This window comes from Numenius arquata, chromosome 1 (genome assembly GCF_964106895.1).
Source record: "Numenius arquata chromosome 1, bNumArq3.hap1.1, whole genome shotgun sequence".
Lineage (NCBI taxonomy): Eukaryota > Metazoa > Chordata > Aves > Charadriiformes > Scolopacidae > Numenius > Numenius arquata.
In genome coordinates this window covers 73851589-73975804 of record NC_133576.1, presented here as the reverse complement: position 1 = coordinate 73975804, position 124216 = coordinate 73851589, and the positions used below count along the sequence as shown (strand labels likewise).

Genomic DNA, 124216 nt, shown 5'->3' with positions numbered 1-124216 from the left:
GGTCAGGACGGGCCGGGCGGCCGCCAGCGGCCATAACGCCCCCCCGGGACCGGCGCGGGCGGGCCGGGGAAGGCCGCGGAACTCCCACCGGCAGCGCTCACCTCTCTCGGGGAAGGCGCGGCGGCCTGCACGGAGGCGACGTACCGCTCCACCTCGGGCTTCGTACGCCTCATCATGGCGCCGCGGCAGGGCAGCGCGGGGGGGCCGCGCCCGGCCTCCCTCCAGGCGGAACACCTTTCCTCGCCGGCCTTCACCCGGCGCCTGCGAAGGGGGAGGAAAGAGGAAGGGAAAGGAAGAAGGAGGAGGAGGAGGCGGCGGCGGTGGTGGTGGCAGCAGCGCGTTACGCAAGTTCCCGCGCAACCGTACAGGGCCGCCACCAACGGCCGCGGGGGAGGGCGGGGTCGCGCTCCGCGCGTGCGCCAGCTCTGCGCATGCGCCACCGAGAGGCGGGGGGATGTTGGGGGGCGGGGAGTAGCGGGAGCGTGCAGCCGCCGCTGAGGGGGGCAGGGGTGGTGTCGGTAGCGGCGGTCGCCGCGTCGCGGCCTAATGCCGGTGTCGGAGCGGCGGAGGTCTCTCTCCTTCCCCGGTTGAGGGGGTCGAGCCGGTGAGGCGGTGGTAGATCCTTTCCTTGTGCCCCTCTTTCCCCGCCGCTGTGAGGCCGTTGGCCGGAGGCAGCCGCAGGTGAGAGGGGCCGGGGTACAGTCACCCGGCCGGGCTGCCCTGTCTCTGCGTCCCCCTGAATTTTGAGGGGCAACTGATCTTTCCGCCGTTGTTACTCGACCAGCTTCCCTTCGTTCGTGGGCCTTAGCTGCCGCAGGAAATCTTCACGCCTGTGGAGCCGAGCTTTAGTATTGCTTCCCCTGAAACTGTATCTTATGGCTGACCGCAACTATCCATTTAAATTTAATCCTTAACCGTGGGCCTTACCGCTGAGATCCAGTGCTGTAGAAAATGGGTTCCCAAATATTCTGGCAGTATGGTGAGAAACTTTATTTTCCAGGCACTGTGAATAGCGTAAGTACACTCTTTATTATCATCCTCAAGCGTAGCTGGGGACGTGGATCAGATGATGAGAGCAGCATCCCTCAAGACAGGAGAAATTTGCAAGTTGCAGTTGTCAGGGTTTGGTGGCACTGAGCACCGAGGGTGGCACCCCCTGGGTGTAATTCCCAGGTGGCAACCTCAGATTCTGCCCCCTTCTCCCCCCACCTCTGCCCATTCAGGCACTTTGGTCAAAATGAGGCGACTGGGCTCTGTCTCTGGAGAAGTGTCATTAAAAATTCGTCCTATTCTCAATCTGAAGCAACCCATTGACAGCCATATGATTTCTACTACACCTAAAAAATACTGACGTTACCAACGCTCTTACCATCTTTGCCAGAAAAATAAAAACACATAACCCAACTTAGAATCATAGAATTGTCCTTGTTCCTGTAAGGAGACCAGCAGCATCCATGTAACAGCCAGACTGAAAGAATTAATGCTCTCTTATTATTTGCTCTATTAATGGTGATTTACTTATACATTGGATTTAATTCCGTAAGAAGAAAGAGGATCTTTTTTCTCTGTACTTTTTTGAACGGTGTGCCTATGTCTGGGGTTACCAGATAATTTATCAGCACCTGCCAGGCTAAGTAATGAAAGTCTTGCTGTAAGTGCAGAGGAGAATGCTAAGAGTTGGCTCAGTGGAGGAAATTTTTGCTCTTCAGCTGATGGGGAGGCATGGGAAATTGCCTTTGTACAGACAAGGTCTGGTACCTTGACACTGGTACCATCTCTCACTGATCCACCTACCCTTTGGAATAGAGCACAGGGCTTGCCACTGCCACCAGCAGAAAGGCTTTAGGCTCGGCTTCTTCCCCCTACAGCTACATCCACTGGGATTTCTGAAATGCTCCTGACTGTTAGTTTAAGCAGGGACTTCAAAAGGAATCTCTTGCCCATGCGTGATTGATCCCACACAGCAGAAAGGGGCAAAGCTTCTGAGGCATCCATTCCCACATCCCAGGCTCACAGCCACCTTTGGCTGTGTGTAGGGCTCTGCCTCTTTCAGGGAAGTGTGTCCAGCTATGCAAAATATTTGTAAAACTGACAGGCCAGGAAATGAGCTTCAATGCCAGACCTGTAATTGTCCAGGCTGCCTAATGGCTAGCTTGCTCCATGACTCTGGTTTGCCACTCTTTTAATTAATCCTCTTCATAACAATGTCCAGGGGTATTATTTCAATGCCGGTTCACTGCAAACACAGCTCCCAAGAGAGCAGTGTGGATTTGGGGAACCTGCCACTTGAGATAGGACTCCAATAATAAAAAAAAAATTCACCGTGAGGGTGACTAAGCAATGGAACATACTGCCCGCAAGGGTCTCTGAAATCTCCTTCTGTGGAGATATTCACAGCTTGGCTGAACAAGACCTACAGTACTGATCCAGCTTTGAAGTGAGACCTGCTTTGAGCAGATGGTTGGGCTAGCTGACCACTAGTGGTCTTTTCCAACCAACATTGTTCCATGATGTGTCAGGCTTTGAACCCTCAGGTACCCTCAGATGCTCTCAGCGCTACATCACGAGGTCTGAGATACACACGTTCACGTTCATGAAACAGAATCCGCTGCCTTGGCGAACTGTAGGACAGCGTTCACCATGGGGAACTTGGAAACAGGAATAAAAGCATCCCATGTCAGGCCCACAGGGCTATCACAGAGTCGAGAGGGGACCGGTGGCTGCACAGCGCAAAGGAGGCCATTGTTTTGTGGATGCAAGCAATGTGGACGTGAGCCAAGTCTTGCGGTTTAGCGTCAGGGTTAGGGACCCTTCCCGACTCTTTGAGCAGTAAGGCTGTGCATACATAGACTGAAGGAAAGGACATACAGTCAGTGAGAAACCTAGAACAAGAAGTGTTACAAGAAGGTACAATTTCAAGGGAGCATTCCTGAGTATGGTCTACTGAATCCATGGCGCGGTCCAAAATCCCAACAGTGCTAGCATGCTAGTTGTGTAAACTTTTTTGGGGGACATTTTAAACTTTTCTAGTCTTTAACAGAGTCAGGACTGCATTCAGTTACTAAACTGTTACGGCATTCAGTGACTACATAGGATAAAATAGTTAAAAAATACCTTACTTAGCACTAGACTGGAAGTTTAGGGTGACCGTTTCGTTACAGTGAAATGAGGAGAGGAAAAACTGATAGGAAGGTGTAGGTTTTAAACTCAGACAAAGTATTTTCTTTAGGAAGATATAGCAACTGTGCCAATTCAAAAAAGATCCAGAAGAATCAAGCTGGTCTTTATGAAACATACTCTGGTTTCTTTCATGAACCTAAGAACTGCAGTGGGATATTTAGGAAAGGCGTATGTCTCCTTTAAATCGGGACAATAAGGAAGTATTTACATACAGTCACAGGTAAAAGCATAAGGAAACAAGATAGCTTAGTTGTTTTCCCACCCGGCGAAGAATTCACTTAAGAGAGGTGATACAAGGTTTAATACCATAGCCTTTATTGATGACACTGGAAAGCAGATGTTTTAAAGCAACTAATCTTTCATAAACAGGAAAGAAAATTTTACTTCCTATGAGGTAATTACATAAAATCCGTTTAAGTCACTAATATAAAAAAAACAAAAACAAAACCAAAAATGTTTGCGTACTTCGTAATGTAGTACCATCAAGAAGCCCTAAGTAGCTGTATTTTCTATAAGAAAGGGAAAAAACAGATTCACATGGTCAAAGTCAATAGTATAAAACAATTAAGTGAAGGTTACAAGGAATTCTGATGATTTGTGAGCTCAGTTCTTGAGGATGGCTAAAGAAATAGATCCCAGCAGGATCAAACCTTGTATATTTACACTCATAGGTGTAAAAGTAATATTGCCAGTTAATTGAAATACGCATTTTCAGTGTTGTTCTGAAAATTAAGGAAGTCTAGAAGCTGTTTTAAGCTCAAATGTTCACATTTGAAATAAAATACTTTTCACATGCTGTATAATTAAGGCAAAGTTATGTTATCTTTTGAAAATACCTTGTATATAGTTTCTGCATAAAAATATGAAATAAAAAATAAAACTATATATATATATTTAATGGAACACTGTTATGTATGGTCCAGCAGAATAAGGCACAAAAAGTAAATAGAATGCAAAAGCATATATAAAAGTTAATGTGTTATTTTGAGTGGAATATAGCAAAATTCAAGTAGTTCTGAGTATGCTCATTTCTTGCAATAGGAATATACATTTTATATAGGTATTTCATGCTAAGCCTGATGTATAAAGCTTCATCATGTAAGCATAATCTATCAGAAGCAGGCCATTTGCACAGTGACTGTATTTAGAAATCTGATACTTTTCAAACCATCTGAAACAAGGCTCCTTTAATGAGATGGCTTGGCCTGAAATCCAAGCGTGAATTTTTCCATGAGGCAAAGTATGTTGGTTTCTTGCCTAAGTCACATGACTTGGGCAAGTTTTGTGTGCATGCTTAATTTGAAGGTTTATATTTTCATTAATATAAATGACAATACATGCCCCTAAGGTTGGACACATTTGCACAGTTTGTTTTTACAGGTATTCATTCACAAGCAAATTTTCTGTCTCTATAAATTTCCGCAGAGATTGCTGTGCAGAATGGGCCGCTTGCATCAGCTCAACTGCATTATCAGGGTCAGAAACCTTTCAGGTGAGCTAGTATTTAATTTATTTTGGAAGTATGGTCTGTTTATCAACAAATAAGCGTACATGTACATGTACAGAGAGCAGAGAATCTTAAGATATTTCGATTTGATCCCCTTCTGGCATACTCATCATTTGTTGTCTGATTGCAACCTCAAATCAGTCCCCCTCCCCAAGTAATATATATAAGATTTTCACAAGGGAAGCAGAGAGCAGGTGAAGTCTTTACTTCCTTCCCAAAGTTTCAGCTAGTTTCTTCAGTCTTTTCTTCAGCTCTAGAGGAAACTTCTCATAACACTTTTTGCAGACAGGCTTCATATCAAACTCAACAAATTTATTCCTAAAACGACAAAATGAAAAACAGATGAAGTTTTAGCAGCAGGGGAAGCGAAAAAAATTTTTAAAAATATCCTATTAAAAGTGCACAGGCAAAAAATTAGAACTGCAATTTACACATATATATGGAGTTACTTTCACAAGGTTATACATTGTAGACAGTAATTATGATACCCTGTTGAGTGAGTTACGCCGTTTTTACCCAAATGTCCATTTTTAATAACCGTGTCATTTAAAAAGCCTTTCAAACCTAATTGTAGAGCTAAACAGACTAAACATAACATAACGGAATAACAAGTTAATATTTCAAGTTTGCAGTTGTGTGAAAAATATTTTAGGTTTGACTGCCATAAATTCATGCAAAAACTTAAAATAAAAGCATCCTTAGCACTGACCAAAGAAGAAAGGAGCAGAGGTGGTGGTGAGAAGGAAAAAAAGTTTACAAACAGATTGGCTTTTTCTTTTTCTGCTTCTCTTTGTCCTTTGCTTCACGTTCCCGCTTGGCAAGTCGTCGCTTAAATTCATCTGGCATTTTCTCGTAACAGTGTTTGCAGACAGGTTTTAGATCAATTTCAACAAACTTATCCCTTTAGAGTTAAACACAGAGAAAATAAAGGACAGAAAAGGAGAAGAGTTAAGAAGACTAACTGAAGGAAGACCTGAACAGACAGCTGAAAGAGATGTAAATTAGTAAGTGGAGCAAGAGGAAGAAAGATGCATATACTTTCTTAGTGCTCCTTGTATGTTTTTCATACCGTAACAGTTGCAGAATAGCAACATTTACACTTTATATAACCACACCATCAGACAACCACTGATATGTTTTGAAGGCATCACACTTATTGATAAACTTACTTGAGTGTTAACTTAGTGTTGCAAGTTGAACAAGCGAAACAGTTCACACACCATGCCTTATTCAGAGCAGACACAACTAGGATAGGAAAAAAAAAGAAATTGTTAGCATTACAGAAAATTAAAAAAAAAAAAAAAAAGGTATTATAACAATTTTAAGCTTCCACATTCTTGAGGCATGAAAAACAGTCATTTGATTCTTCTGTCAAGTATTAAGGACCGTAACAATAACGTGGCACAGCTAGGAAGGCAGACCTGAGTGTAGCATAGCAGGATTGTGAAGCATGGATAAAGCTGTCTCTGAGGGCACATACAGCTCTGTGTTCACCAGCAAGACCAGTTTAGCCTATTTCTGCCTCCTGTTGCCTGCTTCCACCTCATCTCACAGCATGCTGACCTCTGGCAACTGTTTTATGAGGCTGGGTTTCCAACCTAATCAGGAATCCAGCAAGGAAGTGCTTATGTTTTCATTTGGTTTCATTTCCCAGCTCCTGGTCAGACCACAGTGCCACCAACAGTAGGACCTGCCTGGCTGAAAAAATAACCTGAAGCCAACAGTCAGGACACAGGTAAATAAGCACTACTAAGGTGAAAAAAATTATGGACTTGTGGGATAAATTACTTAATCAGGACAAATTTGGATATATTTTTATTCTTTGCTTTGGAGAGAAAGTAACTATTTTCTCTTTGTTCTGTATCTCAATCCCTTTGCTGTTGTTCCTGTCTTTCAATGTACCTTTCCACTTTTCCCTGCCAAAATCTGCTTTTCTTCTTAATCTAAGTTAGAAGACGCAGGACAGTGGTTTTCTCATAAAACACAGCATTTTGTCAACAACAAACAGAACCAGAGCATTGTGACGCCGAGGTGGTTTTTTTCCTGCACCACGGGGCAAGCACATCCACAGAAGCATATTTGTTCCACTGCTTGCTAAAACAATAATAGTCAGGTGAAAGTCTTCGCTCCCAAGCAACCTCTGTAACAGTCATAGACACCCTCTTGAAAAACTGCTGCCACAGATGGTTGTTTCACCAGAGAGAGAACAATACTGGATACTTATAATTTGTGACAGCAGTGGCAAATTTGTGTGCAGAAATGAAAGCAGAAATGTAAAATAATTGAAGATGTACGTTGAAAATAAAAAAATTACTGCATTACACCACATTCTCTTCAGTTCAGAGACCGAAACGCACAATATGCGTGTCAGATTATGTGGTGTAACATTAGAAACATACAGAAATGTAGTTATCAGACATGGCTGAATTTATTCATTCACCTCACAATCCAGTTCTGCTCATTCTAGTAGGATTTTAATGAAAAGGAGAACACTGTTTCCTCCAAGGTGTTCTGGATTGTCGTTCTGCAGGTATAGTCCAGTCCAGAAAATGTGGGGAAAGCACATCTCTGGAATGTACGTCCCACCCTATATTTACATGACTGTAAACTACTTTATGTCTCTTTTTACATGCTAGAGGTTTCCTCCCACTTTGCTAATGGCTTTGGCTTACGTGAGGCTAACACGTAATATTACAGTATTTACTTCAAGCACATAACAATGTTGGATTATTTCAGGTAGAATAATTTGCTTTTTTGGCATTTTAGCATAGCTGGTTGTCCAAAAAAAACCCTTGAAAACACTTCCTCCCCAAAAAAAAAAAAAAAATCCCGAACTTAAAACACTTGCATCCAGTTCTGCCTTTATAGGACACATCTTTCCAAACACAGTCTTTCCTGGTTTTGTGACATTATCATCAACCTAGATTTTCAAAAGACAGGTGCCTGTGACAGACAGGTAGGTATCTCTAGGAACCAAACTGAAATAATGGAAACTAGGCACTTTAAAAAAATCCCTTAGAGTGCCCACCTACATCTTGCAGCATCTAAATACTTTTTCAAATTTGGTTCATGATCTCTAAATTTGTTGAGGAGATGCCTGTGCGGTCATCCTCGCCCTTGCCTGGGTTCTTTTTTGAAGCTGGTGGGGCAGGAAGCCACCTCTGTGCATCTCCCAGCATCCCTGGCCTTTGCATGTTATTAAAGGGTTTCCAGTTGACCACAGTTCTCTGCAGTCACTGGGTGGTCTTCCACACCATCATGAAACACCATTTGGTCTCTGACTAATGAGCTCTAACCCAATTTCTGATCAAGACAATGGCGGTTTTTGCTTTAATGAGAACAATCAAGAATTCCACAGGGAGCTGCTTTCCCCTTAGCTCCACTTTTAAAGAGAACTTCTATCAGAAAGGAACATTAAGGGAACAGTTAGAAAAGTGCTTACCATCTCCTTCAATCACACGGTTGCAATGGAAACAAACATCACCGAATAGCTGAAGACAAAAGAGAAGTAATGAGTTTTTAATATAATGATTTTATCGAGGGAAGCTTCTCTAACAAAATAACTATATTTCAGCTGATGAGCACAATAGCTTTCCTATTTATTTCAGTAAAATGAAAAGAATGCTGGCAAGTCTGGTTTGGTTTTCCAAGTACATTTTGCATCATCTCATCACAAAAAGTCTTTACAATATTAAAGGTGAAAACATTTGTTTACATCTGTTTGATCCTCTGTAAATACAATTTTGTTTTATTTTAACATTTCTCTAATCCTGAACATTTGAAATACAGCAGCCGGTGTCACACGATCATCATTACTAATCAGCCAATTTAACATTTGGACTTAACATGCATGACTAGAACAACATACTGCTGTTTCTGGAAAAAAACTGTAAATAAATGTTATTTTTATTTAAAAAAGAAAAAAAAAAAGGAAATTCAGGCCAAAAATTATTCATTCTATTTCCAAGCTTAACATTTGTCCACAATGTAACAATTAAGAAGTTCTCAAAATTATTTTTTCTAACTGCAGTAGTTAACCTAGTAAAAGACATTCACTCGACATACAGCTCATGTCTGGTATATGTACTTGCTCCATGATGGCTGCAACACTATTACTACTAATGTCACGGCATTTACTGTCTACAAGTATGCCAGCAACATTTCAATCATCTGCCCTTCATCACTGACAAATTCAGAATCCATCTGTAATTAACAGATGCCTTACATCTCCCAGATGTAACCCATGGTCTTGTATTTATACAAGCAAAGAGGTGGACATGACACAATGCAGATGGCTTTCAAATAAAAAGGTTTATACGTGGCGGTGCTGGACTACACAATCAAGGGAGTCTGGCAAGAGATGGTACCACGGTATATAACTCCTAAATAGAATCACAGAATTGTCTAGGTTGGAAGGGACTTTTCAGATCATCGAGTCCAAACATCAAACCAACACTGACAAAAGCCATCGCTAAACCATATCACTAAGCACCATGTCTACCCATCTCTTAAATACCACCAGGGACGGCGATTCCACCACTTCCCTGGGCAGCCTGTTCCAATGCTTGACAACCTTTTCGGTGAAGAAATTTTTCCTAAAATCGAATCTGAACCTCCCCTGGCACAACTTGAGGCCATTTCCTCTTGTCCTATCGCCTGTGACTAGGGAGAAGATACCGACCCCCACCTCTCTGCAACCTCCTTTCAGGAAGTTGTAGAGAGCAATAAGGTCTCCCTTCAGCCTCATTTTCTCCAGGCTGAACAGCCCCAGCTCCCTCAGGGGCTCTCATTATACAAATGCAAGCGGTCACTAGGTGGTGTCCTCTGACAAATGTAGTTTTCGCAGTCTTTAGCAACCTAATGAATGAGCCGGGTGATGCAGCCTATGTTAACACACAGTCATCTCAGGGTAGCAGCTGTAGGGAAAACCACACAACTCACTAGGGCCTCGTCTCAAACCGCAGCTACTGAGTGGCAAGTCTTCTTTAGCTTCTTGGGAAAGACTGGGTGTCATTAGCTGCTCTGACCTCACAGACATGTAAAAGCTCGTAACAGCTCTACTTAAGTACGACTAAGCTTGAAGAACAACTCGATACTGATTGTCCCGGCTAGCCTTTGTGAAATACCTGCAGTTTTCTTTCTCAGTACCAGACCGATGTATAGAGAAACCCATATAAATTAACTGCAACGTAACATCAACTAATTGGCATTATACCCACAGGTGCCCAGAAGAGCACAGAAGAATGTCCAGAGTTTTCCTTCTCTAATAAAACCAATTCATTAACTTACCAATTAATGCCATTTTAAAAAAATATGCGACCTTACCTGATTGTAGTGGGTTTCACAATATGCCAAGCCTTTTCTCTCATAATGACGATGACCCAGGAATGGCTTTTCACATTTTGCACAAACAAAATGCTACAAAGAAAATGACATACATTTTTTTGGTTTATTGGGAAGTAATGGTATTTTTTTTTCTGGAAAGAAAACCAGCCGAGGCCAGTACTGAACATGACTGAAGTCTAGTGAGCTAGCTGGGCCATCTTGAAAATGAGAATTAAAACTTTGTACATTTTAGACCACAGAAAAAAGGCTCCTTTTAATGTATTCAACACTTCAATCCAAAGTCACCCCCCCAAAAAAAATCAAGCAAAGGGATTCTTATATGTTATCAGTGAACAAAATTAAGAGATTTTAAATAATGTGCACCAACATTATGTTCTTGTGAAGAAAGTATTTGCTGGAGGAGATTTTCAGAACATAAAAAGGAATAGACTGTTCATCTTCCTAATTCAAATGGAAGATGTGGAACTAAATCTTTTACATGGCCTTGAAATACCAACTCTCACATAAAGTGCTTTAGAGATATTTACATGACAGGTGACTATGGAAGACATAAGGGTATTATGGTGCTCCGTAACACTGTGGTTGCTACAGAATTTACCGCCTTTCCACATGTACTGCTTTGCACACTGACATTTTCTTTTGTAAGGACCTCACAGCGCTTCCTTTGATTACTGGTTTTAGTTTCACAGTCAAAGCTCTCTGTCAGGTAGGAAATAACTCCTATTTTCCAGCAGAAGACCAGCCACAAGAAGGCTGAAGATGGGATTAGGAGAAGGCATTTACTAACCATTACTCCATATTTTGCTAATCCTTTCATTGAAATTGATCAGCAAAATCCCAGATAATGTTTATGTTTGTAAAAGACAATATATATCATCTGATGTTTACCTCCACGTGCCATTGTTTGCCCATAGCATTCACCACACGGCCTTCAATTGGTCTTCTACATGCCCCACAGATGGGGACCCCCATTTTGTCATGGCAGGGTAAGCAGTATAATTCTCCCTTCAACTCACGAGCCTCAGCAGTAAGCTCCTTCCTGTTCAAAAGTTAATGAATTGAGAGCATGAATAAAGGCACTGCACCATGTCAACTCTGGAATTTCTGAAAAGAAAAAAAATATAATTTTTAGCATTTGTTTTAGAAATTGTATTTGTGCTACAGTAATGCAGCAGCAGCAAATATGACATAGTTCAACATAGTTGTAGACTGATGAAGTCCACAATAAACTGAGAACAGGCTGCTAAGCGAGATACACTAAATCTCTGAAAACAGCTACTGAGCTATTGTCATTCTACATTCTGGTTACATAGCACAAATACATGTGTACAAGCTGTAGACACGTTTGGTTTGTATTCTGGTACTCATCACCAGTTTCTTTTAGATTTACATAACTGTAACTGAAAGTAAAATGTAGTCCTCTGCATCTAGCTACATCTTCCCTGTTGTATTAGACTTCAGAGAAAGAAAACTACGGACCCACAGGAGCTAGTTACATTTATTCATTGCCAATTGCAGAATCTCATATACTCTACTTTTTAGTAATTTGCATGGTTAGAATACTGAGAACAGCTAAGCTTTAAATGGGACTGTAACTCACTAATGCTCTCAACAGCCTGCCGCTGACACACCACCACGCTGTTATTCAAATCAGCCTTTGCCATGACACTGAAATGATAGATTCCTTTGCATCAGAAATAAACAACTAATAATCCGGGCTATATTCTGCAATTCCCCCCTGATCTCTGCATCAGTGCAGGATGTGGAAATGTAGAGCTTCATGTACTGCAGTTGCAGAAGCTGATAAAATGAGGTTGGGGGAAGCTTCTAAGAAAAAGACAGGCCTTAGGAGGAGAGCACAAAGTCTGCATGCCTCTCAACTAAAAAGAAACAACATAGGCAAGACGGTTACTCAAGCAGCCAAAGAAGACTGCTTTTCTTCCTCTTGGAGCAGAATAACAAGCTCTCATTTCACTGCGACAGAAACTATTATCTGTGTCTGTTCCTCACATTTTGTACGGTACCACCTTGTCCTCCAGAGTCCAACCTTTCCTTACTCGCCTACAGGTCAGCTGTTGTTTGAACTAAAGACCCAACGCCACCATCCCAAAAGCAGTAACACACATCTGGCCGCAAGGCACCCAAACCCCACCCCTCTTGTCGCTTGTACAGGACAGGTTTTCACTTTAAGATGTAAATCAATGAAGCAAATAAACCCAGCATTTTCCTGTTTTCTTTTGCAGAACTCAAGTTACCCGCAGTTTGCACAGTTGAAGTGATCAGGGTGATAAGGATCATTTTTGAATATGAGAGGCTGCTCGTCAATAATGGCGTGACACTTCTGGCAAATGTACTTTCCCAGGCCTCTGGCTTTTTCCCGGTTGTGGCAAGGACGGCAGAGATGTCTGAAACAGCACAAAAAAGAGAGGTAAGTAGTGGTACCACGTACTTCAGTGCAAAATATAAACAAAAAAATCTATTAGAATCTCATTTCAATCAGCCCTTTTTGGAGGGAAAACAGTCTTTAAAACAATTTCCTTGTTAGGCAAACCAAGTTCAGGGAAGTGAGGGCTATCATTTTATTTTCTGTCTCCACAGGGATATAATTTCTTCAGCTCGTTTGAATTTAAGATGTGTTGAAACACAGAAAACAAAGTTTATGACAGATTCTCATAGCTGAATGGTTTACTCTCAAGATCTAAAAAATTTAGATTGGAAGCTGTATGACCATACAGGTTCTAATTCTGTAAATAACTGTGTATATCGTATTATATACATGAAGCCAATGGCCATGGAAGCCACTTGTAAAACATCCTTGTGATCACAGCTGGTAAAAATATCCTATTCTGTGAAGTGTCCCACTGAACATAAAGCTATTATTAATAAATAAGGTGCTAAACTAGACAAAAATTCAAAACCCAAGTTTGAAAAAGAAAGTAAAAACTGATATTAAAAAATAAAAACAATGCTTATGTATCTGAATGGTTTCTCTCTTATTATGTATCACAATGGCCCAAAAATGTTACTAGGTAGAAAACATGTTTGCTGAGAAATCTGTTGTTGAAGTAGGTAAACCATTAATATTTTAAGTGTATATTATAAGATACTCAGTTTTGTGATGCACTCTTAGACCTTTTCCCTACAGAAGATGCTTCAATTGCTCCACCTCAGCTGGAAAGCTTCAGGAAGCAAAACCTCTCAGTGCTCCCTCTTAGTTCATTTTATACATGATCAGTAAACAGAAGGAAGGGTGAAGATCTACCTGCCGGCATTCTTGACAAATCCAATATCAGCCAGTACTTGTTGGCAGATATCACAGCAGAAGCACTCTGGGTGCCAGCTATTGTTCATAGCTTTAATAACACGACCAATAATGAACTCACCTGTAAGAAACACAACACCAGGATGTAAAAAACCATGCTAGACAAAGTTAAAAGCAACCCACAATCAAATTTCTACAACGGCATCATCCACTTCCTCCCCTCCAAACCTGGTAGGATACATTGCTTTCAGTATCACAGTTCTTGCTCTAAACTCTAGAATTTGGGTTTTTGGGGTTTTTTTTTTGCCATGGGTCAGAAGAAAACATCCATGCTGATGGAGGATCTTCTGTTCTTTACATACAAGCCCTTCTACACACACACTCCACCACCTCTCTGCAGTCATCCTTTTTCAGTCCCTCCTCCTTTACTTATCTGTTCTCAAGCTGTTAAGAAATATATGGAGTTCTTTATGTAATACAGCTTTCTCATGTCCTAATCATTTTTTTCCTTCTCTTATTTTAGAAGATGACAATTTTAACTTGTCATGTACATAGTACTGGTTCCTACTCCACTAGGACCAAGCCTTGAAGGGGCTCTACACTCAAAGCACAACAGAACTGAGCTTGGGTGGCTGTGGACCTCCTGCAGAAAAGAAGAAAACACGGAGTCAAAACACAAAGCCGCAGTGAAGCTGCAGAACAGTCAATCTAACACACATGACTTCTGGCCTACCACCAAGAGTCCTGTCCTGCGAAACATTAAAAAAATAGTGTGAGAACTACTGTTTTGCATACATGGTGTGACTGTACTGCACAGGCAGTGGAGCCATGTCCACCACAGACGTGATTTAGTCACTCTCTATGCAGACGTTGTAGCCAAGGCCCCTGAGCCATGCAAAGGCTCTGCCTAAAATGTGTTGGGAGCTCAGCTTCCCAGTGCCGTGGGAGGCTGAATCCTGGCTTTGGAGAAGGTACAACTCAAACAGCTGCCAAAAGCCAGCAATTGGGCAGGTAACGGATGTGGATGATCCAGCATGCGACTCTGTGGCGCTCCCATGAAGTTGCAGCTTTTCAAGAACAAAACCCAATGGACTCCAGAAATGTCAGGTATGCTCGAGGCCTCATCACTGACAACAGCCCCATCAATTTTGGCTGTGCTTACTAAATCCAAGCAGTGGCAAAGTCCAGCTCTGCATAGGACCTCGGGGAGGTTTTAAGGGAGCTGGTGCTACAAGGAGCCAGGGCAGGAGCAGTGGGAGCTCTGTTGGCTGAGCAAGAGAAACCCTGGAGATAGGCAGTATAGCTCCTTAGAAATCACCACTGACCCTTTCCTCCTCCTCCTGAGTTTGTTCACATCCACAGCTTTAAATGCAAAGGTCCATAACATCTGCTTCCCTCTCCCTTGGAGTTCAACCCCTCCTTCTACATGGGGAAAGCCTCACTGAGGTAAGTGAAAGCCGCAGCACCTTGTCAAGGTGCCACATAAACACAAAAGCTTCCAGGCCAGTTTAAGCACTAGTCAAGTAATGACTTCCCAGCCCTGCCTGAGCACAATGCGTCACACACAGTGGTAAAAAAACCCATGCAAATGATTACAGCGCAGCAAACATGCAAGCATTTACATCAAGAGTGGCAAATGTGGCACTTGGTGTTACATAGGGTTGACATCAGACACTGAAGCCTTAAAGGTATTTGTTTCAAAAATACAAAGGGAGACCAACTGGCCCATCAGTTGATTATAACACTACATGATAAAGACTGTCCCCGCTTCTTTGGAGTAGGACAGCATGGGTGGGTTACAGTAGTCAAAGCAGATGACAAAGACTTGTTGTAGGGTTTCAGATGCAGGAGCACATGCATGTAGATGTATATAACCAGGAGTCATGAATGGTCTGTTTATTGGCTCAACAGCTAAACTACTCACTCTAATAATGCACAATTTCTTTTTTTTAGAAAAAAAAAATCCCATTCTTTGATGAACTTTAGGGAAGGCAGCCCCCCAAATTCTCTGAAGTCTAGTACATTCTGGAAGTTCAGATGCTCAGCTGCACCGGGCCACTATCTATTGTGTATCTATCAGAGAAGATACACAAAGGTTGCACATCTTCCCCGGTGATGTTCCCATTTGAGATCAGCGTGAAGTGTTTCACCTCGATGTAAAACTTACCACATTGATGGCAGCAAGGGGCAAAAAGCATCTGAAAATCATGTTCGCAGTACTTCCTCCCTTCAAACTGCAAACGGAAAAAAATCTGAGCGTTAGAGGGATGAGGAGCATGCCCTTAACGTAAATGCAATAACTTACCTGTTTGTTTCCAGATGCAATTAGGTAGTAAAACATGAGGGGCTGCACAGAAAACCAGACCATGTGCTAGGCGTTAAATGCACCCACCTTAATTCAGCTACTAGTTAGTATGTAGCGTTAATAGCACACCATTCCTCTAATGCCGCTGAGGGTGTAAGGCGTTTTTCGCCACCCATTTACATCACAAGAGACATCTGAATTTTTACAGACTGCTGACACTCTGATGCAACTGAGCAACTTCTGGGCAGGAAATTAGCTTACAAAAACCTTTCCTGGAGGGAAGCATTTTCCCTGAACCCATTTGATCTCTTCCCCACTCTACATTTCCTGCAGGAATGGCGCAGCATATCGGAGGAAGCAAGTACGGGGGAGGAAGAACACCCAGGGACAGAAATATTTGCAATTTATGGAGCAATACAGCCCAAACGTGGCTGTATAGCAGCAAATAAGACTTTGCTTTCATAATGCCTGTTTCATAGAATCATAGAATCATTTAGGTTGGAAAAGACCCTTAAGCTCATCTAGTCCAGATTTTAAGGATCAAAGTTCACTACATTGACTAGATGAAATAGGGAAGCAATCTTAAGGGATTTGGATTTGGATCTGAATTTTCTCACAGCTTAGAGAAGTTCAGCTGCAGTTCAAGCTCACATAGAAAAAAAAACACATATGGCAACAAAAAAGTTCTACAGCACTGCATTAGCAACTTAGCTGGAGAATATGTAAAAACATGCAGGCAAGTATGTCCTGAAATGAAGGGAAATGTTTAGATACCTTCAGGCACATCTTTACTAGACACACACGCCAACTAGCATGTCAAAACCAGACAGACAATAATAGGAATGTTATGAAATGTTTGGATTTGAATGTCTCAGTTTAAAACACTGGAAAAAGGGGGACAGCAGGAAACCCCACTCCCTTTTTACTGGGTCTAACACAAACAGAGCAAATAGCATAAAATAACTACCCACAAATAAAGTTTTGGTGCACAGACAGAAAATACAGCAAAGTCCTTCAAGATAGCCTGTTTTATACTATGAAATTGCAAGGATCAAATACAATGTAAGTAGAGTAATTATTTGTGCAACATACAGAGTCAGTGGCAGGATAGGGATCTAATGAAACACTCTAGAAGTCACTGGATACTTGAGATCAGAAACTTAATTCCTGTGCCCAACCTGAATTACACCTACTAGGAACAGAAAGACATGTGCTTGATACAAACTCTTCCGGAAGTTTCTGCTAGCAATTTATCAAGTCTTTTTCCAGTGTAATACTCTAAAACAGATGACTTTCTAAATTGGAGATTTATTTATTAAATTGCGATACAGAGGGCTATTACTGTCTCAAAGAGTAATGGAAATTACTGGTTCATTGAGAATTGTGCTTGCTTCCTGCTGGATAAAATCCTTTTTAAACTGAAAAAAATCCAAAAGCTTCCTGTTTTGTGTAAACAGGAGGTCCAATGGGAGATACTTAGGTTTGCTTGGATTTCAGAACCGGCACATGCTCTAACATCTAACAGATCTGGGCAGACCGAACAGGTTTTCTTCTCCTCTTGTTCGCGTCAGGCAGGCAGGTTGGTTACCATTCAGTCTTGTTTATATTTTCAACCTTCTCAGCTAATTTGTGCTGCCTTTTGTGGACGACCCAGCAGCTTATCTGTCAGAGAAAGCCTTGGGCTTCTATACCAAATTCCATAGCACGTATTTTAAAAGCAAGGTCATTTGACTGTTGTATGCTGGAGGTCCATGAGTTAAATGACTCTGCACAGAACATTTCACCACGACATAACCTCCAGCTGATCTCTATGGTTTTAGCTGACCTAGTGGAAAGACACGCTCAAAAACTGAGTCTTTAAAGACCCCCTCCTCTAAGGTGGTTTCTGGTAATGCCCATTTTAAGAAAACACTCCAGGTGCAACTGGAATAGAAACAAATCTGACAAGCACATTGCAGCTGCATCTTCCTTTCATCTTCCTATAGGTTATTACAAACATCTTAGAAAAACCCCAAAACTGAAAAGAACTCCCATCTCATTCAAGAGACAAAAGTCACGTGCCATTCCATTTTATTTTATGATATAATAATAATAACAACAACAACAACAGCAGCAACAACAATAATAATAGCAATACAGATTCCCCAATTATAGCTCTTGTGAGTACTCCATAAGGATTTTGCTGTATTTCTTCTATTGTGGGATGCACCTTTCTAAGCCCTTCCATCTCCCTCACCCCAGCACAATGCAGACAGAGCAGGCTGGGCTTCTTCTGAAAGCACCCAGCAAGAGGCTCTTAACTTAAAGCTGGACCAGGAGTAGGAGTCATCTCTCCTAACCTCCCCTGTCTGAAGGTTAGGTGCCTGCACTCCCCAGTGGCAGAGACAGGCAACCTCTAGCATCAAGAAGCCATTCCTGGACCCAAGAGGGTGGGTGGTTGGAGGAAATGCTCGCTGACTGATTACAGTGGGGCCAACCTGTCCCTGTGGGCACACTGCTGCCAAAGCTCTCCAATTAAGCCAGCTGTTCTGCTGCTATTAGTACAGGACTGTGGTCTTCTACCTGTTCTAGGACTCTGCAACAGCAACTCTAGGGAATATACAGCTTCCAGGTAGTGGAGTAAAAGCAGACCAGAATTGCTATCTATCACTTCAAGTCTGATGGCAAAGCAGAAACTCTGAAACTCTGCCAGCATGTGCTTGTGCTAATTTCTGTTTAGGCTGAGTGCATAAGAAAACATGCTAAACTGACGATACCGGGCAAACTGGAACACAAATAAACCCCAGCAGGTCCCACGCAACATTAGGCACCCAGCTCTTGCTTACATCCTTATGCAACAGGACCAACACCGGCTGGTTACCAATCCATATTATCATTTCTAACACAGGCTTAGGAGGACATCAACAAAATTCCTGCTACACTGTGAACTCCCAGCTGCAGATGGGCACTGCTTCAGCGTGGCACTGCTTGTGCATGCATGTGGCTCGGCTCCAATGCCAAACCACGGGGACCTGTGCTGATGGGGGTCCCTGCAAGCAGCCTGGAGACACATCCCGTGGGGCAGGAGACCTGTACTGGCATTTCTTCCTGTGTAGCCCGACTAGTTCAGCCCCTACTCATGGAACAGAGCGTGAAAGCTTATCATGGCAGCGTTTGACAGAAAACGTGATAAGCAGCTTAATGACTAACTAGGGGAACTCGGCAAGGCTTGCGATAGGCAGAGGAAGAATATTTGACTTCCCGATTGCTAAGAGCCAGCTGGAAAGCATTTCCAAGAAACACTAGCTTAGCTAAACCAGGCACAGAATAAATACAAAGTCACGTTGAGTGACCAACAATGCCTGTGTTTACCCACAGGGAACCTGCTCAGAAAAACACGTTACCTGGCCACACCTCCAAACACATCCATCTTCTCAAAGAGTGCATTAAGCCAGTCAGAGGAAGGTATCCTTTCTGCTGGTCTTCTCCAGTCACTATTTCTTGACAGTGACCTTGACTTGATTATCTCAAGTCCTCAGAGCACTGTCAGCCACGTTCTGAGGATCGGCTACCTGACCCCATCCTCTGCCTGCTTAGGGCTGTCCCTCCCTCTCCCCCAAACGCTGTCACCGGGTATGTTCCCCACACTGATGCCAAGGTGCTGAATGAAAGAAGAGCAAGCTGTGGCCTTGTCAGCCCTTCTCCCTGAGCAGCACCACCAGGAAACATGCTGGGGTTTCCACTGCAACCGTTTCACTGACCACTTCAGCGCTAAGTGAGAGCCATTCTGGCAGCACAGGATGTGCACGGACACCCTGAAGGGCACAGAGACAGAAGAGAATGCCCTGCCGCAGGTTTCCCAGCTGAAACAGCCCCAAAGGCATGAGGGCTGGGACAGCACGGATATCCACCAATATCCTCTCCAGTCACTAGAAGATGCCCAGGACAGGCCAGTATAGACGGGGGAGGAAGGCTGGGTAAGATTTATGAGCCATCACCTGGAGGCTGTCAAAGGGCTTAACCAGACCAAAAAGTACCTCTCTTCAATAACAGCAGACAGACTTGGTGGTGTAGAGAAGAAACTGAAAGACCTTGTGGTGGACACTAGAAAGGCACTAGACACTAAAGGCAGAAGGGTGATGTGAATTCAAGCCACACAAATATTCACATATTTATTTAATCCTCATCACATTATTTTACCTCTGTAACAGCTGTGGCAAAATGTCTATTCTTAACTGAAACTTTCCATTTTCTATGTAACATTTCTCAAGAACAAAATGTCTACCCAGCCTGAAAAAAAAAACGCTAGCAACATTAACCAAAACTGTGTTTAGTTCATGAGGCTATTTTCATTCCCAGGACAATCTATCGACACTCACTTCTGACTTACTGTCTTTAACAGGGAGCATTGCTTTGCAGTAAGAGCGTGCTCAAAGACCAATTCAAGTATGAACGTTAACAAGGTAGCAGTAGAAAACAAAATGCCTACATGCAATATATCTGAACACCACCAGGCCTCTGCCAAGGACATTCAGATATGGCCCTCGTGAGCAACAGAGACATTGTAATATTCTTGGATTAGGTGAAAACATAAGACTTTCTTTCCATTGTGGTCCTCCTCCATCCTCTAGGAGATACAGGCTGCCTAGAGCAGGATTTCTCAAGCTTTTATCTCAAACAAAGAACTATTCAGCTTTCTGAAAGATGTCCCTGGATTGTCCTACTGAAAAGAGAAAGGCTGAATTCAGAAAAAGGCTGAATAAGTACTCATTATGTAGATAAAATACATTTTATTGTTTTAAGACAATTTTATTAACACAGTTACAAATATTATAGTTTTAAAACATTTGTATCACCTTATATTTGCCTCGGGTCTTAACATGTCAGGACTCCTCAACATGCCTGCATCAGGCAGCAGCTCAGCATATACTAACAATTGTAATGTAATGTACAAGTATCTAGAGGGTGTTTTGTTTTGTTGTCTTTTTAATTATTACTGCCTTGCAGCTCACCTTTTGATGTCTTATGGAACACTAGTGGCTCATTTACCACAATTTGTGCAACACTATCCCTACAGCACTGAAAAGCCTTTTGATCCTCAGACAAGGTGAGAGACAGCAAACCCCAGGAATCCCCTTTGCCAATCTCTCTTCCAATCCACACTCCTTGCTCAGCCTTTCCTCGTGACCATGGTTCTGTAAAATGAGAAATACTACCGTGGAAGACAAACTGTTGTGCTCTTGCCACAAGGATGGCAAACTGTATGTGAGATTGTGCTTTTAACACACTGTTTACCTTCCTTTTCAGGCCACCACTGTGATGAGTAGGACTAGGGAAGTGATTGCCCCCCTGTACTTGGCACTGGTGAGGCCCCACCTTGAATACTGTGTCCGGTTTCGGGCCCCTCACTACAAAAAAGACATTGAGGTGCTGAAGCAGGTCCAGAGAAGGGCAACGAAGCTGGTAAGGGGTCTGGAGAACAATTCGTATGAGGAGCAGCTGAGGGAGCTGGGATTGTTTAGCTTGGAGAAAAGGAGGGGAGACCTTATCACTCTCTCCAACTACCTGAAACGAGGTTGTAGAGAGGTGGGGGTCGGTCTCTTCTCCCAAGTAAGAAGCAATAGGACAAGAGGAAATGGCCTCAAGTTACGCCAGAGGAGGTTTAGATTGGATATTAAAAACAGCTTTTACACTGAAAGGGTTATTAAGCATTGGAATGGGCTGCCCAGGAAAGTGGTTGAGTCACCATCACTGGCGGTATTTAAAAGACAGGTAGACATAGTGCTCAGAGATATAGTTTAGTGATGGCTTTTGTCAGTGTTAGGTTGATGGTTGGACTTGATGATCTGAAAGGTCCCTTCCAATCAAGGCAATTCTATGATTCTATAAATCCTGTAACTGCTACTGTAAATACGTTGGAATACAAGCTACTTGAGCAGAACCTTATTTCTCAGCCAATGATTCCCTATCTCGCATCTTCTACCCTTCCTTATACCAGTCACTTCATATTTTATGAGCTAGTATAAAGCTTTCACTAAAGACACTTTGTGCCTGAGATAGCTGAGGGGTTTGGCATGTCCGCACACCCCAGTCTCAGCATGTTGACTTACAGGTCACCTCTACAAGCAACTTTTCACATGCCGTGCTGGCCTCACTCAACTCAGCAATAAGCCTCCTATGGACTGCAGGATGCTGGGATTTCCTTCCATAGGACTGCTCTCCTCTAAGTATGCTTTTTCTGTATTTCTGGTATCATATAGAGATTCGTCTCGACAGATTTCAGGGGGAAAAGTCTGCACTGAGAGAGAAATCTCCAGCAGTTCTTTCCTCAGCTCTGATTAACATGAGACTACACATTTAAATAAGGTTATACACACTGCTCTCCTCCAAACTGGCAGAGGAACATTTCTGCGTTTTTCTCTCTCTACTTGGTATATCTTTCCGGACACTTATTCTTACCGCAGAACTTTCTAAGCTACTGATCTGCCTGTAGTTCCTTCTTCTATGAGGAGGAGGGCACAAGGCAAAGGCTTGGGGCGGGGGGGCGAGATGAGGGCTTACCTCGTAGAAGAGCCCTTCGGGGAACTGCTGAAAGCACTGGGCACAGACGAAGCACTGCTCATGGTACAGCTCACCGTTGCTGTTGACAATTTTCTCAGCAGGGGCAAAGCCACCTCTGCAGCGCTCACAGATGGCATTTGCAAGCGCGTTCGCCATGTTACTGTCATAGAAAAAAAAGAAGCAGAAAGAAAATTAGCCCAAATAGGCAACACCACTGGTTGTGTGTCACTTCTTTTTTCCCAAAAGCCAACTGCATCAGCCTAATGTTAGGCAACTCAACACAAGCTTTTCAGTGGACTAAATAACTTGTGGCATCCCCTCAGAAATAAAACCGCCTTTTCCCTCTGCTTCCAAACACTTTACAAACAAAATCCCCACAATGCACTCTAATAACTATTAATTCAAAAAAACCAAACAGAAACATCATTATTACAGATACATTTACGGGCTTTTTATGATAAGAAAAGGCAGGCAATTCAAGAAGTACTATCACAATGACAAAAAAATACATTAGAATTACAGAAAACAGGGGCAAATATTAACAACAGTTGAGGACTGGCATCACATGGGAAAATATAAATGGTAATTTCAAAATAGTTCCTAATTCTAAAATATATACAACAGCATTGGTTCAAAAGCTCTAGCTAAGCAATGTGGAAGAGTGTACGGTATCTAATCTAGCAGACAGTCCTGAAAACCAGAGCAGGCAAACAATTATTCCTTACATACGCTTCACATAGCTTGAAGTAATTTTACAAAACTAGTTAGAAGTCATGGGATTTTTGGTTGGTTTGTTAGGGTTCATCTCAGAGAGATCAGCTCACGGTGTGCCAGTGTCGGTCCAGGACCAAGGGGGAGGGGTGGGAATGCTCTGGCTATCCCACTGCAATCCACAAGCAGGCCAAGACAAGCTGGTGACCCCATGCCAGGAACGCAAAAATTACTCAAACTGCAACCTTGGTTGCTTCTCAAAGGCTCATGACCATAAAATGACAGCGCAGTAGCTGCAAAATGTCAGAGGAATTAGCTACTTCCCTAGGATCGTGTCTACATCTGCAACAGACAGTACAGCTGTGTTTCAGTTAATGAAACACTCCTGTGACAGAAAAGGGCTCACTTGATTTTTCCTTTGCAAGCATTTTTTTACTCATATCTAAACTCTCAAAGCTATGCCTTTCAGGATCACCTTTCTGCCCTGACACAGAGAGCAAATAGGGGGCAATAGTCTACTTTCATTACAATCTGATCACAGCTGACAAAACCACTGACTCAAACTTCTGTCTGGAAGCTTATTAAACAACTGACATTATTTTAAGCACATGTGCATGCATACACACATTTTGCTACAGAAAAGAGATATCATGCTGTGCCCTCAGTCCTCTGCAAGACACCAAGCCCTTCCCACCACGGGGTAAGGCCTCTTGGTTCCCACCAGGTTCAATAGGGGCTGAATTCCTTCCTCTCACAGCATCCGAGGGAACAAGCAAACATCTCGCACGTGGTTCAAAAAGGAATGCGCTTTATCTATTTCTTACACTGTCTCACAGAAGACCCCTACACAAGGTCACATCTGACCAGTTATTATTAGCTGGCGATTTTTTTTTATTATTTTTCTTCTCTCTCTCTCGAGATCTTTGCAGAAGAGGAAAACAGTAACTGCTACCCAAATATTCATGACAAATGGGCAAGTTTCACTATGGAGATCAGACAGAGAATGGTCTATCTCATACTATCCCAACAGACAAGCCTACAGACAAACTGCAGTGATCATACATATAAACAGTGGTTAAGTATAAAGCTCTCTGATGGCCTTCATGGATTGTGTATGCTTTCTGGGGGGGGGGGGGGGAGGCGGGAAACCCTCAGACACTTCACCCATCCTCCTTATCACAGTGAAGAAAAACCACAACGGAAACCGGGATCTTTCATCACCACCTCAACAGTTCTGAAGTACTAAAGATGTTAAACACTAAAAAATTATTTAATGTTAAGTGCTGTCAGACACACAGTATAATCCAAGCAAAAACATGAAACAAAGTGCAAAACCAAATGAACGCATAAGGCTTTCCTCCTTAGTGTGCAAACATACTTCACTTAGATCTGAAACACATCATGTATGAAAAAACAGCAATGTACATAGTACTTCTACATTAGTGAAGCAGTTTATCCGTTTGGCAGAAATAACAGGCAAACAACTTAAAGTCAGAGAGACTACTTGACAAATTCCAACCCCGTTTCAACTGCTGATAAAAATTTCTGATGCAATTAATGATGAAGTTTAAAGCAATTGCTCAAATTTTAGCTGACGATTACAACTGGCAAAGTATCAAGCAGAACAGTGGCAAAGGTTGCATTAGAGAATGGCTTGTACAGCCTGCCTGGAGCTCAGATAATAAAATAAATATGTACAATATGCCAATAATGTCACCGTAGTTACACCCCGAAGCCGAACAGAACAAACTTACAATTTTGCATAAAAGTCACAAAACTCTTTGTAGAGTTTTATGTCACTGTGCCTACGTTGCAATTTTGACACCGGTTTCTCGCCTTCATTTCCTGCGGAGTTGTGGGCATCAGGAGCGACCTTGTGTGCAACCTCTTCATCCTCTGGGATGGGGTAAGGGTGAGCTCTGCGATGGAAATCCATCTCCCTCTCTAACTGCTTTCCCGGGTGGATATATCCTACGCTTATACTGCAAAGAAGCTGTAGGCAAAGTCTGCAAAACAATATGCTGGACTTCCCCTTGTTCCCAGCAAAGTGATTTACTTTCACAGCTCCGTGTCATGTAGCCGGAGCTACTCAGCACCCTGCTAGAGCTTCAAGTTAAAAGTTCAGCGGCGGGGCGGTGAGTCCGTCACGCTGTGATTTACTGATGCTGGCTGCGAGCGGCGGAGGAGCACATTCCCCTGCCAGGCCCTCATGCAAACTCGGATGCTGGAAAGGGGCTTCGCTGCCGGCTGCTGCTAGAAGCCGCCCCAGGAGAGCAGAGTGATGTGTGAGTTACCTATCTGAGCAAATATGTTCACCACCAAACTTGTCCGCTGGGGGGGGTGGGGGCTGAAGGAGGGTTCCAATAATATTTTATCGTGAGCAAACTAGCAGTGGAAAGGATGAAGAGAAGACTTCTGTCATGAGGTAAATGTTGCTTTAATGCTACAGTATATTAATTACATTGTAAAAATGGCCTTTAATGTTCCACTTGTGTCTTCCAAGTCACAGGTGCTGAATTTATCTATAGGCATCTTCTTGTCAGCACTTCTGAGAGGGGTTAGGTACAGATGGATAGTTTGGTTTCTGTTGTGCTTCACAGGCCATTAACTGAACTGCCAGTTACTCTATAATGGGCAATATACGAAGGAGGAAAAATGAAGCTTGATTTCCAGTGATGTGCTGAGTTTAGAACAATTATCTAATGTGAGAACACTTACTGAGGTAATTTACTGGGGATATTAGGGAGCTGAGAGAGCAAGGCCAGGAAGAAAGAATAAAATTAATCATTCCTTCACCACAGAACGCCTTCCCAATGCTGCAATTATTTCATGGTTATATTCTATTTAAAAAAGCCTGTTGTGCACCACTTACTGGGGAAGGCAGGGTCGATTAGCTGCAGATCTGCAGTTAACAATTACACTCCTGCAAGCTCTCCCTGCCGGGAGCCCAGCGCTTGCGGCAGACGTGGGCTACTCGGCTTCCAGCGACTCGTAACTGCAGACAAAGCAGGGTTTTGGGAAGCTGTCCCCAGTAACTATCTCTTGCGTTGAACTGACTAAGCCTTGCTAGCAATCGACTGAACTGCAAAACCACATGAACTTTGCGCTGGTGACACATGGCGTCTCGGTATCTGAAGAATCTGCTAGTCTGTGAGGGAGCATGAGAAGGCAGAGGAGGACAGGAAGACGATGACTAGAGGGAACAAGTAGAGAAATTAGGACTAAAAAATGACAAAGGATATGACAGAAAGTTCAGTGGAGGCTACTACTTCTTAATATGCCTTCGCCCTCCTAGGACCTACTGCAGTGGGTCTGGTTTATGCCGGTTTTGGGCCAAATCATAGAATCATTCAGGTTGGAATCTTTCATCATGAGTTGGGATGGCTTGCTCGGTAGGCGTACAGCAGCACACACGCCACTCTTCGTGCAGGCCTGGGCTCGTACGCCTTCCCACAGCCTGGCCAACTACATGTCTGCTGCTGCACAGCAAAACCAAACCAGCCAAATTTCTGGGATGGGTTTGGTCAGGTTTCCTTCACCTCCCTCTCGGCAGGAAGCAACCTCTGGGCAAGCTATTCTCCTGCACAATAGTACATCATGGTAGGTGGGACCCAGGCAGCATGACCCTGTTAATTTACCCATCCGTAGGTGTGATTATCCATCTTGCACCAGAGCTACCGGGAGTCACAAGCTGCAACAGGTTAAGGAGCCTGCACCCTCACCACCCTCACCACTAACACAACTTGGCTGGAGCTCAAGACCTATTTTTATCTGTCATGGAGCAACCTCCAGATCAAGCAATGCTCATGTTGTAGCCTGAGGTCACGATGATCTTGCTAGAACGCTGTTGCAGGAAACAGCGCTGGAAGAAAAGGTTTCTGAATCTGCTGGAGCACCAGTGATGAAACCGAGTGCTGTTTGCTAACGGAGATGCAGGCACGGTGACGCTGGCTCTTCCTTCTCTGTCCTGCTTCCCAAGATCTCCTGCACAGGTCAATACTGAGCTTCTGTGGGTATGAAACACTCTGGGGAGACTGACTGCAACAGACTAACCCATGCTGATTCATCCAGGATCAGTACAGGTGCACCAAACCGCTAAGATAAGAAACAGCAAGCCAGTCTGCCTCTTCCCCTTATCACTGATGTCTCCTCAGTTGTTTTCTTGTATTTTGTCCCAGATCACAGGCAATTCTCTTGGGAGGCTACTGCTGCGAATCAGAGCGCCTTTAAGTGTTTCTTTCTCGTGGACTACTTCAGTCCTTGCTGTAACCCAAAATCCAGAGTCTACGAAGGTAGCTGGAAACCATCTCTGGCTGCCTTGTGTCTTCTGTGGCCAACAGGAAAATATCCACCCATGTGCTTGATTTTTTGGCTTGCTACTGCGCAGTCTTTTGCATGGGTGTAGCAAAGCAAGTAGTACAGCAAGTCACTGCAATAAGATGTCCATCCAAAAAGCCTACTTTTGGATGCCTGCTTTTTGGATCTTCCTAACTTTTTTGAAGAAGCAGTCCTACAAGGTAATAGGACTCTACATGTGCAATAAGTAGAAACTGACTGGTTTTATTGCCTATTGCCATTGCTGCTGGTGGCATTACTCCCAATTTGTTTTCCATTAAGCAATAAAGGAGCTTGTCAGGAGTTTAAAAATGGCCTTTCTGGTACTGAAGCAAAACATAGTTTCTTCTGTGAAGGCTTGGTAATCCACAAATCCAGAGCAGCTGGCTGTCTTTCTCTTTTCTGTCATTTTGCTGGAGGCATGCTGCCAAGATCTGAAATATGTTGTTAAAAATACATGGCATTTTCATTAGGGAATTCTAGGTTACTCTGAGGTGAAGCCATCCACAGGGAGCGAGAAGCATGTAGGGAGCTGTTGATTTGCAGCAGCAGCTTCCCAAGGGCATTCCTTGGGATTGGGGACAAAAACTACCAGCCTGTTGTTAAGGAAGCAGTGATAAGAAGGAGAGAAAAGGGAGAAGTTAAATACTCAACTGAAAAAGGTATGTAGCAAGGAAGAAGACAGAGAGGCTCCTCCTGGCACACTGAGGGTCTTATCAGAAGCCAAAGCTGATGGTGGGGAAGGTGCTAATGGAAAGGGCAGAAGAGGGGAGGGGAAGTGTCCTAGTGCAGCTATGGAAAACAACAGCAAAAATAGCTGCCATTGCTTTATCATCCCTGATGGACAACTGCCTCCCCGCTCACATGCTGCTTTCTCTGGAGAGCTTTCAAACCCGGCTGCCCATGCCGGTGGCTGCCAGAGGCAGACGGGGACTCTTACAGAGAAGGCTCGGTGGCTGGCCAGCCCCACTGAGCTTTTCGCTCCATGCCACAAATAGACATGCTGAGCAGTCACGGCTCCAAACAAGGTGCTTGGCAAAAGCAGCTGCTGCTTGGCAACCTACTCATGCCACCGTGAAATATCACTGCGTCACCAGTGCTGCCGGGAGGCCACGTGCCCCATCGGGTTATGCAGGGAGGGGAGGAGAAGAGGGGAAAAAGTAATCATAGTGCATCCTTCCCCTCCCCGCATAGGTAAGGGTGATTTAATTTTAATTGTATTTAACGCAGATGCTATGCAAGGGTGCTCACATGCAAAATACTGAACAACTAGAACAGAAGCTTTGCTGCAAAATATGAGTGAACTTGCAGTGCCCTGCACTGATTTCTACACCAACCTTTTAAAGCGCTAACTGACCTTTTGCATCTTTTTTATTGAAGTTAAAAACACTCTTGGGTTCTGATTGCTGCAGTTGTTTCTCTCTTAAGCAATAAAATACTTTGCGTATTAAGCTGGTCTCCTAAGGCAATTTGAAAGAAGGTATAAATCTTTTCCATAATAAAGATGCACATTACGGTAGGATTTTCACATATGCCCAGCACTGCTCTAACTTCTGTCTCTGTTAAAAAGGATGAAAAACCATCTTGAAACCACTGCAATAAAAACCAGGTGAATTCTGAGTGCTCCTAAAAGTTTCATCCTTTAGTCTTCGCCACAAAAAGCATGATTAAGCTTATGTGGTGGGAGTTTAAACAGGGCAAACAAAAAGGCAACTCCAGCTGTTTCATATACTTCAGTATATATTCATTCTAGTATAAACATGTCCAAAAAATGCTTTGGTCTCCACAAACAGAGAAGGTTCACATTCCATCTCTCCATAATGAAATCTCTCCATAAGGAAATGAATATAACTGGAATAAACAGGTAAGCAGCACCTTCCCACACAACTTTTTATCAGCACAGTGAAAAATCAGCCTCTGACAGAATTCATAGAAAGGGAGAGCAATATCTAACTAGAGCACTGAAAAGTATTTTAAGTAATATTTAAAAAAACTATTGTAGTTTCCTCCTGCTGGTTACAAACATTACCAAATGAAGCCATACTTTGTGTAAAACAAGAAATTACTTCTTCTGTAAATAGATATTTGATCCTCTCTACAACAGCCATCTCTTCCTCCCCCACTACTGTTTTTTGAATCCTATACAGACAGGAAAAACAAAACAACAAAAAGACATGGTATCACATAGGAGAAGCTCAGAAGAGCTGCAGTGAATTTGTGTTACATGAGATATAGCATGCTATTGGTTATTCTTCACATGTGCACCCTGTGTAGTTGACTGCATATATACTTCACAATGGTAAATATACTGTACCCAACCTCTTCCAACTCGAGCTCTTCCAACGCAATACATTTTAAAGATGCATTTGCACTAAAGTATTTCATATAATAGCATTTATATTCCCATTTCTAATGTAGGTATATTTAAAAAGGTCAGCCACTCAATACTAGGAGCTGCACATGTACTGTCTTTGAGACACTCGCTCTGAAAAGAACCATCTTTTCAAGATCCATGAGCCAACATCAAGCCCACCAAGCTCAAAATTGTCCTTCTGTTTGGACGCATGTATGATGAACTTCACAATACCAAAGTTGTTCAGTTCTAAAATATGAAAGTGTTTGGGCAGAGTAATATTTATACTGGTGGAAATCAAACCACTGGAAAGTCAAGGGATTCACAATAGTGTGATCAGGCAATTGCAAGCAAATTACAACTAGGTCAACATGTTTTCCTCATCCATTGCTTAAGGAACAGATTTAAAGTTCAAATATGAAAAAATGTGTGAGGTTGATCTTTCCGCTTTCTGACATTTCAGGAAATTAGCATCCTGGTCTGTATCAGGAACAGTGAGGCGAGCAGGACTAGGGAAGTGATTGCCCCCCTGTACTTGCCACTGGTGAGGCCCCACCTCAAGTACTGTGTCCAGTTTTGGGCCCCTCACTACAAAAAAGACATTAAGGTGCTGGAGCGGGTCCAGAGAAGGGCAATGAAGCTGGTGAGGGGTCTGGAGAACAAGTCTGGTGAGGAGCGGCTGAGGGAGCTGGGATTGTTCAGCCTAGAGAAAAGGAGGCTGAGTGGAAACCTTAACACTCTCTCCAACTACCTGAAAGGAGGGTGTAGAGAGGTGGGGGTCAGTCTCTTCTCCCAAGTCACAGGTGATAGGACAAAAGGAAATGGCCTCAAGTTGAGCCAGGGCAGGTTTAGGTTGGATATTAGGAAAAACTTTTACACTGAATGGATTATTAGAGCACTGGGATGGGCTGCCCAGGGGAAGTGGTTGAGTCACCATCCCCAGGGTAAAAGACATGTAGATGTGGTGCTTAGGGACATGGCTTGGTGGTTGACTTGGCAGTGATAGGTTTACAGGGTTGGACTTGATGATCGTGAATGTCTTTTCCAACCTAAATGATTCTATGATTCTAAATGCTGCACTACCGTATTTCTCTTCAGAGTAACAATTTCCTAGCACCAATATTCAGTTCATGACATCTGTCACTGAAACCCACCAAAAATCCCTCATCAAATCCTTAGTCGAAAGGCAAATGCCAGCCTTTGCTTCTGCCTTAGCCATTTGCCAGTGTAGCTGGAACCAATGTTTTCACAAGCCGAACACCATGACTTGAGTGGCTCATCCAGGAGCTATAATTAACACCATGACTCAACGTAACACCCTGGCTACCGGGAGAGACTTTGAGTATGTCCACACAGTTCCTTGTACGGCAGAGATAACTGCAACATCAGGCTTCCCAGCTCACAGAGACATCCTTATTCCAGTAACATCTCCACTAGAGACAGATACCACACTGAGGACTGACCTTCAGCTTTACTAACCAGCATGTCACTTCCACACCCATCTCCTCTTGAATATTACTATTAACCTACACCTTCAGCATCATAACCTCTCAAACCATTTTTCACCTTCATTAAGTTGTTTTTTCTATTCTATATGAGAACGTGCAAAGTTTTTCATTGCCTGAATTCATTTGTTTTGGGCAGAAGTAGAATGTGGTAAAGAAAACACCTCCTCAGCTGTTCTGTTCTCTCATACACATATTAAATTGTAATTATTAGTCACTCCAGGTTTTGGTTTCACATTTTTCTCTCCCCACATTCACTGCAGCATCACCAAGCTTTAAAACCAGCAGAGGCTGGCAGACAGCTCAGCCATCTGCAGTTAACGTTGCAGAATTAAATAATGGCCCTAATACTCAAGAGCTGAAAGAGAATAACCACAAGCAATTTATGTTCCTAAGAGTCAAGCATGAGTAATGTATCAACAAATAAAGCTAATACAAAATAGCACTGCTTTCATACTTCATTATGACAGTCTTAACATTTTGGATAATGCAAACTGAAGGTCTTCATCATGTATTTCGTATTTATTAGCTATTCAATACTAGCAGATCTGTCAAGTAAGCACGAATGAATTTCAGTGGCACCTAGTGCAAAGCAAGACTTACACGTGTTTTCCAAACCAAAGGCTTTGGTAACTATTGCAAGTTTTCTCTAATGGTTTCCACCCCAACAAGTGACTAATCCTGAATGAGTACAGCAGGAGTGAATGGTTATAATATGTATTATAAGACTTATGAGAGAAGATGTAGAAGTTCGCCCTCACAACAGCATAATCCTGGGATTATTTGAAGGAGTGCACGGGGCAGAGAGCCTGGGTTATTTGCTTGACAGAATAGAAGCAAAGGGAAAAGGGAAGACGAAGGGGTTTTGGTGCTTTGGATCAGAGCGATGCCAAACCTCCTTCCCCTTTGCTATGTATCACGGAGAAGTGGGTATAATTTGAGGATTAGCTTTTGAAAGGAATGAAGTTTAAAACTAAGCAATTACTGGTACACTTCAGGCAAAAGTCATGGCCTTCAACCTGGTAACTCATGGAGCTATCCTATCCCAAAGCTGCACTGCTGCTACGTCCTTCTAAAAAAAAATTAAAATAAAACAAAACTAATTAAAATAAAATAAAATAAAATAACATATATATAAGAAGCAATTTTTTTAGTATATCAGAAATATAGTGTATGCTTTGGTTTCTGAAGTCAGCGAGGAGGGATGTACAAAACAGTAACTGAAAAGCCAAACATCAAGCGAGGCAAACAGCTTTCGATGCAAACTTTCCGTTCCGGAACAAGAAGGGGACTAGCCAGGGCAGTTTTGAGTCATGACTCTGAGTGGGTAACATTTTTCCAATAGCTGCATAGAAACAGAGTTCAAAAGGTAGACTCAATTTGGGATCAAGAATTTTATGGTCTATGAAGAGCGTGGCACGCAGAGATTTAACATGCTGGAAAAGACAAACGCCATTTCACATCCGTTTCACCTTTGTCTGTTTATTCCTTGCTGGAACACCTTGAATCTTTTGCATTTTTCATTTAAAAAGGCACAGCTGAGAAATGCTGCCAGGTATTGCTAGCTGCATCTGCCAATATGTTACTTCCTTTGAGGCTAATAGCTAATAGTTTTTAATTAATTTTCTTCTAGTTCCATCATGGCCATTAGAGGAGATAGAAAAAGCAGAAAAAACACAGAGAGTTATGTCACAAAAGTCAGAAAACATACCTCTCGTTGGAAAAAGACTCCAAAAGATCACGAAGCTTCATCTTGTTGATATATAAAGAGATATCACAGGGTGACTAAAAATTCTGCTGAAAAAGCTATGCAGTATCACCCAAAACAACTGCTCACAGAGTGTTATATTTGAAACCATCATTTCAGAATGCTACCAGGAACTACCTAAAATCAGAAGTTTCTATAAAGTTGGCACATACAAAGAAGAAAACTGAACAATGCCTAAAGCTGCTGTGACAAATCAAATACACAAGAAAACTCAAAAGCATCGCTCATGTTCAGGAAATGCCCTGAGATTCCTGGGTGCAAGGCGAGACCAGAGGAGTTAACTGAAGGGAAAAACACTGGATGTCACAAACTCTGTAGGAAACTCCTGAGGCACAGCTGGTGGCAAGCTGGGATTACTATCAAGGGAAATCCCATAAAAGGCCCGCTCTTTCCTTACACCTCCCTCCACAGGCATCAGCTTTTGGCCACCGTCAGAGGCAACGTACTTGGCAAGCCAGAGCTGTTCCTGTGTCTGGAGAGCATCATGTAAAAGCCTTATGGTCCTCTCGAGGACACCATGTCTGTTAGCTTTGCACTTCCTCAAACAGCTCAGGGACCACAGGAAAACAAACAAACAAACAAACAAACCAGAAAGGGAACCCAAACTTACAACTTTTAAGCTTGTTCTCCCCAGTATCTGCAAACTGGTAATTTTTATTAAGTGGTGACATTGACATAATTTTGTGGAGACCAGTGACAAGTGGCGTTCCTCAGGGGTTGGTACTGGGACTAGTGCTGTTTAACATCTTTATCAGTGACTTCGATACCAGTGACAGTGGGATCAAGCACACCCTCAGCAAGTCTGCCGACAACACCAAGCTGTGTGGTGTGGTCAACACACTGGAGGGATGGGATGCCATCCAGAGGAACCAGAACAGGCTTGAGAGGTGGGCCCATACAAACCTCATGAAGTTCAACTAGGCCAAGTGCAAGGTCCTGCACATCAGTTGGGGCGACCCCAAGCACAAATACAGGCTGGGTGATGAATGGCTGGAGAGCAGCCCTGAGGAGAAGGACTTGGAGGTGTTGGTGGATGAGAAGCTCAACATGTGCACTTGCAGCCCAGAAAGCCAACCGCATCCTGGGCTGCATCAAAAGAAATGTGGTGAGCAGGGCGAGGGAGGTGATTCTGCCCCTCTACTCCAATCTCATGACACCCCACCTGGAGTGCTGCATCCAGCTCTGGGACCCCCAGCATAAGAAGGACATTGACCAGTTGGAGCAAGTCCAGAGGAGGGCCACGAAGATGATCAGAGGGCTGGAGCACCTCTCCTATGAAGACAGGCTGAGAGAGCTGGGGTTGTTCAGCCTGGAGAAGGCTCTGGGGAGACCTTATAGCAGCCTAAGTACTAAGCAGTACTTAAAGGGGGCCTTACAGCAAAGATGGGGAAGGACTCTTTATCAGGGAGTGGAGTGATAGGGCGAGGGGTAACAGTTTTAAGCTGAAAAGAGGGGAGATTTAGATTAGATGTTAGGAAGAAATTTTTTACTGTCAGGGACAGTAAAAAGAGACACTGGAACAGGTTACCTAGAGAAGCTGTGGATGCCCAGTCCCTGAAGGTGTTCAAGACCAGGCTGGATGGGGCTTTGAGCAACCTGGTCTAGTGGGAGGTGTCCCTGCCCATGGCAGGGGGGTTGGAACTAGATGATCTTTAAGGTCCCTTCCAACCCACGCAGTTCTAAATGATAATTTAGTCTTTCTCTCCTCTGCAGAATACTTCTGTGTGTAAATTTGCTACAGTGTGACAGACTGCATTGAAAGGAGAACTTAATTATAAGAATAATGAGCAATCACAGTGCATTTTCTGTAGAGAACATCTCTGATGAGGTGCTATCAAAACACATGAAAATAAAAAGCAAAAAAAAGAAACCTACAACTTATCTTTAGCCAGCTAATCTTGTAAGAAAGAGCAATGAAAATCCTAATTGCTATAATCATTGAAGCTTTGAAGCTTACCAATTTACTGAAATAATAGATTATTACAATGAGACAAGTGTAAGAGGAACAGTAGTAATTGCCTGGGGCTCCTGTTACGCAAGCAGCTACCTCCGGTCATTTGAAGTCATGGGAGGTGATAGTCAGGGTGAGCAAGTCAAACAAAATCACTTAAGAGCTATTATGCAATGCAGGAGACAAGGGGCGGAGAGAGAAGGCATGAAAAATAAAAGGGCGTATTCCTCCTGTTATTTTAACCCCTACAGCAATGGAAAGTACAGCACAAACAAAAAGTACAAGCCTCTAGTCATTTGGATACCTCAAACTAAGGCTCAACACAAATTCTAAGTATTGCAATATTAAAATATAACCATTAAGCATATTTTTGCTGGCTGGAAGTTACTATAATTAATAATAATAATAATTCACTGTTACGTCTACATGGACAAATCCTCTCTTCAATTAGAGTACTTAGCAGATGAGCCAAAGTGTTTTTAATCAAGAGTTCCCAAGCATCTGATTCAAATGAGTATTTCTAGGTCCCAACTCTCTACTATTCCAGCAGAGTTTCTAACCGCAACAAATGAAGAAGTGTAATTTTTTTTGTGGCTTAACATTTATTTTCAAGCTCTTCCTGGTTTAATAAATTAGTCTCTTTTTTTTTACCGATGTACTGAATAAATACTGCTTTACCTGCTGGCAATGGCACTGTGAGCAAGCAAAACATCTACTCACAGAAAGCAGCTACATAAATATTATCATTTGTGATGCTATTAAGAAATGTTACCAGTGGAAATCAAATTTAAGAATGCTTCCAGGTGCAGACAGATCTTTTTTTCCTGCCTCCCCCTGCCCTCAGTACCCTGAGGCATCTCAAAGCCCGACAGGGTCCCTGGTTCCCCAGACAGTCCCTGATCAGCATCTTCTTCTCTCCCTCCTAGGAAGAGCTGGAGATCTTCAGGGAGGACGTGTGGCTGGAAACAGCTGCACACCTTGGGTGGCTGCTACACGTGGGTTTTTGATGGCAGGCTGAGGGGATTTGTGACCTCGCACAACTCCCAAATGCTGTGTCTCATAATGAAAGAGAGACACTCAGCCCTACCACGTTGCCGGTGTTTTGGGGATTTTATTCATTTGGTTCTTTTTATACTCACCAACGAGCTTTGCTGTGCTGTGCCCCAAGGCTCAGTGGGACGTAAGAATGTGCTTATGTCTCCTATTTCATCTGCGAGGGAGTCTTTGTGCATGAAATTTTGGGGCACATCCACATGCCTTCCAGCCTGGAGTCAGTGTGCAGAAGCAGGTGGGAGCCTGAACGGACCCAGCAGAAGATTGCCTGCACCTACTCACCCAAATGTACCCATCAGCTTCAGCAGCAGACTGAAGCTTGCCAATGATTATTTGTTGCAAATACTGAAACTTACTGTTTGGTAAGAACTTGAGATTAAGCTCTTCAGAAGTTGTTTACATTTTTAATTGCATTTGAACCCATATGAACTTAAAAAGCTATGGATAACACTTTGATCAAATTCACTCTAAGTGTATTTGTCAAAAAAAAAAAAAAAAAAAGACAAATGCCCCTGCTTTTCCCAGTACTTTGTATTGAGCTTTGGAAACTAATAGCATCAGTTTTTTTAGAGGAATCATTCTATTTTTACAAATGCCATGGGATGAGAAGGGGAAAGAGCAAAAATAGCAAGCATACTACTACTGTTAAGTGACTCCTAATGATTAATCGTAAATGTATGCATACAATTTCCTTTGCATCTGAAAAAGCAAGAAAGAATACCTCAACATACAGTCAGAATTTTTTACATGCCATTTCTAAAGACAGAGCAAGACAAGATTTATCTGAGATGTCATTTTTTTTCCCAGTAAATCAATATAGCTGGAAAAGAACAAGTTTCCCCCTCCACTCTGAAAAGCGAGTTTCTCAGGTTGCATTTAGTTCAATGACTGTTGCATCTGTTGCAGACAGGAGAGATGAAGGTGCCAAGCAGCCCCCTGCACTTTGAACTCTGCACCTGGACAGCATCCTGTGCAGTTAAGGTCTATGCACTGGTGAGCCTCGCTCAAGCAAGGGAAGAGAGGACTGCATCCAGTGTCCCCACCTCAGCGGATGTGTAAACCAAGCATATTCTTGTACTGGGCATGTTCAAGAAAAGGATGAGCTATCCAGACCACCTTTTATGCAGGGCGGGCTGGCTCCAGCTCCCTATAAGGTCAGTAAAGCACCAGTAACATCTATCAAAAAGCTCCCAGAGAGGTTTGTGAAATGATACACAGAGGGGGAGAGGCAGAAAGAGAAGCCGAATTTCCCATCCTCATCAATGTGCCATGCTGCCAAGACAAGGGCTGGGACTCCTTTCACCTCACTGCAGCTGATGGGATAACCCAGGCATGGGTTACGCCAGGAGGAGGTGGGGTGAAAGGGATGAGAGAGGCTCCCTGGGAGGGCAACTCACTCATCATAGGATACGTATCTAAAACAAGGGAATGGATCCTACCCTCCCGTCCCAGTCCCCATCTCAGTTGAGCTTAGGGCTTGCTATTTATGGCTATGGGTGGCCTCCCTTTAAATGCCCTCACTCTCCTCAACTGGATGGACTTCGGCGGCCTCCTCAGCCCTCTCAGGTCCTCGTCACTGCACGTGGGACAGCTCAGCTGCTCAACCCCCACACTGTACCACCTGCAACACAGAGGTGGCTGAAGCAGATTTTGAGCTGGAGATGAGCACCAGGCTGTAAACTGCAGCAGAGCAGTGGCTGCAATACAAGGCATCAAACCCTGCCTGCAGCAGGATGAGGAATCACAAGACTGGGTGGGCAAAATGAGCAAAACCATGCACTAAAGTAAGCTCTGCTGCTTGCGAATCGGGCCCTGCTAATAGCCACAGCTGCGTGAGATGAGTTCCCCACAAGACAACCTGGCACCTACTTGCTAGAGCAAGAGGTGTTTGGAGAGACTCTGTCAAATTTTAACATTTATATAGGAGCTTCTACTGTAAACAGAAATCTAACAAGCTGAGACACCTAATGGAAAGAGCCAAACGCTATTCCTACAGTCTTTCCTGCGAAAGACTGAGTGAAATGCATGTAGAGACTGACTCACCATAAACTGAATAGCAGATGTGAAAGACAATGATGGGGGTCAAACCTCTGGGTGAAGCGACATCAGTGAACGCAGATGCAGAAGCTAAAACTCGCCTTCCTGTTGTGGAGCTCAGAGTCCCACGACACATGACGTATCATGACGCTATGTCAACATCGGAAATAATTTTTATACTGTAAAGATAATTTCTTCAAGTAATTTTGGAAAAGAAAATACATGTGATATAATATATGATAAACATATGCTCTGTACACATTTAGGAGTTCCAGTACACTGCTTCACAGTGCCCTAATTATTAGCAATTTCAGGTGGTTTAGGTACAAATGACACTGACGTTCCCAGGAAAGGGCAAAGGCAGACTTTGGGCACCAAGGGCCCCCTCCCAGCCCCACGAGCTGCTTTGCAGGGCTAGCACTGCCAAAACTGGTCTGTATCTCCACCGCAGTTTGCGGGCACACAAGCCCCCATCCCATCCTACCGAGCAGCGTCCGGCTCCTGCTGCGATGGCTGGACCCAGGAGCCGCAATTAGAGTGGTGCTTGCCCGAGCAGAGCGGAGGCAGCCCAGGACACCCTGCGGCCAAGGCGAAGGGGTGTGAAGGGCTGTCCGCTGAGTTACTCACTGCTGCTTCGGGCCTTACCCCAGCCTGGATCCCAGGCAACTGCTACCGAAGGAGACACAGACCTCAAAAACGGCAGGAAAAAGAAATGCCATACTGGAGTAAGATGCACAAGGCTCTAAAACGAAAACTGGCAGATATCATGTATGACTTTAACAAAGGGCATTTTTCATTTTTATTTTTTTAAATACAGACATTCTCACAGGATACCCTGAGGACATTGGCATCTTGAGTACATTTTGGCCCAGGATTAGAAAAATACGGCACTTGAACCAAGAAAGCAGCTTTTAGTGAACTGTTCCTCGAGGGCTGATATTATTTAACACATGTGGATTAATATGTATGTAAAACGAAATGCAAAGGCACTAGAACAAAGAACCAGAGAGAGAAACTATGGGAGGGCATTGTAAAGCCATGGAGGATGGCAAGCTATATTTAGCAGACATGAAAGAAACCTCTTGTCTTTCTTGTGGACTCTAGATACTCTGAAAGTATTTGCTAAGGACAGGCATCTAAGTGTCACTGGGGAGAGCACATAAAAAAGCTAGAAGTTTCCAGTTTTAGAAAACTAAAGAACTTTTTCTCTCTGATTGCTCTTTGCCCTGTTGTTGTATCATTATTTTATATTTACAATGCCATAGCCTTTTGGCATGGAGAATGCAGTAAAAATGACAAATAAGGCTGCTTGGCAACACACTGAAATATCACAAAACGGGTTAGGAAGGAGCAAGGTTTAGTTTGAATAAGAACCAGCTTAAGCTATTAGCAAATATAAGAGAAACTCTGTCTGTAGGTACGGGTTGTCCCCCTGCTCTAGCAGCAGCATCTGACCATGCTCTACTCACCTTCTTGTATCACCAATACCCTGCTCTGAGCTGATTCCTAAGTCCCCGATTTGCTATTTCCTCTGCTCACATTTTATTTCCTAAGACCCATCCCTGTTTCGCATATTTCTCAACTTTAACAGGAAGAGGCTCACGAAAGGATCAAAACACCTAGACTTACACTGGTACAGACAACCCCTTCCCCCCACCCAGCCCACAAAAGGGCCTCCTTCCCATCTTGGATGTGCATATAAATAAGAGAAACAACAACACAACCGTAGAGAGCTAGCACTCATTTTTATGGATATGCTTTAAAAAGCAGCTTTCTCTTCCCTAACAAGATCCATTCTTCCTCATTGCTAGTTTTGTATAAAAGCAAGTAAACACAAAAAAAAGTCAAGAATCTCTGCACATCTCTACTAAGTCTGATTATTCTTCCATCTATAGTCATTTGAATATAATAGATAATGCTAATGCTATCAGAAATCCATCTAGGAAATCAATTCAGAATTAATGCTATAAATAAGATACGAAGCACACATATCAGACCCGCAAGTTAACATATTCCTAGAACTGATCCGATATTTCTGATATCTCATGGAAAATAATTTCAGTAGGTTACAATCATACATTTTGCCACAAAATTTTTTAATTAAGGTGCTTAGTTATAACAAAAGGATAAAACTCCCAAATCTGAATACCGGTCATTCGGAAATGGCTAACTCAGGTAATGAAAGCGCAGTAACAAAAATCCTTGCAATTGCACAGCACTCCAATCCGAGGCACAACCACCACCACCAAAAAGTAATCTAAAAATACAACCAGAGAACAGGCATGAGGAGATAGGAAGTACTTCCTCTCCACTGAGGGTTTTGTTAGCATTTACACAAGGATCCTTTTCTGAGGAGCTTGAAGCGGGAACAGATTGCTTTCACACCGAGCATACTTAGTAAAAAAACCCAATTTTTGCAATTTTACTTTTTTTTGTGTGTGTCTGCGCTTACTCAGGTTACAAAGAATTGTTTAATCTCCCTGCTCCAAACAAGAGGCTTTTTTAAAATTCACTGTTACTCTTAGGCAGATTCTATGATTCTATGATTCTTAAAAAGGCACGTAGCATCAAGAAGATAACCGAGAACATTAAATGGCTTTCTGACTTTCGGTCACCCTTCCTGGGTAAGGTCAGGCTACATGACCCTGCCGCATTCTTTTGTCTAAAGCCCTTTCCACAACAAAGAACCCCCCCTAAAGAAAGTCAGAGCCCAGAAGCCGCAAGGAAACCAGCCCTGCGGAGGGGCTGCCCCCAGATCCCCCCGAGAAGCGGCACAATCCATAGTGCCTGGGTGACCCAAAACTGACTTCAAACCAGCTGTCAGGCTGCGGAGAGTTATTTACTTGCAAGTACTGTCTGTCAGAAGGGATCCAGAAGCAACCCACCGGCTAACATTTGCCTTTCCCAGAGCCGGGGAAGGGAGTCACACCATCACCAAAACCCACAAGGTCACCATACGGCCCCAGTTATCCCTCCTTTGGGGTTTTTTCCTTAGTGCTTTGGGACTGCTTCTCCATGCATGTGTTTGGCAATGACTTTCCAGAGCCCTGTTTGTGGTTTGTCTGCTGAAACCACCAAAGCAAGCAGGCTGCCGGGAGCCCTGGCGGTACCCGTCCATTCGCACTCACCTCAGCTTCTCTTCGTGCGACCCCGGCAGTCCCACGCTATCAGGGCGATCCCGTCTCCTCCTGTACAGACCCGAGTGTGACAACTCTTTCAGCTGCAAGGCCGTCATATTTCTCTACCTGGAGGGTTTTTTTTTTAAGGGGGAAGGGGAAGGCGGGGGGGGGGGGGGGGGATGATGTTTTGGCTTTGGGTTGGGTTTCTCTTTTTCCCCCCCTTGCCTCTTCCAGATGTTGCTGCCAAGATGCCTGGAGAGAAGAGGCTGGGCGGCGTGTCGGCACACCTGCGCCCGCCCGAGCGACCAACCTCTGCAGGCAGGGCAGGCAGGCGGCCGCTGCTCGGCTTCCTGTTTCTCATAGGTACACACCCTCCCGAAGGGCACCGCCACATTTCCTTTATCACTCTGGGTCACACCTAAAGGGATGTCTGTGACAAGCCCACCGGCTTTCCCTCCGCCTTTCTGCAAACTCCCGCTGCCCCGACAGGAGCGACTCGGTGGCGGCGTGAGCTCGCCCAGTGCCTGCTGCAAACAGCTAAAAATCTCCAGGGCTGCAAAGGGGGCTGTTAACTCTTTCCCGCTACCATTTAGGACAAAAAGAAAGACATCGGCGCTATGAAAAAATTCAGACTTACTCACGAATGTGAGCAAACCCCGACAGGAAGATGAATGCAGCAGAGTAACTTCAGTTAAAATGCTCTTTTGGAAACGGTGTTTGTCAGAAATCTCCGTTTTCCACGCATCTTGAGAATCAGAAGAAAACCGCGATGTTTTTGCCTTCCTCCTCTCAGCTATCAAAACATAACCACTGTAACTATTTGTCACATTTTGCAGTGATGGAGTGTCCTGTGTAATTGTAAAACAGGAATGAAAGTGCTGAAGGTTTCCTGTAAGACAGGAAGGTGACTAGCAGGGATCTGCAAGCTCCGCGTCTCATCTCACTTAGTAATTTTTTTCAGTAATAAAACTCTTCATTTCAACTCAAAAGGAGGCTTCCAAAAAAGCTTACCACTTTTGGAAATCTTTTTGCAACTTCTTTGACATTATCCTTGGCACATATAAACAAAAAACTTAATTCAGAGTTTTTACTTCTGTGTTGAAAGTTTGGGGGAGGGGTGTGCTTTTTAAATGAAGTTGCATTTAATAAAAGACACGAAATCTAACAATTTGCAAGGACTGTTTTGACTAGGATAGGAAACGAGTTCTTTGTGGTATGAATTTCACAGTTCATTATTGAAGTGTTTATTTTGCGGAGGAATACATACAAGAGAGCATTTGTGAATGCCTGAAGCAGAGAAAAGCGTAACATATGTTAACACTGGTTATGTCACTTGACAGTAGTTTTGTCAGCATTACCAGACTGGAGACAAGCACAGTATTTTATATAATACTATCAATGTGCTTCAGCCGGGAATGTCATCAACATATAATATAAAACATTGCATAATGGAAAAATAACAGAAATTATTTTGGAAAAGGAATCACATAACATGCCAAATAGATAATGGTTGGAGAAATTCAAAGTGATTTATATGATGTTAGAAGGTTGCACACACTGAAACATCAACAAGCGCTATACATCAAAGCTCCCGTCCTCAGAAAATAAGAGAGAGAACGGTCACGATATTTGCCTAAACACGCTGCATTCCAGTTTCAAACTAAGTATTTTAAATTGTTTCTCAATACACAGTAGGATAAGCTTAAACATAATTAAATGCCAATTCCCTGCAGTCAGTCAATCAGCGATTCAATGAAAAGTTAATGCCATTACAAGCGGAGGTTAAGGACGGGCAGACGACAGATGTCCATGGCACGCACAGCAGATTTTATACATTACCAACAGTTTTTACTGTGCTTTAAATATCAATGTACCAATGGTTTATCTTTGTCCAAACAATCCGTTTTAGATAATAATAGTAATGTAAAGAGCGAAGACCGAGTAGATTTTTTGCTGTGAAAAAATGTAAATTAATGAAATTGAACTATTACCTACAAAATTGTTCATAAATTTTTATTCACTACAGTAGCAGTCTCTTCAGTGTATGCTGAATACCGTTGTATTAATCATGACACAAGTCTATCAAAAATTAAAGGAGAACTCTTCACCCACTTTGCCGCGAGTTGCATTAGTATGAACTACATAGCATTAAAATTCATGTTTATCTGCACGAACAGCCGCTGTGCTTGCACAGCCTATGAGGCAACAGCTTTTACTAAAATGTACTTGGAAACCACAGCTGCACCAAACTGGTATTATGAAAATTTAAAACCAACGCCACCAGACAGAACATGTAAATTTAAGGAATACAAGAAGTCCAGACACAAAAATGCATTGTTTGTTGTCAAGATCAAATCCACCTCAATGTAAAGGTGCTCAGTTTTTTAAAAGTAGACTTGGGAGTCAGCTCCACAGCATCAATTTTTCACTGGTTTCTTCAGCAAACTCCAGCAGAGGTCTAAGCTGAGTTAGAAAAGACTTTCTTGGAGGACTTGAGGACAAGCTTAAAAGTTTTCTACATGAAGAAATCCAAACTGGACTCCTTTTCTGCCCTGTGGGATCCTCCACCAATCCTCAAGAGAGACGAGCTTTTTTCAAACCTGAAATTACTCAAACAGTCAAACCTTAAGTTCTGAGTATCAAATACATGTTGTAGGGGCATTCTTTGGAGAGAAGTTGGAGAATGCAAAGGATATTTCTCCAATAACCCATTTAAAGGTTGCCAGAAAGCAGCTCAGATGAACCTCGCTTTGCAGGAAGAAGAACTTCCCCAGCGAGTGCCTCCTGCTCCCCACACCCCCTTTTCACCTTCCAGCCCCTATCTGCTGTTTATAATTCCTTTTTCAAGAGATTACATTCTTCTCGCGTGGGACGGGGCCGCTTGAACCTTTCACATTCCGTCAGAATTTTTGAGGACGGGCCAAGTTACCACGGCTTTTCTTATTACCGGTAACACGCAGCCTTCTCTTATGTCCCATACTTTGAAGGTTCCCTCTTCATTTTCCGGTGCGTGCCTCTTCACTCACGCAACTGACCATCCTCCCACCCCCAGAGAAAGCTGACATTGCTACTGCAAGCTCATGGATAAGCATGGTATTATGAGTATTTTATTAGAGAAAAATATTCACTTATGTCTAAGCAGCAAAAGGTGCCACCTAGACAGGAACTATGCAGTCCTTCATTCATCCCAAGCGATAAATAACTTTTTAGTATGTGGGACAAGGCTCATGCTTGAGTTTTCACTGCAGCCCTACAAAGCATTTATCTTGATACACCAGGCCTCTCTGCGAAAGTACTGTTGTTCTGGTGACTGTAGGCGTTCAGCAGGAATTTGCAATTTAGAAATCTTTTAAGACAGGTAGGTTATGTCTGGTTACTTTTCACTGTATTCAAAGGGATGTAATCCATGACGCTGGAAAACACATCGTTGAATTTAAAAATAATGAAAACCACCAAGTACTTAAAATTCAGTAAATTTCTTCATGGGTCTGTATTTATAGAGAATTCATGTTAACTATAGAAACCAGAAAAGACAAAGTTTTAGTTCTCTCATTCCACACAGAGAAGCCTTTATCGATGTGATTGATCTTTTTTCCACTCCAGTAGCACATTCTTGTGTTTGTTTTTTTTTTAAACTTCAAAGAACCCACCAAATTTCAATTAGATTTAGCTGAAGATTTTCAAAGCAATAGGAAAAGCTGTTTTCAGGGCAGCATAAATGGTCAAAAAAGCAATCATAAGAGTGTTATAAGAACAGTATAGGAGTGCTCATAGCGTGCACACAGTTAAAAAGTGGCTGCAGTGGAGGAGCATTTTCTCCATCCCCCATCGCTCGCCCAGCTTATCACTGGGATGAGTTTCCAGAGGAATGTGTCCAAGAGGGTTGGTTTTCCACCATTTCTTGCAAGGTCTGGAAGAAAAACACTCTTTAAAGCCAAGGAAAAGGCTTGTACATCAGCGGGAATGTACAGGACTCGCTGGAGCAAGTGAAGGAAGGTGGAAATAACCCGTCTAGTAGTTTTTCAAGAACCCCTGAAGCGCCCAACGGATGTGCTGACCGCAAATGAAGCTTTACACCTCTTTGAATTACAGGCTGCTGAGGCAAGTCCCCACAGACGGGTGTGGGTGTCAAGGAATAGCGAACTGCACCTTGGGTCCCTGCTAGGGCAGGAGGTGACAAAAGGAAATGAGCAGAGAGAAATCAAGCCACAAATCTAAGGACACGAACCTTGAAAAAAAAAAAAAAAAAATCCAAAGCTTCACGGGAGCCTAAATTGTTGATTCAAGGAGTTAAATAATTAACTAATTACATGTTTCTCTCCTTACCTAATGTGACTCCAACATCTGTTTTGATGTTTCTTGCCTTGTTCCACTCAGTGATCAATCAGTCCTGAAGCATGCATATTTAATCAGTGGATTAGGCTAAGTACTGAGGCACCTGAACTATCCACATGGATGCTGCAAAGCAGTGCTATGGATTTATGTCTGTGCTCCAGCTGACCAAGCACTTTTGCAGCAATTTAACAGTAGTTACTGCGTTTTTTTAAACCTATTCTAAGGATGCCCATCCCTGCCATACAATGTAAACTGAAAAAACCTACATGACGATGTGCTCAACACCCTTCTGAGCAGCAACATACTCAACCCACCATGTGATTTGAGGGAGCAGAGGGAAGGCAGGGGGGCTGCTGCAGTGAGCATGGGAGTCCCTCCTTGCCCTGGCGGTACCAAAGGCATCTCCACCTCCACCGCAGGTGACCTGCGAGGTTTCGCTGAGGCAAGGCAGAGGTCTCTGCTCTCATTCCAACTATTCTATTCCAATAATAATAACAAAATATAAAAGCAATCATGGGAAAATCTTCTGTCTACCCAAATGCGGAGCAATGCTTTTTCGCTGCCTCCTCTGAGCTCTCTGCACACACTGCCCCATGAATCCCTAAAATTCCGAAAAAAAAACCTAAACAAAAAAACCCCACCAAACCACAAAAGGCACTTTTTTTCTCCAGCAAGTGGAATCCTACTTTGGCTGAGCTTTACAATACCTCCCTCTACCGGGAAAATGCTGCCTTATTTCTCAGTGCCAGTGTTTCTCTCCACAGCCAGAGGGCGGTATGGGTTAACTCACATATGCTTTAATAAGTCAGACCGGGGCCAAGCTGAGAGCAGAGAGGAATGACAGACCAGCCCCTGAAGATGCAGTTTAGCATTATAGCTAGAAATTTATGCTGTTAATCAGTGCAGGATCAATGCATGAGTAGGTGTGCAAAGAAGAAACCATGTCACACCACACCATGAATCAGTTTTGCCCTGCTATTTGTGTATAAGCCTCTTTAAAAAAAGAGTGATAAACAAATTGGCAAGCAGTTGAAGCTTTAAGATGGGTGCAATTACTCATATGGATCCTGAACTCCATGGGATAAACATCTTAAAAAAGAGAAAAGAAAAAAAAAAAACCATACCAAAAAGATTGGGGAAGGGAGGGTTTAAAGCAGGCAAATTCAGAGTTTAGATTAATCTTCATAGCCTAGAATGTAGAAAAACACAAGCAATTCCTGATCTGCATTTCTAGATATGGGACCTTCCCTTCAGCATAATTTTTACTGTCTTGGAATTAAAAGCCTCTTCCCAAAAGAGATTTTCAAACCCAGTCAGAAATACACTTTTTACATTTAAGCACTTTGTTTATGAGGCATGAAGATCCTAAGTCTGAAAAAGAAGACTGAAAAGTCTTATCATTAAACAAGTTCACTTCTACTTGTACCTTACTACTGTAGATATATCCAGAATGTTTACTTTACTGTAATGGGATAAAATGTCTTTGGAAATGGGGATAAAAACCCCCTGGTGCCAGCTGGCTTACTGGGCTGTTAAAAGTTCCCCAGTAGATGCTACAAAAGACTGAGGAAGCCTCCAAGAAAAAAACAAAGAAGCAGAACCTGAAAATAGGTGGTAAGTGAAGGAAACTGCCCAGAGAGCTGCTGCCCCAGATGATACCCTGGAGCATTACCTGCTCTGACGGCTGGGTTTGTGCCCCAAAAGCCAGCGAGCCCTTCCAGGGCTACAGAAAGGCCAAATAAGCCATTACAGACGGGCAACTGCTGAGACCTGGTTTTGCTGGAGAATTAGTGGGGAATCTCAAAACAGGCCCCAGACTGACTTTGCCCCTTCACTGAAGGAATGGGAGTATTAGGAAGTCTACATTTTTCTCCAGAACACTACTGATCAGAGTTAAATAAATGCGAACAAAACTGCAGCAGCCTATAAACTGCTTCCTCTGTTGACTGCCCAGCAATTATTCTCCTGGCCCCTTTGTCTTCCAGCTCACAAACAATTTTCAAATGACTAACGCTACATTACAAGTAGAGAAAGAAAAGCCTCTCATGAAGGTTTTGTGTTCTTTACACTGAAATGAAATTAAACTGCCAAGGACAGAAAATGGCACACTCCCCTTGTGAAGGATGGAAGGGGTGCCGGTGACCCTGAAAACATGCACGTGCTTGAAGGCCCCACCACCTCATGGCACACAACCAAATAAGACCACCAAAGCAGCAGGTGATGCTACTTTATGGCTGCAAGTGCTGGGGTTTTAGAAGGACAACCCACACCTAGACTCCCCGGAGGGTATCAGAGCCTTTGAATGCTGCTGGTTGTAAGAACAATGAGCTGAATGGCAAGGAATGGTCAATTTAGCAGCCCAGAAGAAACAATGATCTTGGCTGTACATCTGTGAACATACCATACAGCCACCTCACGCAGTCCCTACTGGCCAAAAAACAAGGCAGGGGAAACACATTACAAAGGAAAGTGGGGGAGGCAGAGGGCACAGAAAAAGCACTTGAGATAGCACAGGAGGCTAGATATACTGAAGAGTGGTCCTATACTCTGACCAGCATTTCCAAGAAAGGTAGAAAGCAGTAGTTTCCTAGAGATAATCACCTTCAAAAGGTCAGAGACTAGCAGTATGATGGTTTCTAGTGTAAGAATTAATGTACTCTCTAAAGTGGAATATACAAAGTAGCTCATCTGTCTAGAAAAATAAAGCTGAATACATGTAAATACTTAAGAAACACAGGCAAGGTAAAATTTTCAGCCACTAAAAAAAAAAAATCTTAATTTTTAAGTTTATAAATTTTCGTTTCAAAGTTATTAAAACCTGTCATCCATATCCACGTAGAAAAATCCATACTGAGAAAGAAATTCACAGTGTGGAAGAAATGAAACTAATTCATCCTGAAAACTCAGAATAATGTAAAACAGAAACACACACATACCCCTCCCCTTAACAGTGCAAAAATTACTTTTGGATTCTGCACAAAAAATAAAAATACTATCTCATATGGATTTTTCGTATTATTTTAAAGCACATGAAAAACACACTTAAGATTCTTAAATTAGAGCAAAAGCCTTAAAACCAAAAGGTACAGCTGCTCTACCATAAAAGGTTTGCTTTGCTGGAAAAGCGACTGACTTCTGAACATAAAGACTCCCTCAAATCGTTCCAGAACTGGTAGAATTTCTGTAACAGGTGGGACAAAACTATTCTTTCCACTGGAATTACACTTTCAGGTTCAATTACTCCATCGCAGTGTTCTCTTCCTCAGCCACTGTCAATTATCACATTGCTCAAAAAACCCTGTCAGTGACGGGCTATCTTCAAACTGACCACGAATCCTGTGGTCAGACACACAAAACAGTGTCCCTAAAAACACTCCAGATGAGCAATGGATAAAAAACTACTGGGAATACCAGGACACCACTACACATTTCCAAGAACGATGAAGGACTTTGCTCAAAGCTCTGTTACCAATGACACTTGCTTTTAGTCGTAATAAATCCCACCAAGCAAAACTATTATCCAGCCTCCTCCTAACTCCATTTATCACTGTTCCCCTGCATGGCTCCTGCTCGTAAGAATTTCCCCACAGAGGACTAAAAGACCATACGATTCGTTGCCAGGTTGTCAGCTTGGAAAGCGGGGTAACATGCACTCAGGCAGATGTGACAGCCAAACCCTCAGCCCAAGCGACCGGGTGCATACTCACTGGCAGGGTGTAGTCTCGCTGGCAGCAGGTTCACAATGAGCAGCCTTTCCCATATATAGCTTTACATTGAATACTCACTGTTCGCATGTTTTCCCTGTGGTTATTACTGGTAGTTGTGATAATTTTTTTTTTTTTTTTTTCAAAAAAAAAGGTGACTTAGCAAACCACTTCCTTCTTTCACTCTGTAGAAATTCGACGCTGTAAAGAGGACAAATCCAGCAAAGTTCACAGTTTGGCTCCACAAATTGTGTCATGCCAATTCTCCATCCCAAAACCACCAAGGAGAGAGAAGGAAGCACATCCTCCACACTACAGGAAGAGATTTTAGATATACTACTGATATTTTTAAAATTACAGAAGTACAAAAACCTGGAGAGGGAATAGCTGACAACTGTAGATCCACTTCTCACGATCATTAAGGTGTTTTCATCTTACAAATTTTCTGATATTCCAGGGACTGAAGATGATTGTGGCAACTTCAGTCCCTCCAGAGCTATACTTTAACTTGTGTCTTTTTACACTGTTATTCTGGGGCCAAAGAGAGAAGGAACAAGCAACAACTCTGTGCGCATAACCCCAGACATCTCAATCAGGTCCCTACTCATCCCAGGTCCCTACCCGTGAAGAGCAACCCCTGGAGTCACCAGTGAGCAGCGACCAGCTGTGCAGGGCACCTCTGCAGACCCTCTCTCCCCACCCTCCCACCTGCTGAGAAAGCATGGAATACCCTCTGATTTTCTTCTTTTCTGAGGCAAAGGTAGCCGGTTTCACTCTCCATCTCCCGGAAGACCACTGATGTCTCTGCCAACCTCAGTACAGGGCAAGGACTAACAGGGAACAGACAATAACCACCACCCCCTAGAGCAGGCTGGGGTGATCACCCTGCCTGACCAAACTAGAGTTGAGCTGCATCTCTCTTGCGTGGACAGAGGCCCAAACTCTGTCTTCCTAAAGCAATCTGAATCCCTTGCATGCCTCTTCAAAGGCCCAAGGCAATCCTTTGCAGGTTAAAGCAGCAACATCCTCAAGACCAACAATGTTCCCCCACCACTTGCTACACAATCATAGATGTATCAAGCAGAGCCTAAGACCTTGCTCACCACCAGTGATGGGGATAGAGAAACGGTGCAAATCTGCCCATCAGCATTTTCCACTGTATACTCTTAAGAACATGACTTTTGGCCTGCTATGGGTTACAGAGAAAAAATTATGAAGATGCAGTTTTCATATACTGTGCAATCCATTTAGAGGTTAACTTTCTTCCACTGAAGTAGTAGCCTGGACAGAGCCAAACAATTTTTAAAGGTTTAGTATTTTCTAATCACAAATATCTAACCCTTCTAACATTATTTTACCACTCATTGACAATAATGGTTACAAAGTATGGTTGTAGAGTTTATAAAGGAATTAAGGAAAGTGGGTATTTTGTCCTTGGTCACTCAGATATTTATTAATTTGTCTGTTTATGGACAGACATAACTTAAAACCAAATACATCATGTGAGAACATGACTACTTGCCCTCCAAGCTCCCAAGCTGTGAAACTGAATAGAGCCAGGCCCAGATCTACAGCAGCATTTAATGAAGAAACTGACGTGCTGCTTTCAGACATGGCATTTGTGCTGGCATTTGATGCTGACCCTCAAGGCAACACAGAAATCTTCTCTATTCAGAAATTTAAAACTGTACTTAGTGCACCCTTGTGAGTTTATCTGCAATATTCAGGACATCTTGGTGAAGTCTGGTGCACAATACCTTGCCTTCTTACAAGATTTTTGGCAGACAATGCATATGCATCTCGATAATCCTTCTTACCTGCTTTAACCATATGCATCAAATCATGCTACGCTGTACCAACAGAGCCTCGTTTTGCTTTGCCTTCTCCACCATGTCTCTCTATGTCCTGCTTCTTGCTCCTTCTATTTCTGTCTTCAGGCCACTTAACATTATCGCTAACCCTTTTTTGTGGACAAATTAACAATGTAAGTTATCTTTTCAAGCTGCTGTTTCCCATACCGCCACATAGTGCTTCCTCATTTGAACTTCTTATCTCTTCCTGAGAAGGCCCTTCAAGTACAAAAACAGCAGCAAAGTTGTATTAAACTTATCACTGGAACAGTTACTAACCTAGGAGAAAGAACACACTACAGCTTTGTCTCTCAAAATATGTGGCAAATGTCAAGGTGAGAGCAGTTTATTCTCAAGGATGGAAAAATCACAATAAATCCATTGCCGTACAGAATGAAGAGAGGCCTCGCTTGGTATTGCAATGCGTGTTATTTCATATATTGCTCATACGCCAGCAGTTCCACTTTTATATGAAGGAAGGACAGTTTGTTGATTCATGATGACTGTAAAAGCTGCAAGACTTCAAGGAGAATCCCAATAAGCATCTGTTAAAAGGGAACTAGGAAAACAAGCATTAACTCTTCAATTAACACTTTTTAAAGCCTGAGTCATTTATTAACTATGTTTTTCAGTTTTGTTCACTTCGCAGTAGCTGGCCCTATTGTATCACCAACCGATTTTCTGAAAGAGTTGTGCTAGAAGAAAACTTGTGAACAAAATTATGGCCAAGGAGAGCAGGAGAAGGTCAGTCCCAAAGAGACCATGCTTGTAAGCACTACCAGATCACTGCGGTCTGTGGTCGCCCAGACTGGGCGTTAGGGGAAGTGAAGGGAACAGCTCTAGACAAAGTCACACAGTCCAACCAAACCCATCAGCTCGGTCATGGCACCTGGGCTTCCAGCACCAGCAGAAGATGGGATCAGCAGCTGTGGCTCTGCAGTGGTGATGAAGCTCCCAAGGCAGAGGAGAAGAGGCTGGACCTGAGCTAGGCATGAAATTAGACCAGGATTGTCAAGCAAAGGTTGACTATAGGAGGGAACCATTGCTCCAGACCCACATTTCCCATAATATTTTGATTTGCTCCTCTAACAGGCCACCATGAACCAGAGCAGCAGCATATGGGTGGAGACAGATCCTCGGGGCTGCTCCAGGATGCTCAACACTCTGCAGCTCCTGGCCAGGTCTGTGCCCTTCTCCCTGCTTCAGGCAGCTTGGGTAACCCTCCCCAAGGAGACCTCTGAGGTGCCCGCATTGCCGGGAGCTGGCAGAGAAGCCAGACAGTCACACCCTGCAGCTGTCTGCCCCACCACTCTCTGAGATCACCCTTCTCAGAGCAAAATAAGCAGAAGGAAACACGTACTCATCCTTCAGCCGTTCCAGTTTGCTGAGGGTGTACACACTGGGTGACTGAGCTAACGGAGGAGCTCACCGAAAGGGCAAAGTCTAGTTCCTTCTCTCTCTTTCCACTGCTCTTCCTTCCCCCCCAACCACACTCCTTCCTCCCCTCACCACTGCCCCAGCTGCAAGGAGCTGCACCCTCCTTTAGGCCATCTCTTGCTCTCACCAGAGCCCTCTCCCAGCTGGCGCAGCCTGCCAGACCAGCAGAAGACTGGTTTTCAGGGGGTGGGTTAGGGGATGCAGCCCGTGCCGAGCAAGATGCAAGAAGCACCTCTCCATTTCAGCAAAAAGTGAATTTCATTTCAGCAAGTGTTAGAATCATAGAATGGTTCATGTTGGAAGGGACCTTAAAGATCATCTAGTTCCAACTCCCCTGCCATGGGCAGGGACACCTCCCACTAGACCAGGTTGCTCAAAGCCCCATCCAGCCTGGCTTTGAACACTTCCAAGGATGGGGCATCCATAACTTCCCTGGGCAACATGTTCCAGGGCCTCATTGCCCTCAAAGGAAAGAATTCCTTCCTGATATCTAATCTAAATCTCCCCTCTTTCAGTTTAAAACTGTTACCCCTTGTCCTACCACTCCACTCCCTGACAGAGTCCCTCCCCATCTCTCCTGTAGGCCCCCTTTAAGTGCTGGAAGGCTGCTATAAGGTCGCCTCAGAGCCTTCTCTTCTCCAGGCTGAACAACCCCAACTCTTTGCCTGTCCTCATAGCAGAGGTGCTCCAGCCCTCTGATCATCTTCATGGCCCATCCAATCATCTTTGTGGCCCAGCGTGGGTGTCCTGTGCTGGGACAAGAGGCACAGGACCGGCAGGCACGTCCCCTCCAGCCATGCTTGCAGCAGGAGGTGACATGGCCGGCTGGGGAACAGGAGGAAGCCACAGGCCCTGAAATGGAAGGGAACTTTGGGAAAACTGCACTTTTCACCTTCTTGGGACCTTGTGATCCCTGCCCTCTCAAGGCTTGCAACCATCTCTCTGAACTAATCAGAATCAGCAAAGCACTTGTAATTAGGAGATGGCTTCTATACATTTCAGAAGTCACCTGAGTGTGAGCTGCGTGCTTCCCCCTGCAGACACTGAGTTAATTTAACCCCTTGACTCACGCTGTGGCGCAGAGACCGGCCACCGGCCTGAGCCACCACTTCTCACCTCCCTCACTTCCCTTCTTCACACCGAACGCTGCCAAACAGCTTTTGCTGCCGCCGCCCTCAAAGCGCTGTCCGTCCGACGGCCCGACAGCACCCACCCGCCGAGGGAGCTCCTCGCCCGCCCCGCCACGGGCCGGGGAGCCGGCCTCGCCTCGTCCCGGCCCCCTCCCGCCGGCAGGTGGAGTCAGAGAGCCGCCATTTTCCCCCCCTTCACAACACCCCTGCCCAAATGGAGGAGCGGCTGCCGCCCGCCGGGCCGAGGCCTGCCCGCCGCTCTCCCCACAAATCCCCACAAGTTGTGCAGGCGCTGCCTGTTTAACAGAAGTAAAAGAGGGGTGGAAAAGCCCCTGGGGTTTTCCTTGTTGTCATGCCTTTCAGTGTCATCAAAGCAGCTAACCCCAGGTCACCAAAGGCTAATGGCGAATTCACTGACATCCACACTGGACCTCTGAACCAGCCTGACCCGGGCTCAGGCAAGAAGTCAAAATTGCAGCCATTCAAATAAGGAAGAAATTTTTTAGGCTGAGGGTGGTGAAACACTGGCACAGGTTGCCCAGAGAGGTGGTAATTGCCCCATCCCTGGAAACATTCAAGGTCAGGTTGGACCAGGCTCTGAGTGACCTGATCTAGCTGAAGATGTCCCTGCCCATGGCAGGGGGGTTGGACCAGGTGACCTTTAAAGGTCCCTTCCAACCCAAACTATTATATAAGTCTATGATTCTATGAAATGGCACCAATTAAAAACATCTCCTGCTCTCAAACGACAAGAGAGTTTCAGTCAGTCATTTCGCTCCTCTTGAACTCGCTGCAACACTTAAACACAACTTTTGAAACAGTGTTCTTGCTACACCTGAGACAGGCCTGCAGCCATGCTCTGGGATGAACTGCGCTTCTTGGCTGAGGGCCCCTCGCTAAGTGATGGGAAACACCAGCTCCATGGCCAGACCCACTCTCCTCGCCCAGTGCCCTCTCCTGGGCCCAGTGGCACCCACAGGCAGAGCAGAGCAGGAGCAGACGGTGGGGACTCGAATGCCAGGCAGAAGCAGACAGCAGAGCTACTGCCCTGTGGGACTGGAGTCGCAGCAGCTGAGTGGAGGAAGTATTTGATGTCGGGAGTTGTCAAAAGCTTCCTCTCTAACATGCTTAGGAATAACAGCAGAAGGGCTTGACCTTTCTGCCAGTGTGCTCCTGGAAGAAGTGAAGGTGGCGTTTTGCAGTTAAAAAACGGGCCTCGAAGATGATCAGAGGGCTGGAGCACCTCTCCTACGAGGACAGGCTAAGAGAGTTGGGCTTGTTCAGCCTGGACAAGAGCAGGCTCCAGGGAGACCTTATAGCAGCCTTCCAGAACCTAAGGGGCCCTACAGGAGAGGGACTCTTTGTCAGGGACTGTAGCAATAGGAGGAGAAGTAACAGTTTTAAACTGAAAGAGGGTAGATATAGATTAGATATTAGGAAGAAATTCTTTCCTGTGAGGGTAGTGAGACGCTGGAACAGGTTGCCCAGGGAAGCTGTGGATGCCCCATCCCTGGAAGTGTTCGAGGCCAGGCTGGATGGGGCTTTGAGCAACCTGGTCTAGTGGGAGGTGTCCCTGCCCATGGCAGGGAGGTTGGAACTAGATGATCCTTGAGGTCCCTTCCAACTCTAACCATTCTGTGATTCTATAATTCTATGAATTTACTCCCAAAACAGTAAACACTACTCACCACTTACTTTTTGAATCCTCAGGGCATTAATTGTCATTAATACTTTGAATCTGCCCATGGTCCTGGTTACTGTTGTAATTTCATCTGCAGAGTCCAAAGCTGCATCAACCAGATTCTAACCCCAGGACTCTCATGGCCAGAAAGGGAAGAAATCATCCCTGCTGTTCTCCCCAGCCTCCTCCTCTGCAGTTCCCATGAGGGGGAAGAACAAACAGGAGGGCTACATATTGCCCAGCATGGCTGGATGGTTCCTTGCAGTCTGCATCCTGACACGTGGAGAGATGTGCATACCCTGTCACATGCAGACAGCACAGCCATGTGTGGGCACTTCTCAGCCCAAACTGATGCACACTTATCAACGATATGCCAGGACAGGCGTCCCATTTTGGAACCTCTGACTTCACCCACCTACCCCACTGTACCCATCTCCTTGTTGGCAGAAAAGCACATGGAAAGAGGAAATGCTGTTTTGAAGAGAAAAGCGATCCTAATTCCCCTGCTATCATATTCCTTCTCTTTCACTTACAGAGACTGCAGACATCATTAACTCACAACCAAAATAGATTTGCCATCCATGAATGCAACTCCGCTGCTAGATTTCAGTAAAGCAGCACCTACCAGATAGCAGCTGCTGCACTCTTTCCAGTCTTCTTCAAGTACTTTGGCTTTAACGAGGCCTCTCTGTTATCCTTCTTGGGCAGGACAACGGCTCTCAGGCTTTTTCAGTAATGAATACACAGTCTCTTCAAAAAAATCTAGGTCGACCCTCCTTTATATTTTACATACAACGTTTCCAAAACAACAGCTGTTTTTCTCTGCAAGCACATGATAAGACATGCTAGGTCTTTTCAGTATGTCCTCCAAATAGCCCAGCCCACGGCCATTTGAATTCTCCTTCATGAGTACTATTCTTAGCACTTCTTTTTGTGAAATTTCAGCTTCTTCACTGTGGACCCTCTCTCCAGCCTGCCAAGATCATTTTGAATTCATCTCTTGTGCCCACCAAGGTTCCTCCAAGTTAAGGACACCTGCCAACTTCATAAGCCAACTTCCAGCTCCCATCCAGGTCACTGATCAAGTTATTGAATGCAAGTGGGAAAGGAGGAACTCCTGCAAGGGGCTGTCAGAAAGGTCCTGGTAGGGGGAGGTCCTGCTGGTGGCTCGGTATCAAAACAAGAATTCCTGCCCAAATGCTTCTTTTCAAGCAGCTAAACACCTCCCTTATGTCAATTTCACCGAGACGATTATTTTCAAACTGCCATGCACTTCTCTACTAAATAAGGCCAACAGCAGTGAAACCTAGCACTGAATCCAAACTAACGCATCTTGCAAAGGAAGATGAAGGAATGGGAGGAGGTAGCAGCAGCACTTCTATGAATGGTCCAGGACAGACACAAACCAGTGGCAATAGCAGATGGGTGGATACACCGAGGAAGAGAAGCCTTGCACTCCAGCAAAGTTAATCACCATGGCTCTAACTCTAGAGCCTCTTTCTCTTGTTTGCTTATGCGAAACAGCATCAGCAGATACACCTCATTTATTCCCTTGTTTATTCAGATAAGGCATGCTCATCTGTCAGGATTGGAAAATTGGCTGCTTTGAAACGATCTGTTCTTAGAAATCCACTTGGCTTTTTTAATGCTGTACTACTCAGTAAGTGCTTCTATATTGACTGTTAGTTGCATTCATGCTTTGCTTGGGATCAAAGCTGGGCTGACTGAGCTTTAATTCTCCAGCAGCCTATTTTTGCCACAATTTTCAAATATAAATACTGCATTCACTCTTCTGCACGTCTTCTGGGGCCTCTTACATGAGGTCTGAAAAAGCACCCCTAATGAGCACAGCAGCAGCCTCTGAACCATTCAGCACTACTGCTGGCATCATGCGCACAGTTAATACTCTGCCAAAATATTACAGAAATTGTATCACACTATGTTTGACATTAATGTTAAGAAAAGCATTCTTCCTCACCATTATTACTGCATATTATTATCTTTAAGAATTAAACAGGAACAGTGACAGCCAGGGAAAAATAAACATCATGCAAACTGGAAGGTTATGCCTGTGGAATGGTACAAATGGACCAAAAGATAAATCTCCTGTGAGAAACTATTTACACATTTCAGCCTGGTTCTGACTCCATTCACCACCAGGATTTCATTAATGGTCTCCCCTGTCCCCAGGGTTATGTGAAAGGGGAAATGAGATAACGCCCAACCCGACATTCTTACAGCAGGCCAGGCCTTTGAACAGCACCCAGCAGCCGCACTCTGACTAACACCATCGGTAGCCGCTTTCCTCCAAAACTCGCTGGCAGCGGACCAGGGATCTCCCTCCCAGGCACGCTGCCGCAGACCCAGGGCCAGCTGGCTGCCGCTGGCCACCCTACCTCCCTCTGAGCCCCTGCCTCCCTCCGAGCCCTGCTGTGAGCCAGAGCTCACTCCTCCGAGTCAAGAAACACTTCCACTTCCAATAGGACCCCCCCGTCTCACCCAGCAGGAGTAAGAGATATAAGTTACTCCTTTCCTTCTCTCCTCCCAGTGATATCAAATAACCTTGGATTGCTTGCCAGTGTCTCACCAGGGCACTGCAAGGGCTTACCCCGCTCCACAGCCTTTGCAAGATGATGGTGGAGGTTCAGCTTGTGAAGAAATCCAGCACACCTAGGGCATCAGGGGGCATTTACTTTGTCTTTAGATCTCACAGCCACCTTGGGATTCTCTGGCTGAAGGGTTAGCAGAGGTAAGGCCTGTTGAGACTTGCCCACTCGGTCAGGGATGGACCATGGAGCAGAAGAGAGAGGTGGGGCATGAACACCTCCCACAACCTGAATGAAAACTCAGACAGACCTGCTCACTGCAAAGACTGGATTTCTTTCAAGAGCGATTTGCTTGATGCCCAGATTAAGAAGCTGCACAGAATTACGTTATTTGTGGCAATCTTCCATGCAGCTATCAACTTCTGGGCTGCTGACCGATTGTAGCATGAAAAAAAAAAATCAGTAAAAAGGTTCATATTTAACAACACCAAGGGAATAAATTTAGGCTGCAGCATGGGGAAAAACAAGTTATTACATATCAGACCAGTGAAGATGAGCTCAGTGAAACAGCTTAATTGTTTGGTGGGGAAAATACAGTGAGTCACCCTTTAAGATTTTGAGTGTTCTCAACATAATCTCTCACAAGACTGTGAAGTACTTTGAAGACTCAGAAAGATACTGCAGGCTCTGATTCAAATATCCCATCTACGACTAAGTGTTTTGATCATTTGACTTCATTGACATTATCAGCTGGGTCCCCGGTTTGAATAAATCTGTGTTTCAACACAAAACTGCCTTGAAGTTTTCTTTGACATACTGGTTGGCATATCTTCATACTGCACAAGCAACAGACATTATTACCACATATGTGTAGCACTGACAATTTCTGTGCTTACCATTCACCCTCCTACCTCACCCCCCACGCTACTTTCCTCTCCTGCCCTTCTCCCACCCTCTTTTGGGAGACAGAGAAAATGAAGAGTGTAAAGACATATAAGAATTCATTGTCTCCAAGTAGAGGGACTTTCTAACCTGGAAATACATGGAACAGTATATGGAATACATGGAATACATTGCTTTCTGAAGGCCATCATAGCCTGAAGTACTTTTATTCACAGGACAGCCCTTTCTAGCTCATATGTCTGACTTTGCATGTCAGTGCAGTAACCCTCAAGAACTCCTCCAGCCTTTCAGGTCAACATCACTGGGGTCATGCATCTGCAGAAACCACCCCAGCATCTCATCCAGCTCCCCTTCCATCACCCAGGTGAATTGCCAGGCCCTGCCCTCCTTCCTCATCACCCTCCTCCTCTCACCCACTGGCTTATCCAGGGACTTGTTTTCCTTATCAGTGCTTTTACAGTAGCGCAGTGGGAAGGTGCAGAAAGGGAGAGGCAGGAATGAGCGTTGAATGTTTAAGCCGGTAAGAAGCAAAAGGATATCCTTCAGAAGATAAACCCCCAAAAAACTTATCTGTAATCATTCACCATTAAAGTCTTGTGTTTGACCTTACAAGCATAAAGCTTTGATGTAATTGCTACTGGCAATCACTGAGAGTGCTAGTTTGCAGAAAGTCGGTACACATATTGCACATATTTTAAAGCTCTTGCAATTTATTCCGCTTTATGTGATAGCAGCTATGCAGTAACTTTCCAAGTTGGCACTATCATTTGACTCTTTTATTTTTCCCCTGAAAAATAGGGCTCCCTTACAGCAAAGCAGGGCAGTCGTATCTGCAGGATAACCTAAGGTAGTAGTCCATTCTGCCGGCTGTAACAAAAGCAATCATTAAGGGGAAACAAACCCACTTTCATTATAAATCAAGTTTAATCACCCTACTGCTTAGCCCTGAATAATAAAATGAATGTATTTAGTAAATCAGTATCAACACTTTTTTTTTTTTTTGCAATTCCACCAGTGGAATATTAAACACTCTGCAAACCTAAATTGTATTCCTCTGACAGTTTTACCTGATTTCACTTCTTTTAGGTAGGAAGAAGGGGGTGTGAAGGCAGGGAGCCATTCCCCAGCTGACTAACCTCTTTACATACCACAGCTCTCCGCTGGCTGCTTCCCTCTACTGGGTACTGACTCTAGTGTTTAAGGTCCTTAAACTATTTTCCCTGGAGCACTCCTGTAGAATGGGGTGGTGAGGTGGGGCTCAGCTGGCTGCCCCACTTATCAAAGGTGAAGGAGCCGGAGAGGGTGCAGTGCAGGAGACCAAACCCGCTCCGGGCTTGCATCCTCACCTCAGACCCCTTGGAGTCTAGCAGAAAGGCTGTCTAGTTAAAAAGAAAGGAAAAAAAATACATAGTAGTTTAACTTAAGCAAAAGGGAAGGACTTCAGAGTTCTCAAGTTCATGAGCAAAGCGCTCATGAGTGGCGTGGTCCCACCTCAGCTGGATTTTCAGCCTGTCTGCCAGCTGGGCTGGGGGGACTCTGGCAACTGGGGACACAGATAGACAAGGGGCTGTCCATCTGTCTGTCCATCCCACTCCTTTTCCCTATTCATTTGCCCAAGTGTTTACACCAGGCAGTGCCAAGAGAAGCGAATCACTTGGGTGCCCAGGTGGGGGCCATTAGCATGAACCCAGGTGAGCAGGATCCCTGGTGGAGGCCATCCTCCAAAGTGCCTTGGCAGGCTCCCACTTTTTCATTTTTGGAGAGGGTGGGAAAGCACTGCTCCAAGAGCAAAGGTGCGGCAGGATGGGAGGAATCTGGGCTGGGAGGCACAGTGGGGCGAACTGGGAGGGATGCTGCCTGAGTCACCTCGCCTCCGAGTTTGCTGCTCCCCGCCAGCCCTGCAAATTTTGGCACCATGCTCTCTCCCCACTCCACTGCCTGGCTGTGCCCCTTCACCTTTCCATCCCTTAACCAGCCTCGATAAATGGAGCGTCAGATACTAGGCGTTTCACTTTAGGAGAAGAAAACAGCTCTTTTGCCTGCACTGGGAAAACCAATCAGCTCCCATTCAAATCAAAAGGAAAAGATCATGTGGATGCATTTCAATTAATTGCATTGGAGAGGCCCCTTCATTCACATCTTCTCTTGGAGAAGGGGTGGTTTTCAGCTGAGTTACCTAGGGGAGTCATTTCATTACACAGTATCTATAAACTGGGAGGAGGCTGTATTTGCAGAGGCCTCAATTTAGCTGAGTCATAATCAGGGGGCAAATAAGGGGAAAAAAGAAATAACTGTTTTTCCGTCTGCTAGAGCAGTGGTCTACAAACTATTCTAATCACATACATCTTAACAGTAAAAACTTTTGAGCGTGCACCCCCAATATATGTATATATATGTATGTGTATATTTATCCAGTTATAAATCATGTGCATGTACTACTGAAGTCCCAATATTTTCTTCCTGCACCCCAATGCATCATCCTGTGCAAGTAACATGGTGACAGTGGCCGCTTCGTGCCAGAAGCAGGACACATATGGACAACCAGTAGACAACTGCTGAAACCCAAGTGCTCAACCTGATGCCAGCTGAAGAGATTTACAGAAAAATGATAAAGCAGATAGGAAATGAAGACTAGAGCAGGGTAGCAGGAGATCGTACTTTTGCGTCCCCTCTGTTCCCTTTTTTGTTTCACCTAGTCTTCTCCTAAATGCTTGCCCAAGCAAAGTTGTCCCCAGACAGCCCCTCCACAGCCTGCTCTCACTGGCAGGGATTAAAATGAGGATCACATCAAGTTCTACCCTTCTGCAGTTGTACCTCCTCAGGAAGCCACCACAGGCAAAATGCTGCTTGTGGGCTCTGCTGGGGAACGGTTCATGGCAAAAATGAAGGGCACGTGAAGAGCAAAAGAGCAAGTGCGTGAAGAGCAAGTTCATGCATGAAGACTGCAGTGATTTAAGAGCCGTTTCAAATTGACTTGGATAAACTGGGATAGCCATCCTTGCTTGGATTTAAAGGAGAAGATTTTTTAGGTTTAACTTTAAGGATGATCCCATGCACAGCTCATCACTGATTTAACAGGGATACACATACATCAACCATCATCTGCCCCCTGGTACCAGCCCATCTTGCAGGCTCTTATGCCAGTACCACCATCAAATACTCCAGGGCAACTTTCAGGTAGCATGCATCTCAGGAAGGAAAAAGAAACAAAAAGAAACATAACCAAAAGAAAAACAGCATAAGGCTTCTTTGGAGTAAGAGGGTGTGGTATTTCTCAGAAATTTTTTCCCTTAAAAGTAATTTTTAAAGCCTCTCTGGCCACACACCCTCCACAAAAGAATGTGAACAAGGAGCATTCACAGAGATCCCAGAAGTGATCTAAATATGGGCCACATAGGAAGTGTGTTATGTATATAAATGATAACGTTCAGATAAAGAATTACTGTCACGGCATACCCTTAAAAAGCAGTTAAAAACTGAGATCTAAAATCACTCCTAATCTGCAGTGGTTTTTTGGCATGTCATTTGTGCTTCCTCTGACAACAGGCACTTCCATTTCTACTTCCATTTACTTCTAACTGCTATAAAAATAGCAAGTCATGAGGTTCAGTTCATCAAGGTTCAGCATATAAATAAATATAAATTTAACATCGGGTGTGAGGAAAGCTACAGGTCAATTTTGTGTGTGGAAAATAGGGCAAATGTAGAAGAATAAGGGCAGTACCAGAACTCGTATTAGAATTACATGTTTATTTTTTTCCCTTGATTCATTCTCTTATGGTAAGTTACACATTTGTAATAATGATAGGAATAGATGAGGAAAACATAAACCCTAGAAGGAAATGTGCTTTAAACTATGACTTCTATAAACTACTAAAACTTACGAAGAACTTACTTGAAAATACTGCTGCCACACAGCTCAAAAAAAAATCTGATGTACTTCTTTCAGAATAACCATCACCACCCTAATTAATACATAAGAGGTAGCAGAAGAAACCAAAATCCCAAGATGTACCTAACAAAAAGTAAACAATAATTCTGTGTACTAGATATTCCAATAATAGAAAGAAGTTATTTCCAAAATTTACTTTCTTGCTTTCTAAGTAATATACAGTTGCAAGGATGCCAAGTTATTATGAACACAGCCCATAAGAGAATTCATTCAAGACAGCATAAAAGTGCCAGCCCAAAGGATCTTTATTTTACTACCATTTTTAGATTGTGGCAATGCCAATAACACACAATTATCAATCTTGAGGTATGAAAAGAGTACCAAATTAATTTTTAAAAAGGTACTTTTCTTGTCTAGCAGACACCTTTTTTTGGTAGGTCTGATCTGCTACTGAAAAATAAGGCATCAGTCCAAAGTAAAGAGTAAGCCTAGGGGAAAACAAATAAAGGTCTTTGAATAATACCCAAAAATTTTTCCACTAGTTCTTTTGACAGAAAGAAAAAGAGGAAGAAAAGCATTTTCATCTGAAACAACACATGGAAAAACAATTTGGGTTCCCTCAGCTTAAGGGAAAAAAAAAAGGCAAAGGAAGTTTTTATTAAAAAAAAAACCAACACAAAACTGCACTTGGCAGCAGGGAGCTCATCTCAGCCATGGGAGTCCACCTCCCCGCAGCATCTCCTGCATGCCCCACTCCCTGCCATGGGTGCGAGGGGATTACAGTTCTGCCGTGCTGTGACCTGTGAGCAGGGGCAAAAAAGCACAGGCTTTTTGTCAGCTTTTGTTCCCACGTGACTGTGAACATTAAAATCAAGAGGAGACAGTCGGCCAGGCTGGGGCCAATGAAACTCAATACTTAATGATGGCATCTGCAACAGCTAGAAATTTAAGAGACACATTTTTGACTACTTTTTGTTTATGTAAGAGCTTCAAAATGTACTGGGCGGTTACAGAAATGTGAAAAGACACTTCCCATTCTAAATGCTTAAAATTAAAAAAAAAAAAAAGATGGCTGAAAATGAGAATTCAGTAAAAGATGTGATGGGAATGTACTCTTTATTTATTTCAAATCTTATCTTCCATGCTAGGCTCCTGGCTGCACTTCTGCTGCTTAAACCTCTTGCAGTCATTGCAGATGAAACAGTTCAGATGGGATTTGGAGAAGCCTGTGCCAGAAGCCTCCTGCCCCTCCTGCAGGAGCGACTGTAGGCACGTTTTCCAGCAGAACCACCCTGGGAAGAGACGCTGGCAGGAAGCGGGGGACAAAGGTGGCAACGAGCAGGGACAGCTCGGGTAGAAAAAGCTGGTGCAGTAAGGGAGGACTTCAGACAACCGAGGGTGGGAGGGAGGGAAAGGCAATTGCCAACCACAGCCTGTAATAGGAAACAATGAAGTTTCATCCTGGAAAGCCCAACATTCCACCAAGTCCCAATATGTTCCAGATTTATTAGTGGTTAGCAGTAAATGCTTGAAAAGAAAGCACAGGAATTCCAGTAAATGGATTCAAGACAGTAATACAGCCAGAAAAGATGATATACACCAGTATTATATGAAATATATTATGTGAAATGGAAGTGAGACCAAGGGGTGCACCTTCAGAAAGATGGTTGGGGAAATATATCTGAACTTCTGCTGAAATGATTGAGAATGGCTTCAGATGCTCAGCAGTTCCAAAAAATGGGACTCGTAACCTAGTGCCTTCTCTTCTTGGAATCATTACAGAAAAGCAGCTTTTAAATTATCCAGACTTAAATTATCTTAAACTATCCTCTACCTAAAACTTGAAATTAAATCCGATTTCCACAAAGAACACACTCAAAGCGGCCCAAAGTTCCTTTAAATTCTGGACTCTCCATGTCCTGACTTTCAGTCTACAGATGCCGCAGGATATTAAAAATAAAAATAAAAGAGCAATCAGCCCTCAGCTTTAATCACCAGTGCCAGGAACCATGGAAGAGCAATTAGATGCTGGAAGTAAGAGGCAAAAGGGAAGAAAGACAAATGAAGATAAAACTTTCCTTGTGCTCAGATCAGCCTCAGGATTTCCAGCCTATTTGTTTCAGCTCTGGAGACCTTCATTAATACGTTACTTGTACTTGAATAAAGTACAAAAGAAATCAATTCTTTTAATAAAATCTTAAGGAATTATATGGGCCAACCATGCCAAATAGCACATACCTACCCAAAGGGAGGGATGAATATCACTGTGGGGACTGTGCTACTCTACTGTCACCCTCCCAATGGGGAGCCAGAGGAGAACATCACACCTTTGGGTTCAGAGCAACATCGGGGGGAAGAGGTTGCTTTATCCAATATTAGTATATGCTTAGACTGCTGAAAGGCACCTCCCAAATACAGAATAATCAGTCCAATCAACCTATAACTGAGGGTGTAAAAACAAAGGGTTTTGTAAAACAGACACTACTAAGGAACAACAGAGACTGTTTTCTCCCCTAAGGCAGGAGATGGATGCCAGTTCAAAAGCACCTCATTGCTGACGTTCTTACGAGCAAGACGTTTGGCAAACTAAAGGCTTCCTTTGTTTGCTGCTTATGTGTGTTTGCTTTTAAGTTCTTTTTCCCAAACAAACAACAAAAAAAAAAAAAATCTGTATACCATTCCTGGCCCTGCTTTCTGAACTTAGCAGGCTGCATCTCCTTGAAACCACAGTTCAGAGACACAGTTTAGTCATAGTCCATTTCACAGCTCCTCAGGTGGGATCAAACATGCTGCAGTAGCATGGTGCTGAGTACCAGTCCACTATAAACTCTCCTGCCCAGATCAGATATTTTTCAAAAATATTGGCAGGTGACCTGTCCTGGTATAAAACCTACTGACATGAAGTTATCACCAGTCTTCCCACAGCTGGCATAAACTGTGTGTTGTGTGCTCTGCCCAATTAAACAGAGATATTATTAGTGCCTGTGCCTGACCACGTTTGTCCCACCGAGCAACATCGTACACAGGTGTAACCCCAGCCCTAAGCTACACTTAACTTACACAGAATGTGCGTCCCTGAACATTACCAGCAGTTTCTTGCTTTCCAAAACTGGGATGGGAATCAAAGTTGCTTATAGCATAAATTAAAATCAGCCAATATTTTTAACTGGAATAAAGCACATCTAAAAATGCTATTCTGTACTCTTATGGCAACATTTCAAATGTCAAGACCATGCACAACATGCCCTTTAAATTTGAAAGTCTGGATTCCCACCTGGATGACCCGTCAGAGGGCATCACCATTATAAGTCCCCCTCAGAAAAAGATTTAGAAGACAGATAACTTGTAATATGCGTGAAGCAAGGCATTTTTTCTAATTACTGGGCAAAAAATAAGATTTTAAACCTCTCAAATAGAGACCACCTTTTTGTGGTTAGTTGTCTTTCACTCTTCCGGAGTGCTTGGGGAGAGGCTGAGCGAGATCTGTCATCCCCGCAGTGAGAAGCTCCTGGATTTCCACCCAACCCTCTGACCAGCGACACAGGCAAAACAACAACCAGCATACGGACTCGAAGCTGGTCAACTCACTCTTCAGAAGATCCTCTGCTCCCACACCTAAACCTTGCTGCCACCACCACCACACCTGCAAGGCTGGACTGCAAGAGCAGCCCTGAGGAAGCCAAAGGAGTCAAGCATCTATTTAATATCATACTTGGTTGCCACTGTTACTGCCAGGGTGGCAAATTTTCCGTTCTAACCTTGCCTTCCAACTATCCCCTTCAGAAGTTGGCTTTTCCACATGTATTTATAAAGGAGATAATAACAGGCATCTCTGAGCAGCCCAATCTGATGCTCAGCATTCAGCAGAAATCACCAGCCTTACATACATTAATTAGGAACAGAAACCAAACCCAACACACACACAGATTATGGTTTCAGCAACTTAATGGATAAATCATTATAATTGTCCAGAATCAAATCTGTTTCATGGGAGAGGGGGGGAATCGTTGATACCAAATGAACAGAAATCCTGTTTTTACCATTAAATCCCAATGTGCTGTTCCTAATGTCACTGAAAACTCCTGGTATAATGCCGACTAACACAAGAAACATTGAGCAAGCAGTACAAATAAACCAGGCACCTTAGAAACCACAGTGACTTAGACATTGTAAGTTTTATCTTTTCTTTCCTTCCTTCTTTACCCTCTTTGCTACTGAAGTGCCTCACCACAGACATTCTAAAGCCCTGCTGCTTGTGGGATGCACCGTGATTAAAATCCCCTTTGCCAAGCTGATGTATAAATGCCGTCTTCCCTGCTGCTGTTTTACTCACATACATCATTCACCAGGCAGCAGTGCTATAAGATGCAGCGCCCCTCCCCTGCTCTCCCTTTCTTGAAGGGGAGTTCGGGCTTTGTCTAATTCACTACTGCAAAACACTACCAGTCCATGGCACAGGCAGCCACTCCTCAGACTGGACCCACATGTGCCCAGGACATCACCTGGACCTCACCTCTGCTAGAGGCAGAGTCTGGCTCGCAGGCAGGTCACCAGGACCCCACAGCCCGCAGTCCCACAGGCTCCCACCCCACTCCCACCCACTTGCAGTAGCCACTCCACTGCCAACCCAGACCTCAGCTCCCTTTCACAAACACAACACACTCACTGTAAAATTCACTCCCCAGAGCTCATCCGAGGATCCACGAAGGCTCCCATGAACAAGCACTTCCTTCTTGCTTACCCATCCGTAACCATTTCGTTTGCACCGAAGCTGAAAGAATGGCACGCAGGTCATCAGCCAAGTGGCTACTGGGCTAAAAATGTAAATTAAATTATACCAGTTAGCACCACACTGGGTTAATATACAACTTCTTCATACTCCGCTGCAGAAGACTGAAACCGAATTGTCACTTGGGTGCCGACCTTCTGAGCCAGCAGACCTGCACTGACTCGCTTTTCATAGCCTGCAGGTCCGGACTTTCGTTTTCTTTCTCACATTTACATTTGCCTGACAGTTTGCCAAAGTATGCGAACCCAATTACAGCAATGAAAGGGCGTTGCCAAGATCTGTTGAAAAATGCCGTAAATAAAACTATAGGGCCATATAGTACAACAATCACTTTTTAATTAAATTCAGATCTTTTGTACGAAAAAAAAAAAGCTGAAACAGCTTTGGTTACGAGTTATAAGCAAGACATAAATTATGCAAAATATACTTTACCAGGTATAAAATCCAAGCTATGATGTCTTCAACTGAAGACATTTATCTGTGGGCACAGGGATGTGACACTGGGCAGAGATGCTATACCCATTTATCTAACAAGCAGCTGTTCTTCCTTAAATATGAGAAACAATAGATTAGAAAAATATCCTCCCGAGTTTGGACTGTTACGAGACCGACCTTGCTGTACCTCCCAGACAAAACTAACTCGAAACAGCAATAGTTTCATCTCTGTATCTGAGACATAGAAGCAAGCTTTCAAAACCGACAGAATTATTTCCCAAGAATTAGCAGGTATTCTGTCTTATTTGGCCACTGATGTTCCACCTATGAACCCCTGAGTCTAAACTAAGCCCCAGTAAACAGAACAACAGAATTTCAGTTGGCTTCAAGAAGAATTGGGAAAGACTTGCTGTAATCCATCAGCACTGAATCAGTTAATCATGCTAACCTCTAGCATTTGCATGTGTTATCAGAAATGTTAAACAACGAGTGATCAAACATACAAATTGAGGTATTTCTGTGTTCCTAACAACATGCAGAAGATAATCAAATATTACCTTAAACTGGAGCAGAATTCTCTATTTACATGCACGCAGTCTTGTGGAATTGTCACAAAGCTCTGCTAATCTATTTTTTTTAAGTTAATGATACATTCCCTGCAGATTTGAAAGGAACTTGATTCTGAATAAGGGAAAATCACCTGTATTTCTGATGGGTAATCATTTCAACTTCTATTATAGAAGTTGGCAGAAAGATAAATCAGGACAATCATTTTATAATCAAATTTTTTTTTTCTTTTTAGGGACTTGATTTTCTCCATTAGGAACTCCGTTTCTGTCTAGGCTACAAAACTCTTATCTGACTGAAAAGCTATTAACATGACAACAGCAACAGCAAGTGGGATGTCACAGTAAAACCCTAGGGCTTGTTCACATATGGTTTTGTACTGGGACAAATTGATACCTGTTCCCAACAAGCATGCCCCAAATCTTCCAGATATAGAAGTCAGGGAAGACAAACCCAACAGTTTTAGACTTAAAAATAAAAAAGAAATAGAAAGGGATGGTGGGGAAGGAAAGGGGAGAATATTCTTAAAACCTGTTCCTTGGCTATTTCCATATCACTGCCAAGCAGTAAAAAGGGAAGTAACCCCCCCATTTTAAAATACCTCTGCAAAAGCTGCTCGATTTAAAAAATGCAAAAGGCAGCTGGTGGTCTACCCCCTCTCCCTCTTGACATGGCAATACAGACAAACCCTTTTTGCATCCCGCTCCTCCAATTTTGAGAGGTGGGCACATTTCTTCCCCTGTAGAAGACAATTCCATATTCTCAGAAAACGCTCCTGTATTCCTGGGAAAAAAAAAATGTGCAGCAATTTAATCTTCATCCTCCCTGGGTTGCTGGCCTCACCTCCCAGAAGATACAGCCAAAGGGGTGATGCAGACAGCGACTCTGCAGACAGAGATGAAGAGAAGCAAGCGGTAGCACGTTGGCCAGCTGGCTAGAAATGACCACAGTTTGGCTCTTCCTAACTAATAAATAAACAAACAGTTCCTGACTTCAGCTGCAGTTTCCTCTCTTCTCCCCTCCCCGCACACAAGTTATTAGTGCAATCGGTTCAAAGCATGGCCTCATGCCCACGTGCTGAAGAGGAAGAGAAAGCCACTGCTGTGGTTCAGGTTGATGAAGCATTGAAGACGTCCTCTGTGAAAGCACGTATTTGTTAGCACAGAAAATGCATATTTACATTTGCAAAGCAACACGGTACACCAGAGCTGTTCGGAAACTAAACATCCCAGCAAGCTACGATAAGGTGATATAAGATGATAAGGTACATCATAAGAAAAAAATAAAATTCTTCTGGTGTTGAGAAAAGACGGAGGGGGTGGCATCACCATGAGGTTGCCAGGAGGGTTCCCACAGCCACGTCACCGTGCAGGCTGCCAACCGCTGACGTGTGTTTGGATGACCCCAGACACTGCCACTGTTTCTCCCAACTCCTTTTACTAATACAGAGCAAATTTTGCATTTCAGTGCATGAAGCCCATCAGGATAGGCCTGGCAGGAGGGTCTGGAGATGCCAGCTGTAACTTTTATTGCTCACCGAGTGGCCACTTTGCACGCCTCCCTCAGCTGCACCATGCCATGCCACCGGCTTCTCTTTGGGTACGGGCAGCACCATCCTGCCAAGGGGCAACTGCGACTTTCCAGCATCCAGGGAGAAAAATACCAGCAATGACATTTTGTGAAGGCAACAGGCAGCACCAAAGCATTCCTTACCACAGTGCTTTTGAAGCTGTACCATCACCCACTGAGGTTTTAAAATGTTAGCAACACATGTTGATGCATTTCTTGCCTTCGGAAGGAAGGCTTCAGTAGAGGCATCCTGTGTTTGTTTATATACCTGACCAGGCAATTGCCAGTAATATTTTGGAGACAACATCCGATTGCAACACCTGCTTGTACACAATGAACAGAGTAATGGAATAAGTTACAGCAGAATCACTTTTAAAAAAAAAAAAAAAAAATCTACATTTTCTCTTGCCACTCTTTTACTTGTTTGTTTGGTTTAAATGCTTCAGGTGCTGTGACAGGTATCCCTCAAGAAAGCTTATAAAGAGAATACAGTAGCAGAAATGCAGTTTAACACTCGCGCGAGCCATGGACAACAAGGGTGAACCCAGGTGACTGGGTTCACCCAAGGGTGAACAAGGGTAACTGGTGCCGCGCGACATGCCAGCCCCATCCACTTGAGCTCTTGGCTCCAGGGAAACGACAATTGAAACTTGTATCTTGACCCAAGTGAACTCAGGAATTTAACTCAAGTACTCTGTGTGATTGGGACTATATTGTCTTCAGACTAAATAAATTAATCCAATTATTTTTACTTAGATACATCTCACTGTTTATGAATTTCTGAAAAACAGGTATGTCCTTTCTGTAAATGCTTAATGTTCACTTTAAGATAAGAATATTTGAGCCAAATATTACGAGCTCCTTGTCCCCACTGATACCTTTTAATATCATGAGGAAAACAGCAAATGAAACAAAGTATTCAGTAAATGCGATTCTGTTAACATCCTTGCAACATTTCCACTCTAATGAAAATTCACACTACAATCTGAAATATTAGATATTGATGTCACAGACACTTTTGGGGGGCTTTTTGAACTTTATATCAACACAAACTTTAGATGAACTTTAGACACTTCTGTAGAATGCAGAATAATGCATTTTTAGTGTGATGAACTAAGAATTTCCTTTTAACTATTTCAGGTAGACCCTGCCTCTCTCTTGCATTCCCAAGACCAACCACAAGACCATTCTTATTTAACCCATGAACACAGAGTGGATAACTCAGTTTTTCCAAGTCTGATCTGGAACTAAAGCCCTGCTCATTCTGCACACAATTCCATGAAGAGGAATTAATGATGCGTTAGAAAATCTGGATTCAGCAGTTTTTTATTATATTCTCCCTCCACTGCAGCAGGGAGAACTGGTAAATATCTGTAATGTTAACCAAACAAGGAGCATTACTCAACATAGAGAGAAAAACCCTCCACTTAACATTAGTACCATCAACATTCATCATGCCTACATGGGTGAGACACCAGAAGACAGCTTTCTGTGGGGTGGTTCTTTCTCTGGCAGGATGGAGTCTTTCTCCCCCCAGAAGACCTCCCAACGCCACGTTGCCACCACCCAACTCATCCAAGTGATGAGTTGCGATGGCCACAGCAGCTCTGCTGGGCACGCAGGGACTGACAATCCAGCATCTGCCCCACCACTTCCCTTCTGCAAACTCCGGCGCTTATTTTCGCATGTGCATGGAAGTAACACTGCTCATTTTAAACTGTGTATTTATGGACTTAACAGAAAATCCATTATGTAAAGTAAGCCACGACACAGCTACATATTATCAAAATCCATCCGGTAAAAACAACTAAACTAATTTTACCTGAGACGACACAAAACACTCATTTCGTAATTCTGCCTACCTTGGGAATCTGTCCATGCTGAAACTGCTCTGAAAAGACATCGATACCATACAACAGCACTAAACTCCTTTAATGCCTCTTTTAAATACAGGTTCACAAAGCTATTTATAAATGAATAAATAGCCGAAGGTGAGCAAAAAGCTTTCTCATGAAACCTGAGCAATAACACAATATTACTGTTCCTGGATCCTCTGCCATTTTATCATGTTCTAGTAATTTTCCCAAGAGTAATGTCAAGGATCCTCTTAACTGTACTGTTTACCCATCTCTACATAGTAAACACAAAAATACTGATTTTTACATTTGTCACTCAGATTCAACTGGACACAAGAAATCCAAATTATTTCTCCTTGCAGTGTATCAGCTAAGGAATCGCAAGCACAAAGAGCTTCACCCACCTCAAAATGATGCAGCATCATTAAAACATGACACTTAAAATAGCACTTCATTTTCTCTGTACTCCTCAAAACAAAGCACTGGTCCAGCAGTAGGATTAATGCAGGCTGGGGAAGGGATGGGTCTGAAGAGCAGCGTCTGCTGGGTGAGGTTTGCCTCAGATATGAGGCCGCACCAAGGAGCATCCTACCTTCCCTTAAAAAGAGTGCTGAGATCTGTAGTGACCCAGCCAGAGCCAGGCACATCGAACAACCGTCTCACCAGCAACCCTTGAACTCTCTCCAGGTCCCACTGGAGATGTCAGAGTGATCATTCTCATCCTGCTTGCGACAAAAAGGAAAATGCGGCTTTCAGTCCTAAGCCAAAGTTTGGAAACTTTGACATTTGGACTTACACTGTACGTAGCCACTGGCAATTATTTTATCCGTCCTCCCTTGCTTCATCTGACTGCAGAGCTATGGCACAACTCATCCCCCTGCTGCCCCGGCTGCACTCCAAAGCTAAACTCAGCTGGGCAACCGGACGGCTTTGTGCCACCGCCTGAAGACACCCGGTGGGGTTGAGTGACAGCATTTCACGGGGGGACATCACATGAATGGGATGCCTGGGGAGAAGGGCAGCCTTTTCTCTTTGAAAAAAAAAGAGAAATTGTAACTGCTGGAGATTTCAACAGAGGGGGATTCATCCCAGGGCTGCCAGCCCATCAGTTTCCCCCAGAGACTGTCCTGCCTCTATGGGTTTCTTTTATATTTTTTGTTAAAATGTGAACCTGAAACAGCTCTTCAGTGTTTGAATGAGCAGGAAATCAGCCAAAAGAATAAGCCTCACCGGCCTTTAGATTATTTCAAACAATTGACAATAAGCTGCTATTCTTTGATATAATTATAGAAATCACGCTTCTTTGATGCACGATGGAAAAACGAGCATGCTCAAGTGGCAAAAGGAAGTAGATTTTTTTTCTGGGAGATAAGTACTTTTCTAAACAACACCTACCCTGAAGATCATATTTATACAACTATTTCAACAAGCAAGACTTTTGAAAGTCCACTGTGATCCACTCATGAGAAAAAGATCAAAGATACTAACAGGAAGCCCAGGATGCAATCAAAATATTTGATCAGTGAGAGGTTTCTTATCTGAGCCATAAACTTAAGGGCGTTTCAGTGGAAGCCGCAGGAGGAGAAGCTGCCATGAACACCTGGAGGCGGATGGAGCCCCATAGGGGAATCTTCCCCTTGTGCCCCGCCAGCATCCCACCATCCCTCCCTGGATGGGATGCCACCAGTGCCTGCTGTCCCGGGTTTCCCATCATTTTTGGTACAGCTACCTTAAACAACCAAGGATAGAAATTTAATTCATTCTCCTAAATCCCATCACCTCCCCCGCTAAAGTTAAATATTTGGCCTTTGGTTAAACTAGATGGATTTTTTTTTCCCTTTTAAAATGAAGTCTCACGATCCCCGTGTGACCTGGGTGGGAGGACACAGGGAGGCAGTGAGACCCTGCCATGTACGGAGAGCACTGCCAGAGCCCACCCAGTGTCAGCTCACTGAACAGCAGAGACGGATATAATGAGCTTTTAATTACTTCCTTTTTTTTTTCCAAAGAACAACAAAAGTGCTACTGGGATTTTCCAATTTTCCTCCTCACACTTATTTTCTTTTTTTAAATATACTTGACAAACATTGAAGAGCTACGTATTTGGATGCAACTCACGTTAAACAACTGCTTTGATAGTTAAACTTTTGAAAGAAATAGCAAATTCTCACTTTCTTTAAAGGATTTACTTTTACTTGTTTGCATATTCCCTAGGTTATCAGATCAAGTCCCTCAGCTTCTCTGACAGCAATATACATATCCTTGTAACCAGAGAAGTATGGGAAACTCTGGAAACTTCCCACTGTGTACAAACATTTAAAGCTCAGATACCCTAACACAAAACAAGTACCTCTCTGAAACAAACATCTCCAGATGTTATAACATATTTTTATATATAGACAGAGATATATATAAGATGTGACTCAGACATGGAAAGCCAAAAGAATGTTCTCATTTCCTGAGGCTGGCTAACAAAAAGGAAAAAAATGTGAATGAAGGAACAAAGATTTCGGAAGTCAGCTTTTTCTTAACAGCAGCAGCTTTAAAATGATCCACTTTGATTCCCTTCTCATATTATCAGAATACTGCTTCTATCTTGCAACTGCATATACTTACAAAAGGAAAAAAACTTTGTTTTCTGGGACGTTTAAAAGTGCTATAGAAATGTTGCACTTGAGAGGTTCCTGCCCTTCTCCTTTCAGCCCCACAACTCCCATTAAGCCCCTTCTCCCACAGCAGCTTTCCTTGTCTCCCAATACAGGGCCTGAGAAGAACAAGCAAGCAGCCATGTGCGCTAGGGCTGGCCCACAGTTGGATCTCCATGCAGTGGGACTCAGCCCGCAAGACCTCACAGGCACAGCTCTTGCTCCATTTTTTTTTCTCAACAGCACAAGCAGGTATAAAAAGCATCCAGTTCCTCTAGTACCTGAAAGCAATGGGTGAAGCAAGTCTCTGGGCACCTTCAGATGATGAAGTCGTGTCATGCCAGGTAGATTTAAACAGGCATCGAAGTGTCGCTGTTCTTTCTCCGTGCCCTTTCTGACCATAACTTGTGCGTCACGAGGACGGCGCATGGGGTCTCCTTCCTCCAAGCCCTCTGGAAGGTGAATTTCTGCAAACTAGTTCTGTGACAACCATGATAAAACCACTGCCAGGGTGGTGTCCCTTCAGGCAGGGCTGTAGGAGGAGACAACAAGATGCAGAAAGAACATACTCAAGTGTGCTTTCAACAGCAGCAAGCACAAATACGCAGGTGTTTCTCCTTGAATGACCTGTGGGCACGTGATCCCTCTTCCAGTGCAACGGAGCATGGATGTGCCCCTTCCTGACACCACACCCAGGAGGGCCGCAAGTTGGCCCCAGCCTCAATCGAGACCACCAGTGAACACAGCTCCTTCCTCCTTTAGATCCAAACACCTCCTCACAGAACCCCACTTTTAACGCCGCTCTCCGAGGCCACGGCTACACAACCCAGGCACAAATCCGCACTCCTGCTGAAATGTGTATTTCCACCTTTCCCACGTCCCTTCCCCCTGCCCCGACATCACCACCACTCACACGATCAAGGAATTGATCCAGATCAAGACAAACTCAGTTTTAAATCTATATATCTACCAATCTCTCTCGCCGTGGGTTTTCAGCTGGCTCAGGTCCCCGGTGATGGCACAAGAGATGTTGGGGGACAGGAGCGTGTGGGTCACCCTGGTCAGCTGCAGCGCAACCGCATGCTTAATTAAAACGTCTCTGTAATTGCCGCCTGTGGGAAGAGCAGCTGCCCTGGCATGGCCCAGACATGGTCTGTCCTGCTTCGTGACACTGGCCAGAGCTGGGTCTGGGAGAGGACTGTTGCTGAGTGAATCTCAGTCTATTTACCAGCAGACCCTGGCAAAAATAAATGACTTAATCCAGCACAAATGTTGGTCTCTCTGCCACAAAACACAAATCTGTCCTGCTGCCAACGCAGTTCAGAAGCGCATGGTGTTCAAACCGAAATACGCGCCCATTTGCAAACGCTTCCTCACAACAGAGGATCCACCAAAACCAGAGGGTTTTTGCAAACGGAGGCTGCTGTGCTGATTCAGCCCCCAATCTGCAGGGGCCGCCTTCCCCCGACAGTGCCGGCTGGCAGCCTGTGCCGCCCTGCCTGCCAAGCTGTATTTTTAATCCCCAAATTGGAGGCAGAGAGCATGCCAGGAGACACGGAGGGAGGACTCAGGGATGCTGTGGCTGACAGCTGGTCCCTCGTCCCCACCACGCAGCACCCAGCCCCAGCGGGGATGGCCAAGCCCCCGCAAAGAGTCCTTGCAAAGCCTCGAGGCTGCCTTTCCCGCTCCCAGGGTGGATGTGAAACTATTTCTCTGCATGGTTTTCTCTCCCCACATCAATCCCACAGCTGTTGCACATCAGCGTGGGGTCTGGATGGGAGCCACGCTGCCATGTTGCTGCCTCCCAAATATTTGCTGGCGTTACTGCATGGCTTTGCTGTGGTCTTTCCCAGTGCCCCCAACTACACTAAAACAATATATTAATACAGAAAACCCTCATAATTCTCAGCGCAGCAGCTTCCCCATGCTGCTCAGGCCACCCAGGAAACATTCATAAAATCATTACATTGCCTTAGTTTCTCAGATTACCCACACCGACTCCGCATCCGTGATGTGAACAATAAACCCCAACTCTACTGGGTTTTAATTCTACTGTTCCCACCAGTTTAGGTTTTACTCAAATAAAAGCCCATCCACCAGTCTGTTCTCAGTTCCTCAAACTATTTAATGCAAGCAGTGGTTGAAACAACCCTAAATGCACCAAGTGACTTAAGACTCACCTTCTTATCAAATTCTGTAGAAGTGGCAGGTGGGGTTTTTTAATGAGTTAAAAAGTGATAGAAAAAAAGATCAGAGCTGGAATTCAAGGACTCATATATAATATAAGGAAAAGCAATTAATATGAAAAACACAGAGCATAAAACCTCATCCTAGGTGCTGGCCTTGTTGTAACACTATTTTTCATGCACCCTAGGATACTCCAGACTCCATGCCATTTTTGCATAGGAACATGGTTTCATACTGCTGATGAAAGGTCCACTTGGCCCGTAAACAGTTTGTCACTGGGCACACAACCAGCTTCCAACCCCTGGACCTCACCCATGGTCTCCAGGCGCTGAGACAAATTCATCAAACTGTTTCACGTAAGGGTCATCGAGGTACACAAAACCAGCCAAGGAAATGACAGTATCTTTTTTTTTTTTTTTTTGCCTTCTATCTGCTTAAAAAACATAAGTAAGCATTTTCTATAAAGACTTAGACACTTCAGGAAGGGGAACGCTGACGTAATTGCAAAGGAGTGTCCTAACATGAAGAAAAGTATTAACCCCAGGGCACAGTCCCCTTCTACGTCTTCTCTAGTTGTCAAATTGAACTAGGACCTTCCCACCCCTTTTCCACCCTTTCTGCCTCAACACCAGCCCTCCTGTACAAGCTGTAAGGGAGACGTGCACTGTAACACACATCACTAAAAGAACAAGCGCAGCAGACCGCGTACGCGGCTGCTGGATTCACGCTATGGACAGCTTACAGAAGGGAAGGCTTTGGCTATCAAAACGTCACTGTCAGTTTGATTTTCCCTTTCACCAGCACCTGCCATCACGGAAAGATCTGACGTAACTTCCCCACAATCTATCAAGCTGCTTTTAGCACAGCTAATAGTTAAAGAGTCTCTGTACTGAAAATTAATAGGAGACTGCATTCCGCTATAGAGTGAAAAACATTTAAACCGGGCTTTGGAGGAGAACAAAACACAGATGAATCAGGATGTCTAACCTAACACACTTAGCACAAAGCCACAATTGCAGGAGCTGAAAAGCCTGCCTTAAGTGCTTCAACAATAAATATTTCATTGCAACTTGAAAAAGAATTTGTTAACTATTTGTCAACTATGCAAACCATCCTCCGTATATTGTGGGCCACTAACAGCAGTAACTGTATGGAGCTAGTGCTAAGAAAAAGACCTGTGCATCACAACTGCAGCATCACATTTACCTTCTGATTTACGGAGTCCTCTATCAAAGCCAGTAACACTATAAAGCGCCCAAATTTTTGAGCTCCACAGTCTACAGCAGAACAAGAGCTGTAAACCCAGTGAGCCTATGCTAGTTTTTCAAAGGTAGTTACGTATGAGTAAAGAGGAGCTTGCTTTGTTCAGTATTTTACTGCATGCTGGCCTGTCTTTATTGCTACAAAGAAAAACTTAGTTTGTGCTAGGAAACTACAAAAGCTTAAGATAATAACGGTTCTGAACTGCAAGCTAATGTTTTTCTCTGAACCGCATGAGAAACTCATTCCAACGATAACAAATCAAGATGAGTTTAGCACAAACAGCTGGAAAAGCTGCCCACAGCCTCCTCTACTCCCCAAAAAAATGCCCAAATTACACACTCTCACCCCAAACATCGAAACCCAAACCGCTATCCAGCATCATCCCAGCTACAGGGGGGTCTGCACATCCCTCCCCGCCCAAACCCCTCTCCTCTGCGGCAGAGTCTGATCTCCCGACCCGATGCCGAGCGTGATGGCTGTGCCTTGGGAAACAGGCGTTCAGGTTACCAGCGCCAGCCTGCAAGTTCCTTTCTTTGCAAAACAAAAGCCACAGCAGCAACTGGAGTGCAAAAAGCCTCCATAAAGTGCAGAAAGAGAAAAAACAAACCCTCATGAAAGTGAAAAAGAAGAGTATTTCAGAGGACAGTAACAAACCCTGTGCGCATACCTGCTGATCAGATGTCTGCTCCTCTTCCACGTACCAAATCTGGAGAGAGACCTCAAATCACTCTTTCCTTTTTTGTTTTCTTCCCCAAAACTTAGATTATTTTAACTCCCTAAATCAGAGCAAAAAGTAGAGGCTCAAAATACCTTAGGAGTTTCAGCCCATGGAAGCTTTTGTACAAAGCACCTTGTATTTTGTTAAAAAGTGGTTTTGAATTAAACGTTTGCACTTCTAGTGTTTTTTTTCCCCTGAAGAATCAAAGAAAAATGCATCAATCTTTAACCTCCTCCCCTCGCATTTTACCAAACTGAAATGTATCTTACACAAACCTTGCCCTTTTGTTTTATTTTACCTCAATGGACTGGAATCACCTAAAGAAACTGCCCTCGGCCACAAGTCCTGCAACCGTCTCCCCGGAAGGAGGTGACCCCCGCAGCCTCTCCCCACCGTGCTGCCCTGCTGGCGGGAGCTGCCTTCCCATCCCGGCTGGCAGCTCCCTCCGCTCCCTCGAGCCACGGCTCCTGTGAGAATCAACTGCACAGCACCTTCACCTCCTTAACCACAGCACAGCCCCATGTCCTCAATACAACGATTCACCCCACCAAACAGAGAGAAGTGAAGCACAGAGGGGACCAAGGGGCCCCACATCCAGCCCTTGCTGGACCAGCAGTTTGTATTCAGAGCCCATCAGCAGCCCGTTGACTCTCAACTGTGGGAGGAGTTGCTCAGTGGGGAGGCGGCAGGGCTCATCCCCGCTGCCGCAGAAGGATGCTCCAGCCGTAGCCCAGGATGGGCACTCTGCTGCTGCTGCTCCCTGGATGTGCTGGCCACCCATGGGATGCACTACGTGCGTTCTGCAATGAAGAAGGTACCCCCCAGACAGCACTAGCTGAGGTGGGCTTCCACCAGAGCACTCTGCTACTTTGTCTCTACAAGTTTCTGCAAGCATAGGCTCTAGCCTGAGTTTGTCCCAAAATTTCTCGCCGTGCCAGGGGTGTAGCCTAGTTCATACATATCCTGGGAAGCATGTAGCAGCAGGGCAGCTGGCCCGCTCCTTGACAACTTCAGCAGAACAGATGCCAAGTATGTAACTGTGCTGTTTACCCAGAGAGGCAGGCTCCACACCGGAGCCGAAGCACCTGTGCGGGGCTGAACCAGGGGCAGATCCTTGCAGTCGCAAGAGACTGACGCTCACAGCACAAATACTGACAACTCAGCCACTTTCGGGAAGGCAGAAAGCAAGCCGGGCCAGAAGCACCCATCGCATGCTAAGAAAGCGAGCGGCTTTTGCGACAACTGAAGAAAAAAGTTACCTTAATACACATGGACATCTGAATCACGTTACCTTCTTTTTCTCAGTACGTGGTGGCCCAGCAGCTGGAGCTAAAGCTGGTCAAGGCCAGCCAGACCCTGGCACTTCCCCTCCGAGCATCAGGATGCTGACCCTGGGAATGGTGCTGGCTCCGTAGCCCACCCCAACACAGGCTGCCACCGCGGTAGCCCTGACTTGGCTTGACTTTGCTGCTGCTGCCACCACAGCTTTTCTCCAAAGGCGTGGTGCGGAGCTGCAGGAATTCGCAGCAGAAACCGGGCGCAGGAAAGACAGGCAGTCTTTAGCCACGCTAAAGTCTGTGTGTGCCAGCAGCTGTCCTGACCCCGCAGCCCAAGCCAGGTATAAAATCGCTCTTCTCCCTTCCCTCAACCCTCAAGGTTTCAACATACTAGCACAACACTTGCCAAGCGCTTTAATTTGGGGCATTTCTTCCCAAGAAACAACCACAACGCGTGAGGCTTTGGAAGGCGGGGGGGATGAGCGGAACGGCCTTTGCTTTCCGCAACCCATCCCCATTAACCTTTCCCTAAGATACGACTGCTCACTAGTTGTGGGAGATGCATAAAACTACGGGCATCTCGCCACATAAACACCTGAAGTTACTGAGCACCACGCTTTTAAAACAAGAACCTCCCTCGGGAAGGGGACGCTTTTCGATGCAAAGGGCATTAAACCGTCCTCACGCGCCGCCGTTCGAAACGGGTTAGACTGGAGCTTTTCCTGCATTATTCCCAGTTTGCCGTAACGAGGACGCGCAGGCCACCCCCACCGCTCTCTGCGGGACCCTCACCCCCCATGGGGGGTGTCACAAGGCAGAAGGGACTTCTGCCCTGCCCGCTGACCCCGGGACGGGCAAAGTTTCCCCACCCACCCACCCCGCCAAGGAGACGCTTCCCGGGGCGAGACGGGGGGCACACACCTGCGAACCCCCGGCCTCCTCGGGGGAGGCCCCATCCCCTACACCCCCAGCCCACCTATGGGACCGTCCCAGCCCCTTTCCCACCCGCCGGAGCCCGGGGGGGCCGCCACCTCCATCCGCTCTGCAAGGCCCCGCCGTGGGGAGCAAGGGTGGGGGAGCGCCTTTCACGGGGGACCGGGGGGGTCGAGGGGGGGGGGGGGATTCAAGCAAGCGGGCAGCAGCCGGTGACAGCGGCCCGGCCGCGCCGTGACAAAGCGCCGCCCTCGGGCAGCCGCCCGCCGCGGGAGGCGGGACGGGGCGGGCGAACCCCTACCTGTTACAGCTCATCCCCGCCGCCGCCGCCGCCGCCGTCACCCCCAGCATCCTGCCGCCGCCGGCCGCTGCCGGGAGGAGCCAGGCCGGGCGGCGGTAATGGCGCTGGGCGGCCGCTCCGCCCGCGACCCCCCCCGCCGCCGCCGCTGGGGGGCGCCCTCCTCGCGCGCTGCCTCCGCGAGCCGCATGCAGGCCCCGCCCCGGGCAGCGCGGGCAGCCACCACCCCCCTCCCCCCCGCCCCCCTCACCTCCCCGTTTCCCGCGCTTGACCGGCTCCCCGGGCTCCATGCTCGCCCTCCCCCCCCCCCCCCCCCCGCCGCCCAAAGCCCGGTAAAGGTGGGCGAGTTCCCGCCAAACGCCGAGGACGCGGGTCCCGCAGGGAAGCGAAGTCCGTGGAGAACCCACGGAATGGGGGTTATTTGCGCCTTTTATGGGGAAACTCACACGGCCGGAGCCGGGGTGCGTGTGGGGGTTCGCAGGCGGGGAGCCCCGCAGAGTTACGGGGAGCCCCGCAGAGTTACGGGGAGTAGGGGCTGGAGAGCACCCATTGCCGGCTCGGGGTTTGGTTTGTTTTTTTTTTTTTCCATTTTCAATCAACGTATTTAAAAATTTAACAGAACTCATGAGGAACGGTGCTGGGAAGAGGCCAGCCCCTCGCTCAGGTTCAGCTGACTTTATTTTTTATTTTTTTTATTTTTTAGAAAATACTTAGAAATAAGTAACCTTCAGCAGCAGAGCTGCCCAACCTTGAAGGCAGAGGCGCTGCTTTACTTGGAGAGACGCAGCCTCAGTCCCAACTGTACAAGTTTCATCAGGGATGAATGAAAAGAGCATTATGGAAAAGGCAGGATTATTAAGCAATCTCTCTCGCCACCCCGTTGCCGGTCTGGATATCGGAACAAGGAAGTGGCGTGATGAAATGAAAAATGCAAATATTTGACTGCCGGGATTAAGGAGATCTCGATACGGCTCCAAGAAGACAATACGCTCAGGGAATACGTTAACCCAGTGGAAAAAAAAAAAAATCAGCGTAGGCAGGTACAAGTGAATACACATCAGAAAGTAATTCAAACTGCGTGTGCATGGAGTACATCTACTTCAGTAGCCATTAGGACCAGGAAAAGAATGTAACCTTTCAGGAATATAATTCTCAAAAGGTATTTGATCGATACGCCCCCAAGCACGGTTCTGGACAGACCTACAGCTGTAGAAACAGAGACACCAGACTGTTGGCTTTTTCTCTGTTTTTTTGTTTGCTCCTTGGCACAGTTTGGTTTTGCTTGCCAAATTTTACGAATCCAAACATAGCAAAATTTTAGCATCACAGGGAACATATTTCAGTACAATGAGGGAAATAAAGGATATGCCTAAAAGAGGGAAGGGATGGGATGGCAGAAGAGGGGGAGATGATCCCTCCCCTCTACTCAGCACTGGTGGGGCCACACCTGGAGTGCTGGGTCCAGTTCTGGGCTCCCCAGTAAAAGACAGACACGGCCATGCTGGAGAGAGTCAAACAAATGGCCGCAAAGATGACAATGGGGCTGGAGAATCTCTGCTATGAGGACAGTCCAAGAGAGCTGGGACTGTTCAGCCTGGAGAAGAGAAGGCTCAAGGGGATCTTATCAATTAATATAAATACCCGAAAAGGGAGGGTCTGAAGAAGATGAAGCCAGGCTCTTTTCACCAGTTACCAGGCCAGAGGCAGTGGGCACAACCTGAAACACAGGAGGTTCCCTTTGAACATCAGGGAACACTTTTTCCCTGTGAGGGTGACCCAGTACTGGCACGGGTTGCCCAGTGAGGCTGTGGAGTCTCAAAAGCCATGTGGACATGGTCCTGGGCAACTGGCTGCAGGTGGCCCTGCTTGAGCAGGGAGGTTGGACAAGGTGACCTCCAGAGGTGCCCGCCAACCTCAACCAGTCTGTGATTTTGTTAAAACAATGAAACAAAACGAAACAGACACACACCCCCCAAAAAAAATTTAAAAAATAAAGATACCCAAAACACCCACTCCTTTTAATGAGTCTGTCAGCAGAGCTTCCTTATATCATCTAAGTTCTCATTCTGTGCCAGCTGAAGGTAACAGTACCCTTTTGTTTATCTCTAATCAACTTTGGGCCGTCTGCCATTGCTTGTAGGCAGCCTCATGAATGCCTTTAATTAACCTCAGTTTGTCTGCAAGGATTTGGGGGTCTCTCCTGTTGCCTGTTCTTCCTGGGGAGCTGTACCAGGCAGTTGCCCCTGGCTTCTGAGCCCGGCCAAAGAGCTGCACCTCCAACCACCACAGCTGGGGACAAGGGGAGGTGGCTGGGCAGAGGTGCGACTACCAGGGCAGCAAACTCCTAAAACAGTAAACTCTGGAAATAATTAACAGGCAGGGCCTGCCAGCCAGCACAGCCCTTACGGTCCTTCCTTTTGAAAGCACGTTAATAGATTTAATGGCAAGTGAATTGCACCGTGTGCAGTTTTCCAGCGCTTTTAGAGATGACATCCCCGGAGTTTAGCGAGCGATATAATCTCAAAAGTAGCAGAGGCGTTCGCAGAGAGCGGCCGAGCCTCCCCCAAACATGTACGTGTGCCAAATGCTAAGTAGTAGCAGCTTTTGGAAGCGCCGCGCCAGGGAAAGCCAGGAATTGGGTTTCACGGACTGCTTCCCTAGGCTCTCTGCGCTTCACAGCAAGTTTGAGCCTTGGCTTTGGGGTCTGCTTTAAGTTTTTGTTGTGTCTTGCCCTACAACAGAAATAACAATTCTTAATTGTTACTAATTCTCCATTACATAGTATTAGAGCGTGCTGGCACTCTAATTAACTTGTAAAATTCAGTCCAGAATACTTTGGCAAACAACTTAGTAGGATCCACAAACACACACTACGAACTCAAAAGGGAAAAAAAAAAAAAAAAAAAAAAAAGGCGATTCCTTCCAGTCCAGGATAATGAAAAGCTATGACCATTTTCTTCTGATGCAGTTTTTAAAAAAATACGGTAATCTGTCTACTTATTTCTGCTTACAAACCCATCACAAAGTTAAACATGCTATGGCTAATGTACTTGGCATCAGGAGGAAAAGTGCCATTATCTCCAGCAGACAAGTGAGGAAACAGAGACAGAGAAATTGAAATCAAATTCCCAAAGGAAGCATGCGGCAAAGCAGGGATTTTGGACTCCATCTCTCCAGACCAGCACATTAATCACAAAATTAGTGTCTCTTTTATTATTTCCTCCCCCACCCCGCTAGACTAGAGTAAAAAGCAGTTTTAAGTAAACATGTGCTTTTGATGTTCTGTTTCCATGGCACCTCCATCGTTGTTGAAATGCCAACATATAGTACCGCGGCTGGCAGTGGTGGAAGTGACAGCACAGGACCTTTACCTATTCAGAGCTACACACATTGCCAGCTCTGCTGACACCAAACAGGACCATTTATTGTAAGCTTGGGGAAGAAGTGAGAAAGGAAAGGTTATGGGGGAAAGAGGTGAGAACAAGGCTGCTTGGTGAAAGCATTTGACCACCTGTCTCTGATCACCTATGGCAGCATCTTTACACCGACTTCTTTTTCATTTCCAGAAAAAAAAGTGGTTTACAGTTTTGCCATAGTGATACAAAGAGACTTCAGTAAGTATCTGTCACCTATTGTATTGTAGGTATCTGCTCTAGCTTCTGCTTTCTCCCAGAACTTCATGCAATTACAGATAGCATATTCTTCCTCACGTTGTTACCGACTTTGTGTGCCTGCCTGTAAACACAGCAGCCCTGTGGCTCTTTACCTTAATGCAATCAACGGATTTCATCTGTAAACTGTCGGTGTTCTTACTGTCATACCTCCAAAGCTATGAAGTTAAAGCAGCAGCAAAGCCATCTCTGACCATTTAAGTATGAATGATTTTTGAACACAGGGTGTTCAAAGGATTCCTAGCAAAATCTTTAATAAACTCAAGTAATAAATTATTTAGGTTGCCCATTCTTGCTCAGCATTAATAAATTTTCAAAACTCAGTTGTAGAAACAAATACGTTTTCACCACTATTTGATCTCCATAAAAATCCTTGCTATTTTTTAAAAAAGTCAATACTCAGAATGCTAAGACTTACTTCAGTGATCATTCTGACATCCTTATAAAAGCAAAGTCAAATTTCTGCTTCATGCATTTTTAGACATGTCTAGCATATTTGGCTTCACCTTTTCCTAGGAGATGGAAGGAGATAGTGCAAGAACAGGGATATAACTTTTTATAGATCAATCTCAAAACCCTGCAAAATCAATTGTTAAAATTCCATATTTAGCAGCGTAAATTTCTGCTTCATGACAAGGTCAGTAATTGGTCGGACACACTAACAGCTAAAGAAAAAGCTTATGGCAGCACCACAGAACAGGTGCTTTAAAAAGTAACTTAACGACTTTTGGCGATCACGGTATTATTGTCACATTTTTATTTAAGCTTGTGTGCCACTTGCATATAACAGAGGAATATGAAGATTTGTCCACAGCAATGTTTATTGTTAGTGATACTTTAAAAAGAGTTTGGGACATCTATTTCAAACTGAAAGCTTAGTCTACATCAATAGAGAAAGCTATAAAAAGAGTTAATTTAATAAATAGTCATCCTTTCTGTTTATCAGACTATTCTCATTATGCTCTGCCTATCATAAAAAAATTAACCCCTCCCTGAGCCACCTCAAATTCCTCACCCTCCCATCAGAAACAATTTTTCAAAGCGATCACTGTTCAGCTGCAGGAAGCAGGGAACAAACCTGCCAGGAAGCACTGCTGACAAACCCTGTCCTTCCTTCCTACATGTGGACCATATTTTAGCCAAAGCATCCCTAAGAGTATCACCACTGGATTAAAAAAAAAAACAACAACAAAAACAAAAACAAAAAGAAAAAAAAACACAAAACAAAACAAGCCATTGCTTAATAACAACAATTTGATGCAACCAGTTAGAATTACCTGGTTATTATTTTGTATGGTTATTTGCTTGGAAGTCTTTGCTAATGCCAGTATTCTGAGGTCCTCCGAAGAAAGGAAGTGTCAAGCAGCAGAGATAACTAGATAACTAGATCTAGTTTGGGATAACTAGATGGAGGGAAACAAGTCCCAACCCAAAGTAACTTAAGTCTGTTCTATTTTAAGCTTTTTGTCACTGCAATTTCCATCCTCCGCAGAATGTTACGAAACCTATCATTCGCTTTTCTGCATTTTCTGAAAATCCTCCTCCTGCAAGAAAAGTATAATAAATCCACTATCCCCCACCGCTCTGCAAACAACTGGTTTAACCAGCTTCCGAGAGAAAGGCTGGTGGGGACCTGGGGCAGGGAGAGAGAGCCACCACAGCAGCAACAGGAGCTGCTTTAAGTTTTTGTTGCCTCCAGCTGCTTCTCTCCACTCTTCCTGGGGCTCTAGCCCTCTGCAGTGGAGTGACTATCCATCTGTACCTCTGCAAAGGTTGGCAGCTTCACCTGGATTCCCGCAGCTACAGGTTTCAGCAAGTGCTGTGACTACTCGCGAGAGGAACATCAGCTGGTCTGTAGAAATATTTGGATGCTAAAAGCTAAAATGACTACTTAAGTAAAAGCCTTTTTCTGGAGTTCTGTAATGGTGTCTATGGTTTTTGTTTTTGAGAAGTTCTGCGTGCTGCAAAGGGCAAGAGATCCAAGAACTAATACGTACCTCCACTTTGGAAATGGTCTGAGTGTTCTCAGAACAAGCTTCGATTTTCAAGCAATAAAGCTTCCAGATGAAACAATAAAAAACTGCTTAAAGCCTATACTTCTATACAGCTGCTATCCAATATCTATCAATTTAAAACACTTTCAAAGGCCATTGCAAGAGGACTGGGACTGTGCCCATACCCAAAATAGCACATCGGTTTTTAGACTGATCACCTTTACCTTGGCTTCTTAAGACGCCCACAGGCATTCAACTGACAGCACAAGTAATAAATGAATCGCTATTACCAAAGCAGATTTAATGGTTAGAGCAGTAACTGATGCACATTTCCCCACTTTGTTTTACTATCCTCAGTCTTCATTATTCAGTCCAGCCACGATCCTCAGGGTGAGCCCGAGGAACACAGGACAGGAAGGAAGCTCTTGAGCCCAAGAGGCACCTTCTCATCCTTGCAAGACAATATGAACAATTTTCAATCAAATTCAGTTTGAAAAGTAGTGAATTATTTCTCTTCCCCTAAGCATATATACATTTATGTGAAAGCTGTTAGAAGTTGACTTCAAGTGTCAGGCTTCCTGACTGTTTTATATCCATTTGTTATGTCAACTTCTTTTTGCACCTTATGATCCCCTCCCCAACCACACATTTGTATAATAAGCATAAGCCTAACAAAAAAAAAATTAAAAAAAAAATGTATGGCAAGAAGATAAAACACACCAAGCTCTCACTTAAACAAACCAACCACCTCTTCATCCATAGAGCGTCTAATCTTCGCACAAGGACAGCCATGCGGGTACAGAAAAACTATCACAGGGAATCAGGAAAGAGGTCGTTACGTCCACTTCAAAGTTGAGCGCTATTCAGAAGGGTGCTGGTTTATAAGGCGGCTAGTACTTAAAATAAATATACCAGATGCAACCTTGCCAACAAACACATCAATACCTTCTGCATCTCTCCTCCTCCATGACAGCGTCAGATGGCTGGTGACAGTCTAGTAAAACATTTGAAGTAATTTAAATGAGCCTTTTTTTGAAAACCTGATTATTTTGTTTCCTTAAAACCCACCATACACCCCCCCCCCCCCAAACAAGATTCTTTCCCCTCTTCGATTCTGTGTTCCAAAGTAAAGCCGGCGGCTACTATACCAGATCCACAAAATCTTTACTTTAGTATTGTATGTTTGCTATCTTCATTTCCAAACTACAGATGCCTAAAAGATTCATCTCCACACCGCCATTTATCAGTTCTGTGCTCTGAAACTCCAGAGAGAATGTTTTTACCAGTAGCACAAACTGTAAAGATTCCAGTTATGTATTACCTTGCATCTGGGTAGCATTTTCTCAGATAAGAACAGGCATTCAGGGAAAAAGAAAGGCACTCCGTTGAATAAAGGTGAATTTTATTGAAGTGATGGCCACATGAAAAGGCCATGAAAGACATATTTCCAACCAAAACATTTCTCTATTCAGACCAGCAATTCTGAAATTACTACAATAAATATATTTTTACCTCTTTGTACATTTGGTTTCTCAGCTTGTGGGTGGTAACTGTTATTTGCAAGGCTCCTAAGGGAGATATTTTCACAGTACCAGTAAGAATAAAACTATCAGGTGGTCAAGGAACCATTGGTGCAACAGGTGAAGCCAAGACAAAAGCCAAATGAAGCATAGGTGGTTAAGCTGCCTTCAAAGCCACTTAGTACAAACTAAGGAGAGTTTTAAATATTCCTCCCCAATTCCAGGATATGTTGTCTGTTATCAAAGCAAAAGGATGGAGAGTGATAGCCAAATGAAGATTTAAATTTAGAAAATAATCTAACAATGTATTCTCTCAATTGTACTTTGGGGAAGGAGGGTCACAAAAGAAAAAAGCAACTCTACTCTCCCATGTACCACTTCTAACATGCGTTCTCTTTGGCCATCCTGAACCCCAGATCCAACTGGCCACACCTGCACTACAAGTGCAGACAAGTTCTGGTCTTCCCATCTTTCAAATGGAGCACATTTCACTTGCACAGATGAGTTGTCCCTTCCGGGTAAAGGGAACAAGAAAGGCATAAACCCATTTCTAAGTCAGCATAGGTTGCACGCACAGGCCTGAGAACTCTGAATCACTCCCATTTTTTATTTTTAATTAACATATACTCTGCAGTTACAGTTATAGTTACAGTAGAGCCTCTTTTAATTTTTTTTAATTATTATTATATTTTTATTATGCCTCCTTAGATTTGGGCTCAAGGCAGCCAGATAGAAGAGTAAAATTTGGTCCTAAGCTTGTAAACTCTTTGGGCAAAGCTTACATTTTCTGGGAAAACATCCTAACAAATGGCACTGTAAAGAAAACAAACAAATGAACCAGAAAGCAAAGTCAGCAGAGTGCTCTTCCAAAAAAGAACACCACAGTTTATCAAGAAGCAACAGTACTAGTTAAAACTTTAAATTGCTTTTTGAAAGCAAACGACAGCTACAATGCTGTGCATTACAAATGCAAATATATGACATAAAGAGTTTTCTATGCAAAGTAATCCTGCTTCTAGTCCACATTCTTCTATGCCATTTACTGCAAGTGTGTATTAAACTTTGATATATTTGCTTACAGACAGTTTATTGCCATAAAGGTAAGTTCTGGCAATCTTAGCAACAGAACACAGTTTAGTAGCAGTTATTAAAATATTTTTACATTAATTAAGATCTTAATCTTCCATTGTAAAAAAAAAAAATATATATATATATAGTAATGCAAGTTGTCCACTACATTCATAAGTACAATACTTGAGTTTTACTAAAAACAGTGAGCATGCAACTCAGACTTGAAAGAAGTCAATAAGCAACTGGTATTTAATAGAGACAGTGATATACGTTACTTGCATACCTTCATTCACAGTTTACAATGTTAAATAATCTATGGTTCCAAAACATGTGCATTTTAAAAGGAACTTGTCACAGCTCTTTAGCGACAGCTGAGCAGACATCATGCAGAAGAGACTAAATCAGGTCAGCTGAAAACCGAGTTTGAACTAAGACAAAGTCGTACCCTTCCACTCATGTGCTTCCATTGTTAAAAATCACAGCAGGAGAATGACTTGCATTTATTTTTATGCATATTTCAAATCTCTCCTGTCACTCTGTTTTAGCATTCTTTTGAGTGACATTAACCAAACCCATCTGTGAATAAGGAGTTAGAATTCAGCATCCAGGATCTGGAGCAAATCACGAAGGCTGAAGATACGGCAATTGTTTCAAAAGCAAATGCAAGAAAGCCTAAATGTAGCCTCATGGTTGCTATCTACATTTCCAAGCTACAAATGCCTAAAAGACTCGTCTCCACACTACCATTTATCAGTTCTGTGATCTGAAAGTCCAGAGAGAATGTTTTCATCGGTAGCACAAACCGTAAAGATTCCAGTTAAAACACATATTGGAGAGGAGAAGGGAAAGGGGAAAAAACCCAACAAACCCAACCACCACCAACAGAAAAAAAAAAAAAAAAAAAAAAAAAGGTGCTTAAGGCTGTGGAAAGGAATTAAAGTATTTAAATAACACCTGTTGGCTTTGTTGATTGTGTACTGAAATATATACAAGCAGCAAAAAATTAAACCAAGATCACAGTTACTGAACAGTTTATTCTCAACATGTGCTGCCTTTCCGCCGTTCTTATGTCCAGATTAATTTTAGCCCCAAATAAGACAATATTAAAGGAGTGAGCATCACTTCCTCAGGCCTCAACTAAGGTAGATAGGGAGAGAATACTATTTAGTATTGGCATGTACATCAGGGAATGATTCTCTGTAAAACAGCACAAAGAGCATGAAAATACGAGTTAAAGAGACGGAAAGACTCTGCTTGAAAGTAAGCAGAGTTTAAAAACATGTTTGCATTTTAATAACTTACAAATAAATTAAGATGGTGAAAGGCAGCACAGACTATAAAGGAAAAAAGACTGAGGCTAAAAAAAGGTGCTGTGTTGATAATAGAAGTAGTAATTCTATGTCAAAGTTTTATTTTACTTGAAGAAAATCAAACATTCTGTTGAATAACCTGGAACAGAGATTATTTCATCTGTGCAAAAGATTGGTGCAAATGACATGTGCAAACACAGAGAAGTGAGAGAAGGGTATGACATCTTCAATCATTAGAACATTTAAAAGATGCACCTATTGGCAAAAGCTCTGTCCTTTTCCCTCAGAAGTTACTGTTAGGAGTCTGACCTACGGACTCACATTCTTCCTTTAGTGTCTTCAATACGACTAAGTCAGTATGAGTAGTCTTTTCATCAAAGTACAGGCCTCGCTACAGTAATGAAACATTTCTTCCTGGTTTTGGACACAAGCTTCCAACGTCAGGATAAAAAGCCATAGCTTAAGCCCTTTCTCCCAAAGTTTCTGCTCACTTATGACCTCTGATTCTTGGAGTACTGTCTCAAGATTTCCACAGATGCCACTAATCTCTAATACAGTACCATGCCCTGGATATGCCAAGCATTCTATTTCATATAGTTTTAGGCGCTCTCTACATTTTCTGGACCATTGCCTTCATATTTTTTGCAAAAATAATAATAATAAAAAAATATAACCAAGGCTAAAAATTGAGTCAAGTCAAAGCAGAAAATGCCATTTCTGTTTCTTAATGATCTTACATTTTGTAAGCATCACTAGAGAGAAAATAACTCCATTTTAATTTCTTCAATGTGCAGGGAATAACACTAACCATACAGATTAGCGAGCTGACAAAAATATGTGAAAGAAACTGTAAACACTTCAACAGTCTAAAGTCTAGTTAGTCCAGTTACTATATTAGATCAAGTTTTTAAATCAGTAACAAAAGAACCATCACAGGTTTGTCAAATTCTGTTTCCAAGCAATTTGCAATTAATTTGTCACTTATATTTCTGATCATCAGCTTTAACATTTACAAGATGAACAGTTCACTGCTGCCAAAGCATAATATAGGACAGTCTCTCAGAGCTACTGAGGGCTTCTTTCTTAGAAGAGCCTAAAAAGCTGAAAGTAACACACAAAAATAAAAACCTGTCATTCAGTGCTACAACAGCAATAGATTGTTCTTCTACATTAAGATTTGTCTTTTTACAGCTGTGGAATGTGTTTAAAGAGTCAGCATTTCCACTGTCTCATCGAAGTCCCGACCAGCTGTGGAGGTACGAAGCCCACCCAGAGGGCCGGGAGGTACTCTCTTCCTCACCTGAAGGAGAAAGAAAAACATAGTTTAAACTAAGTTTGTTACATTAGACATTGCATCATTTGGTTACATGACCTGTTGCCACACCCCATCTCTGTCCTTTTACAAATGCTGTCCTCGTAAACTTGTTGAGGAGGTAACACTCAATATTCACCCTTGGGCCGCCATCGATGTATTCGTGGATTTTATCACCAAGCCCACTTTGCTTTCGGTACTTTAAGGATTTTTAAAGAGGCCATTTATCACCTTTCTCCAGAGAAATCCAAATTGGTGTTCACTAGAATGCCACAACAACATCAAAATGCTATGGACTTAATTTACATCTCAACTTTCCAAATGCAAAGCCTAGCGTGGAAAATAGTACTTTGCCACTCTTTGCATTCATGTGATTTTGTTCACAACTTTTAAGAGCTTATATATACACACAGTACTTACTCTTTATATTAATTTTAAAATAAAGTATAGGTCAGTTGCTCATGAAGTACAAGCAGCTGCAGGTTGTTATTGATGAGTGACAATACCTTGAAAAGTGTTTCTAAGGGGACAAACACTCAAAGAGTATTTGAAGCAGAGACAGAACACTATTATTCAATCAGCTCTTGAGTTAATTTCTTGCAAAGACTTAACTCTTTTTCTTTCCTTCTCTAGTTCCTTTATTTCTGAAACAAAAAGCATGTTTTCTTGAAGAGATTTTAAAAGTTAATGTACTGCAACTAATATTAAAGTCTGCAGTACTGCCTTGAGAAGACCACTTTATCTTTTCAGAACATCTGCCAAGAAAGTAATTAACTTAAAGTAACCTCTATTTTAAGGTTGTTTTGACAGAAATCTTTAACTCTACTCAAAACATAAACACATTATGTTTTTACAACTTACTATCATCTTCCTAAATGCGTATGTTTAAGGTAAAATATAATTTCTTCTGAATTTTATTTACATTTTTGAGTATTTGTTTTGTTTTCTGAAAACTGAATAGTAACCTCCCAACAGAGCAAAACGGCTTTAGTGCTAGCTCACCGGCATTATGCTGCTAAGCTTTGTTTCTCCTCAAAGGTCTACGTAAAAGAAAGCACAGAACTTCAGTTGCCTTTATTTCCACTTTTCCTTTTTTTGCAACAGAGTTTTGACCACCACCTACCTTGGGCAATTGCAACTAGCTTCCCCTTCTCTTCAGGGCTGAGCTGCAACATGGTGTCTATTACTGGGAGCAGCCTTTGTTTTTCGCTTCCTGATTTTAGAAATATGAACTGCAATAGAACATTCTTCAAGTATTCTAGATTAGCCACAGACTTTTCTCTCTCTTGATTTCTTTCCAACCTTCGTATTTCATTCTTAAGAAGCTGCAGGTGAGGGGAAAAAATATGCAATATTGTTTGCTTCATATAATGAGCAATTGAACAAAGGTCTTTTGAAGAGCTAAAATCGAATTATGCAGCTTGCTTCAATAAGAACAATGTGTGCATAGCAACACATCCTGGACTAAAATCCAGTGAAACTTGAACATTGATAAAGCTGTCCAGAAATAGTGTTTATTAATGCTATTATTATATATATAATATATAGCATATAACATATATACTATTATTATAATGATCTGTGCAGTAGTCAAAAGGAGTAAGAATTGAACAGTTAAATAAGCAGCGCGGATCCAAGTTTTAACTATATTATCATTCATTAAGAAACATTTACTAAAAGAAACCTTAGCATGTTTAGAGAATATGTTAACTTCAAAAATGTTTTAAGAAAACTCGGGAAGTTACAACCAAATTAAACCAAACTCTTTTAGTACATGTATCTCTAAACAAGTATCTTCTTTTAACTTAAGAGCAGTAAAAGGGGTTACAGAAAGAGAAACCAGACAATACTTCCCTTGGGATTTACTGCTTTTATTTAAGTGAAAACAGTAAAGGCACTTTACTAAACATTAAACTTCCAGACTCTTGAGGTTTTCTTTTGTAGCAGCTTTTACTCTCCCCTCAGACTCCAACTAGAAACCATAAGGAATAAACCAAAACCACTGTAGTCAACTCTGGAAGTGCTAATTAGTCCTGTGGAGTAAAAAACCTTCCAGAATAAAGTTTTGCACCACCAAATTTTTATACACTGGGATTTTCTGAAATATATTGGTGTTAAAGAGTTGGTCTAAGAAACAGACCATAGAAATTAGAGCTGTCCCCATATATCCTGGATGTCTGCTAACCTTTATTTGTTCCATGAGGATTGCATTGGTTGCTTCTGATTCCCGAAGTAATTCATTCAAGTGATCAGCACTCTTTGCTGTTGTGTTTAGTTTCTGAATCAGTTCATCCTTAGTGAGTTCTGTTTGCCACTGGGATGGTTCTGCAATTAATTGGAAAAGAAAACAGAGAAGGAAAAGCACTTAGATCTACTGTACACTAACCTAACATTAGGACTTGATTAAAGTAGTTTCTTAGAAACAAAATCCCTGCAAAGTCAGACTGCAAAAATTAACAAGCATCATTGCTGCTGCTGCATGCTTGTTGTGTGATCTATTTTTGTATATGTAAGTATATTAGAAGGGGATTGGTAAATCAGTTATAAGTACGTCAAGATACATGGTTTTAATTTACCCCTTGTTTCCTACCCATAGATGGAGATTTTCAACAGTTCTCCACAAAGGGTTCAGTAGACTTTTCAAACATGATTAGATGCTACCATTTATTTTTCTACTTTTTGGGGGGACTCTTAGAACATTGTTCTTCATGCTAGCTTTTGTTTCCCTAAGAAAAAACCTGTGAATCAATATCCATTCTAATAATCCACATTAAGATGAACATACATTTTATCACTTTATTAATGAGAGTTAAATCAGCACTTAATTGTTTCTAGTAGAGACTAGTCCAGAATACAAAGAGCTCCGTAACTATTCATTGACTTGCTCATCCTGTCTTTTCCCTACAGAAAGTCACAAATACAACATCTTTAAATCACTAAAACCTGTAGCAATGTTTCATTGTTAGTCCTTAACTCAAGGACAAAACTCCTACAGAAATTCAGGATAGTGTAAACTCAGTGACTCTTAAGTAGACTTGTGTCTTGTGCTTAAAAGAATGCAAACACAATGTTCTCAGATATTTTGAGGGCACAAACTTCTACAACTTATATAGGCAAGTGCTTCAAAAAGCCACGTGTTCCACCTACCAAGTTTTGCTTCCGGGGAGTTCAGAAGTTGTTCCAAGGATGGTATGTAGGTGCTGGCTGAAGAGACAGATTCTGTGTCCGTTGTTTCCATACCTTCTCCCTCTTCCCTCGCTATAGCATGCACATCGAGAACAGGAAGGTCAGTGTTTCGTCGTTCTCTTAAGTTCTTCGTTGCTGGATTTGAAACAGCTGGACCTGAAAGATACTTACTGATGTTTGTCATCAGAATGAAATTGGTAGAGCTATTTCACAGGTGTGACCGTTTCAGAATGGAATGCAGTACATAAAATAGTCTTCAAAAAGCAGGGGAGGAAAGGTGGAGGAAAGAGAGCCAGATACACACACATAACATTTATAATAGAAAATACAGCCTTTCACTTCCAAATGACCATTCCAATCACAGCCTGTTTCTAAATCCAAGCTTGATTGGCAATTTTTATTTCAGTGACTATGAAACCTTCGTTCAACTCTCCCCAAAGATGTCTCGTAGCTATGAGAAGAGTGTCAAATGTTTTTCATGCAAAACAGAATTAGCTTTTCTTTCAACCAGGCCCGCAGGAGGTGTAAATCGTTCTGTTCTAATACTGCATGCACTATCCTGCTGCTTCAGTAACATATGGGAAGAGTAACTTCTTAAACCATTACTGCTGTTTGGCAAACATCCAATTACACCCTAATTAGTAACTTTACAGATATAAAAATAGCACTTGAGCTTGAACCCAGGAAAATCTTAAATTAGAAAAAGGATCACATAGCAAGTATACCAATAAAATTCTTAAAATAGCTTTCCGTACACTTTTCTTTACTCCTCATACTGGAGGCAGAGGCCCAGTATGATCCAAAATCTGAGACAAACTAATAGGAAGAGCACTGAATATTTACAAATTAATTTCCCTCCATCTGTCCACCAATGCAGGTACTGCAGAAGAGATAAACAGTGATGCAGATTCTAGAATGTAACAGAACAGTTCCAGTTGGGACATAAAATGATCATCTAGTTCCCAACTGCCTGACGAAAAGTGTTCCTTACTTGGTATCAGTGGATTGATATGGCATGCTGCAAATTCTCCAGAAAAAGTTTCTGTTGTATTACAGAACCACACACCGTAAGCATGTTTTAGATTCAGACTCAGGTACACAAATTTGTATCCAACCCAAGAAAACCTGGTGTTACAACTGAAAATCACCTTTAGTGCTTGGTTCATTCCTGAGTTGGAAGAGCTGAGCTTCTACTCTGGACAGTTGCTGCTGAAGTGTCTCTACTGTCTTCCTGTGCTCTTCTTGCAGGTTCCTGACCTGATCTCTGAAATTGTTCCGGAGAGCTTCATTCTGGGCTGTCAGCTGACTTAAAGCCTGGGCATGCTCTGTTTTCATGACCATGTTCTCAGATTGTATTGTGCAAAGCCTGAAAACAGAGGATACACAAAATGTAAGAAACAAACAGCAAACAGTCATTTTTACATTTCAATATTTTTGAAGTACTTTTCAATTTTCATGTACATGACTATCTTAGAATGACCGTGCAACTTTTTTCCATTTAAATTCCTCTTTTTAGAGGGAAAATCTAAGACTGAGAAAGTTAGACTTATTCCCTATCATATGAATGCACTGAGCTATTATAAACTCTTGATTTCTACTTCAGAACACAAAATCCAGACATCTTTGGGAAAAAATAAAAGCATTAGAGCCACTGGGGTCTAAACATTCTTAAATTCCAGAGTTGCAACATGTCGTACAGGGCCTTATACATCACTTGCCTTATACTCTAGTTCCTTCAACATTTATTTACCAAACACTTATGCAGCACTTCCAAAAACATAAGTTTTCAAGAAGGTAAGTTTAATTTAATTTTTTTAAGCTTCAACTTCCAGTGCAAAAGAGGGCAGAAGACTGCAGTTGTTAGTAAGAAAAATGTCAGTAACGCATCAATTGTACTTGGCTTGGAGGTACTCCAGAAGCAAGACAAAACTGTCACAAGCAACAAGTGCATGTATGGAAAGACTAAGCATAGGACTTGCCCTTATAAGCATACAAAAAAATACAGCCAGAGTAGCAAGGAGCTAGTCTCTCTGGGTACAAAGGGAACCTATACTGTGATATGGGTTGTTTCCAGAAAAATGCACAACGACAATTTAGTTAATTACAATGAATCATCACGTGGCTATCAGGAACAGATAAAACAGAACAAAAATAGAGACAAGAAGTCAACAGTTCCTAATACTAAGCTGTAATTTCTAATGAATATTTCACATGAACTTCATTGTACCCTAAATAGGCTCTTTCCTTGTCTTCTCTTTTTGAAGAGCTCAAGTATTAGGTACTTATGTGATTTTTCAAGAAGTGATATAGATTAAACAGATTGAATTTGAAAATACTGAAAATATATCGAAATTTGTTTGAAAATATTCAAAATATATTTTGAAAGAAATAGCAGATTAAGGTTGTGGCAAGCATAGACTTAAAAAGCAGTACTTTCTGCAAAAAAGGTGGGTGCAGGACTCGATATTTTGTCAGTGAAATTGTTTGCTCTGCATTTCACTACCTTATTTTCTAATAGGAAACATCCCTAAAAATTTAGTTGAGCAGTTCAACACATACTTAGTGCTGAGTACTGGATTTAAAAACAGTCAACTTGCTTAAAAAAATGTTAATTTTTAGATCTGATACTTAACAGGCTTGCAGAAGTCTCGAATTCCCTGATCAGCTACTACTTCATTTTCATTGTTGAAACTTCTGAAGGCTGATGAAAAATAGTGAACAATCCTTCTGAAAATTCCTTTACCTTTCTCAAGAGTTGTGCCCTTTCTTTGGAAGTATAGTTACAGGCCACTACGCGCCCAGCCCTTAAAGGTCACCCAAAATAAATATCTATATTCATCAGCAGACCATACTTTTCACGGAGTTCTGCTTCTTTTGCAACAGTCTCTTGCAGCATCTTATTGTGCCTTTCCAGCAGGGTGTCGTGTTCAGACTGCAATGCCTGGAGTTCAGACGCATTCATCTGTGAATTATGCTGAGCATCTTGCAGCTTAACTTTAAGTTGATCTATCACCATTTCCAACTGCTCTCTACAGGGGAACAAAGAAATAAACAACATACATTTTAGAAGAATTATAATTTCAGAACCTATAATATACCTACAACATTTTGGATAGGCGATCTAAACTGCTTATTTATTAATTAAATCAATATATCACCATGACCAAAAAGAAAATAAATCTTAAAATGTGACTTTAACAGAAAAAATTAGGAAAGTTCTGACAGTGTTTCAATATAGGTACAAATACGTTTATCACATCTCATCTGAACTGCTGTGAACTTAACTATTGGGGTAGAAAATGCAACGCTACCACTTTCTACTTCAAGCTGGTTTGGAGGAACAAGACAGAAGGAGAATAATATGTGGGAAGCAGATGGGAGAAACAACTCCTTAAAAGTGGTGGAAGTTTTTTTTTTTTTTTTGCTTATTAAATGCACATCAGTTCAATGACAGTGAATAGAGGTGACAAATGGTTGGAGGAGATTTTGAGTGAAGGACTAGAAAGCAACATCAGTCCATAAAAACAGATGAACTGAAAGTCAGAAATAAATCAAAATCAGATATACCAGGAGGAAAAAGTCTCACATTCTCCTTTTATGCTTTCTGTATTTATATATGCAGACAACTCCATTATCTCATGAACTGTATATTTCATTAACCCTTAGAGTTGATAGTTACCAAAAAATTATTTACAAGTGTTGTCATCTGTTAGTTGCTTGATTACTTGTCCACTTTGTTTCTAAAGTGGCCCTCTTTCACAGAAACCTAACAATACCAGAACTTCTTAAAATTCTGCGAAAGGGAGAGACAAAGAAGTGCAGCTCTTGCAGTTTGCTTGCTTCAAAGAAAAGGGGTAGATGTATCTAAAAAACCGCACACAAACCATGAAACAAGAGTCCTCTAACAAAGTACAAGTCTCCCTCTGGTGGACTTTCAGCAGCAATTGCATGTACTCTGTGTCAGATCTGTGTCAGAAATGACATCTCACAGATAAATGTCTGGTCTGTCACCAAGGACAGCTATCAATAATTTATGAAAATAACTCAGAGAAACTGATCTCCTTTTGAAGTGCATTCAGACATTTTCTGAAGTGAATCTGAATTTACCTGGCTTACACCTATACTTAAATGATTTTCAGGGAACTTTTGGCAGTATAACACTTTTCTTTTTCTTCAAGTCTTTCCTCATATAACAGCTAGATAAGACAACAATATTTAAATTAAACCATTCCTTCCTGAAAAAGTTCAAAGTGAGCTCAGCTGAACAGTACCAATCTGCTCTTTTCTTCTTAGTTGGAAATGGTACTTCGCTGCAATACTTTATGTCAGAGAAAATGACGTATCAAGTTTACACAGAACATGCTGGGTAATTTCTGCTCATGAGAATCACAAGAATCTTCCTAACACTTTACTTCTCCCTCTGACTGTAACAACAGATAATCAACACAAATGTTAAAAAAGACAAATCAAGGAATTGGAAACTAACATAGTACCACCATGGTAGAAATTTATCTTTCTTCTGTTCAAATAGGCAGAGCCACAGCTAGATTACAGATCAGATAAAATTTATAGAAATAAATAGTTGTATTTGTTTTATTTAAAAGCCAAAGTAACTGGGGAAGCAAACTGCCTCCTTTCTGATATTTTCCTTACTGGAGCAAAGAGTTAAATAGTGGAGCTCCCTTGTTTGTCAGCAATTAGCACAGGCAAGCTCAAATACTCGGGTATCAGTATTTTTCTTGTATGCATATAAAAATGTTAGTTTTACCTTTCTTGTTTGGCTCCCTCAGATTCAGTCTGAGAAGAAGATTTATTCTTTTGCTGTTTTAGAACATTATGGACACGAACTTTGTAGCTCTCAAATTCAGAAGTAACAGATGCTTGTTCAGCCTGTAACAAAAAAAAAACATTAATGAAGCTACGCTATTAACTATTCCTCCCTTATTTCTCTAAAATGAAATGCATCTTATATTGAAAAAAAAAAATCTATGAACCACCTGTTGCATTTTCTTCTTTTAAATGGGTAATTAAAATAGTGACTACCATAATAGATCATGTTTCTTTAGAGTTTAATTGAATATCATAAAACATGAAACTTATAAAGAGACATTGATCTTCAACACACCAGTATTCAAGAAAAGAAAGAATACTTGCAAATTCGCAAATTGCATTCAGAGATTCACAAGCAAAGGGTTCTATCAAACAGCTGTAAATGAAAGAAAAGGCGAAGGATAAAAAAGGGCAATTCTGTTTTCCTTTTATACTACCCATGTGACAAAAATCTGGTATGCCTTAAAGTTATGCGTAATTTTGAGGATCTAAGTCAGGCTTGTAATAATAGCAACACATAGCACAAGATATAATACTCCAGTTGACTGTAAGAATGTTTGGTCTCCCTTCTCTTTTAAATTTGGCTGATGCATGAGTTCCTGTGAAATACAGAAAATTACCTCACAATATAGTAGCTTCATCCTTGCCTGTACACTATACAGCAAAGATTATTCCCATTCTTCAAGTACTCATGTTGTATTCCTCTAAGAAAACACAGATGAAGATTTCATTCTTGGATCTTAGGAGAAGCTCATAGATTCATTAGTCATCCTTGAGACGACTAAAATGCTCCTGTCTCCCAGAGAGGATTTTGGAATGTTTCTCTTCAGCTGAACTGGTGACTAAAATTCCACAATGATTAGCCACTGCTCCAGGTTTTCTGGAGTCTGTAAGATCTGTGGGCATTTTCTTTAAATTAATCCTTCTCTTTTCTTCCTGTCAAACTATGTAAATGAGACTAGTCGTAAGTCTTCAGGTACACAGCCTTAACTGTCAGCACGACTTTTGCCTTCTAACCCAGTATCTGCTTTAGTGTCCACCTTTCCTTCAGGCAGAATTTTCCTTTGTTAATAACCTTGTATTAATGTCTATTTTCTAGAAGTAGAGCACCTACAGAGGAAGGCTAATCTTCCAACAGCTTCAAGCCATGCCATCACGGAAGAGCTACACCCGTACTGGTTTCACAACATCAAGGAGCAAGCCACCATGGATAGGTACTGTAACCCCCCAGTTATGAAGACTGCATTTGTAAAACCATGACCCGTATCTACCAGTACAACTCAGGCAAGCCTCCTCTAGCAGCAACCACAAACTTTGTCCATTTCAGTTCACTTATTTAAAATGTAGGGGTTTTTTTTTTGAGAGGCTGTGTACAACTGTTAGTTATTTGCAGGAAGCACACCTATCATATAAAAGCTGCCATAGTGTGGTGCAGTAATTTCCATAAAGATAGTCTGAATATAACAGTCATACTATATTCTGAATCTGTCTGTCTCCAATGCAAACATTAGATTCCAGGAACATCTAACACACTGTAATATGGACAAAAAAAACCAAATAAAAACCTCGGCAATAGTGCCAGTTTCACATGTAGCTCAGCTGCCAATTAAGAAGCTGCTCATATAGGAGCATATTAAAAGGTGCTTGCAAATATATTTTTCACAGTCGGGTTTTTTTAGTGGTATCTATGTGTTATCTGTTTTTGTAGGAGCAAGTTATATTCCTTTTCTCTTTGTTCTTCCCTCCTTTTCTTTAAAGACTTCTTTTTTCCCCCTTCAGTGTATACTTGCTGATCATCTCAAATGAACTCTGACTCCCCACTACCACCACAAGGTTTTCCCTACTGGAAATATAAGAGCGCAGTCCGGATGTTCCACCACAAGTGATACAAGACAACGAGGACAGAGTCTGGCTTGTCATCTACACCACTCAAATACATTAAGCACTGGGATAATTTCCAGTTCTTGACGGACAAAAAGATAAGAGTGAAAGACCCACAAACAGAACCAGACAGAGTGCAGTAAATCTCCTCTCAAAAGTCTGACATTACTTCTTCCACTAGAGTACCTGGGCTGCTCTGCACTCTTCTTGCAAGGTTGCAATTTTTTGCTGGTAAGCACTCAACGTACGCTGGTGTTGCTCCAAAGAAGTTCGCAGGTGTTCCTGAACTTTATGCTTTTCTGATGTTAGTACAGCCACTTGAATCTGAAAAAGTCAGTTGAAAACTTCACTGTGACAAAATTTTTACTTCCCTCTCCAAGGGGATGTGCCACAGAGCACATAGGATTCTACTATAGTAATTTCTGCACAGAACTGGTGAAAATAAAATTAAAATCCAATAAAAAATAGACATCAGTTACAACATAATTAAAAAAACGTGTTTTTTAAAAGACAGAATTGAAGAGAAAATTACAGTGGTAAGGCAGCAGCATTTAAGAAAGCCAACCCCTCTCCCTTCCCCCTCCCTGCTGCCTTTCAATCCATTCAATTTCTATTCTGTCCAACCAACAACATTCATACAGACGAACAACACTTGAGATTTCTGATGATGCTGATGCTTTTGTTTCTAAACTGAGCAACTACCATTTTTATAGAAATTGCTATAAAACATATCCCAGTTACAAGCTTCAAATTACGCAGTCCTCTTCCGGTGGAAAGGGAAAGGAAAGAGCAGCAAGAAAGGGTAAAGCTGTTTAATCAACACTATAAGGGAAATATTCAGGTAAGGAGCAAACAGACAAAACTCATTTAAGAAAAAGAACAAGTACCTAAATAAAAATAACACCTTTTCATTCTTAAGCCTATATTCCATCTACCCAGTACAAATCACATCCTTATTACTTAAATAAGAAACCTTATATTAAAAAAGAAGTGAGGTTTCTTACCTTATAGGCTTCCACTTGTTGTTGACTGGCTTCCAGTTCCCCTTTTAATGATGCCTGCAACATCAGATGGTCATTTTCCTGCATGATAAAATTATCTGGTTATTAAAGAACCCCAAATCTCAGCAACTTAAAAGTTCAGCTATCATCTGATCCGTTTAAGTCAGGTTAAAAATGGAATATACAGTCAGTCATCGACATCTGGACTTACAGCTTGTTTTGAATCAGCCAGTTCTTTTTTCGTTTTCACCAGGAGTTGTTTTATCTTGGCATTTCTTTCCTCATCCTGTTGCATAGTTGACTGAAGTGACTCTAATGCAGAAGACAGCAGTTATACACGAAGGAAACTTCCCTTCTATATTTCTTTAAAAGTATTGGAAAATATTTAAGCAAATTCTGATAGACTTCTTCAGAGCTGCAAACAAGTAGTTTGCAGTCAGTTTAGTATCCGACCCCTAGGTATCACAAAGATCTTCTAATAAATGAAACTGTTTTAAGACTTACACTTAAGGATAAGAAGAAATGAATTTTTTAACCCATGCTAACTAAGAAGTTTTATGAGTGCGGTAGGACAGACTGGAACCCCCTGTCAGTCAGTGACTTTCAGAACTTATGATTAACTTAATCAGGTAAGAAACACAGTTTATCAGGCAGGTAATTTGTTTTTTATATGTTGAACACAAGATCAAATCGCTGATAACCTAGTAAAGTTTCCTTAATGGAAAAGTAATTTTGACTATGTAACTAATTAGTATTCCTTGCAAATCTTAGTCTCACTCATTGACTTGAGTTTTTTGTGAATTGTATTTTTTATCCTTACTAACTATACCATAGAGACTCCTGCTCTTTATAGTTTACTCACTTATTTCTTCCTGTAGGGTCTCTTGCTTCTGTTTCTGAATCCCCGTCTCTTGTTCGAGATCTTCTATTCTGCTGTCTTTATCAGTAATCTTCTGATTAAGTTCTTTTACTAGCCTTTCATAATCAGCTATTTCCATATCCATCAGTGTACTCTTTTGAGCATCCTGTAAGTTACACACAATCAAGTTTCAGCTTACAATCTGCCCTAGCTACTAACAATCTTTTTTAAAAAAATTATATTAAAAATCTATATTGCCCAGCTAACAAAAACTTTATTACTATCCATATCCACAAGCAACACACATTCATCAGGTTTCCATATCCTCAGTAAATTATCTGTTTTCAAACAAGAGCCATAGACTTTGAAAAACCTGTTGCTAGTTTTAAAAGTTTTACCAGTATGTATTTTGCAGATATTAGTTTCTGTCATCTTCAGTCCTTACAATAAGGGCAGCTTCTGAATCGTGCACCATACAAGTGCTCCAGACATCTGAATTCTACTCCTATTTCTACTCATGACAGATCACATAACCCAAGCTAAAACAAACAAACAAAAAATAAAAAAATAAAAAAAACACAAAACCAAAAGTACACATCAGCTCTCCAAACATAAAACCAGGGGTAAAAACCCTCATGTTTTCCCTTTTGCAGACCTTGAGCTTTAAAAAAGGAACAGAAAGGGAGGCATTCAACACAGCAAATAAGCCAAAATTTTTGGTAGTCTGTTAAGCACTAACATGAATGGTAACTCTACCTTTCTGGCCAGGTCCAGTTCTTGCATAGTTTTCTGCAGATGTTTCTTTTCTTTCTGAAGTTGCATCTGAAGCTCCTCCATTTCTCGGAGAGCACCACTATGTTCCTGAAATTTAAATACCTCTCAATTTTGCAGTCCAATTTCAAACTAGATGTCAGCATCTATTTACACTTAGACACACACATTTTGGTTGTACAAAGATAACATTCTTTCTTTTTAGGAAATCACTGGGAAACAAAGAAAACCCTAGAAGATTATGAAGTGTTTTTCACATTCTGTAACAACCCCCAGTTTACTCTAAGTGACAGTCTCACAAAGTTCCTTCAATAAGACAGAGTCAGTAACAAGAAGGGACTGTTTTTTATAGAACAAGTTCCATACAATTTACAAAGGTCTAGCAGAAGTCACATCCAGTGAAAATAACGCTTCAGCCCATTTGCCATCTCTACCTTTGTTTTCTGTTCTTTTAGAAGCTTTTCAGCTTCTAGTTCTTTGTCAGCCTTTGCCTTGGCTCTTTGTATCTCCAGTATCTGAGCTTCCAGCAGCTTCGCATTATGTTGCAGTGTTTCAACACGAGCCAAGAGGTCTTCATTAGCAGATTGTAACTGATCATGCTGAAATGATCATAGTGGAAAGAAAAAAGCAAGCTGAATTTGCATGTGACTGACAGATAAGATATTGTCTATATTTAAAAAAACAAACACTGATTTCTATCCAACTCCCTTACAAACAGCACTCCTACAGATAAACCTTGTCCACCTAATTGCTTTTAACCAGATTAAGAAATAGGCCAAATTAAAGTCACTAGCACAATTTGGTTACAATTGAAATTACAAGAAACCGAAAAAACCCATCCCAACATTTATGCCTTTCTCCCACAATAATAGGCAAGGTTCACGTACTTATTGCCTCACTTCACATACAGCTGCTGTATTTATAAATAAATGCTATTCCTAGAAAAGATTTAACTGCAGCACCACCAAGCCTTCAATGACACAGTATCAGTACATAGTAAGAACTCCTCCTGTACCTGGGCTATTTTTGCAATGATTTTAACAGATTCAATTTTGGCACCTTCAATGTTTTATCTCAGTCTCTATTATGCAGATTAAGAATAAAGTATAAATGAAAGAATTACCTAAGTGAAAGAAGTGCCAATTACCTAAACAGTGCTTTTTTTATTTACAAAATATTTTGTAACGAAATTAAAAAAATTCAATGTCTGCATAATCAGCAGAATATATGCTACTGTCTGTCATTTCTTCCTCTGCTTTTCACTAACAGCTTCCATTTATAAGGAAATGATGACCTAGGTGGATCTTCAGTGTAATCATGTATGGAGCCTGGGAGTTCAAATCCTAAATCTCAAACCCATTTCAGTTAGCTTTGCAAAAAAGTGTCTCACAGCTGTTTTAATTACCATCTTCGACCAAATGCCACTACAGTACTCCACAATGCATCCTGAAGTCTCATCTTTGTGAAAGACGCAAAAACCATAATTAATTTAGTATGACTAAGCGCTGTTCATTAAATAACATATTATGTACTTCTTGAGAAGTGTAGGTGTGAAATCAGAGAAAATAGGGCAATTTTGAGACTTTGTTTTTATATCTGGTACATGCAGCAGAGTTTAACGTCTGACCTAAGCCAGAGTAGATCGTTTGCTCTTTTCTGTGAATTGACTTGGGGTAAATTAAACCCTTTCTATTGAAAAAAACAGACATTCTAGACATATTTACCTTTGTCACAGCCCAGGTAAGTCACTATCCAAAACACACTTCAGTTATGAAACTATATATAGTAACAATCACATGAATAAAACTTACACTTGATAAGTAAAATAATTTTTACTGTAATTATCAATAGATCAAACACACATACTGAACTGACCTGCTGGGATGACATCTGTAGCTGTCTTGTAAGGTCATCTATCTGACGTTCAAGATTACTTGCTCTGCTTTTTTCAGAATCCAGCTGTTCTCCTTGCTTATCGTATTCCATCAAAAGATTCTTAACACATACAAACACAAAATTATAATTTTTTACAATACACATTGCACAAGCATTTTCTATACTTCAGATGTTTACTTACCTTCCTAATACTTCAGCATATGAATTGTCTCACTGCAACATCGGAAATATCAGAATAAAATTAAAGCTATCCTTCCCTTACAGGCTCTGGGAGAAACCCTTTTCAGTTCATGCAATTCTGGAATAATTCAGGTTGGAAGAGACTTCAGTAGGTCTACATTCAACCTCCTGCTTAAAGCAGGGTCAACAGTTGATCAGACCAGGTTGCTCAGAGCATTGTCCAGTCCTGGCTTTTCAAGGTCCTGCCTCCAAGGATGGAGATGACACTACACCTCCAGGCAACCTCTTCCAAAGCTCAACCATCCTCATAGGGTAAAAATGTTTATTCATGTATCCAGTTGGAATCTCACATTTCAGTTTAGGACTACTGTCTATCATCTTGCACCACCATTAATAACCTGACTATTGCCTTGACAACGTCTTTGTAGGTACTGGAAGGCAGCTATTAGGTCCCTTTGAAGCCTTCTCCAGGCTGAGTAATTTCTCAGTCTTGCATATTGTGTATTCCAGTCCCTGGACCATCCTAGTCACCCTCCACTGTAATCACTTCAGGTTACCAATCTCTTTCTTGTATTTGGGGGGGAGGAGGAGGGACAAGAATGACTGCAATACTCCCAAGGATGTCATAGAATTATAGAATCATTTAGGTTAGAAAAGACCCTTAAGACCATCAAGTCCAAGTGTAAACCTAACACTGCCAAGTCCACCAATAAACTATGTGCCTAAGTGCCACATCTCCACGTCACCTTCTGGGATGATGACTCAACCACTTCCCTGGGCAGCCTCTTCCAATGCTAGACAACCCCTTCAGTGAAGACATTTTTCCAAATATCCAATCTAAACCTCCCCTGGTGCAATTTGAGGCCTTTTCTTCTCGTTCTATCACCTGTTACTTGGGAGAAGAGACTGACCCCCACTTCGCTACAACCTCCTTTCAGGCAGTTGTAGAGAGTGACAAGGTCTCCCCTCAGCTTCCTTTTCTCCAAGCTAAACAACCCCAGTTCCCTCAGTTGTTCCTCACAGGACTTGTTCACCTCAGCAACACAAAGTTTGTCTCGGCAACACAGTGTTTGATATGCATGATGCTAGATCTAGAAGATTTAAAAATACCATCCACTAGAAATGAATTGCCTTATTTTCTTCTGACAGCAGCTGCACAGTTCTGCTACTAGAACCTTACACTTCTTGATTTGGGTGCTAAACAGGACTAACACAATTTTGTTTGCCGAACATACTTGTGCAAGCAAATAGCAACATGTATCCAGGCTAGGCTTCAAAAGCAAAGCACTTTCTGACAGATAACTTGTTTTTTGTAAATATGGTATTATTCTTACCTTATAGCTTTCAGCTCCTTGAATGACATCTTTCATTGAAGCAGACAATTGATCTTTTTCTGATCGAACCAACTCCAGTTCCTCCTTCAGTGCCTGCATCTTATTAAAAGGAAGTGTGTGTCATTAAAACAGTACCCCACATGCAGAATATTCTTCATATTAAGAAGCAGTCAGGGTACCTCTTTTCGGCTGGCATCTAATTCTTTCTTTGCTTTCACAGCGACAACCTTTATTTTATTTAGCTTCTCTCCTCTTTCTTCAGATTCTTTCTCCAGTCTTTCTAAAATAAATAAGTAAGAAAGTTAAAAAAACACTCCTCTCTTCTCCCCCAAGAAATGAAATTAAATTCAATTAGAACACAAATACCACCATGACTTAAAACAAAAACAAAATATAAAGCAGGGAGAAATGTACAACTGTTTCATTCAGTTTAGCATTTAAATTTAATTTGAAGCTAAAACATCCAGCTGCACAGACAACTTAGGGACAATCTTTCCCTGTTTCAGAGGCTTCCATCACAGTTAACACTAAGAGACACATTCCTGGCTACTTCTACATACAGTTGTAACAATTCAGAACCATTTTCCTTTCTAACGTGTTGAGATAATTACAACAAGGCAACAGTTGTTTTGGCAAAGTATTGCTTTCCTCTCCTCCTGGCAGCCTTAGGGATTCTTATTCACACAACTACTTCCCATTTTTTAAAAAAAAAAAAAAAAAAGATGAAATCCACTACATTTGAAGCCAAATGTACACAGGAAGAAAAAACCTTAAGAAATATCAAATGATAACTCACTTATGATCTCTAACAATATTTTTAAATCCCTAATGGAAGGAATATTGTAGGAAGTTGCATTGATATCTACTTCCCTGCATTCCTCGGCTTGTAGGAAATACAGGACAATTATGCAGAGAAAGAAAAACTAACAATCCGAAACCCTCAAACTGTTTACATAAAAAAAGAACAGTGAGAAAGATACCAATTTTTTCTTGAAGCTCTGCTACTGAAGGCTGTTGATCAGTTTTCTCAGTCACTGTCTCCATTAAATTCTGTATTATAAACAAAGATATAAGAAGCATTACAAAAATTTCTTTGTGATACCTGTTTTTCCCCTAACAAGCCACCAGAAGTTTCAGCTACAGCTGCAATGTGTCTACATTTTTACTACCAAGAAAGTCTTTATGTGCAATTTCATATCAGCTTGGTAACTGAAAAGCATACTTATGTTTAAAGGAAAACATTCCAACCTTTTAACAGCTGCTTTCCATCCTGTCCAAGGACAAAAAAAATGGGAGATCATTAATTCTGCAGCTGTCAGTTTTACATAACCATCAATTCCCAGGACCTGAAGTTAGGAGTAGCTAATGCAGATCAAGCAGGAGTTTGGTTTGAGATGGAGCCACAGAAAGTTAGAGGTGAAATATTAGGAGGTCAGTTAGTCCATCTAGTTAAATGATCACTTTGAGGGGTATTGATAGGAAGCGAGGTTCAAGTACAGCAACTTTTGTCAAAATAGGATTATGATTGGTTTTGTTTCATTGTTTTTTCCTGGGGGAAAGGAGAGGGGTTTGAGGTGCTAGGAAACTCAGAAACATGTGCTTTCTAGAAAGGAAACTCACTTTCAGGCCAAGGAAAAAAAAGAAGAGAGAATTGAAAGTATTTTTTGAACCTTAATTCTGAAGACTTTAGAGGTTTAGTCTGTATACTTCAATAACAAAATATAACCTTTAGAGAACTCAGTTCGTCTTTCACATTTCTAAGTTCAGTTTCCTTTTGTTCCAGAATGAAATTTAAGTCGTCTTGTTTTTCTGATCCTTTTTGCTGTTCTTGCATTTGACTTTCATAAAAAGCAAGTTTTTGAGTGATCTCTTCAATATTAGTTAAAGCATCTTGATTTTCAATCCTTGATTTTTCACTGGCATTCTTCAGCTCCTGGATATCACGTTGAAGTGCTTCTTTTTCAGACAATGCTCCTTCCAATTCTTCTCTCAAAAGAGCCTTTTCTTTTTCAAAATCCTCAATCAGGGATCTATGTTCTGTATATTGAGCCGCAGTTTCTTCCTCTAGTCTCTCAACTTCCCGTTGCAAATGACGAACTTTCTCCTCGTTCTGTAAAGCAAGACATTGCTCTTCTTTCATTTTCGCCAAACATTCATTTGCAATTTGTAACAAGTTAAGAGAATCATATTCCTCATTAGAATCTGAAATTTTGGACCCCACTTGCTCAAGAAAGTGGTACAGCTGAGCTCTTACAAGGGATCTGTGCCCTTGTTCGCTTTCAAGTAATGTTGATATGTGGTCTTTTTCTGCAGTCATCATTTGTAGTTTCTTTTCTAGGTTTTCAGACTGCTCTTTCAACACCAACCAACCCTCTTTTTCAGCTGTAATCTTTTCCAGCTCTTCACTTAATTTGCCTTTTTCCTGAATGATTTTCTTATTTTCCTCATGAAGAGCACATGCTTCAGATGAAAGGTTCTCTTTTTCACGCATCAGAGATTCAATCTGGTTTTCCAGTTGTTCTAGCGTTTGAGCATTTTCACTCTTCCTAGTTAAAGCTTCGTTCAGTCTCTCTGTTAATTCCTCCATTTTTTTCTTCAGGTCACTATTGTACTGGTTAGCAACATCTAGTTCTTGCTGAAGTTCCTGAACTTTTCCGTGTTCTTGCTTGCACTTTTCTTGAAGGGTTTCTCTTTCTTCACCCAAACATTTTACTTCATTTAAAATATCCTTGTTTTGATCAGTAAGAGCAATGATCTTCTCTTCCAGTTCTTTCACAGCAGTCTCTTTTTGGTCAATGGAACTTGTTATTGTATTATTCTCTTCCTGAAGAGTAACAATTTTACATTTAAGTTCTTCTATCTCTAGCTGATTAGATGACAATTTTTTTGTTTCTTCCTGGAGGCGATTCACAGTTTCAAGAAGAAGATCCTTTTCATTAAAAGCAGCTCGGAGTTTCTGCTGCAGTTCACTGACATCAGATGCTTGCTGTTGTCTCATTGATTCAAACTCCTGGCTGATCTTTCCAGCAGATTCCCCTAGCTCAGTTTGTAGAGTTTCCATTGTTTCTCTCAGGCTATCGTAACTGGACACTGCTTCATCTTTCTCCTGAGTTACCTTTTCAAGTTGTTCTCTAAGTTCCTGCATTTCAAAAACTAATGCCATTTTTTCTTTTTCAGAACCAGATAATAAAGTTTCGTTTAGTTCAGAAATTTCTCTCTTATGTTGTTCTATCAGAGTTTGAATCTCTAACTTATGCCCTTTTACAGCGGTTTCACAGTGCTGTCTTGCTGCTTGAAGCTCCAACTTTAGTTTTTCGATTACACAACAGTAATCTTCTTTAGTAAGCTGCAATTCATTTATCTTAAAGTCCAAGTCTTCACGCTCATGGAAGTACTCATCCTTTATGTGATGGATTTCCTCTTCCAGTTTTAGTTTAACATTACTCATGTAAGTTAACTCATCTTTTAGTATACTATGTTGGGACTGGAGCTCTGCTAAACTGTACTCCAGGTGCCTAATCTTTTCTTCCATTTTCACTTCTACACAGGGTTCTTGTGTATGTACAACATCTATCTTGTTTTCTACATTTTCAGTTAATACTTCTCTCGGCTGCTTCAAGTCACGTTCACGCTGCTCAGTATGAGCACACATTTCATCCTTCGCATTTTTATCTTTTATTAACCTCTCCTCTGCCAAATCATGCTGTAACTGACTTATCAGATTTTGCTTTTCTTCATTTTCTTTAGATGATATTTCAATACGATGCATCAACTCTGACACCTCTTCCTGATGAGCAGTTTTTAATTTTTTAAGCTCTTCATTCAGATTTTTGATTTCATCATGGTAACACTGAGAGTTGCTTTTAATAGTTTCTTGCAGATTTGTCACTTCTTTGTTTTTGTCTTCATTCACAGTTTCCAACTGCTTGCTCAGACCCAAAATTTGCTCCTCATAAGTAGATTTAATCCTTTGGACATCATCTTGTAATCTTTTAACTTCTTTTTGACTATTGCTATGACATTGAATCTGTTCCATCAGCCCCATTTGTTTCTTCACTTGTTCCTCTAATTCCATTTTCAGCTTTGTTAATTCCTCATTGTGTTTGCATTGTGCATTTGCTAATTCACTCTTCAGAGATTTTATTTCTTTCACAGAGTCAACACTTGATTGCTCCAGTTGCTTCTGCAATTCTTCTGTCTTAGCCACTGCAGCCTAAACAAACAAGAAAGTTATTAAATACTATTAATTAAAAGACAGATTTTCCAAATACCCTGTTTACAATAATGAATTAGAAGATTTAGGGGTCCTTAGTTTTAAAAATTGCTATAGTTTTTAAGTATCTGCACTGACTCTGCATTAGACTTTTTGAACAGCTGTGGATCTAGCTGGTGCATATAAGAATTTTATATTTATTGTCAATCCTATAAGAACTGTAAATTAGAGGGTCCAGAGAAAATACGCTTTAACATATAAAGCCTTTAGATTTATTTTTTTTTTTTTAAGGTAAAACAGAACACAGGTAAGTGAAGAAAAAGATTCAAATGAAAGTGAAAAACACAACAAGCATAACTAGAAAATAAAGATAAACATAATTCTGAAAAATTTTAGTAATGTTCTATTGCTTATTTCAGTACCTCTGCTTCTTGCTTTCTTTGAGTATTTTCTTTTTTCAGAGCTACACATTGCTGCTGACTTTCAGCTTTTTCCAGAAGTACAACATCCAGTCTTTCTGTGAGAGCCTAATTTAAAGGGAGAAATATCACTGAAACAAGGATTTCTTAACAATGGAAGCCTAAACAATTTTTGCAGACCATAGGACCTCACATGTTAGTCATGACTTTTTTTTTCCAATGAAATAGATCGGTCTGATTTTGAAAGTCACTTTCAGCCCAAATATGACAGATATGGAATATGTAGACTAAAACAATGATGTTGAGTAATAGGTTCTGTTCAAAATTTTATTTCTGATCAGCTAATTTTTGTCATCAGGAGGTGGGGGCGGGGGCAGGGAGCTCCACTTCTGTAGAAAAGAAATCTCCATCCAAATTATTAAAAACAATTTTCCAGTTGATAAATTCCCCCCCTAAACTCCTAAAAATACCAATTTTTACTTTCATACGTTGTCTATGATCTTTACTTTGAGAAAGACAGACGTTCTTGCCACTTAAAAAAATTCCAGTTACTTTCCTAAAAGTATTTCTTGTGACATGCAGCTTTAATTATGTGTTTCTGATCTCATCAAATGACTGTCTCAGAAGTTTTCTAAATGGCTGAAGTGTTTCCACAGTGGTCATTCTAAAAACAAACAAAAGCCTGTCTAACCAGATACACAAGGAAAAAGTCTTGCTGAGGAAATTGCGCTACTCTGTACTTTTCCTCACAGAACTGAGAGTGTTTTCTGCGAAGTGGAGTAAGGATGCGGAGGGAGGAGAAAAAAAAAGATGTTAGGAAGTGTCCTGAATTCCTGAAAATTGATTACATTCAATTTGAATAACAGTTTTAAAGCTATTTGCCAACTTATGTCTGTAGATGTACTTCAGCTACCATTATGTAATACATTAGAAACCCATTACGTATTCCTACCTGAATAATATCATCAGCTCCTCCAGCAGCTGCTTTAGATCTGAGTTCTTCAATCTCTTTCTCTAGTTCTTAAAGTATAGAAATTTCACAGCATGAATTGATGCTCCACAACAGTAGCAAACCACTAGTAAATCCAGTGCATAACAACACTTCTATTCAGATCAGAGATACCTTTTACTTCATCAATTTTTGTTTGTTACTGAGCGATAAAAAGGCCTAATGGGAGGGAACATTCAGTACTACTTCTCCAGTCCTGACATTCAGTGTGGTTTCCTGAGGAAACAAAGCTTCCTTGTTTGGGAAGAGGGACAACAGACAGAAATTCTTTTGATGATTGTCTTACCTTCTATTTCATGATCAATTTAAGCCAAAGAAAAGATACTCAGTTCCTACTAGTTCTCTAAAAATAGGCAGCAGGTAGAAGAACGAGATTGTATGAATAACCCCAGTGAGGAAAAGCCTAGTATAGCCCATTCCTATCCTTATTGTTTCCCTGGGCAGCTACCAACAGTCACTGTAACTGTAACGCCCAACAAGGGGAAGTGACACCAGTCCAAGTACTGGGCCACTGGAGGAAAAGGGACAGCAGAGAGGAGAGGGGCAGCACATGAGAGCACAGATTTATACAGGATACTCCTAGGTGGTTACAGAAAAGTTTGTTTGGTATATTTTACAATTTCTTGTTAAAGAAGTAAGTAATCAAATATCAAGTAGCTACCTATCTTAAGGAAGCAATTGTACTCTACAACAGTACTAATTATGAAAAAAAAAAAAAATCATCTATCAGAGACATTCCCCCTCCCATGTGCTTCCTGAACAGCAACAAGTATCTCCCTGCAACCAACACGGGGAACAGACAATGACAATTCCCACTTCAACTCTTGCACAAGCTACATTGTTCCACCATGCCATACTGCCAGATCAAAATTAACTTAATACCTGACTAAAGCAATGCTTCTTTTCTTCCCTTACTTTCTCTAAGGACTTCGTTCCTTATCCCCCCACAAAAAATAGTGAAATAGCCTAGATTTTTTTTTCTGCAATTTGCCTAGAATGTAAACCTATCTAGCAAAAATATGCAGTGATATTAGGAAATGTCAGTACCCAGCATTAAGGCAGAAATTGTTCTCTTTCAGTAAGGTACCTGTACATCTTGACTTTACTTTCTGCATCAGCATCACTTGTTTTTTTGCAAACTTGATGAGATCTTCTTTGGGCAATGTGTCCAGCTGTAAAAAAGCACACATTAGAGAAAACAACTTCTTCTAACCCAGAGGTAAACAGAAAATAGGGCATTTTAGTATCCGACTTCCAAGTATTTAAATTTTAGGGCAAGAAACTGTCTTACCACACATTCGCAAGAACAGTAACAGCCCAAGTTACTGCTGTTCTGTTACCCAATTCTGTTATTTCAAGTGCAATAACAGAAACTACTCCTAATTATGTATTTTTCCAAAATCATTCAAGAGCACACAATTGGGCAGTATCAGTTAGACAGGAAATGTCAGTTGGGAAAGGTTACAATTCAGTAATATAATTTGAACAATGTTTTGAAAATAGCATGCTGACCTAACACTGACATTGTTTAAATTTGCTTCCAACATACACAAAGAAGTCCGTGTACGTTATGAAACGGACTACTGCCAAAACTGGATGCTACTAATATTTTATCAGATACTATAACAGGAAGTAAACATATCAATAAGAGATTTTTCTCCCCATGTTTTCCAAAACGCTTTAGCCTCGTGTTTATAAATCAATTTGTCAAGAAGTCTAGAAGACAGGAAACTGTTTAAAAATACCTTTATGTCTTCCTATTAGTCACAGCTCCCATGCTAAACTGTAACCCTTTCAACTGCTGCTATCAAATAAATTAGATTTGTGAGGCCTGATTACCTTTGATTTGCCTGATCCTGGTGTGACAGAAGATGCCACCATCTCTTGCCCAGCATCTTGAACCTACAACAAAATAAAGCATAATCTGCAGTAACTGAACTTTTTAATGTAAGACTACCGATGGAACTAATTGAAAGTCTGCAAACATTGAGGATAACTGCATATAGTGAAAGCTCAAGAAAAAAATTAAAAATATATTTGTAGGAGTAGTCAGAAGAATAACAGAAAAAAAATTGATAGAGAACTATTGTAACTAGTGCAATACAACAGCAGAATAGAAAACTCCAAAAAACCCACCCTGATTTCCAAACCATTATGATCTTATGGTTTCATTACTGAATTGACATCTAGACTGATACACTACTGAAACATCGTTTTATTTACAAGGCGTGACTCACTATCTTGTTCTTAAAAGACTCATTAAAACAAGACATGACCAAAAAAAAAACCAAAACATCTTGTTGAGGAGTAGAAGTTAAATCAAACTTTGGGAACTTCTGAACTACATATACCCCTCATCTTTCTTAAACACACTGGTTATTGCTAGAATTGTTGGTCTAAAAAATATAATTAAAAAGACTGTAAAGACAGGACTCTTTTGAACAAGATATAACCTTCTCCCCACCTTTTTTTTTTTTGTTTTGTTTTGTTTTTGTTTTTTTTTAAACCTGCAGGCCTGACAAACTTATTTGAATAGGCTCTGCAAATTTTGGGCTCCCTACTCCTAACATACATGCATCATGCCTCCTATTGTAAACTTCCACAGAGCTTATCTGGAAGACTCCATAATACTTTACAGAGGTTTGTGAGAGATACGCTTACTTATACTCACGAACATGAGGAAACATACATAACTAAGATGGGTCAAAGGAAAATGGAACAGACTTCCAATATATTAAGGGTAGCACTTCCAAGCTTTGACCTTTACCCTGTTTTTCCCTTCGTATTATTTTATGTGTATAAAAGTGAAGGGGTATATATATAAATATTTGTACTTTTATATATCTAGGTGTTTGTGTGTATGTATATGTATACGTATGCACACATACCTTCACTTTTATTTTGCTACTCTCTTTATTCTGACAAAAATATCCCTTAAAATAGAAAGTAAGGAAAAAACAAACTGGAACTAACCAGTATTGGAATGGAGAATCACTAACAATTTAGAGAGAACAGCTGATACAGATAATGAGGAAGGTCATCATTAGAAATATGAGTTCAAGTACAGACCAAGGACAAACGCAGTTAGTTATATCTCTCTGTATCACATGGGCTAGTGTTTTTTTTCAGATGGCAAAAGCAAACTTAATAGAAAATAATGTGCCCATTAAATATAAATACAGCATTAAAAAAATAAAACTGTAAAGTTTAAGTTTCAGATTTTCTTCTTATGCAGAACTTTGCCAACATTGACATTGTTAATGTTTCAGCACCGCAATTAGCAAAACACTGTCACTACAAGCAGTATGCTTACACAGTATAATTCAGAACAACAAACTGCATGTACTGTTTAGAAAATGGTAGCATATGTCTCTCCAGACTACAGTAAGGTCAGATGAATCTACAATTACTTTTACTCTCCTTTAAGCTAACACACACAGAGGCAGAACCACATATCATGTAAGACAATACATCCAGTTTTGCTGGTCTGGTAACAGAAACTAGAAGCAGCTCATGTAGAGGGTTTCACCCATTTGAATTAGAAGAACAATAAGGAAAATTAGTTAGTAAAAAACACCCTAACCTTTTCACTGATCAGGCGGACCCAAGTTGTAAGCCAGTGGAGACAGTAAGTAAACTGCTAAGCACAACACTGGAACAGGTTGCCCAGGGAAGTTGTGGATGCCTCTTCCCTGGAAGTGTTGAAGGCCAGGCTGGGTGGGGCTTTGAGCAACCTGGTCTTCCCTACCCACGGCAGAGGTGTTGGAACTAGATGATCTTTAAGGTCCCTCCGACCCCAAACCATTCTATGGTTCTGTGAACACTGAATCGTGCAAGGATTCACAAGTTTCTGTTCTACCATTTTGAAACTGGGGTATGCTTCCATACTTTACCTATATATTTATTTATTTAATTTAAAACCCACTTTATCTACACTAAGGTGTCTTCAGGACACAGTCTAGTATGCTCTGTGTATTTTAGTTTTGCAATAGCTTATACCCTTAGGAAGCCTGACCGATGTAGAAACGCAATATATATTAGACTGATGCAAACCGTGGCAGTAACAACCATTACCAACAGAGATTTTCCAAGTAGCGTGCAGCTTTTAGACATCCCCAACCCTAATCACACTAAGCCGCATCAAAATACGTTTTCAGCTGCGATCACTTCAGCGAACAGAAGCACTGAATCTCTAGCAGAAGGGGCGCAGCTCAGATATAGACAGCAGCCGGCGGCGGGGCCCTGAGGCGACGGCGCCGGTCGCGCCTGACGGGCGGCGCCGGTCGCCTCAGGGCTGACAGGGCTGACGGCGACCACTCGAAACAACCTACGGACCCCCCCTTTTCGACAGCTCCCCTTCCCTGTTACCTCCATGGCGGAGCCGGCCGGCTGCAGGGGCGGGGAGATGGCGGCACCGTCACCGCAGCCGCTGTCAGCTCCGCTACATCCTCCCCGACCTACTTCCGCCTCCGTCATCGCCGCACGCCGGCAACAGGAATACCCGCAGCCGGCTAAGGGCGTGGGAAGGATGTCCGTCACCTGAGCCCCGCCCCCTTCAGTGCCCGGCACCGCCCCCTGGCCCGCGGCGGCGGCCGTTGAACGGCTCTCTCCGGGGGAGGACGGGCTGTGGGGACAGCCGGGCCGAGCAGACGGGCGCCTGACAGGATTTCTGCCGTGGCCGGGCTCTGCGTCTCATAAAAACGGCACAGGAGAAGGGGTGCGGTCGCACCCCACCATTTTCTGTTCCTGAAGGGCTCTTGAGGGGTAACGCACTGCTGCAAGGGCATCTTAGGGTGCGGGGGAGACTGCTATTAGGCAGGTGTGTCTCTCGCTGGCCACCGTAAGGAGAGTATGAGGCGAACAGCTATGTGCCCGGGCCGGTACTTAAGGATTTAAGATCCTATTTTTGATGTCTCGATGGGAGCACAGAGGAAATAAGTTACTTATCAAACGTTGGTTATGAAGAACTGTACCAGAGCAAATAGCAGAAGCCAGGTATTAAGGCTTGTAGTTCTTGTTTTGGTTTTTGTTGTTGTTTTTTTTTTTTAATTGGTTTTGTTTTGTTGTTGTTGTTTTGTTTGTTTGGTTTTTTAATTAAGAGACATTTTTATAGCCATCGGGGTAAGTGTTTGAGGAGAGCAATGCCTACTTTAAAGTGCACACATTTTTTATTGTAGGCGTGCATGCACTTTGATAATGCCTGGATTATTTTTGACATTTCATGATAAGTAATTGATTTTTAATGAGAAGTTGCCTGGGAGAAACAATCTGGGCATATTATTCTATTTACAGTTCACCGGATAAATATTGAATATCACTGAATTAATTATGGTGTCATGAGAGAATATCTATTATTTTAATAAAAAAAGAGAGTCATGTTAGTCAAGATGCTGCTCTCAGAAGAATAAATTGCATTTTTCCAAGTCTGCTTAACGTCATTCTTCTTTAGAATACAAATGACAAATAGTGACAAAAGGCAGAAAGGTTCTTCACATGTATCTCAGAAATTATTTCCTTGTCTTTTTTTTTTCCTCCAGTGCATTCACTGTACATTATGTATATTATTGTATATTGCAATCTACACAGGTACACAACTGCAGCAGGAGCATATAGTTCCGTGCTCTCACAGAAGTTCCTGGCAAGGAACAAATCTCCCTAACCAAACCACAAGAAACTGTTCTTCCATTGCTTCTTTTATTACACTTTTTAGAAGGCCCACAGGGGACTAAACAGATAAATTCTTTCTTTCCTCATCCACTTTGGCAGACCCTGAACACGGTACCTAGGCCTGCACTGCCATGGTCTAAAGTGGGAGTTTCACACAACTTCAAGAAGAGCGTTTCCAGATAGAGTCCTTCCAAAACCATCCTGTGGCAAAAGCTGTTGGCCCCAAACGATGCCATACTGCACTACTTTGTCCTTCCTGGCCAGTCTCCGATTGAAGTTGGACACCTGGAGAGAACACTATAGGAATGGTTACCTTCTTTTTTCAAAAACTCTAGAGAAAACAATGTTTCATCTAAATTTGTTCTTCCTCCTATCCCCAGAAAATATGTGTCGTGATCCAACTCTTGGGTCATCTCATGACTTAGGCTATGAGGAAATTGATTTTGGAGATTGTCCAAGGCAGGCACACAAAGGTTTGTCAGATGTGTTTGTACTGAAGACAATGAACTACCGGCTCACTTGTCACAGGCTTTCTGAAATTAACAGATTGTGGTTCAGGAGCACTCAGCCCTTGATAAAGCTCCCCGCTCTCGTGAGCTGTGCGGTTGACAAAGATGGGCCAATTCTCACCACCCCCACCCCACCAACTCCCGTTTTGTGCAACAGAATTTAGGTGTATTTTACAACTGAGATTGTCTTGATGGTCTTTCATTCTGGTCTTGAATTGCAACAGCAATTGCAAAGCGTCCTGGTTAGGGAATGGTAGAAGAGTTTTAAAAGTTTCTACAATAACTAGAAGAAAAAAAGGTTAAGGATTTTGATTGTTTCAGTTTGTTACAATGAAGTACAAGTTGCTCCATATTTCATGGGAAAAAAATGTTGATTCATACCTGCAAGAGTCTTATATAATTTTCTTAAACAGTTTATTAATTCTACTTCTTACCTATCCAGAAGGAGCCAGTAAGATGCAGCAGCATGCAGCTAATTTGGGACAAGATAAGTCCGAAAAACAAGAATGATTTATACGCTTTGTATAATCTATAAATCAATTATCTTTGTAAAAGATAATTAGTTTGTCTTTTTAAATAGCATTGTTTATGTAAAACAAGATTGTCAAGTCGTTTATGAGATGTGTTGGGACAGAGCATAACAAACTTTGCATCCCGCTTGCATTGAGAGGCCAAGTCCCACAGGGCTGTGATTAGTCGTTACATCAAGGCATGGCACAAATGCTTGTTCACTATCATTGGAATTGTTAGACCTGCCGGAATTTTCTGAAGAACACAGAATGAGAAAATTACTGTAATTTTGCAACTGAGGAATGTGTTTCCAGCATACAGGAGATGATGCTTTAAATACTTGCCACTTTAGAATCTGCTTTTCCAACAGATTCTGGGGATCACAAACTCTTTTGCTTGTGAACCATGCCGGGCTTGTCAGCATTCTTGCTTTGAGCTATTTTTATGGCTTTTCAACATGCTAAATTAGTATAAAGGAACGCAGGGTATGAATTCACAGTATGTTAATTATTCTCTGTTTGGAGACTTAAAGTATCTCCCTGCCCCGTGCAAATGAACCGTAAATTCTTTGGCTGACTATGGCCATTTTATTGGGTTGGGTTCAGGTGCAGTAGGTTCCCACTGCAGTGGAAATGTAGAGGCTATGGGTAGAGTGAAAAAGTTAAGAAATTGTAAAAGGGGAGGCTAATCTGAATGTTTATATGAGTAAATAAGATGTGAGGGCAGTACTGTTCTTTGTATTTACCTCAATACTACTTTGAGTGTGGAGGATTTGGTTAGGTATTAGAAAAAGAAATTGTATACGTAGTCCCTAATTCTTGTCTTAAATTGCAATAGAAAACAGAAGTGAGGAGTTTGGTGTTCTATTACTCATCTGTAAAGCCTGCCAAGAAACAGACTTAGGGCGGAAGATAAGCGTGAAACAAACAAGGAAACTAACATTCTGTTTGAGCACTTAAGGTTGGGTCTGGCTCTAAAAGACTGTTCCATTGTTAACAGCATGTGAAAGCCCTTCTAACTGCACACAGAGATAGTAGCAATTATAGATCAGTGAGAGTTATTGATACAATAACAAGTTGCTGTGAATCAAGACACCCAATTTTAACAATTAAGAAAATTATTAGTTAGTTACCTTCACTTTTAGGTGTCTAACCTAAGACTCTTCCTATACCTTTATTGCATGTACCAGAGCAGGACGCAGAGTGGCTTGCTTTTGACATAATCCCCTGTCTCCATCGTCATGGTAGATGGCCATAATTCAACTGTGAGCCTTCACACGGTCCTGAAGGCAGTCTGAGCTCACACTGCTGATAAATACCAACTGCCCTTGCAGCAGGCTGTGCCGAAGCCCTTCTGCAAAATAATTCTTCAACATTAACCATGGGACGCTGCTGCATGACAACATTCCTGGTCCACCTATGCAGTACCTAAGTCTGTGCTTGGTCTGGAGGGCAGGCAGAGCCTTGTTATCCAGCCTAAGCTCTAGATCTGGCAGCATAGCTGCATCCTGGGAGTATGAAGGGCTTAACTTTCTCTCTCAATGTGCCTCTAGGCTCACCTACACCTGGCACGGGCAGAGGGCTTGCTTCACTCATCGAGGATGTGAGGGAAATAGAAGCTTCAGTCTAGGCTTAAAATACAATGCTAATGCATTGCTGGAAAATTCCAGAATTAATAATTAACCTTGTTGTAAAGATAAGGCTCTTTGTGAACATGTTGACATACATCATTATAAAACATATGCAATGCATATATTATAGGGTAGGATGTCCATATCCTATACGGATAGGACAAATTAAATAAAAACTATTTCATGTCAGTGGTCCATTTCCTAACAGGAGAAACAGGGACTTTCAGTCCAAGCATGAAGCAGATCATATACAGTAAAACTGGTGGAAAGGAAAGCAGTGTCCCACTGTCTTTGAATGCTAGCTAAGAAGATAGAACAGCTCCCTTCTCTGTCTCTTTCTTTAATTTTTTGAAGCTTGGTGCTTCTTCCAATCTGTTTCATAAACGGTTGCATTCCATGTGAAAGTAAAATGGCTCACTTAGTTGCTATCAACAGTCAATATGTGAAGGATGATTGGCATAAGCAGGAAGTCATAGGCGTGGGAGGATTTGTTTGGTAGCTTTAATGCAGAGCTACAAAACAGAACCGTGTGAACGGTTAACGTGTATTAATCAACACTGATTTTCAAACGTTTGTTAGAGATGAGTAATAAAGTTTCTCCACTATCAAAACTCTACAGGTACACTTATAAAAGAAGAGACTAAGCAGCATTGAAGAAGTTGCTGTGGGATTGTGTTAGCTAAATTGACACAATCCTTTTTAAACTGACATAGAAGAAGTTGCATCTATGTAAAAAGGTTAGTAAAACCATGCGTCTAGGTAACTGGATGAAAACAAAGCATCAATGCTTTTTCAGGGTGTATGTCTAACAGCTTTGTATGGAGCTCTGTCACCATAGTAAACAGAATCACTTGACAGTAAGTTAAAATGATTTGAAAAAAATTCACTGAACAATTACAGTCTCCTTCTGCAAGTGCTCACTGATTTACAGTATCTTGTGTAAAAATAAATTAAACCTCTTACCAACTTATGTTGGTATTAGTAAACAATCTCTGTATAAGACATCATTTAAAGTTTTTCTGTACATAACTGACAAAGCTAAAGATATGTAAGTTAAAGGCTCTGTAGATGTAGGCACCCTCCAGTCATCTACCCAGAAGCGTATGCACATCTCTACTGGCATACTGTCATAATAGACACCAAACCAGGGTAGTCTCCAGGGCCATTGGGGGGTGCATACAGCCTATTAACCCCTTTCCCAAACTGTTCCAGTAACTACAGATACAATAATTTTCACTAGTAACAATTCACTGTTCCCTATATTTTATCGCTGGTATAATTAATAACATTTTGCAAATTATGGCTGAATCCACAGGTTGATCTCTCTCAGCTATGGTGGCTTGAGATATCATAAAAAACCGGAAATATCTCACTTCTCTATCCCCCTGCCAACTATAGCATGTCATAAAGTTTAAGGGTACTAACAATGGCATAAGAAAACACAGGTTTTTATGTAACCACACATCCAGTGTTTGTTCTCCTCCTTTTTTTTTAAGAGTGCACTCTGACCTGTGTTAATTTTTAACTGTTTTTCAGAGCAGCTGAACTGCAGCTGGGTGAAGAGTTACCTAAAGAAGTGAGAGCAAAGGGGACTTTTCCCAACGTGATACGAGCCCTTTATTATATGGTCCCTCTATCCTTGCAGTGACTGTGCGGCTCCATTTCACACCAGGCTTCATCCACCGTCAGCATTTTGCATTTCTGATACATTCAGAGATTTCAAAGGAGGAACAAATAAGTCATCTCTGTGACCTTTTGTACAGCACCGCTCATAAAATGTCACCAAGCTACTGAGTTCAGCATGTTTTCCATTTACTGATGGCTCTTGCGACACCAAATGAGGATTAGATTGACAAACAGAGCTGACTCAACGTGGTTTCATGGAGGGACCCAAGAGAATGGAAATCTGTCAGAGAGTGGGCAACGCCATTTCCTCATACTGGCAATAGTAAGATAGCAAATCAAGTTAATTATAAACATAAACCAAACAAGCAGCTGAAAGCTCCTCAGGCTGTTATTTCGCCTTGCTGCAATGAACAGCGGTGCCTCTGCCAGATGATTTTTTTTCAGGTACTCAATTTACTGACAAATCCTTTGTTTGTGGGCAGGAATCTCTGTTGACCTGAAGCTCTTCAAATACCTACATTGGCAGGAGTGTAGCAAATGGCTGTTTCTAGTTCCAGAGTTTCCTGTGTTGTTGGGGGAAACTTGGTGGGCCAGGAACTGACAACGTAACCTCTACACTTAAGAGGAAGCCTTTAGTTTGTTTCCAAACTTGATGCAAGATATTGCTGCCCTTTAGAGAACTGCATTCATTTTAGATATTTGGATTAAATCAGTAGCCTGAAACAGGCTCTGTGTGTTGTCAGCTTCTCCTATTACTAAATCCTTGGAACTCTCCACAGGCCAAAGAGAAAATACTACCAGCAAACATTTTCTGTGTTAAACTGGACTAA

At 42.3% G+C, this 124216-nt stretch overlaps 3 protein-coding genes and 1 long non-coding RNA gene across 9 annotated transcripts in view; 1 reads left to right on the top strand and 3 right to left on the bottom strand.

Moving 5' to 3' along the window:
* The window catches only part of RGPD4 (RANBP2 like and GRIP domain containing 4), a 31276-nt gene extending 31103 nt beyond the window's left edge, over nt 1–173 (bottom strand). Inside the window, exon 1 of the mRNA XM_074145265.1 lies at nt 102–173. Coding sequence (XP_074001366.1) covers nt 102–173 — 72 coding nt within the window. The remainder of the gene's footprint in view (nt 1–101) is intronic.
* Nucleotides 174–3472: 3299 nt separating this feature from the next.
* LIMS1 (LIM zinc finger domain containing 1) lies at nt 3473–81118 on the bottom strand. Of its 6 annotated transcripts, none has more exons than XM_074157110.1 (11): nt 40982–41088; nt 22141–22300; nt 15463–15529; nt 13296–13416; nt 12289–12438; nt 10922–11072; nt 10013–10105; nt 8130–8178; nt 5857–5932; nt 5397–5588; nt 3473–5005 (listed from the first exon to the last, which is right to left on the bottom strand). In XM_074157110.1, exons 1-10 carry the CDS (start codon nt 41086–41088, stop codon nt 5441–5443), a joined length of 1122 nt encoding a protein of 373 aa, XP_074013211.1. In that variant the 3' UTR covers nt 3473–5005; nt 5397–5440. The 6 variants fall into 6 exon arrangements, with proteins under 6 accessions (XP_074013211.1, XP_074013195.1, XP_074013229.1 ...); XM_074157094.1 differs by lacking the exon at nt 40982–41088 and adding an exon at nt 24606–24878; XM_074157128.1 differs by lacking the exons at nt 5397–5588; nt 40982–41088 and adding an exon at nt 80991–81118 and having other exon boundaries at nt 3479–5005.
* On the top strand, nt 25207–43084 carry LOC141470860 (uncharacterized). The gene is made up of 3 exons (XR_012463507.1): nt 25207–25276; nt 36723–36970; nt 41207–43084. It is a non-coding gene; the product is annotated as an uncharacterized lncRNA (long non-coding RNA).
* A 9502-nt stretch (nt 81119–90620) lies between the features above and the next one.
* Nucleotides 90621–117920, bottom strand: GCC2 (GRIP and coiled-coil domain containing 2). Its single transcript, XM_074153846.1, has 23 exons — nt 117813–117920; nt 115284–115346; nt 114532–114616; nt 113388–113455; nt 112439–112543; nt 109530–112016; nt 108784–108853; nt 107983–108083; nt 107804–107902; nt 106269–106388; nt 104828–104992; nt 104379–104483; nt 103626–103788; nt 102975–103075; nt 102767–102844; nt 101949–102086; nt 99820–99941; nt 97904–98080; nt 96200–96417; nt 95013–95207; nt 94051–94190; nt 92989–93190; nt 90621–91853 (listed from the first exon to the last, which is right to left on the bottom strand). Exons 1-23 carry the CDS (start codon nt 117918–117920, stop codon nt 91783–91785), a joined length of 5181 nt encoding a protein of 1726 aa, XP_074009947.1. The 3' UTR covers nt 90621–91782.
* Nucleotides 117921–124216: the final 6296 nt, after the last annotated feature.

Excerpts from the sequence above, each read along its gene's own strand:
- LIMS1 (XM_074157094.1), bottom strand. The coding sequence starts at position 24,787 with ATGGATTTCCATCGCAGAGCTCACCCTTACCCCATCCCAGAGGATGAA. Across the intron at positions 22,301-24,605 it reads TGTGACTTTTATGCAAAATT|TAACATGGCGAACGCGCTTG; the intron begins GTAAGTTTGTTC and ends TTTCTATGACAG. Across the intron at positions 8,179-10,012 it reads GTGAAACCCACTACAATCAG|CTATTCGGTGATGTTTGTTT; the intron begins GTAAGGTCGCAT and ends TTTTGTCTTCAG.
- GCC2 (XM_074153846.1), bottom strand. The coding sequence starts at position 117,920 with ATGACGGAGGCGGAAGTAGGTCGGGGAGGATGTAGCGGAGCTGACAGC. Across the intron at positions 112,017-112,438 it reads AAAGAAAGCAAGAAGCAGAG|GCTGCAGTGGCTAAGACAGA; the intron begins GTACTGAAATAA and ends TTGTTTGTTTAG. Across the intron at positions 108,084-108,783 it reads AGAGCTTCAAGAAAAAATTG|AAAGACTGGAGAAAGAATCT; the intron begins GTATCTTTCTCA and ends TATTTATTTTAG.